Here is a 144,179-nt window from a genome sequence, read left to right as displayed (position 1 = left end):
ATGCAGAGAAACAAAGGATTACAGTCAGTAATTGTAGAACTACAAAGTGCTTCTATATGGTAAGTGGAGCTGATAAAATGGACAGTGAGTGTAGAAACAAGGAGGTGGTTTTAATGTTATGGTTGATCGGTGTAAATGCACTGTTTCTTTCAACCACAATGCTTAAATTATCCAAAACATACTAAAAGCTTTTTTCTTCTGGGTCTCAGGAGGATATGCCAGTAGGTGTGATTGTGTGAATGGGTGAGCCTGTCATGCTCTATAGTGATTTAGCGCCTTGTCCAGGGGTATGCTTATGCTTATGCTTTATGCTTGTAAATGCATAAACACATCATGTACACACATGATTTTATTCTGATGAGTGTCAAAACTCTACATTCATAAACATAAATGTTCCACTGTGGCAGAGACTGTATGTGTTATTTTTAATGTCAGACTGATAAAACACACGAGTTAAGTGATGTTCTGGTGATAATGATGTGAAAGTTACATGTCAGACATGAAACCCCATTCACTCTAATTTATGCTTGAGGAAAATGATGAGAAATGTTTATGCTTGTTTGCACTAGGGACGGGCAGTTTAACTGTTCAGCTTGGCAAATAGCAATTTCCTTAAATAAACAGCTATTTAATGTTTAAACGATCTGTTATGGGTGCTTTTTATGCCTGTCCATTACCACTGAGATCCGGGTTTAAACAGCCAGGGTGGGGGAGTTTTTTTTTTTTTTTTAATGCATTTTCTTCCCATTTTCCTCCCGATTTAGCGTTGTCAATTTTGTCCTTCGCTGCTGAGAGGTACCAAATTGCAACCGAGGAGAGCACGTCGCTGTACACCCCTCTTTCGACACCTGCACAGCCCTCCTCTTCTCACCCCTGCATTCTGCACAGGCGTCTCTTCCGCCAATCAGGGTCCTTACACAGCGTATGAAGACCCTCCCACTGCTGCTGCAGTGGGCTGTGCTGTGAATGAACAGAGTGCTTTGATTCTGTTGAACGCTGAAGGATATTAAACAATACATTACTTTACTTAGGGGTAATGCTAATAGAAGCACAGTGGTGCAGCAAGTAATTTTAATCTCTGTGAGGGGTTTGGCATCTTGTTTGTACACACGTACCACACATGTATGTAAACTGGTTACTCTTATATCCTGGAGGACATGAGTCTGAGATCTCTAACTCAAGCACCGTTTATGCAATCCATTTGAGTACTACTGTTCTGTATAGAGTACATCCTGGGCTTTTCAGTGATGTCACATTTCATCAGTTTTTTGCTGAAATTATGTTTCTGGTTAAAAAAAAAAAAATCAAATGGTGTCTTAACTTCAATTTAGGAAGATTTCAGAAGTGTACAGTGGTCAGTGGTCACAGGACGCTGCCCACGGGCCGCTGTTGGCTAGATATTTTTGGTTGGTGGACTATTCTCAGTCCGGCAGTGACAGTGAGGTGTTTAAAAACTCCAGTAGTGCTGCTGTGTCTTATCCACTCATACCAGCACAACACACACTAACACACCACCACCATGTCAGTGTCACTGCAGTGCTGAGAATGATCCACCACCCAAATAATACCTGCTCTGTAGTCTGTGGTCCTGTGGGGGTCCTGACCATTGAAGAACAGCATGAAAGAGGCTAACAAAGCATGCAGAGAAACAAAGGATTACAGTCAGTAATTGTAGAACTACAAAGTGCTTCTATATGGTAAGTGGAGCTGATAAAATGGACAGTGAGTGTAGAAACAAGGAGGTGGTTTTAATGTTATGGTTGATCGGTGTAAATGCACTGTTTCTTTCAACCACAATGCTTAAATTATCCAAAACATACTAAAAGCTTTTTTCTTCTGGGTCTCAGGAGGATATGCCAGTAGGTGTGATTGTGTGAATGGGTGAGCCTGTCATGCTCTATAGTGATTTAGCGCCTTGTCCAGGGGTATGCTTATGCTTATGCTTTATGCTTGTAAATGCATAAACACATCATGTACACACATGATTTTATTCTGATGAGTGTCAAAACTCTACATTCATAAACATAAATGTTCCACTGTGGCAGAGACTGTATGTGTTATTTTTAATGTCAGACTGATAAAACACACGAGTTAAGTGATGTTCTGGTGATAATGATGTGAAAGTTACATGTCAGACATGAAACCCCATTTACTCTAATTTATGCTTGAGGAAAATGATGAGAAATGTTTATGCTTGTTTGCACTAGGGACGGGCAGTTTAACTGTTCAGCTTGGCAAATAGCAATTTCCTTAAATAAACAGCTATTTAATGTTTAAACGATCTGTTATGGGTGCTTTTTATGCCTGTCCATTACCACTGAGATCTGGGTTTAAACAGCCAGGGTGGGGGAGTTTTTTTTTTTTTTTTAATGCATTTTCTTCCCATTTTCCTCCCGATTTAGCGTTGTCAATTTTGTCCTTCGCTGCTGAGAGGTACCAAATTGCAACCGAGGAGAGCACGTCGCTGTACACCCCTCTTTCGACACCTGCACAGCCCTCCTCTTCTCACCCCTGCATTCTGCACAGGCGTCTCTTCCGCCAATCAGGGTCCTTACACAGCGTATGAAGACCCTCCCACCCACACATAGTCCGGCCCCCACCCTGCAGATACGGTGGCCAATTAGTATCTGCTGCAGGCACTGCCAATTATGCCCGCTAGATGGCGTCCAGCCAACCGGTGGCAACACCGAGTTTCGAACCGAGGAGTTCAGAAACTCGGTGCTGGTGTGCTAGTGGAATATCATGCTACGCCACCTGGGCGCCCAGGGTGGGGGAGGATTAGTAGCCAAAGCCCTGCGATTGATTGGTGCCGTGTCAAGAGTATTCCTGCTTTGAGTCCAGTGTTTCCCGGTGAAACTGCACCTGCCGTGACCCTGACCAGGATAAAGAAGTGGGACTTTGGTCATTGAATCATTGTACTGCTGTATCCTGGTCTGGGTCACGGTGGGTCCGAATCACTGGGCGAAAGGCAGGAAACACCTCTAACAGGTCGCCTGTCCATCACAGGACAATACATTTACATTTTCAGCATTTAGCAGTCGCTTTTATCCAAAGCGACTTACAATTATGACTGAACATGATTTTGAGCAATTGAGGGTTAAGGGCCTTGCTCAGGGACCCAACAGTGGCAACTTGGTGGTGGCGGGGCTTGAACCGGCAACTATCTGATTACTAGTCCAGTACCTTAACCATTGAGCTACCACTGCCCACGTGTATACCAATACACACAATCACACATATTCACACACACACACACACACACACACACACAGCCCTAGGGAGACTTTTAGTATCTCCAGTTAACCTGACTGCATGTCTGTATACTGTGGGAGGAAACCGGAGCATCTGGAGGAAACCCACACAGGGAGAACATGCAAACTCCACACAGAAGGGACCCAGACCACTCCACCTGGGATTCAAACCCAGGACCTTCATGCTGTGAGGTGGCAGTGCTACCCACCAAACCTTTTATTATTATTATTAATGGTAGTAGTAGTATTAGTAGTAGTAAAGGTGATCACTGTAATCAATTTTAGGGCTGCGGTAGGGATGACTAGTAATCATAAGGTTGCCAGTTCAAGCCCCAACACCGCCAAGTTGCCTCTGTTGGGCCTCTGAGCAAGACCCTTAACCCTCAATTGCTCAAACCATGTTCAGTCATAATTGTAAGTCACTTTGGATAAATGTCAATGTAATAGTAGTAGTAGTAAATGTCATTAAGTTGATTCTGACTCCTGGCAACCACACTGACCGTGTCTCTCCAGAACATCCTGTCCTCTATTTGGGTCTTCAGGCTTCAGTGGGTACATAATGCACTAATACACTGTTACATTGCACCTTCTGTAGAGCAACTGTGCAGTGAATAGAAACTACAGTATTTGCAATTTGCAACATCACTGATTTTTGAAATAGACCCTTTTTTGTAGTATTGACTTATTTGATTGTTATTTTTTAAATTACTTTTTGGCTACACAAGGTTTTTTTTTTCTTCCTCATGCCTGTGATCCACCAGTTTATAATTCCCTCTTACAAGACCATTGTCACTTGCACCCCCCCTGGTCACTTGCACTACTGGTCGAGAAGAGGTTTAGACTCACATCTATTCCCTATGGATGGGAATGCTATGGATTGGCTATGCCCTATGTGTCCCCCTATACTCCAATAACAGACAGCATGAATTGCTGTTACAGCAGCGAAGAGTGCAAACCCTGTTCAACCAGCCCTCCCTCAGACACAGCAAACTGTCTGTTAAACTCAAACTTGTAAGAGCCAACTCTCCTGGATTTTGGGACAGCGCATTAGACTTCTGGGCCATCCAAGCATGTATAGTCCATTTTTCGTAGACAATTGTAGATCAACTAGCTCTACATCCACCGTGCATCAGTTTAAAGAATTATATCCATGCCTGCAGTATACTTTACAGCAATGTGATTCTTTCATTTATGTATTTATTCATTTTCAAACCTAGGGACAGTTTAGATTTGCCAGATCACATTCTGTATGGGACGAAAGCATGGGAAGAACATGTATAACTTTTCATAGACATGACGGAAGGAAAGATTAAACTCAGGACCTTATGATGCTGTGCAGCACTTCACCAGCTGTGCCACCATGCTGCCCCAGACTGACTATGAATTAATACAAATATCAGGAGTTTGTATATCTTATGATTTATTACAATGGTTAGCATGCCAAACCGGTGCTTTTACATGGCACAAGCACCAGCATTAGACAGTTGCGGAAACATTTGCTGCAACTCCTTTAATTGGACCCATTAACTTTTTTATAGTGTTGTTTTATGAATGCACTAGAAATTCGTGGACAAATTTTATGGAGTCTCCTGTCTGGGGTCAACAGCACATCAGCAGAGGATACAACTTAATATAGCCTGTAATGAAGCCTGACAGGAAATAAATATTAATTAAGTGAGATCAAACCAGGCTTGAGCACTTGTCTTCATTAATGTTTAAGTGACAATGTAATTTTCTGTGTACTGTGACTCGCCGGGTGATGAAGCGTCTCTGTTGCCGCGTGTTGTTCCCTGAGTGCCGTCTGAAGTGTTTGTGTACAGCGAGTGGGATGGTGTGTTGCGCCGAGTGCTAAATGCACAGCCGAGCTAATATCAGCTTTCATGGTGCTTGTAAATTATAGATTTGGATATGAAGTTATAATAGCCACTTGAGTGATATCTGTTTCATGGAAAAGGATCGTCTCAGCATTTTTCTTTCATGGCGGTCCCTGGTGGTTTTCTGATTACCATCCGTCATGTTGATGCGCCATTGTTTATTGATCAAGAGCTCATAAACTGTGAAAGGATATAGCAATGATGGAGCCTCTAAAAGCATTCTTAAATAGATTAGTGTTGGCAAGTGAAAAACCACAAGAGCCCCTTAGAAATGAACGTGTGAAAGCCCACTCACAAACCAGCGAGATTAAAATGAGGCGAAGCGGCCCATGGGCCATCGTTTTTAATCCATGTTCCCCTCTATCATCCCATATTGTTTTTAAATTGAACCCTTTTATTGTAATATTGCAATCATGGTCGGCGCTGCTCCGCATAACTGAGTTGTCAATGACAAAAATTTCCCTCAGTGGAGAGTGAAGAAACCCAGGTAGGGCCGGATGTCCTCCTGTGTAATTTTTTGAAGTGTAATGCTGTTGCCCTGAGCCAGAGCTATTTGTCTTTGTGCCGTGCCCTGGTGTCTTGTGGTACATCACAGGAAAGATGAATGCAGCTAATAGACTGTGACACTGCCATTAACTACAGCTGTAATGAAAGTGTAATGGAATCAAGCAGCCATTTCTCAGCACAACACTGCCAGACATACAGTGTATCACAAAAGTGAGTACACCCCTCACATTTCTGCAGATATTTAAGTATATCTTTTCATGGGACAACACTGACAAATTGACACTTTGACACAATGAAAAGTAGTCTGTGTGCAGCTTATGTAACAGTGTAAATTTATTCTTCCCTCAAAATAACTCAATATACAGCCATTAATGTCTAAACCACCGGCAACAAAAGTGAGTACACCCCTAAGAGACTACACCCCTAAATGTCCAAATTGAGCACCGCTTGTCATTTTCCCTCCAAAATGTCATGTGACTCGTTAGTGTTACTAGGTCTCAGGTGTGCATAGGGAGCAGGTGTGTTCAATTTAGTAGTACAGCTCTCACACTCTCTCATACTGGTCACTTAAAGTTCCAACATGGCACCTCATGGCAAAGAACTCTCTGAGGATCTTAAAAGACGAATTGTTGCGCTACATGAAGATGGCCAAGGCTACAAGAAGATTGCCAACACCCTGAAACTGAGCTGCAGCACAGTGGCCAAGATCATCCAGCGTTTTAAAAGAGCAGGGTCCACTCAGAACAGACCTTGCGTTGGTCGTCCAAAGAAGCTGAGTGCACGTGCTCAGCGTCACATCCAACTGCTGTCTTTGAAAGATAGGCGCAGGAGTGCTGTCAGCATTGCTGCAGAGATTGAAAAGGTGGGGGGTCAGCCTGTCAGTGCTCAGACCATACGCCGCACACTACATCAAATTGGTCTGCATGGCTGTCACCCCAGAAGGAAGCCTCTTCTGAAGTCTCTACACAAGAAAGCCCGCAAACAGTTTGCTGAAGACATGTCAACAAAGGACATGGATTACTGGAACCATGTCCTATGGTCTGATGAGACCAAGATTAATTTGTTTGGTTCAGATGGTCTCAAGCATGTGTGGCGGCAATCAGGTGAGGAGTACAAAGATAAGTGTGTCATGCCTACAGTCAAGCATGGTGGTGGGAATGCCATGGTCTGGGGCTGCATGAGTGCAGCAGGTGTTGGGGAGTTACATTTCATTGAGGGACACATGAACTCCAATATGTACTGTGAAATACTGAAGCAGAGCATGATCCCCTCCCTCCGGAAACTGGGTCGCAGGGCAGTGTTCCAGCATGATAATGACCCCAAACACACCTCTAAGACGACCACTGCTTTATTGAAGAGGCTGAGGGTAAAGGTGATGGACTGGCCAAGCATGTCTCCAGACCTAAACCCAATAGAACATCTTTGGGGCATCCTCAAGCGGAAGGTGGAGGAGCGCAAAGTCTCGAATATCCGCCAGCTCCGTGATGTCGTCATGGAGGAGTGGAAAAGCATTCCAGTGGCAACCTGTGAAGCTCTGGTAAACTCCATGCCCAGGAGAGTTAAGGCAGTTCTGGGAAATAATGGTGGCCACACAAAATATTGACACTTCAGGAACTTTCACTAAGGGGTGTACTCACTTTTGTTGCCGGTGGTTTAGACATTAATGGCTGTATATTGAGTTATTTTGAGGGAAGAATAAATTTACACTGTTATATAAGCTGCACACAGACTACTTTTCATTGTGTCAAAGTGTCATTTTGTCAGTGTTGTCCCATGAAAAGATATACTTAAATATCTGAAGAAATGTGAGGGGTGTACTCACTTTTGTGATACACTGTAGGTGAAATGTTTAAAGATGAACCAGGAAGCCTAGAGATTTCCAAGCTGCCTGCCCTTGAACTCCTATCAGCCTTATATGAAACGTCAAAAAAGCTGCTAATACAAAGGACCCGGCTGCCCCATTTTATACATAAAACATTTCTATCGATTTCATTAAACTTCTATTGTAAAGAATGAAACCTGCGATGATGCATGTATTATTCATGCATTTTTTTTATCTTATGCCCTTACCCTGTATACAAATAAGTACAGATAGACAGTATTAAAACTCTTTACCTACAAAGTGATATGAAGCACTCAACTATGAAGCATCAACAATGTCTGCTAGAAACTAATTTTTTAGGAAGGATTTTTTTAGTGTCGAGTTGTGCTTGTGTCCTTGTATGTAATTTTTTACATTCTTTTTTATCTTTACAGGTAGGTCACAGCAGGTAGGGAGCCTTTCGTGGAAATACTAGGCACAAGGTAATTATACATGCTGGCCATTCTGCCGGTCATTAATTCACTGTCTGTTACACCACCGCTTAATCCTGATCACGGTCGAAAGGGCTCTGATTCTTTGATGAAAGGCAGGAAACAACCCAGTCATGTGTCTGACCATTGTGTTCCATCACTTTTCTTAATAATAACACTTTGTGATTGTTTTGAAACTGAGGACACTAACTTTTGCAGTTTCTCAAATGGAATTGTTGCCTGTTCTTGCTTAATACGAGACTTTAGATGCTCAAAACTCCATGGCCTATCATTCTCCATGGCCATCATTGTCACATTCTCTTCTTTATGATGTCCATACATTTTCAATAGAAGAGAGATCTGGACAGCAGGCAGGCCAGCCAAGCACACACACTATGCATATGACATTGCACTATGAAGTCACACTGTTGTAGTGCTTGGCAATGTCTTACTAAAATAAGCATGGACTTCCAGATGTCTCCTAGATGGCAGCATATGTCAGCCCAGCCACCACCAAGTAGCCACTGTTGGGTCCCTGAGCAAGGCCCTTAACCCTCAATTGCTCATTGTGTTCAGCTCATCGTTAAAGTCGCTTTGGATAAAAGCGTCTGCTAAATGCTGAAAATGTAAATATAGAAGCACTTTGTAGTTCTACAATTACTGACTGTAGTCCATCGGTTTCTCTACATACCTGTTAGCCTGCTTTCACCCTGTTGTTCAATGGTCAGGACCCCCACAGAGCAGGTATTATTTAGGTGGTGGATGATTCTCAGCACTGCAGTGACACCGACATGGTGGTGGTGTGTTAGTGTGTGTTGTGCTGGTATGAGTGGATCAGACACAGCAGCGCTGCTGGAGTTTTTAAATACCATGTCCACCCACTGTCCACTCTGTTAGACACTCCTACCTAGCTGGTCTACTTTGTAGGTGTAAAGTCAGAGACGATCGCTCATCTATTGCTGCTGTTTGAGTTGGTCGTCTTCTAGACCTTCATCAGTGGTCACAGGAAGCTTCCTACAGGGCGCTATTGTCTGGATATATTTTTGATTGGTGGACTATTCTCAGTCCAGCAGTGACAGTGAGGTGTTTAAAAACTCCATCAGTGCTGCTGTGTCTGATCCACTCATAGCAGCACAACACACACTAACACACCACCACCATGTCGGTGTCACTGCAGTGCTGAGATCATCCACCACCCAAATAATACCTACTCTGTATTAGTCCTGGGAGAGTGCTGATCATTGAAGAACAGCATAAAAGGGGCTAACAAAGCATGCAGAGAAACAGATGGACTACAGTCAGTAATTGTAGAACTACAAAGTGCTTCTATATGGTAAGTGGAGCTGATAAAATGGACGGTAAGTATAATAAGTAAGTGGTGTATATTTATTACAGTACCATAATGAGTCTCAAGCACTGCTGCCTAAGGGCTCGAAGATCTCCAGATTACACAAATCTTTTCTTAATGTTATGTACGGTAGAGGGTGAAAAGCTAAACTTTTTGCAGTCCTGTGTTGAGAAATATTTTTAACTGATTCTCTCAAGTGGTGAGTCACTACCCATGTTTACTTGCAAAAACTGAGCCTTAGTTGAGCCCATACATGATGCCCTCACTTGTTACCAATTCTCCTGCTTATTGTAGAGTTTTTAAAAAAAAATTAAACTTAAATATTCTTTACAATTTTGACTTTTATTTCGCCCCTGTCCCAAGTTTTTTTGAGTGTGTTTCAGCCATCTAATTCAAAATGTGTTTATACTGTATTTAAAAAATGTTTAAAAATGCTTGACATTTCCTGTTGACCTTAATGATGGAAAAATTGTATTTAATGTAATTTTATTAAAAAAAGAGGTCAGATTAAAAGATTTGTCATTGTGGTCAAAAGCACAGATTCAAAACTGAAATGCTTGCACACTAGAGCAATAATCTAAAGAAGTGCTTTGAGCAGATTAATTCAGAGTAATTCCTTATAATATTTTTGAAAAGTGGACTAGTGAATGTGTGGTGTACACTAAGAGAACAGTACAGAACTTACTACTCGATCCTTACAGTAAAGACATCCAGCAAAACAGTTATAAACCATTCTGCTGGCATGTTATTGGTGCTCTGACAATAATACAAATGTTTTTCTCCCAGATCAACTAATTAGAACAATTCTAATCTAATAGGAATCGTTTCCTTCAGAATCACGATGCCTAATTTCTGAAGATGAACGTGTACTAATAGCTTTCTGTTACCCAAGTGTAATTTCACTGTTAAGCTGTACTGCTGCTATTTATTCATCTTTACACTGTTAATGTTTTAAACTGGCTGATTGTCATCTATTTTATTTTCAAATGAATTGTGTTTGCTTGTAGATAAACAAGCGCCGGAGCCTGCTGAGAACGCCAGAAACACTTCATAATGCTTTCTAATGAATTTCCATCCTGGTGATAAACTTCTCTGATATCAGGGGAAATAAAAAGAAAACATGATTATAACCAAATGAGCCACAAACATGTCTTAGTTTTAATATCAGCAAATATAGGTAAAGTTAAATAGAAGATAAATTGAACCTTTTGTCGGCAGAAAGCAAATAAATTTACTTACCTTAGGTTAAGAGATAGAAATATAAAAAGCAATACATAAAGAAAAGAAGAGGACAATAAATAACTAAGCTCATTTCATATACCATGTGTTTAGTCTCTAAATATACACCGACCAGGCATAACATTATGAGGTGAAGTGAATAACACTGATTATCTCTTCATCACGGCACCTGTTAGTGGGTGGGGTATATTAGGCAGCAAGTGAACATTTTATCCTCAAAATAGATGTTAGAAGCAGGAAAAATGGGTGAGCGCGAGGATTTGAGCCAGTTTGACAAGGGCCAAATTGTGATGGCTAGACGACAGGGTCAGAGCATTTCCAAAACTGCAGCTCTTATGGGGTGTTCCCGCAGTGTCTGCAGTGGTCAGTATTTATCAAAAGTGGTCCAAGGAAGGAACAGTAGTAAACCGGCGACAGGGTCATGGGCGACCCTAAACCCTCAGTTGCTTAGACTGTATACTGTAACTGTAATGTAAGTCGCTTTGGATAAAGATGTCTACTAAATTCCAGAATGTAAATGTCATTCAAACAATACAGCCACAGTACAAATCAACTTAAGTATTAAGGATTGTTTATAAAGGTTTCACAGCTCTAAGCAGGATCTTCTGTACCGGTTGGTCATGGGAGTAGCTGTACTACCTAAACCCACTAGTTAGGAAAGACGTCTACATACACACTTGGCTGTGGTGTATGTTTGAGCAGCACATACTTCTGGGAAAATAAACATTTTAGTTTGAGAAAGTGCAGTCTATAAATGCTAGAAGATTTTATTTATTTATTTCTTGCTGTTTTCAGGTCATAAAATGAAAAAAACCTAAAAAAAAAAAAACCCTGCTATTTATATCTGATGTGTTACAGCTTTTCAAACACAGTGTACGCTTGCTTGTCGATAACAGCCCTGTATGCCAAAAAGGGATGGATTAGAGTGTCTTTCTTCTTCTTCAAAGGTATTCTAACAATTTTCAAGACCAGCAACTTTCTGGTCTATAAAAATTTATTTGTTTGCCAGGGGAGCAGACCGATTTGGACTCCCTCGACCGTGAAATCTTTGAGCCAAATAGAAGTATCAATCAGAAACATGAAGAGGCAGACAGAGAGTGAAAGTGAGATCTGACTGTAATTTAGACACGGTGTCTGGTGTAATGAATCTCAAGAGTATATATGACGAGATGAGAGACGTGTCCTAGATCCAAGGTCTGATTTTAAAAACAAATTTTTAAAAACAGAACACAGAAAAAATCTAGCACTGCCAAAGAAATCCAACTGTATATCTAGTGTAATTTATTGTTTGGATTTTGCTTTGTGCTCAGGGGAACATACATCTGTCTTCCTCAAACTGTTGCTACAAATGATGCCCTTGAAAGCATACATGTGTAAACAGACACCGACTAGGCATAACATTATGACCACCGTCCTAATATTGTGTTAGTCCCCCTTTTGCTGCCAAAACAGCCCTGCAACGGTGATGCTCTGTGTATTCTGACACCCTTCTATCAGAACCAGCATTAACTTCTTCAGCAAATTGAGCTACAGTAGCTCGTCTGTTGAATCGGACCACACGAGCCAGCCTTCGCTCCCCACGTGCATCAATGAGCCTTGGCAGGCATGACCCTGTTGCCGGTTTACCACTGTTCCTTCCTTGGACCACTTTTGATAGATACTGACCACTGCGAACCAGGAACACCCCACAAGAGCTGCAGTTTTGGAGATGCTCTGACCCAGTCGTCTAGCCATCACAATTTGGCCCTTGTCAGACTTGCTCAAATCCTCATGCTCACCCATTTTTCCTGCTTCTAACATCAACATGAGGATAAAATGTTCACTTGCTGCCTGATATGTCTCACCCACTAACAGGTGCTGTGATGAAGAGATAATCAGGGTTATTCACTTCACCTTCACGTCATAATGTTATGCCTGGTCGGTGTAATTGCTTTTATGTACCTGTTAGCAATTGGTGTGGATGAAACACCTGAATTTAAGAATAATAATAATTAAGAGGGGTGTCCACATATCCAGATCCAGACCCCAAATATACAACTGCATGGTGACGGATTTTAAATCTCTCTGAAATGCAATAGGAAGAAATATTAAAGAAACCAGCTCAAAGGTGACATCTAGATTAATGTAGATGTAGATAAAATAAAGCTGATAGTAAGTGTATCATTGTTATGAATATAAAACTTAAGATGCTCTTAGATACTGAGATCACAGCTCACAGTTCTCAGATAAGATAAGTGATGCTGAAGTCAGTCAAATCTGATCACTTTTAATCTGCTTCCTTTTGGGAATCATCAAGAAAACTGAAGATTTATACCAGTTCCAGATCAGTCTATTAATCTAGTACACGCTGTAAACTTTCCAATAAACATGTCAAGACTATTACTATTACTGTAATATTAGCTAGAGCAGCTAGCAGGACTAATTTAAATACAGTGTATCACAAAAGTGAGTACACCCCTCACATTTCTGCAGATATTTAAGTATATCTTTTCATGGGACAACACTGACAAAATGACACTTTGACACAATGAAAAGTAGTCTGTGTGCAGCTTATATAACAGTGTAAATTTATTCTTCCCTCAAAATAACTCAATATACAGCCATTAATGTCTAAACCACAGGCAACAAAAGTGAGTACACCCCTAAGAGACTACACCCCTAAATGTCCAAATTGAGTACTGCTTGTCATTTTCCCTCCAAAATGTCATGTGATTTGTTAGTGTTACTAGGTCTCAGGTGTGCATAGGGAGCAGGTGTGTTCAATTTATTAGTACAGCTCTCACACTCTCTCATACTGGTCACTGAAAGTTCCAACATGGCACCTCATGGCAAAGAACTCTCTGAGGATCTTAAAAGACGAATTGTTGCGCTACATGAAGATGGCCAAGGCTACAAGAAGATTGCCAACACCCTGAAACTGAGCTGCAGCACAGTGGCCAAGATCATCCAGCGTTTTAAAAGAGCAGGGTCCACTCAGAACAGACCTCGCGTTGGTCGTCCAAAGAAGCTGAGTGCACGTGCTCAGCGTCACATCCAACTGCTGTCTTTGAAAGATAGGCGCAGGAGTGCTGTCAGCATTGCTGCAGAGATTGAAAAGGTGGGGGGTCAGCCTGTCAGTGCTCAGACCATACGCCGCACACTACATCAAATTGGTCTGCATGGCTGTCACCCCAGAAGGAAGCCTCTTCTGAAGTCTCTACACAAGAAAGCCCGCAAACAATTTGCTGAAGACATGTCAACAAAGGACATGGATTACTGGAACCATGTCCTATGGTCTGATGAGACCAAGATTAATTTGTTTGGTTCAGATGGTCTCAAGCATGTGTGGTGGCAATCAGGTGAGGAGTACAAAGATAAGTGTGTCATGCCTACAGTCAAGCATGGTGGTGGGAATGCCATGGTCTGGGGCTGCATGGGTGCAGCAGGTGTTGGGGAGTTACATTTCATTGAGGGACACATGAACTCCAATATGTACTGTGAAATACTGAAGCAGAGCACGATCCCCTCCCTCCGGAAACTAGGTCGCAGGGCAGTGTTCCAGCATGATAATGACCCCAAACACACCTTTAAGACGACTACTGCTTTATTGAAGAGGCTGAGGGTAAAGGTGATGGACTGGCCAAGCATGTCTCCAGACCTAAACCCAATAGAACATCTTTGGGGCATCCTCAAGCGGAAGGTGGAGGAGCGCAAAGTCTCGAATATCCGCCAGCTCAGTGATGTCGTCATGGAGGAGTGGAAAAGCATTCCAGTGGCGACCTGTGAAGCTCTGGTAAACTCCATGCACAGGAGAGTTAAGGCAGTTCTGGGGAATAATGGTGGCCACACAAAATATTGACACTTCAGGAACTTTCACTAAGGGGTGTACTCACTTTTGTTGCCGGTGGTTTAGACATTAATGGCTGTATATTGAGTTATTTTGAGGGAAGAATAAATTTACACTGTTATATAAGCTGCACACAGACTACTTTTCATTGTGTCAAAGTGTCATTTTGTCAGTGTTGTCCCATGAAAAGATATACTTAAATATCTGCAGAAATGTGAGGGGTGTACTCACTTTTGTGATACACTGTAGCTGTTTAAATTATCAAGTTAAAGGTTTTATTTTTAGGCACAGGGTAATAAAAGTTTTTAAAGCTTTGGAAAGTACCTGCAGTTCTGCAATAGTTATAATGCCCTCATGATCTGGTTTATTACAGACAAACACATTCTTCCTAAACTAATAAAACACAAAAAATTTATACTTTTTGTTTTTATATTAAATGTACTGAATCAGGAGTGTAACTACGGGTGAGGGGTTGTTGGGGGGGCAGGTGCAATTAGGGCCCACGGCAGTGGGGGGTTGGTGGGGCCTCCACGACATGAACTCAACCCCCCACCGCACTGCCTTCCCATTGGCTGCAATCGCCAGGTTGTTATTATTATATTACAATATTGTAGCGGTGATATGTGAGTGACATTCAGTTGCAGTAGTCTGCAGTTAGTTAGTTTTGTACTTGAGACTTGCTGTATGGCCCCAGCATTGAACCCAATAGGTAGTTCGGGTGCTGGAGCTAGGCAGTCTAAAGTGTTGTAACGCTTATTGATGTCCTGACTAAACAGTTAAAGTGACTCTACCTTGTCGTGTGCCTTTATTCCCACACCTCCACCAAAAGACCCGTAGCATCCACGCGGGATGAGCAGCACTCGCTTTTTTTGAATGGGTTTTGTTTCACAATCCTCTCCAGGGTGCGGTTATCCCTATTGCTTGTACACTTTTTTTCTACCACATCTTTTCCTTCCCTTCGCCTCTCTATTAATGTGCTTGGACACAGAGCTCTGTGAACAGCCAGCCTCTTTAGCAATGACCTTTTGTGTCTTGCCCTCCTTGTGCAAGGTGTCAATGGTCGTCTTTTGGACAACTGTCAAGTCAGCAGTCTTCCCCATGATTGTGTAGCCTACAGAACTAGACTGAGAGACCATTTAAAGGCCTTTGCAGGTGTTTTGAGTTAATTAGCTGATTAGCGTGTGGCACCAGGTGTCTTCAATATTGTACCTTGTCACAATATTCTAATTTTCTGAGATACTGAATTTGGGGTTTTCATTAGTTGTCAATTATAATCATCAACATTAAAAGAAATAAACATTTGAAATATATCAGTCTGTGTGTAATGAATGAATATAATATACAAGTTTCACTTTTTGAATGGAATTACTGAAATAAATCAACTTTTTCATGATATTCTAATTTTATGACCAGCACCTGTATATATATGAAATTTGTTGAGGGGGCCCAAACATTTTTTTCCCTAGTTAATTCGACTTTATTCTCACAATCATTTCGACTTTATTCTCCAAATTATTTTGACTTTATTCTCCAAATAATTTCGACTTTATTCTCAAAAAATGCGACTTTATTTTCATAATCATTTCGACTTTATTCTCCAAATAATTTCTACTTTAATCTCATAATCATTTCGACTTTATTCTCATAATCATTTCGACTTTATTCTCATAATCATTTCGACTTTATTCTCCAAATAATTTCGACTTTATTCTCATAATATTTTGGCATTTTGATTTTATTCTTTTTTTTTTTTACAGTGACCCTAATACGTCATCATAGGAATCTGAAATGTATCTTAAAAGTAGATTTTGAAATAATCAGCAAATAGACAAACTACAAAGTCCATTTGCTGCTCTCTCGGAGATCACACCCAGAACACAATGTGACATTTTGAATGTAATAAAAAACTACTGAATCAAAACAACAGAAGATGTGCAACATTTCTTGAGCCTGCTCTTGCTCTCTGTTCATTCTAATGCTGAAGCATGGTGAAAACTTCGTTCAGTTTGGGCATGGCTCGCTGCCCTGTGGCTCAGCTAGCATATAATCATTGGGGTTTTTTTTTTTATAATTGTTTCAAGAAATTTGACAGAAAAATGTCAGAGTAGCGATCTGCTTCTCAAAGCCTAATAAAAGTTAAATGATGCTCTGTATTTAGTTGGTAAACCCTGATTTGATGTGATGGTGCAAATGTAGTTGATGTAATTTATGGCAAAAAGATCAATCCAGCAATTACTTATAATAAATAGTATGTGTGCCCATTAAACAAAAAAACTGTAGAGACAGCAGAGTAAATAAGGGATTAAAACCAAAGACACAGTCAATAATCACCACCTTCTCTTGTCAACTTCTCAGTAACCTTTATGTAAGGGCGGCACGGTGGCTCAGTGGGTAGGACTGTCGCCTCACACTGAACTGGAGATACAAAATTATCCATGTCTGTGTTTGACATTAAAACTTGTGAACTGATGAATCTTATGTAAGCAGTAACTACCGTTTCTGTTGTGAATGTAACCAAAGTTTGTAAAACACAACATTAAAATCATAATAAACAAACAAAAAAAAACTTTGTCAGTTGGCTGGTTTGTTGGCTAGTCTGATATTTATAACATATTTTAATATTTATGGAAATCATAATTGATTTAATAAGAACTAACAGAATTTGTGTTAAAATGTAATCTCCTTTAATCCTGTCTTCTTTGCCTCCCTAATCCACCTCCTTGCCCTTAGCCTTTGACCAGTGAGATGGGTGAACATCTGTACTAGCAGACATTAATTAGCACATTTATAAAACAAAGTCTTGATTCTCCAGGTTATTTCTGCACTCATAGATAAAGCCCATTTGGTATCAGCTCAAGATCTGTAAAACATTTTGCCCACCGTGTATATAACAGAGCACAGGCAACACAGCACATTTTCATTTTTAATAATTATTCATACTACACAAGGCTTTGTGATGAACAGACCATCGAATGATGTTTTTCATAATTGGGTCAAAGGATGTGCTTAAAAATAACATATACAGTGTATCACAAAAGTGAGTACACCCCTCACATTTCTGCAAATATTTCATTATATCTTTTCATGGGACAACACTATAGAAATAAAACTTGGATATAACTTAGTCAGTGTACAACTTGTATAGCAGTGTAGATTTACTGTCTTCTGAAAATAACTCAACACACAGCCATTAATGTCTAAATGGCTGGCAACATAAGTGAGTACACCCCACAGTGAACATGTCCAAATTGTGCCCAAAGTGTCAATATTTTGTGTGACCACCATTATTATCCAGCACTGCCTTAACCCTCCTGGGCATGGAATTCACCAGAGCTGCACAGGTTGCTACTGGAATCCTCTTCCACTCCTCCATGATGACATCACGGAGCTGGTGGATGTTAGACACCTTGAACTCCTCCACCTTCCACTTGAGGATGCGCCACAGGTGCTCAATTGGGTTTAGTCCATCACCTTTACCTTCAGCTTCCTCAGCAAGGCAGTTGTCATCTTGGAGGTTGTGTTTGGGGTCGTTATCCTGTTGGAAAACTGCCATGAGGCCCAGTTTTCGAAGGGAGGGGATCATGCTCTGTTTCAGAATGTCGCAGTACATGTTGGAATTCATGTTTCCCTCAATGAACTGCAGCTCCCCAGTGCCAGCAACACTCATGCAGCCCAAGACCATGATGCTACCACCACCATGCTTGACTGTAGGCAAGATACAGTTGTCTTGGTACTTCTCACCAGGGCGCCGCCACACATGCTGGACACCATCTGAACCAAACAAGTTTATCTTGGTCTCGTCAGACCACAGGGCATTCCAGTAATCCATGTTCTTGGACTGCTTGTCTTCAGCAAACTGTTTGCGGGCTTTCTTGTGCGTCAGCTTCCTTCTGGGATGACGACCATGCAGACCGAGTTGATGCAGTGTGCGGTGTATGGTCTGAGCACTGACAGGCTGACCTCCCAACCTCTGCAGCAATGCTGGCAGCACTCATGTGTCTATTTTTTAAAGCCAACCTCTGGATATGACGCCGAACACGTGGACTCGACTTCTTTGGTCGACCCTGGCGAAGCTGGTTCCGAGTGGAACCTGTCCTGGAAAACCGCTGTATGACCTTGGCCACCATGCTGTAGCTCAGTTTCAGGGTGTTAGCAATCTTCTTATAGCCCAGGCCATCTTTGTGGAGAGCAACAATTCTATTTCTCACATCCTCAGAGAGTTCTTTGCCATGAGGTGCCATGTTGAATATCCAGTGGCCAGTATGAGAGAACTGTACCCAAAACACCAAATTTAACAGCCCTGCTCCCCATTTACACCTGGGACCTTGACACATGACACCAGGGAGGGACAACGACACATTTGGGCACAATTTGGACATGTTCACTGTGGGGTGTACTCACTTATGTTGCCAGCTATTTAGACATTAATGGCTGTGTGTTGAGTTATTTTCAGAAGACAGTAAATCTACACTGCTATACAAGTTGTACACTGACTACTCTAAGTTATATCCAAGTTTCATGTCTATAATGTTGTCCCATGAAAAGATATAATGAAATATTTGTGATACTTTTGTGATACACTGTACATATCTACATTTTCTGGTTTAAGTTTACAGAGTGTGAATCATGAAGTCCTTGCTTTTAAATAATCTCTTAAGGTCTCCAATGACACATTTGCCCATCTTTCATTATGCAGTAAAACTGGGGTTTTCTTTGTTGTTCTGATGAGGACTAATTATGGGGTTTCTCCCACCACCAGGCAGCTCCAAAAGTTTGGAGCTTTCAGACAGTACAATACAATACATTAATGTTGTCTTTAAGGAATGTTCAAGGTCTTGTAAATCATAGACCCATTGCCTATTTGGGACAGTGAAATCATCTCCTTTCTCAGGTTTTGTGACCATGGTGACCAGGGCCGGAGTGGGCCCCTTTTTCAGCCCGGGAGTTTCATGCCCAAACCCGGCCCACTTTTTCCACGGAGGAAAAATTTGAATAAATGAAACAGCAGCTAGCTCTTACAATGACTTTTTATTGGGTATAAGTTCAGGTGTATGTTGGTAAGTTAACAAAAAACACTTCACTTAAACATGTTTAATTCAAATTTAAATCAGATAAAGATTTAAAAGGTAAAAAATGTGATAAAGATGAAAAAGTATTTACATTTGTACATGAGCAATAAGTTGAAATAAAAATTAAAATTGCATTTGTCTTTTTAACAGAGAGGTGCTCTATTGTTAGGTTTACACTAAACTCTTAAGTAGCTTCACTATTTAGTAGGCTACCTACAGCATCAAAAGCCTCCTAAGCAGTGCACTTTATTAATAACGGTGTCATTGTCTATAGACATGAGACATGGCTTATCTGCTGCTCTGAGGCTAAAAAAAAACATTTAATTAAGGGTTAGCCTGTTTTGCTGAATAACATAACATGCTTGAAGTTTTTATTTTTTTTAATTTTTTTTTTTTATAAACAATTTAGCCTTTATTATGATGGTGTAAAACTGATAGTGATTTAGGCTATTCGTCTTCATTTGTTAAAATAAAATAGGCTATCGTGCTGACATCTTTATGAATGTCTGAACAATTTAACATATATCATGTATATTCTCTACGTTATATTTTACATTACAAATAACTATCTTAGTTTAAATAACTACAGTACAGTAGCGTCGGAACAAAAACATTCCATTAATGAGTTAGGCTATTTAATATATCACACTTCAAATTATGTTTATTAATTTTAGCTTGAAACTGGATATTTGTGATTAATGGTGTGTATTGGGTTCTACAAAATAAACAACGCTAAGTTGACTTGGCTATGTTGCGCAATACCGGCCGCATGGGGTCTGTCACCTGGAAAACATGTCTGTTAATTTGGCACATTTGGCAGCATCTTCTTCCAATGCCTTTCTTTTTTTTTTTTTTTTTACCTGGTCTTTTCGGCTCCACCTGGCCTCTTCCTGCCCTCCATCACCACCGACTTGCGCTATTCTGTTGCTATATTTACTGTAACACCGGCCCTCCAGAAAAGACGCCTCATGGGCCAAACCAACTTAAACATGTGGGAGGGGGGGATTCCCTCAGATGGTAGAACCCATCTAATGTACTGCGGTGTAGGGGCTGCGCTGTCAGACGAATGGAGAATGAATGCAAGAATAAGATTAGATAAGTGACAGATAAGTGTCAAAATTATTTTTCCCAACCGGCCCAAACTCGAGATTGACATGAGCCGGCCCATCGGGAATCCTCCCGAATCTCCCGATTAGCCACTCCGGGCTTGATGGTGACCAACCTCACCTTGAACACTTCTCTGAGTGAAATAAATTGTAATGAGCAATTATTAGTCCTGTCACATGATTAAAATTTTTAAACGAGATTAATCGTGATTAAAGAACCAAATTGATCGCGATTAATCGACTGCAAAAATAACTAAGCAAGATTTGAAGTTATGCACATTTTTATTGCAAGAAATGTTTACCAATAAAAAATTTTTAATAAAATGATGATAAATTTATTAAATCTAAATTATTTTTAGAAAGCCAGCCAATGCCTATATAGAGTTGTTAACAGCTACCCATCTTTCAGCCAGTTATTTAAAATGACAAGTCTGTTCACATTATCTGGCAAAAGTGAGAATCTTTTCCTGTTCGTAACCCTGCCACTGAAAACTCACACCACATCGTTAACTATGTTAAAGCGTCTACAGTCCATTGTGATCCATTTAACACCAGTGTTTGTAATGTTCCCACGACGTGTACAGTTCATGCGATTTCCATCCAAATTCCTCTGAAATAAAGTTAGACTGAGTCTGAGCTCATTTTGCCTGTAACGCGTATCCGTGCGCACAGACGCCTGATGAGACAAAGGCGTGCTTTGACCAAAGATAATAATGAAGAGTCAATTAATAACTGTAATTTTGTCTAGTGATGATTTCTCACGCTTTTTAAAAACAAAAATGATTATTTAAAACACCCAACATTTCACAATATGTAGCAGCAGCAGCAGCTAGAGAGATTTGTAACTCACAACCCCAAACTGGAAAAAGACCGGTGTTATTGCTATACAGTATAAACACAATGTTGCTACGTTAAAGCAGCGCAAATTACCACAGTGACGTTTGTTTAAAATGGCACAAACAAAGCCCAATAAAAATTATTTGATTAAAAATTTTATTCTCGATTAATTTTTAAAGACAGCCCTAGCTATTATTAATTATCATTATTGTCAGTGGTTTTATCATGTTGTAAACCAAATTCGGCTTATACAATATTACAACTTAAGCTCAAACAGCAATATTTTGTAGGGGTTGAATTACTGTGACATTAACAATATATGCTGCTACTTTACAATCATTCATTTTCTTTGTTCCTTTGTTGTATCATCTACAAAAATCTAGCTCTGCAGAGATTGGACAGAGTATTAATACTTGTGGCAAATATGGTTTTGGTAAAATAGAATTATTATTTCTTCATAAGGTATTTTTCCTTTTTTATTATTTTTACAGTTGGAGATTAAATTAATTAATCAATAGATGAATTTTATGTAACCTTTTTCCCTAGTAACCAGAGATGCCAATATTTGTGGAGGTGACTCTTAGCTGGGGGAACTAACTAACATTAGTGGATCATTTTACCTGATTTTGGAGCTAAGTGTATTTCTGTTATTAAAGTCACATTTCCTAAGAAAAATCTGCATCCCTGTCATTGCTTTGTCATGCCATGTAAACTATGTATGTATGTATGTTTTTTTTTTTATTATTAATATCAAAACTGAAAGCAGTGATGTCAGACGAGTACTAGTTACAAGTCTAGCTTACTATATCAGTCAGGAAAATATATCTAAAAATAGATGTGAATCTGGTTCAGTTTTTGTTTGTATCAAATATGCAAAGTAGACCAGTATTAGTACTGGCCTGCAGTGTAGGGACACTGGGTGTTGAGTGTTAAATAAATCCACTGTTGCTACTTTTGGGTTTGATCTGCCTTGGAGTCCACTACTTTGTGACCTGTTGGAATAATCCTTTATAAATGCTTATGTGTGTTTGTTGATTTATATACTGTAGGTATCAGTAAGAATAAAATAAGGTAAGCGTTTTATTTGTCATATTTGACAGATTACTTCTGGAAGTTCTTGCAATGTGATTATATGGTGGTAAACAGTAATTACACTCACCATAACCAACACATACTGATACACAGGAACAATAGCACCATTCTTTTATGTACTACAGAAGAGCAAGGCACATCCTACACACCTGCAAGAATGGAAATTTGCAAATATTTAAACAAGGTAGAACAATACCGTGACTAAAAAGCTACTAACAAAAAGGGGATGATCACAAATGAATAAGTAGCCAAACAAAGTAACAACTGAAAGACACAGAAACATCTGCAAAATGGATAGAACAGGAATTGCGCATGAATGAGAGCTGGATGTCACAATATGACAAGCTGCTCCAGCCGTCTGGGCCAAATAAGCCATCTGAAATAGAACAGACAGGTGACAATAAGAACCTGCCTACTCGGCTATGCATGAGCTAAATCCCTATCCTACCAACTGGCGACTCTCATGCAAGTGGTTTTACATGTGGGTCTGCTCCAGAAAAGGGACGTCACACCACCACTGGGGCAGTCCGCTCTTTCAGTGTGGCCCCATCGCGAGGCCCAAAATGCTGCAAGATCAGGGACAGTACCCAGAAACCAAAAGAATGACCGGACCGAGCAATCCGGCATCACGGCTTTAGAGAAAAGCAAATATGCAAACAAAGGAGCTGGTGAGAATGAAAGAGAGAAGCCGTGATATACAAGTTAACTTGAGGCACATGTGATTGTCAATCAAGAGAGACTGACAGATCAAACGCAACTGCGTCTCCGTGCCCCATCTGCCAACCAAATAGGCCACTCATAGGGACACGACTCCTAACGTGGAGCAGCTCTTGAACAGCAGCCACCACGTTACATTTTGAAAGTCTCATAGAAGCTCTGAACCATCTGCTGCAGCCATATGGCTTTACCACATCAAATGAGACACTAACTTTGAAACAGAAATACCTAGCTCTCCAAAGTAATAATAATAATAATACATTTTATTTATATAGCGCTTTTCAAGATACTCAAAGACGCTTTACATAAGACAAATAATCAAAACAAATACGTACATACACCATACAAATCAAATCATAGTACAAAATCAAAATAGTACATCAACATCAAGAATAATTAAGATAAAAACAAAGAGAGCAGCATAAGACAGTTCATTAAAAATTAGCTAAATTATGAGAGAGAACAACAAATATAGAACAATTTCTTAAAATTAGACAGAAACAGGACAGATTTACATGCAATCAGGAAACTGAAAACTTTACAAGTTTTAGGATCTAGGACTTCACATTTCTGTCGTGATCTAAGTATAAAAACTATTAAAAAGAATAGCAAAAATAAAAGCATTTATTTCGTGTTGTTACAAGTTAAATGCCATATTGAATAGATGAGTTTTGAGAAGTGACTTGAATTTGGACAGGTCAGGACAATCTCGTAGGTGTTTGGGGAGAGCATTCCATAAAGATGGAGCAGCTATGGAAAAGGCCCTGTCACCCCAGGTCCGGTGCTTGGTCCTAGAGGGTATGGACAGTAGGTTAGCCTCAGAAGAGCGAAGGCTACGGGAGGGAATGTGCTGATGGAGCAGGTCGGTGAGGTAGGATGGGGCCTGATTATGGAGAGCTTTGTGAGTGAATAGAAGAATTTTGAATTGAATGCGTTGAGCAACGGGAAGCCAATGAAGTTTTTGTAGAACAGGTGTAATATGATCACGGGAGCGAGTATGAGTAAGGAGGCGAGCAGCTGAATTCTGGATATACTGAAGTTTTTTTAGGATTTTGTTAGATGTACCATAAAGGATGCTATTGCAATAATCAATTCTGGATGTAATAAAAGCATGAATCAAGGTTTCGGCGGCAGAAAAGGAGAGTGATGGACGTAGACGTGCTATGTTTTTTAGATGAAAGAAAGCAGTTTTGGTGATGTGATTTACATGGCGGTCAAAAGAGAGGTTGCTATCAAAAATTACACCAAGATTTCGGATGTTAGAAGACGGAGACAAAGTGTCATTATCAATGGTAATTTGAAAATTTTTTGTGGTTTTTGCCAGGGTTGTAGGACCTACGATGATCATATCTGATTTTTCACAGTTTAATTTGAGGAAATTAGCTTTCATCCACAATTTCATTTCAGTGATGCAATTTGTCAGAGTGGAGTGAAGTTCAGTATTAATGGATTTGGAGGAGATGTAAAGCTGAATATCATCAGCATAGCAGTGGAAATGTAAACCATGCCGACGTATGATGTCACCAAGGGGGAGCATATAAAGAATAAACAAAAGGGGACCTAACACTGAGCCTTGGGGAACGCCTTGGGACAGTGGAGCAATGGCAGAACTACAATTGTTGATATTAACAAACTGTTGTCTGTTTACGAGATATGACCTTAACCACAAAAGGGCAGTACCAGTGATGTTGACAGAGGATTCAAGGCGGGACAGAAGAATGGAGTGATTAATGGTGTCAAAAGCTGCAGTAAGATCAAGGAGGACGAGAATATTAATTTGTCCAGAGTCTGAGGAAAGAAGAAGGTCATTTGTGACTTTGAGGAGGGCTGACTCAGTGCTGTGCTGGGGGCGGAAACCAGACTGAAATGATTCAAATAGATTATTGGAATTTAGGTGATCTTTGAGCTGTGAGGCAACAACACGTTCCAGTATTTTCGACAGAAATGGAAGATTGGAAATGGGCCGAAAGTTACTCATAATGTTAGAGTCAAGTCCAGGTTTTTTAAGTATGGGAGTAACAGCAGCCAATTTGAGTGATTGAGGGACTGAGCCAGAACTAAGAGAGGAATTGATTATCTCTGTGATAAGTGATGAGATAACTGGAAAACAACCCTTAACAAGTTTTGATGGAGCAGGATCCAAAACACAAGTGGAGCTTCGCATCCCTGTTAAGATCTCAGATAGGTCCAAATGAGACACAGGTGAGAACTGAGACAGAGGCTGGGTAATAAATTGAGGTGAGATAGGCAGAGAAACAGAGATGACAGGGGAAACTGTCAGAAAATTGTGGATATTCTCAACTTTTGTTTGAAAAAATGAGAGGTAAGAGTTACACTTGTCAACTGTAAAGGAATTGGTAGTATTGTCAACTGGTTTGAGAAGTTTATTTATTGTGGAAAAGAGAGTCTTAGGATTTGTTGATCCAGCATGTATGAGTTCGGAATAGTAAGTGGATCGGGCTGCCGTAAGAGCGTCTTTGTAATGTTGAAGATAATCAGAATAAATCTGATAATGTACTGTTAGACCGGTTTTCTTATAAAGTCTTTCAAGCTGGCGTTTACGGGATTTCATTTGGTGAAGCTCAATTGTGTACCATGGTGCAGAATGACTAAATGAAACAAATTTGGTTCTCAAAGGAGCCAGCTCATCAAGACATGAGGCGAGTATGTCATTATAGTAATCGACAAGGTCAGATGAATTACTAGACAGTACAGGACAGACAGACATCTTTTTAACAAGAGAATCTGAGAAAGCAGAGGGAGAGATATATTGAAGATTCCTGAAGGATATTTTACGTTTAGCTCTAGTGATGGGCCTAGTGACCTCAATGTCCATGATGATTGTCAAATGATCAGAGACAGTAAGGTCATGTCTGGACGGCTGATGAACTAGGACACCAGTAGAGCAGACAAGGTCAAGAGTATGACCTTTTTTATGAGTTGGAAAATGTATATGTTGTGTGAAATTAAAACACTGTAACAATTCCAAAAATTCCCTGGCAAATTTACAGTTGTTGTCATCAATATGGATGTTAAAATCACCCATAAGCAGTACAGAGGATGAGAGGGCACTAAGCTGGGTTAAAAAATCTGAAAAGTCAGAGAGAAAGGAAGCGTTTGGCTTTGGCGGACGATAAACTACAGCAGTGACCAGAGGAGTAGGCCCTGACAACTTGAAAGCCAGGTGTTCAAAAGAAAGAGCAGCAGGAAAAGACAAAGTGGTTATTTTAATATCATCCCTATAGACTGCAGCAACACCACCACCTCGCCCTTCCATACGAGGTTCATCAATATACGAGTATCCCATTGGCGTGGTCTGATTTAACGTAAAATAATCCAAGGGTTTATGCCAAGTTTCAGTGAGACAGAAAAAGTCTAGTTCACTGTCAGATATAAATTCACTGAGTACAGTACTTTTTGTGTTGAGTGAACGAACATTAAGCAATGCCATTTTCAAGTGGTATTGTTGTGTAGTTGGCTGTGAGGAACGAGGAAGAGAACGGAGATTTGCTAAGTCCACTCCGCGTTTCCCATCCCACTCCGTGGACAGCGTTGTCATGGAGACTACACCGCTACTGGTGTGCAAGGCAGCAGCGCTCTGATGACGTGTTTGCGGAGCGACAGTGCGCACGGCTGACCAGAAGGATGGAATAGCGTTACCGTTTCGAAGATAAACAAGCTTTCTCCGGGAGCCCCTGTGAATATAACGAGGCCGGCGAAGGAGTCCAAGCTGTTTGATGACTGAAATACACGATGGAGTAGTGCAGTTGTTGAACTTCCTCAGCTGGTCAACGGAATAGTTCAACATCGTGCCGATCCCAGGAAAACTCATCCACCGTTCACCACCGGCCGCAGACGCGATGTACAGTAGAAAGAACAAAAAGTATCAAAAGCACAAATAAAAGTATCAAAAGTAACATAAAAGAAATAGATCCACAAGGTGTGTAAAAAGATGAAAACGAAAAACGATAAAAATACAATAAAATACGGTAACGGTAGCGGCAGCCAAATGCGCCAGCGTCCACCATCACCATGGCAACTCTCAAGTATAGCATCTTCAGCATATATTATTTCCCCTGAGGACCCCTATAATTACAGCAACAATAAACAGTGCTTTTTGAATGAAAGTGTAACAGTTGCTTTACAAAGACTGAAGTGAATGCTTATTTTATTCCAGTGCTGTGAGCATTCTCAGTAAAATTCTCCTTTCTGACAAAAGTACTTTATGTAGTCTTATTGTATAGTCTGTTTTTCAGATTAATATTTAAAAGCTGATGTGGCACCCTCTGAAACTGTTAAATTTTTTTGGATTTCATGCTTAAATCCCGGTCTTTTAATTATTTCATTTCTTTTTTTTTTTTTAATATATTTTTGTTCATGCATTTTCTCCCCTTTTTCTCCCTTTTTAGCGTGTCCAACTGCCCGATTGCGTCATGCTTCCTCTTCACCAGTGCCGATTCCTGCTCTGATTGAGGAGAACAAAGCTAACCCTATGCCCTCTCCGACACGTGGGCAGCATGCCGTATGCATCTTGTCACCCACACTTTGACGAGTGCAGTGCAGCTCAGCACTGTGTACGGAGAGACACACCCTGATCCGCACTCTTTTCTCATCTCTGTGCAGGCACCATCAATCAGCCAGCAGAGGTCGTAATTGCATTAGTTATGAGAGAGAGAGACCCTATCCAGCTTAATCCCACCTATATCTGAACAACAGGCCAACCGTTGTTCATGTGGCCACTCAGCCTAGCCGGCAGGCAGAGCTAAAATTCGATACGATGTATTCGAGATCCCAGCTCTGGTTCCAGCGTGTGTTATTACCACTGCACCACCTGAGCGGCCATTTCATTTCTTTTTATTTATTAATGTTGGAGGGATATAAAGAAACTGGAGGAATGTGGTTAATTTCTACATGAGTTCTAATCTTTGCAGGGGTCAGATGAGATTGTGGCAATCCTGACATTTCACTTTACAGCAAGTGGTCGTTTTAATGAGGTAAAGCTTTAGGCAGACGGGTTAGTGGAAATGTGCCGGAAGTACTGAAATACAGTATTCAGTAAAATAGGAGCATATTGGATGCTCAGGTGGCACAGCGGTAAAACACGCTGCCACACCAGAGCTGATGGTTTGAACTTGTGAATTTGACTCTCAGTTCTTCTATGAGCAGGCCGGGTGCCTATACAGACAATGATCGGTTCTTCCGTTGGGTTGGATGCCGGATGGGATTCCTCATAACTTAAACTCACTAAGCATTCCTAAAAGTTAACCCGGAAATTATCTTTCTTAATTAACAGTGACTCTCCTCCGAACTCTGTTAAATGTAGGTGACTAAAACATAAAGCTCATTTTTGACTGCAGTCAGTGCAAATGAGTTATAGATTCATTTCTTCTTTCTACAGGGAATCACGGCAAACTAACTGAAAGACTGAACTATACAGAAAGTAACAGAAATCACCGGCTCCTGCAAACGGTACAGTTTCTCTCCCCGCATCCTCCCAGCATGGTGAGTAATACAGATATTATTTCAGCCTCAGTTCCATTTTCTCCTCAATTCAATTATGATGTCCTGAACCCAGCCTGGCTGGGTGAGAGAGAAGAGAAAATATATGATGTGAAAGCTTTATTGATGTCTACAATTACTGGCCAGGCTTAGCTGTAGGCTCTAGGTGAGAGGGGTATGGAGGTTAGGGGCCTTATCTGAGCCTCAGAGCGACCCGGGACCAACAGGGAGCACCATCATAACTTCCACTGTCTGCTGCCTCTGATGGATGAGAATAGAGAGATATCTCCAGAGTATTGCTCCATGGTTTCTTCTGCCCACTGTTATACTGTGTAGTGCTGCAGAAATGGCTGTGGTGTCTTATTCTAGTCCATTAGGCTCAGTCAGATGTAGGGGACAGACTAGACTAGACTGAATATTAATGTACACTAAAAAGTGAATACCCCATACCATCATTTTGCATTAATTTGTGTACAGTATTATTTCCTTTGGGTACATTTAACTGATCTTTATTAAAAATTAGGTTGTTATATTAAATAATTGACACACAAGGCAAATACAAAAGTAATTGGACAGTGACAAAATATTGAATTATTTAACTTCATCCTGAATCAGTCAAAAGTGTTTTAGAATGTTTCGAAATGGGTTTAAAAGATATATATATATATATATATATATATATATATATATATATATATATATATATATATACAGTGTATCACAAAAGTGAGTACACCCCTCACATTTCTGCAAATATTTTATTATATCTTTTCATGGGACAACACTATAGAAATAAAACTTGGATATAAGTTAGAGTAGTCAGTGTACAACTTGTATAGCAGTGTAGATTTACTGTCTTCTGAAAATAACTCAACACACAGCCATTAATGTCTAAATGGCTGGCAACATTAGTGAGTACACCCCACAGTGAACATGTCCAAATTGTGCCCAAAGTGTCAATATTTTGTGTGACCACCATTATTATCCAGCACTGCCTTAACCCTCCTGGGCATGGAATTCACCAGAGCTGCACAGGTTGCTACTGGAATCCTCTTCCACTCCTCCATGATGACATCACGGAGCTGGTGGATGTTAGACACCTTGAACTCCTCCACCTTCCACTTGAGGATGCGCCACAGGTGCTCAATTGGGTTTAGTCCATCACCTTTACCTTCAGCTTCCTCAGCAAGGCAGTTGTCATCTTGGAGGTTGTGTTTGGGGTCGTTATCCTGTTGGAAAACTGCCATGAGGCCCAGTTTTCGAAGGGAGGGGATCATGCTCTGTTTCAGAATGTCACAGTACATGTTGGAATTCATGTTTCCCTCAATGAACTGCAGCTCCCCAGTGCCAGCAACACTCATGCAGCCCAAGACCATGATGCTACCACCACCATGCTTGACTGTAGGCAAGATACAGTTGTCTTGGTACTTCTCACCAGGGCGCCGCCACACATGCTGGACACCATCTGAGTCAAACAAGTTTATCTTGGTCTCGTCAGACCACAGGGCATTCCAGTAATCCATGTTCTTGGACTGCTTGTCTTCAGCAAACTGTTTGCGGGCTTTCTTGTGCGTCAGCTTCCTTCTGGGATGACGACCGTGCAGACCGAGTTGATGCAGTGTGCGGCGTATGGTCTGAGCACTGACAGGCTGACCTCCCACGTCTTCAACCTCTGCAGCAATGCTGGCAGCACTCATGTGTCTATTTTTTAAAGCCAACCTCTGGATATGACGCCGAACACGTGGACTCAACTTCTTTGGTCGACCCTGGCGAAGCCTGTTCCGAGTGGAACCTGTCCTGGAAAACCGCTGTATGACCTTGGCCACCATGCTGTAGCTCAGTTTCAGGGTGTTAGCAATCTTCTTATAGCCCAGGCCATCTTTGTGGACAGCAACAATTCTATTTCTCACATCCTCAGAGAGTTCTTTGCCATGAGGTGCCATGTTGAATATCCAGTGGCCAGTATGAGAGAATTGTACCCAAAACACCAAATTTAACAGCCCTGCTCCCCATTTACACCTGGGACCTTGACACATGACACCAGGGAGGGACAACGACACATTTGGGCACAATTTGGACATGTTCACTGTGGGGTGTACTCACTTATGTTGCCAGCTATTTAGACATTAATGGCTGTGTGTTGAGTTATTTTCAGAAGACAGTAAATCTACACTGCTATACAAGCTGTACACTGACTACTCTAAGTTATATCCAAGTTTCATGTCTATAGTGTTGTCCCATGAAAAGATATAATGAAATATTTGCAGAAATGTGAGGGGTGTACTCACTTTTGTGATACACTGTATATATATATATGCAATTATTTATTCAAATTACTGATATTTGTGTTATAGTGCCTAAAAAACCCAGAATTACCAAAAACACTAGATGCATGGACAGCACTGTAGACAGAACCAGTCTATTGAAGGTCATTACTAATTTAACTATACACTGATCAGCCATAACATTAAAACCACCTTCTTGTTTCCACATTCACTTTCCATTTTATCAGCTCTGCTTACCATATAGAAGCACTTTGTAGTTCTACTATTACTGACTGTAGTCCATCTGTTTCTCTGCATGCTTTTTAGCCCCCTTTCATGCTGTTCTTCAATGAGCAGGTATTATTTGGGTGGTGGATCATTCTCAGCACTGCAGTGACACTGACGTGGTGGTGGTGTGTTAGTGTGTGTTGTGCTGGTATGAGTAGATCAGACACAGCAGTGCTGCTGGAGTTTTTAAATCAGACACTCCTACCTAGTTGGTCCACCTTGTAGATGTAAAGTCAGAGACGATCGCTCATCTATTGCTGCTGTTTGAGTTGGTGATCTTCTAGACCTTCATCAGTGGTCACAGGATGCGCCCACGGGGCGCTGTTGGCTGGTTATTTTTGGTTGATGGACTATTCTCAGTCCAGCAGTGACAGTGAGGTGTTTAAAAACTCTTTATCCACTCATACCAGCACAACACACACTAACACACCACCACCACGTCAGTGTCACTGCAGTGCTGAGATTGATCTGATGAGCTGATAAAATGGATAGTGAGGGTAGAAACAAGGAGGTGGTGTTAATGTTATGGCTGATCAGTGTAAATCAAAAACACTGTTAGAATGTTAGAAAATTTGAGAACATTTGTGTAAAAAGAAAACTAAATCAACAAAATATTAAACTTAGCAAAGACAAAATAAACAGATATGAAGGTATTTAATCACCTGATGCACCAGTCTAAAACGGGAAACATATGCCTGATTTATCTATTTACATATAGGACATTATTTATTAATGTCTCTGATTTCTCAAACACTTGTCCAAACTAATCCAGTCAGACTGTGAATGTATTAGTTGAAAGGTAAGGAAGGGGTGTTTCCCCGCTGACAAGCTTAGTTTAAAAGGGTGTCTGCACAATAGTTAGACAGTAGTCAGAAAACATGCCAGGACATGATCATTCGAAATATATGTATATATTTTTTATATTAGGTTTGTTGGCAGCAGAAAAATCCCTGTTTAAAATGATTTCTCTATTTAAGCTAATAGGTGAGCAAGCAAACAAATGTACCATGTTTTTACTGTTGCTGTGAGAGAATATTAAATTAGATAATAAAATGAAAATAGGTCATTATGGTTTGCTACCAAATATAAATTGACTGTGAATGAAGCACATACTTCATCACCAAACAATCTGTGTTATTTTGTGTGTTTATTTAGCTTTCAGATATAAAACGTTGGATGTCTGAGAACTTTCTTAAATTAAACAAGGACAAATCAGACATTATCATCTTTGGAAATCCTGAGCAGGCTAGAGCCATAGCTGATGAAATGGGGCCATTGTTTTCCAACATACATAGCCATGTTAAAAATCTTGGTGTTCTCTTTGACTCTGCTCTCACGTTTGAGAAATTAATAAACAGTGTTGTAAGAGAGAGTTTTTACCAACTGAGATGTATAGCCAAACTCAAAAGCATTCTGTCTCATAAAGATTTGGAAACAGTAGTTCATGCATTCGTCACTTCTCGCATTGATTACTGCAACTCACTGTACCTGGGACACAGGTCTACAGCTGGTTCAAAATGCAGCTGCAAGGCTTCTAACTGGTACCAAGAAATGGGAGAGTATTACTCCAGTACTCGCATCACTGCACTGGCTACCAGTAAAATACAGAATTGAGTTTTATTATTTGTTTTTAAAGCCTTGCATGGCCTGGTGCCATGCTATATCTCTGATTTACTCCGCCACTATTTCACCTCACGATCCCTCCGATCTTCAAACCAGTTGCTTTTAACAGTTCCACACTCGTGGATGAGGTCCAAAGGTGACCGGGCCTTTTCTGTAGCTGCCCCGAGACTCTGGAACAGTCTCCCAACTTACATAAAGGAATCCCCTACAACCCCCGCTTTCGGACCGGTTTCATGTAAAATAAAAATAGATATTTCATGTTATTTGGCATGCCATTTAGATTTTGTTATTTTTAACAAATAACTTATTAGTGATTATGATGGCTACAATCTAAACTGTTTTGTTCTATTAATAATGTTAATAGAGCAGTGGTCTGAGAAGCATTTACAATTTTGGCATTTAGCAGCTGCTTTTATCCAAACCTGGCAGTGGTGGGGTTTGAACCAGCAACCTTACGAGTACTAATCCAGTATCATAACCACTAGGCTACAACTGCTCTTGTAGAAACTAAATGTCCAGGTGGTCAGATGTAGTTCAAAAACTACCAAAAAAAAAAAAACAGACTTGTTAGTTTTAGTTGCTGAAACATAAGTGACACACTCCACAATCCAGTATTACACCACCATGGACCCCCGTTTTTGCCCATGGTGGTATCTTTAAAACTCAGCTCTTTACTAACAAGGAATAAGGGCAACATACCACCAGTAAATGATGGAGTAAATAAAATAATGGAAATAATAAAGACAGTAACAAATAATACAAATCCTAAACAACGTCAATTCTTTTGGTTAGTTCAGTTCTCGGCTCTGTGTTCCCACAATGCTTCTCTCTCTGTAATCCTCTCAGGAATGGAAACTGTGCTGCTGTCTGGTGACCTTCAAACCAGCCAGCATAAGAAAGATGATCTTTTATTAGTATTCCTGATCCTATCATTAGCCATCCAATCAGCTTTTATTGTTCATATCAAACCAAATTAATTTGCATTTAAATCTATTTTGTGTCCCTTTTCTGAAACAAGAACCCACGATTTTATTTCCCTAACTGATGCATTTTAGCAACACATGATGCAAAGCTACCTCTGACAGGTTTATAGGACTGGAAATGTTGATAGAATCGGTCATTAGAAAGCAAATTATAGATAAAAAACAATGACATTCAAGCCTAGTAATGAAACTGAGTAATTAGATAAACTCTTTAAATACATAATATTGTCAAGCTCAGAGATATACTGAAGGGTCATGGAGTCATCATCTCAATCCAGTTTGTTGCACAGTCCTTAAAGGTAGATTAATTATATTTAAGAGTGTACTTACCTATTGTTTGGCAATACCTTTGTTTTAATAATAGCACATAATTCCAAAGCTTTGCACAAGACGTTTCAGATCTTTATGGATGTTTTTAGAGCAGTTCTAGAGACTATGGAAATGATCTTCTCATCCTTTAATGGCCAAATAATCTTAAAGTATGTTTCAACATGCCAATACAAAGAACTATTTCATAAAAGATTAAGACTGAACCTCCTCCCTATTAATCTTTAATTATATGTGAAATTTGTTTCATTACTCTGGAGAACATTGGAGTGATGGTGCTTTAGACCAGTCTGGCCTACGCTGGTTATTGCATTTTGTGTGCATCTTAGTTAAAAGAAATATTTTTGCAGGCACGTTGATATTGAGTAAGTCTGTTATGCTAGCCCACCACTGCTAAGATCAGGGTTAAAATGAATTAACAAGCTCTGGCGGTGTGTTGGATTGTTGACCTGGCTACTCCTGCCCTGCAGCTAGCGTTTCTCGGTGGAACCGGACCCACTGTGACCCCAAACAGGATAAAGCAGTTACTAAAAATGAAGTAAAATGATGAAATCTGTTTGCATTTTGGTTTCACTGTGCTGTAAGGAAATAGTTTGAGAAGGAAATAGTTCATATTATTTGATGCTTTTGTTGAGCAACCAGGACGACGTGCTTTGATTGCTGATCTAATTCTGTCGAAGAAAGAGGACCTCTGTAAGCTCAGAGCTTAGTCTGAAAGGCTTATTACCCTTGTGTAATTAAGATTGGCTGCTGCTTTTGTGAAGCTGAACTGAGTGCCACTCAGATCCAGACCTCAGCTCAATCCTCATCATCAATTACTGTAAGGTTTGGTATGTTCTCTCCAAATAGCCCAGTAGATGGATTGTCTGCTCTTAAACTGTGCGAGTGGGTAATTGATTGAGTGTATGTGTCTGATACACTGTGATAAAAAGTGTAGGCTTACGGCTCATATTGACTCTGATCAGCATGAAGCAGTTGTTGAATATTAATGAATAAATAAATAGTTATAAAAAAATAGTGTGTGTAAAATAGGGAACTTCTTGGAATTACGTATCTCAAAGGTGGTACACACGAAGTTACAATGTAAATAAAAATCAAAGTTAGATTTGATTGAACAATCTTTTTCAACTTAACGTACGAACAAATTTCGAATTATGAACCAAAATTCGTCATGAACAAGTTGACTCCAACCGTCTCTCTCTCTCTCTCTCTCTCTCTCTCTCTCTCTCTCTCTCTCTCTCTCGATATACTGTATATATGTATATACAGTGAGCGAACATTCAGACAGCGGACAGTGTTTTTCCGGTGCTTTCTTTATATTTTGTAAAATTCAATATTAAAATGTCCCCAAAGAAGGTGCAGAGAAAGCGCAGTGTTGAAAAATTAAAAAAGCTATTACATTTGTTGTTGTACAGTATAATTACTCCTGCCAGTAGCTGTCACTGTGTATCAGACAGAGGGGACAGTGAGTGAAAGAAAAGAAGAAATTCGGCTCAGTAAAGTATTATTTCTTTCATGCAATTACACCAACAAAATACAACATTATTGAAATAAAGAAGGAAATAATGGAGAAATATGAGAGTTATTGTTGTTTCTGGTAGATACATTTTATAAAAAAAGAAGGAAATGTATTATGGTGTATGGTACAGCACACGTACTGTACTGAAATGTGATGTGTGTTTATGTACAGTACTACTGTGTATTGTTGTTTATTATTGTTTATTACAGTATTATATATTCTATAATTTAAGATTTAATGGAAAATATACTTGTATTTATAACAAAAAAGACCATTTAAAATATAAGAAAGGTTAGGTAAGGGGGGGGGGGTTTGGGGGGTCTGGCACGGATTAATTCTATTTACATTATTTCTTATGGAAAAATAGGTTTAACTAATGAACATTTTGACTTAAGAACAGCCCTTCAGAACCAATTAAATTCGTAAGTCAAGGGTCCACTGTACAATGTGGTCTGGACCAGACTGTGCCAATAAGGTGCCCTGGACAAAAATATCAATGCTGCCCCTAATTAATTCCAAAAAAGCCAAACTCAAGTGTTGCTTTTTACAATGAATTTTGACTCAAAAAGCCATTACAGATTCCAGGCCCACTGGCATAAAAACCAAACCTGTAAACCTAACCAAACCAAAACGCTTACCATAAAAATGCCTCTAAACTGCTTATCTTAGAGGCATTGTTATGGCTATGGTTTAGTTTTGGTTAGGTTTACAGGTTTGTTTTTATACCATCTGGTTAGTAATTTTCAAAACAGTGTGCATTCATGTCTAAGGAGCTACTGCAATATTGGTCTGTGATTTTCTCTCACTCATGGGTGTGGAGCATAATAAAGGATCCTGTTGAGACATGGTCGGACAAGGCAGTGGAGCTCAGAGAGAGAAAGGGTGCGGCTTTATTCAAGACTTTTAAGAGCTCGTTTTTTGCACAACACTGATGACAAGTAAGCAGAAAAATAGACAAAGACTGTTGTGATTGTTTTCCTGCCCTTTAAGGTGAGGCTGTAATTAAGTTCCCCCGGTAGATTTAGGTTTCAGGTTGCCCATGCAGACAGTGTGACCTTTAGGGTATAGACTTATTGCATCCTACAAGCTATGTGAATCATACAAATTGACATAAAAAGATGTGGTTTCACATACAGGCTTACAAGTGAAGTTATTTTAAATATTGACTACTGGAAATGTGATTGGTGTAAAATATACACCGATCAGGCATAACATTATGACCACCTTTCTAATATTGTGTTGGTCCCCTTTTGGCAGCCCCATATGCAACAAACTGTGATGTACTGTGTATTCTGACACCTTTCTATCAGAACCAGCATTAACTTCTTCAGCAATTTGAGCTACAGTAGCTCGTTTGTTGGATGGGACAACACGGGTCAGCCTTCGCTCCCCACGTGCATCAATGAGACTTGGCCACCCATGACCCTGTCGCTGGTTTACCACTTTTCCTTCCTTGGACCACTTTGGATAGATACTGACCACTGCAGACCGGGAACACCCCACAAGAGCTGCAGTTTTGGAGATGCTCTGACCCAGTCATCCAGCCATCACAATTTGGCCCTTGTCAAACTCACTCAAATCCTCGTGCTTGTCCATTTTTCCTTCTTCTAACATCGACTTTGAGGATAAAATGTTCACTTGCTGCCTAATATACCCCACTCACTAACAGGTGCTGTGATGAAAAGATAATCAATGTTATTCACCTTACCTGTCTGGTCGTAATGTTATGCCTAGTCAGTGTAGGGTGCTATTATGAGGAATGCTGAGCTTCACATTGTCCAGAAGGTTAGAATTCAGGTTGGCAGTTTCTGTTCTCCAGTGATGTGCTATAGTTCTTTAACTTTTTGTTATATATTTTTGCTCTATGCTTTCACACAGTGAATTGCACCCAGCACGACCCCGAATAAGATAAAGTGGTGACAAAATAGACAAGGAATGAGAGAATGAAGATTGTTTAATTAGGAGCTTGACGTCCAAAGATTATTACAGCAATGTATGTCATTGCTTTATATACAGTATTTATATATAGACTTAATGTGTGGGTAGTGGATGTACCCTGTCTCATTAAACAAACTACACAAGTTTCAAGAAGAAGCTGTTTATGTGAACCACACTCAGATGCTCAGATATGAAACAAAATATCTTAAAATAAATATAAAAAAAGCTAAAAATACAAAAGGCTACAAAAGTGTTTAAAAAGACCTTGATGTCCTAAAACCCCCCCAAAAAAACTCTTAACAAATCTCAATTTTGTGAACAATCTTCTCCCTTTTACACAAGAGATAAACGAAAAGCTGATAAATTTGGCGAAAGTTCATTATATATGTAATTTAAAAAACATTATGTTGTGAAGAAAACACATTAACACTAAAATCAGCTTGCAATCACTGAGAGAGCAATAAATCCAAACGCCTAATGAAAGTTAGATGATGCAACAAGACAATCATTCAAACAAGTAAATCAACAATGAAATAGTTTTTAGAAACATGTTTTGATATGAGCATTCTTGTGCTTTCCTAAAGTTAGGCTAGTCTGATCAGCAGCTACACCAAACAATATCGCTGCCAAAAGAAAGCCTACCAGTTATTATATACAAGGTTTACTTATTTTTTCCAGTCTGGACTGCACTCAAAAAACTAAACTCATGCTGTTGTTGCTTTTACTCGGGTTTCTTTCATTGAAGTAACTTAACAAATTTGTGTTGGTGAGTGAAACTTGAGTCAGTTGTGTTGTTTCTATTAAATACAGTTGGGTTGTCAGATTGACTTAATATGTGCATGTTTGGTCAATGCAACACTGTGAAGTAAACTCAACAGGCTTCGTTACTCTCTACATCCGGGGCATTCGTGGCTGTCTGTGAGCTCTCTTCAGCAAGGCAATTTTCTTTTGGAGGGAAGCTGTGCAAGTGCGGTGAGTATTTGTCATATTTATGTATAATTCTGAGCTGTAGTAGCTGTTTTATTAACAGCGTTTTGTATGATATGGGTCATTTTGATAAGCGAAACCTCCCTGTGTAAACAGATACCAGACTAGTTAGCCTATTAGCAAAGTTAGCATTAGCGGTTTTCAAACGCTCAGTTTGCACTTGGAATTCGCATTTAAAGTATTTTAAACCATTTCGGTCACATCCCAGTGCATGTTGTAACCTCATGTAATGTATATTTAATTTTTATATCCAGTTACTTATATTTTTCGTGCATTGTGTGAATCGCCAACAAAGCTAGCGCTACTAGCTAGCAGCATTAAACAGGTCAGTCTTTTCTCAATTTTGAGAAACGTTAATGTTGTTAACGGCAACGTTGTGCATTTTATTGATAATGCAGTTGAATTAAGTGTCTTCAAAAGCATCCAAGATGCAAATGGTTTATGTGGTTTAATGAACTGTGTTAGCCGTTTAAGCCGAGTCCACTTTGGCAGTTTTATTGTAATCTGAAGTTATACAAAAGTCGCTTATTTTGAGGCAACGCAACAGTTCTGAGTGAATTGGACGATTTCCCGCAGGACAGACACTACGCATGCTCAGAAGCTCTTCTAATGAATGTGGGATGGCGAGGGATGAGAGCTTGGTAAAAAGCAGTGAGATTGAGAATCGAGCTACATCCGAATACTTATCTTAGTAAGTATGTCTTTTTTTTTGTGCTTGTTTTGTATGTTTTCTAGTTTCAGCTCTTTTCTAACCACAAGTTTTGTGAAGGTGTTTTGTGGCTCTTTAGTTATGGTAAGTATAATGCCATCTTGCAAATTATTGATTAGAAGTATTTAGCATAACTTATAGACCATTGAAGTTGTCATTCTGTAATTTATGACTATTTTCTCTATGAGGATTTTTAAATGGGGTTTTAGTAAATCACCTCTATCCCTCCCTGTTTAGGACAAAAATGTTCCAAACCTGTGCTTTCATAGTAAAATCCCATCTTACTTACTAAATTTTTTTTGCATTTTTTGAAGATATAATTTATAAATTTTACAGTTAAGTTTCTCAAATGTAACTTTTTGTAATAGTTTCATATCCATGGTTGACAACAGATTTTTTTGTTTTGTGGTGTGCATCTTTTAGCTAAAGGTATATTTGTTCTGTTTTTGAGGATGTTGAGGAAAACCAGGAGATGGAGCAGACAATCCTAGGAATATTTGCCATAAAGCAGGAAGGTGCAGAACCCACAGATGAGGTGGAGGATGTTAGAATTATCATTGAAGGTGTGGAGGTGCTTCGTGACCTTGGTAACATTGCAAATGCAGTCGCCATTTTATTTGGCCTCATGTACTCCCTGGACTTGAGCTACCCAACAAAAAGTACACATTTGAGGTTCTACAAAAAGTTGTGATGGAACTGGATGGCAGACATCTCTCAAGAAAGGCTCAAAAACAAACTGTTTGAAGGGACAGTGTAAACATCACATTGCAAGTTGCAATGAAGGCTTGGAGCTAAAAAAAAAAAAAAATGTTGGATCCATATGTTGAACTGTTATGTGTTGTAGGGAGTGGCATGGTCTTAGTTTCTAATGATTGATGTCTGAATGTTTTAACAGACTTTAGAATGTTCATAAAAGAGAGCGAGGATAAGCGTAGCAATTAAAAACTACTTGAGAGTTTGCATTTTTATGTCTGTTGGAGAAAGGGAAAAAAAACTTTAAAGTAGAGATTACCAGAGAATGGCCTGAAAATTTTTTTGAGGATGTTGAGGAAAACCAGGAGATGGAGCAGACAATCCTAGGAATATTTGCCATAAAGCAGGAAGGTGCAGAACCCACAGATGAGCTGAAAGATGTTAGAATTATCATTAAAGGTGTGGAGGTGACCTTGGTAACATTGCAAATGCAGTCACCATTTTATTTGGCCTCATGTACTCCCTGGACTTGAGCTACCCAACAAACCTCAAGTACACTTGATGATCTCCGAATGTTGTGATGGAACTGAATGGCAGACATCTCAAGTGCAAATGCAGTCGCCATTTTATTTGGCCTGAGAGGGCAATAAGGTATTTCTTGAAAATGTAGCAGGAATACAAGGGTAAGAAAAACCTTATGGTTGACATACGGCGATATAGAGTGAGCCTGGAGTGAAAGTCACGAGCACCAAATTAACATTCAAATTTTACATTGCTGTTTGTGATCTGTTTAGCATGACATGTTGGTTTAAACATGTGCTGTTTTGATGAAGTTCTGGCTGTTCATCAATCATCAGTAATGTAAAATTTAATTTGGTGCTCATGACTTTCACTCCAGGCTCACTCTATATCGCCGTATGTCAACCATAAGGTTTCTCTTACCCTTGTATTCCTGCTACATTTTCAAGAAATACCTTATTGCCCTCTTATTCATGCCATTCTCTGGTAATCTCCACTTCAGTTTTTTTCCCCTTTCCAACAGACATAAAAATGCAACCTCTCAAGTAGTTTTTAATTGTTACTCTTATCCTCTCTCCCTCTCTCTCTCTCTCTCTCTCTCTCTCTCTCTCTCTCTCTCTCTCTCTCGTGAACATTCTAAAGTCCGTTAAAACATTCAATCTTTTGAAATTTTTCAGGGTTTCTTTTTTTTTTACACCACTGAAGGTGAGGAAAGAAAAAAAGAGGAATTTGTTTACTTTATTATTATTATTTATTTTATTTTGAAGTACACTATATTGCCAAAAGTATTCGCTTGCCTGCCTTCACACGCATATGAACTTGAGTTCATCCTGAAAAACTTACCATATAGAAGCACTTTGTAGTTTTGCAATTACTGACTGTAGTCCATCTGTTTCTCTACATACTTTGTTATCCCCCTTTCACCCTGTTCTTCAATGGTCAGGACCCCCACAGGACCACCACAGAGCAGGTATTATTTAGGTGGTGGATCATTCTCAGCACTGCAGTGACACTGACATGGTGGTGGTGTGTTAGTGTGTGTTGTGCTGGTATTAGTGGATCAGACACAGCAGTGCTGCTGGAGTTTTTTAAACACCTCACTGTCACTGCTGGACTGAGAATCATCCACCAACCAAAAATATCCAGCCAACAGCGTCCTGTGACCACTGATGAAGGTCTAGAAGATGAGTGACTCAAACAGCAGCAATAGATGAGCGATCGTCTCTGACTTTACATCTACAAGGTGGACCGACTAGGTAGGAGTGTCTAATAGAGTGGACAGTGAGTGGACACGGTATTTAAAAACTCCAGCAGTGCTGCTGTGTCTTATCCACTCATACCAGCATAACACACCACCACCATGTCAGTGTCACTGCAGTGCTGAGAATCATCCACCACCTAAATAATACCTGCTCTGTGGTGGTCCTGTCCCCCCACATCCTGACCATTGAAGAAACATATGGGCTACATTCAGTAATTGTAAAGTACAAAATGCTTCTATATGGTAAGTTTTTCAGGATTAACTCAAGTTCAAATGGGTGTGAAGGCAGGCAAGTGAATACTTTTGGCAATATAGTGTATTTTCTATGTGGCAAATTACATTGGTTTATCATTCATATGAATATTGTTTTTTGTTTACTCTAATTTAAAATTGTTCCAATAAAGTGGTTTTTTTGTTTTTTGTTTTTTTTACAAACTAAAACTGTTTGATTTTACAGTTTCCTGAAATTAAAAGTTTTTCAAAAGTTGGAAAGCTTAAGTTTTTGGTTTGTGCAAGTGATATGTGTGTGCCATTAAAAGTCAAACAAGTTTAAGGTTTGTTTAAAACATTTGTGACAGTTCTGCTAATGGTTGTTAGACTGAAAGGCTGACCATTTTGTATATTTCTTTCATTGTTGCCAAATCCCCCAGAATTAGTAAGTCCACTTAAAATTACTACCATTGTTGGAATGAAAACCATTTAAGTAAAACAAAGTTTAGTAGTTTCCCCACTTGTTTAAACCAGTTAATTAACCAGTTGGAAATACAAAGTACAGTTAGTGTTACTAAATTCAGTTGAGTATCGGAGGTCCAACAGTTATGTTACGTTTACATAAGTGAGTTAAGTTAGTACAATGAAATATATTTCTGTTGTCATTAATCAACACAATCAAGTAAAGCAAAAGAAAAATAATTTTGTTGAGTTTATGTTTGTCAGTTTAGTTAGCTAGACACAGACCTATTAATTAAAACTGAGCTAACCATATTAGAGTTATGTTGGTTTTACTTAATACAGTCACATCGGTTTTACTTAATATAGTTATGTTGGTTTTACTTAATAAAGTAATGTTGGTTTTACAAAAGTTAGGTATTTGAAGCTTATTAATATGATTTAATTATATCTAACACAACTCAGTTAGGTGGAAATTGTTGACATAACTGGATTAAGTAAATCCAACGAATTATTTTTTTGAGTGTGTGACTGGTTAATCATTCTTTTTTTATGAAGAAATGTAACTATCAAAGGCAAGCAAGCAAGAAGGTCCTGGTTTTGATTCCCAGGTGGAGCGGTCTGGGTCCTTTCTGTATGGAGTTTGCATGTTCTCTCCATGTCTGTGTGGGTTTCCTCCGGACGCTCCGGTTTCATCCCACAGTACAAATACATGCAGTCAGGTCAGTTGAGCTATTAAAATTGCCCTTAAATAGGCACCCAGGTGGCGCAGCGGGATATTCCGCTTGCACACCAGCATAGAGTTTCTGAACTCCTCGGTTCGAAACTCGGTGTTGCCTCCGGTCAGCTGGGCGCCATCTAGCGGGCATAATTGGCAGTGCCTGCAGCATATACTAATTGGCCACCGTATCTGCCGTGGGGGCCGGACTATATGTGGGTGGGTGATTGGCGGAAGAGACGCCTGTGCAGAAAGCAGGGGCGAGAAGAGAAGGGCTGTGCACGTGTCGGAAGAGGCGTGTACAGCGACGCGCTCTCCTCGGATGCAATCTGGTATCTCTGGTAGCAGCAGAAGACAAAATTGAGTGCGCTAAATCTGTAGGTAAATGGGGAGAAACATGCATTAAAATAAGCCCTTAAATGTAAATGTTTGGGTGAGTGTGTGTGTTTGTGTTGTGATGGACTGGTGGTGGTAAAATAGACAATGAATTGTCTGTCTGTTTAGGCAGAAAGTATTTAACTGTTACTCTAACCTGCAGATCATATTACATTTTATTAGTATTTAATGCAGAATCAAATCAACTTTTGTGACTGCATCATCTGTAATTGTATTATTTATTTTTAGTAATCCTGGGGTCAAAATTAAATGTAATTTATACAAATGAATTTGTTGTGTAACTGACCTTAGACATAAAAATAATCAAGATCTCAAATTTCATAGTTATAAATGACATTTTCTCAATGTGACGGAGGAAAAACATTAATCCTGGTGATTTATGGTAGCTTTCATCACATAAATTGGTGTTTTCTGTTAAGGCCTCTTTTCTTTAAGACCCAGTATTGTTCCTAATTGAAGACTTTGTGTCATTGAGAGCTTGTGGAAATGGACTGACATGACTCAGGTTTTCTTAGCATTTCTCATGACACCTGATAAGGGAGGCCAATGAGACTGAACTAAGGCCTGTGTTCAATAAAGCTCTTGTGCTGGGGAAAAAAACGTAATAGCTCTTTGTGTAGCTCCAGGGAAAGCACCTAATGGGAGACAGAAAGGTCAACAAAGCTTAAATAGAATGAAAAACCAAACCACATTGTCATCTTAAGACCATCAAAGTCAGCCAACCGATTGTAGACTACAAGAATAAACAATCAGATCTTTTGAAACAGTTTCAGTACATGTTCTGACTTGAAGGAAACAGTGTGTTTTTGTGAGTCTGATAACAGATACTGACCCACATTCTCACATTACTGAACCTTCATTGTTAAACCACTGCTTTAAATGTTAAACTTTCACAATTTCTCACTTGCTCAACAGATACTGGAAGTTTCCAAGTGTTAACATTATGCTTGTTATATTTTGTAATGAAGCGTACTTTGGGTCAAAAGGGCTTCCATTACTTGCGAGCAACATTAGTTGTAGTTCTAGTGAAACAATGAGGAAGCACACTCTGGCTGACTAATTACATTTTTGGTACAAATTTGTAGCGACCGTATGAGGAAAGTCTCTTATTGTTTTAGTACGGCACAAAGCAAGCTTTGTTCAAACATTGGTTTGTGCACAGAGCACAAACTTTTAGCACATCAAAAACTTTTGGATTGATTTGGAACCACCCAAACTGAGATTAGTGATGGCACTGTGACTTTTATGGTTGAATGAAAGCAAACTCCCTGACACGTTGTAAAATTTAGTTAAAGGTTGTACAAGAAGAAGTGAACACTGTTATAGCATCAAAGGGAAAACCAGCTCTATATTGTCCACAAGTTGAATCAGTTCATCTGGACACAAGTTTGTTGTAGAGAACAACAAACTTCTCTACCACAAACTTGTGTCCGGATGAACTGATTCAACTTTGTGGATTTGTGTACCTGGATTATTGAGCATGCATCAAGACAGCTCTATAATGATGCTCATTTATTTGGATGTTAAATGAAACTCATCAACTCATTAACTGTCTGTTTTACCACCGTTTAATCCTATTCAGGGGCACAGTGGGTCTGATTTAATGGGAGAACGGTAGGGAACAGTTCAATACAGGGCACACACACACACACACACACACACACACACACACACACACACACACATAGGAGAATATTAGTAGCTCCAATTAACCTGACTGAATGTGTTTGGACTGTGAGAAAGGACCTGCACTGCTCCACCTGGGTATGTAACCCAAGACTTTCTCCCTGTTGGTTGACAATGCTACCCACCGAGCCTGCACCAGTAAATGAAACTCAGTGCAAAAAAAAAATCCATCTATTCCGGATGGCAATTCTGAGTTGTGTTACAATTAGAAAATAAAAACACTGGGTACCAAAGTCCAGCTGTTTTAATGGAACTGTTAATATTAGTGTTTGTTGACTGTATTTTTCCCCCTGTCATTTTTATACTGAGTTGATGAACAGAGCTTTGTGCTGAGTCAGTGTGCCGCGTCAGCTTTCTCCAGCATCAGTTATGGCCCACACCAAACAACTGCCTCAACTGCCACAAGCTCAAGTATACGCTGCCACACAAATCCAGCCTTGCAGCTGCACAGTCAAAAAGCTCCAGTAATAAAGGCTTTACCTCGCAGCAACCTGTCACAGCCCAGTGTCTTATAACTTACAACCAACCGCAAATAGATAACCTGCTAAGTCAGCGCTTGCATGATTGCAGTGTAGTAGGATGATAAGTGAGGAACCTGCCAGCCAAGTCAACAGCGAGAACTGAATTTGACAAGGCTATAGAATATTTCAGGTGAAATTGCTTTATTTTGGGGAGGATTGGCGACATGCTTTCACTCTGTTATTTACAACTAGTGGCAATTTAAAGTAATGCATGGTTTTGAGAGGTGGGAGAAAATCTGAGAAATCCTACATACACGTCAAAGCCATTTTCTCAACATTCATGTCACTATGTGGCACCGATTTTACCAACTGTACCACTGAGCTCCCTGATGTGCAAATATTGCCAACATGCTACAACAGCCTCCACTATTCTTGGATGGATTTCCACTAGATTTTTAGATAATACAAATGGGATTCAATTTTATTTAGTCACAAAAGCTTTAGTGAGGTTGATAGATGGTTAATAAGGCCTGGCTGACAGTTAATGTTTTATTATTCCAAGGTTTTGGAGGGAGTTGAAGTAAGGGGTCTGTGTAGCAAGTTCACACCAATCTTAGCAAATCACGAAAGCCATTTGCAGACCTCATCAAGCTGCTCCACTTCCATAATTCCCATAATACGAGGGTTCTTCAAAAGGTTTCTGCACCTTTTTAACTCTATTTATTAAGAATTTTAAAAACAAATGACATCACTTTTCTACATAATCACCTTCTGATGCATTTTTCCCAATGTCGTACCAACTTTTTATTGCCATAAGCAAAAATGTTTTTGGTTGAGCGTGTAGCCACTGATGCACCACTGCTTTCACATCATCATCACATGAAAATCTTTTTCCCCTTCTTCTACTTCTTTGAGTGTTCAAAGAGGTTAAAATCAGATGGCCCTAAATCTGGACTATAAGCATCTCTCAGTCTCTCAGACACAACCGATTAGTACTCCTCCCACCCTCACCGTTTCCAACCAAAATATAAAAGTGTGGAAACTTTTTGAAGATTGTTTAAGTTTGTTATGAATCTCACTTTGTGAACAGGAACCTAGTCATGCTAAAATGGGTAACAGTCTTTCCCAAACTGTTTCTACAAACCACACAATTCTCTAGATTGTCAGTACATGATTTAGCATTCACTTTTTTTCTTCACTGGAACTAAGTAGCCCAGTCTAATAGAAAAAGACCAAAACAATTATTCTTTCCCCACCAAGGTTAAGTGTGTTATGATATACAACTGTGTGTTTTCCTGGCGTTAGTAAAACCCAGATTCATCCACCAGACTGCCAGATGGTCTAACATGAGTTTGGTGTGCTTTACTCCACTCTATTCAGTAATTGGTGTAACTTCTCAGCAATTTGAACACAATACGTATTCGTCGGTTCGAAACTCAGCTCTGCTGTCCGGCAGGCTGGGTGCCTACATGAACGATTGGCTGTTGTTCATACAGGGTGGGAGCCGAATGGGACCTCATACCTGATGCAATTACGACCTTTCCGCACACAAAGCTGATCCTCAGATGAACTCGCCTCGTGCAGGTGAAAATATGCAGTCAGCTACTGCACACGTGTCGGAGGGGGCATGTGTCTGTCTCGCTCTCCTCAATCAGTAGAGAGGAAGAATAATGCAATTGGGTAATTGGATACGCTAAAAAGTCAGGAGAAAAGGGGAGGGAAAAAAAACAGTATGGCTCTCAACAAAATCTTCTAAAAGCAATCTGAAAATTGTTGAGCTAAGGTTGAGCTGTTGTTTTAGTAAATATTTTCATACACATTGAATTAATATTTACAGTTGATTAGGGTAGCTTTACAAGGGCAAAAACATTAAATATTTGACTTTAGGTGGGATGTTATCCCATGACACAATGTGATGATGTAAGTACTCCTTACACATCACCAAGACTAGACTAAGTTATCTAATGTAATTTGTGTAAATAAATAAATAGGTACTTACCTGTTGTTGGGAGGTGATCCAGGTGTCGGCGGAGGTCGGTGCTGGTCCGGGACTTTGATGTGTAGAAGATACCTGAAAAGAACAGAATAATGAATAAAGCTAGCTGAATTATTGATTTAAGTTCTGCATATGCATTATGTATTACGAATGAATGTGTACACTAAATGATATGGCCATATGAATGTGATTTGTTGTGTGTTTAAATGCTCGCTGTAATTTCTCCTGCTTTAGGATTGGCCGCCAGTTCCTGGAGGGGAGGGGCCTTTTTGTTAAAGCAGGAGGAAGTGGGGAGTGAAGGGGGGAAGATGGCGGAAAGTCTTATGTAGCTTTACAGCTACCGCCTCTTAGTGAGACTGCTATGGTCTAAGTCTTTACTGATTGGTAACTGCCTTTAGTTGACGGAGGTCAGTGGGGTTACTTATGTGAACCAGCTGTGGTTTTTATCCATCAACGCATTTGTAAATATTTCTTGTGTGTGCAAATAAAACAATAGCCATGGGAACTTGGACTTTTGAGCTTCTGTCGGTCTTGCAAGCCTCCAACACTTGGCTCAACCTACCTCACCTCTTTACACACTACCATCTTAAATATTATCGATCACTGAGGAACAAACATTTACTGCCAGTGTTTTGCTACAGAGTTGCACCCGTTTGCAGTGTGGTGTGAATAAATGAGACAGTTCCACCCCCTCATAGGTTTAGACATCCAGCACAATTGCCTCAATCGACATAAAAATTCAAACTGGTTTAGCTCAGGATTAAAAGACAATATCTCCTATTTGACTGCATTCACCCCGACCACCTCTTTCCTAATATATTAGTCACTTAACAAATGTACTTGAAAATGAAACACACCCGCTGGTTTGCATTTGTTAAGGAGGAGAACAAAAGCCTTACTGCAGCATATTAAATGCAATGCACACGAAGGCAGCGACTTTCCTCCCATGCCTGATTACTGAATTATTATTGTGCTGAAATAGCAGGTGGTGACAGATAAAAAGGAACCCACAGACTGTAATCACCGGCCGAAAGAAATCCACACAGCCCAGTCAATTACACACTTATAGAAATAATTGGCCTTTATGGCTAATCATTACTATCGTACTGAGATTAACTGTCACTGAGGCCAAAAGTGGCAAGTGTAGTTAAAGACCATACACAAGATACTTTAATTAGTGATTATAAAATCTCCTGTTTACTCTGGTAAAAAGTCCTCACATGGGGCTTTAACTATGCAGCTCTGTGTAGTTTTATATTATTTATATTAACCATAGTATTATTATTATATTCCTCATGCAAAGAAACATTAAGCCCTGTGATCATCTTTAATATGTATTTATTAGTTTATTAGGATTTTAGGATCATGTTTTACACTTTCCATTAATGACAGGACATGTAGTTACAGGTTTTGTACCTCCGATTCATCTAACTTAATGTCTTTGTACTGTCAGAGGAGACCCACACAAACATGGGGAGAGCATGCAAGGTCTGCACAGAAAGCACCCAGGCCTATTCACCTGGGAATCGAATCCAGGACCTTCTTGCTGTAAGGCTACAGTGCTAACCATCAAGCCACCAATCCATCAGGTCCACTAATTAAAAAATGTACCTTTCGCTAATTAAATGTTTATGTTAGCATGATAAGCAGCCACTTGTTGCAACAGATTATTCTTAGAATTACTGTAACTATAAAACTCTCCCACACAGAACTTACATTCTCCCATTAACTCTGTGTAGTTTTATTACAGACAAAATTATGGATATTATATACTGATCAGGCATAACATTAAAACCATCTCTTTGTTTCTACACTCACTGTCCATTTTATCAGCTCCACTTACCATATAGAAGCACTTTGTAGTTCTACAATTACTGACTGTAGTCCATCTGTTTCTCTACATACTTTTTTAGCCTGCTTTCACTCTGTTCTTCAATGGTCAGGACCCCCACAGGACCACCACAGAGCAGGTATTATTTGGGTGGTGGATCATTCTTAGCACTGCAGTGACACTGACATGGTGGTGGTGTGTTAGTGTGTGTTATGCTGGTATGAGTGGATCAGACACAGCAGTGCTGCTGGAGTTTTTAAATACCGTGTCCACTCACTGTCCACTCCATTAGACACTTCTACCTAGTTGGTCCACCTTGTAGATGTGAAGTCAGAGACGATCGCTCATCTATTGCTGCTGTTTGAGTTGGTCATCTTCTAGACCTTCATCAGTGGTCACAGGACGCTGCCCACTGGGTGCTGTTGGCTTAATATTTTTGGTTGGTGGACTATTCTCAGTTCAGCAGTGACAGTGAGGTGTTTAAAAACTACATCAGCATTGCTGTCTGATCCACTCATACCAGCACAACACACACTAACACACCAGCAGCATGTCAGTGTCACTGCAGTCCTGAGAATGATCCACCACCCAAATAATACCTGCTCTGTGGTGGTCCTGGAAGAGTCCTGACCATTAAAGAACAGGGTGAAAGGAGCTAATAAAGCATGCAGAGAAACAGATGGACTACAGTCAGTAATTGTAGAACTACAAAGTGCTTCTATATGGTAAGTGGAGCTGATAAAATGGACAGTAAGTGTAGAAACAAGTTTTTAATGTTATGGCTGATCGGTGTATTCACTAAGCATTAAAAGTGCTACTGTTTACCTTGGCAAAATAATGAACCACAACTTGTGCCAAAACATGATTCACTCTAAGCTTTACCGGCTGCATTTTTCCTACCTTCTTGGCTGTCATTGGTATTTTTTAAAAAGCAGGGCTATATATACACGACTCTTAAGTAAAATAACAAAGTGTGGCATAAGTGACTATTATTTAGGCAGGTTAGTATGGTCGTTACTATAATCAGTGCTGACCAGTCATCTCTGGAGACATGCATTAAAACCCACACACCGAAATAAACACAAGCCTAACAAAATGATCTGAACTAGAGCCTTTCCAGAGTCCCAGTGCCTGCTCATTAAAGCTACCCGCCAGGGGCTAATTATAGTGTTATATGGGGCCTCTGTGGCACACTCGGCATAATCTTATCAAGACACAAACACGGCCCTCAAACTCCCATCCCCTCGCTTTCTGACACAAAAATATAAATATACCGGGCTGTGTAGGACAGTAGCTGCCAAGACCTGGGTAAAAATAACAAGACAAAAGTGAAAGATTCAGGGAGAAGTGTGAAAGGGAGACAGAAGGAGGAAAAAACAAATGCCACTGCTGTGGATTATTCTTTTCAGCTATGTGTGTCCATGAGTACTTAGATGTTTTGCTCATACAGTATATGCTTACCTAAGACGTTACCATAAATCTTTACTTGTTTTTTTACTGGGCTGATTCGTAAGTACACTGTACTCACCTGTACATTATTAATGCAGAACAGTGGTTACTGTACTGTAGAAACTGCTGCATATGACAGTTTTCATATAAGATACATGTTATATACGCTTATATATGATTTTTTTCCTACTTAATAACATTGTAGAGCTGGGTAAATCGATGAGTACAACTCGGTCAGGTATACACTGCACTTTTAAAACACAATAATAATTAACATTTATTTATAGTGTATTCAGTGACTCTTTATTGTGTAACATGTACAGTGGTACCTTAAAACTCAACGCCAGTTGGTTCAAAAGGTTTAAAAGGCGTTGCATTTTATGGGGGTTTTTTTTTCCATAAGGATGTACAGGAAACCTGTTAATGCGTTCCAAGGTCCAATGGAACTGCATATATTTTAGGCTAATGTAAAAAAATGGGGTTGGCCGCTCAGGTGGCGCAGCGGTAAAAACACACGCTGGAACCAGAGCTTGGATCTCGAATACATCGTATCGAATCTCAGCTCTGCCTGCCGGCTAGGCTGAGCGGCCACATGAACAATGATTGGCCTGTTGTTCAGATATGAGTGGGATTAAGCCGCATAGGGACTATCTCATAACTAATGCAATTACGACCTCTGCTGGCTGATTGATGGCGCCTGCACAGAGATGAGAAAAGAGTGCTGTCAGGGTGTGTCTGTCCATACACAGTGCTGAGCTGCACTGCAATCGTCAAAATGTAGTGATAAGATACATACGGCTGCTGTCCACGTGTCGGAGGGGGCGTGGGTTAGCTTCGTTTTCCTCAATCAGAGCGGGGATCGGCATTGGTGGAGAGACAGCATGACGCAATCAAGCAATTGGATGCGCAAAAAGGGAGAAAAAGGGGAGAAAATGCATTGTTTTTGACACTTATAAACTGAAAATAACACAGATATCATTTAAAAAACACTGAAATACATTTGAAAAACAGTTAAAAATCAATAAACAATACAATAAAACCTGCATTTTATTGTTTCCTTATGCTTCTTAATCGTAGAGATGCTTGATCTTGGAATACCAATTTCAACTTTAGGGGACATTGAGTTACAAGGTACCACTGTAATTCATTTTACATGAGTGTATTAGCCATTTTTGCACATGAATCTGTTCTTTATTACCCAAAATGATGAAGTTAAATCATGATTTTGGGTTTTTCAAAAATGTATTACATATTGGGATTTCTTATTTACAGTGTGGTCAGGTTCATCCCGTTTGCTTTAATTATCCTTGAGATGTGTCCAGAACTCAGTTAGAGTCCACCTGTTGCAATCTGAATTGACTGTACATAGTTGGGAAAGGCACATACCTGAGTCTGTAACATTTCATTGTCAGGACAAAAACCAAGTCACAAAGTCCAAGCAACTCTGTGGATCAAATTTTGTCATGGCACAGATCAGGACAAGGGTTAAAAAATTATATAAAACACTTTGAGTGTTTCCAGGACCACAGTAGCCTCAACAACATAGGTTGCAGACAAGTCATAATTCATGTTGTTATATTCTCATTTATTTATTATTAATTGATAATACACTAATTGATAAGCACACTACAATAATGAAACCAGCAGTTTCGGAGCAGATCTAGCACATAGCTAACAAGCTAGCAACTAGCAGGTAGAGTAGTGGGTTGAATATTTTTTTAATGCAATTTTTCCCTTTTTCTCCCCATTTTTACCCAATTGCATTATGCTTCCTCTCTACTGGTGCTAACCCCCGCCCCTGATTGAGGAGAGCGAACTGACACACACCCCCTCCGACACATGAGCAGTACCCGACTGCATCTTTTCACCTGCACAAGGCAAGTTCTCATGCCAGTCAACCTTGTGTACGGAGAGCCACACCCTGATCAGCACCATTCATCTACTCTGTGCAGACACCATCAATCAGCCAGCAGAGGTCGTAATTGCATCAGTTCCCTATCCGGCCCCCTACCTGGATGAACAACAGCCAAACGTTGTTCATGTAAGCAATCCGGCTGGGCTGGGGTTCAATGCAATGTATTCGAAATGCAAGCTCTGGTGTGCTAGCGTATTTTACCGCTGCTCCACCTGAGAGGCCAGGAGTTGAAAATGTAATACTGGATTGTCTCAGAATTGTCAAGTTTATTAACTTAAAGTAGAATCCCAGGCTCATGAAGGTATAATAGGAACCAGAACAAGCAGTTAGCATTTGTACCTTTTTATTTTACTGTGGGTTGTTAAAGATGTAAGAGCTATAAACTCGTAATCACTCAGTTTATAAGCATTTTACTTTATAAAACACAATCTAAACCAGTGATCTGATTCACAAATAAAATGAAAATGCTGATTGTTGCTGAATGGTATTATGTGATTAATAAAATATAAACTTAAACTTAAGTTCACAGTTTATGTCTCACCCAAAACAAATGTTCACTGGGAAAAGAACACTTTAATGGGACTATAATTGGAAGCTGTAAACCTCTTTAACGTTGTATTAGTCTAAGAGGATAAAAGTAGCAATTGTGCAATTGTAAAAAAAAAATAATGGTAGGATGCAGTAACCTAAATTCTAGGTTAAATTCACAGACTACACCCTTAAGACGCCATCAGCATTCAAGATAAGTGCAGCATATATCTCTGACTCAGTAAAAGGCACATCAACCAATACTTTCACTCTTTTTATCTGTATCTGTATCTATGTTTTTATCTCAGTATAATCTCCTATCTTTGTCCACAGAACTGTACCTACTGGTCCTGTGTGACCTCAGTGTCCTCAATGCTTTAATATGAAGAGAAATCTGAGCTGACTTTGTCATCTGCAGGGTCCTATGGCTGATGCCACTGTGCTGGACTGCCGGACAGGCATTCAGTTATTCATCTTATGTGTATTGTCTCTGTAGAGTGGTCTAATGCAAAAAGGCCCTGTAGGAACACTTCTGCTTAGGGTAGGAACATTTTATAGAAGGTGGTAGTTATGGGTTTAGTAAAGATGTAAGCTAAATCCAAGGTTTCTCAGGCAGAAAGAATAAATTGAACATGTTCTTACACTGGTCAGGAAACAGAGGACCATTTTTGGTGAAACCCAACCCTATTTTGATCAATGTTGGTTTATAAGGTGACCTCAGATGCTCTCTCTACCTTAAAGAATCATTCAAGAATGAAATGTGTAGGCCACAAACAAGCACGCTATTATGCTGGGGGTCTGTTTTTTTTTCTGTTTTTTTCTCTGATAACAAAGCCCCCCAGGACACCTGAGTTAAACACCAGGGTATTGTCTACACACTCTGGTCTTCAATATTTAGAGAAAAAGGCCCTGTAGTAACATGGCTATGAATGTACTTTTGATATCAGATAGAGCTGTCATGTTTTGTTTTTTGCTATGAATTTACATCTGCTGCTTTGCCAAATTAGGCCACAGAAGCTATCAAAAAGTTGACTTAGAGACTTAAATGATGACAGTAGAATCAGTATCAGGTATTCACCAATACTTAGATCTCTGAGAGAGACATTGTATGGAGTACTGGAATGCTGGAATAGTGCATCCTTTAATTAGCCCTTATACAATGTTTAACAAATACAATAATTGCAGTCTGTTATTTTTTAATGTAATTTTCTAAGATTAGAGAACCCAAAGTAAGAAGTCTTAGCGCTCATAATACCTCATGTTTTAATGGGGCATGGCAAAAGCTTGATTTTGTGGTCATCAAACAATCTTTGTGTGGATTTGTGATTATATTTTAGATTATTGTACAGTAGACCCTTGAGTTACGAATGGTTTACCATACAAACATTTTGAGTTACGAACAATCTTTTTCAACTTAACGTACGAACAAATTTCAGATTATGAACCGAAATTCGCGACGTTACGAACAAGTAACTCTCTCTCTCTCTCTCTCTCTCTCTCTCTCTCTCTCTCTCTCTCTCTCTCTCTCTCTCTCTATCTATCTATCTATCTATCTATCTATCTATCTATCTATCTATATATATATATATATATATATATATATATATATATATATGTATATATACTTGTACTATGCACAATGACAATAAAGTTGAATCTAATCATCTAATCTATTCTATAATTTAAGATTAAGGGAAAATATACTTGTATTTATAACAAAAAAGACCTTTTAAGACATTAGAAAGGTTAGGTAAGGAGGGGTTTGGGAGGTCTGGCATGGATTAATTCTATTTACATGATTTCTTATGGAAAAAATAGGTATAACTAACGAACATTTTGACTTAAGAACAGCCCTTCAGAACCAATTAAATTTGTAAGTCAAGGGTCTACTGTATATGCTTGTGCAACCCCAAATCAGAAAAAGTTGGGACCGTCTGAGGATGGCATTCAGCTTAAGCTTGCGCCCTTGACCTTTACGCACTGAAATTCCTCCTGATTCCTTGAATCGTTTAATGATATTCTGCACTGTAGAGGGAGAAAGATGTAAATCCCTTCCAATCTTTCTTTGAGGTACATTGTTTTTAAACATTTCAATCATTTTCTCACACATTTGTTGACAAACTGGAGATCCTCTGGCCATCTTTGCTCATCAAAGACTCAGCCTTTCCTGGATGCTGTTTTTGTACCTGTTAACATCACCTGTTTAAAATCGCATCATTATTTAGTTTTTTTCACCTCATTACTAGCCCTAAATTGCCCCTGTCCCAACAGGCCTGAAATGCAGGAATGGATGTTTATTAATGAATGAAATGAAGTTGAGCAGATAAAACATAAAATATCTCAGGTTCATCCTGTCTGCAATCAAATAAAAGTCAAAGTAAATGTAAGGAACACTGAATTTTTATTTTCTTTATGTCTCAACTGTTTTCTGATTTGGAGTTGTAGACTCATGTACAATATTTAAGTTTCTGACAAAGGCAGAAATACAGATTTTCATTTAAAAGCTTTCCCTACCTCACGATGATATGTATCCTAACAAGGTTCCACTGGCCTTTGGAGAAAGAAACAGCCCCAAAACATCACAGGTCCATCCCCAAACTTGAGATATTACGTTTTTTTTTTTTTTTTTAAAGAACAAGGATGTATATAATACCAAAGCTGATCATATAATGGACATAAACATAAGGTATGCATTTGTGAAATGGCATAAGCTACACATGTGCTTTACATACATGCTCCAAACATTTACACATATGTCATTCATAATGATTAAATAGTTTAAATATTTGGAATTACCCCCTTTCAATAATTTTTTTATAAATCTTGGGAATTGTGTAATCTGTTTCCCAGTGGTTGTTGCTCAGCAGACTACTGTGCAGTGTTTTTACAACAGCTGGCTTTAATTTATCAAGTTGCCTCAACATTTTATTGTTTCTTTGGTGTCTCTCTTATTCTTGGCATGTTGTAACTCATCCACTGTAGCTCTGAAGTCAGTATAATTGCATCGCTACTGGCTCAATGTGTCTGAGTAAATCTTTACACATGCATCTGTATTTATTTATTTATTTATTCATTATCAGTAGCCAATTCGTCCTGGCCACCTGGAAACACTGGGTGCAAAGAAGGAATACACCTTGACATACACTCACCCATACACACACACTTACATGTAGTTTTGCCAGTCAACATTTTACTGGCAAATGGGGAAAATACTGCAAACCCAAGCGAAATCCATGTTGAAATAGGAAGAACATGCAAACCTCAGAACTCATGTTGCTGTGTGAGGCCTATCCTGGCAGTTTCTCCACCCTGCAACTCTGTGTCAGTTATGCGTAGACATAAAAAAAGACAGATTGAAACAACTGCAATCATTTCCATTTAATTGTAAGTTTTCATTTTGAGTGGCAAAATTCTTTACAGATGTTTTATTAGATGTTACAGTATAGGCAGTGGTTAAGAAAATAAGTGGAATGGCCAAAAATCACATACACGCACACATACAGCAATTTTTAGTAACTCTAATTAGCCTGACTGCATGTCTTTGGACTTGTAGGAGGAAACCGGCACACCCAGAGGAAACCCATGCAGACACAGGGGGAACATGCAAACTCCACACAGGAAGGACCCACCCCGCTTCACCAGGAAATTGAACCCTGGACCTTCCTGCAGTAGGGCAACAGTGCTACCCACTGAGCCATCTATTCGCCCCAAGTTTTTTTTAATTTTATAACATTTACCAGTTTTGCAGTCCCTGCAATTCAGGCAGCACTATAAGTCTTCTTTGGAACTTTGTTGGTTGCCTCAAGTTGCTCTGAAATACCACATATTAAGGTGCTAATTATCAGAGCTGTTTTATTGCTATTAATTTGCACCTAACCTAATGAAACACACCTGTGTTGTTATTGTTGTTGTTATTAGGGCATTTCAAGGCCAAGTTTATTTTTCACTGTGCTGATTTTGTTATTGTGTGACCTCAGTGTCCTCAGTGTTTTAATATGAAGAGAAATCTGAGGTGCATTTGTCATTTGTGGCTGATGCCACTGTGCTGGACTGCAGGACAGGCATTCAGTTATTCATCTTATGTTTATTGTCTCTGTAGACTTGTCTAAGTGGTCTAAGTCATAGAGAACCCTGTAGGAACACTTCTGCTTGGGCTTTATAGAAGGTGGTAGTTATGGGTTTAGTAAAGATGGGAGCTGCATCCAAGGTTTCTCAGGCAGAAAGAATAAATTGAACATGTTCTGACACTGGTCAGGAAACAGAGGACCATTTTTGGTGAAACCCAACCCTGTTTTGATCAGTGTTGGTTTATAAGGTTATTGTGTATGTGTGTGTATATGTGTGTGTAGGGGGGGGGGGGGGGCAGCGGGGGCCAGTGCCCCTGTGACAACCAGCTGGGCCCACCTACGGCCCCCCTAGGAATACAGTATATGTCACTCAAATTGAATATGAAAAAGAAAAGGACTGAATAAATGACATTTAAGCAGAGCAAATGCCTTAAATGGTGATTCTTTGTTGATCTGTTTACATCAAACTCAAGAAAATGTAGACTGAAAACTGCATAAATAAAATGTTGGATTCTACTGATAATTGACTGTTTCCTCTTAATGCCAACAATGCACATTTGGGCAGAAAGTAATTGGCCCCTCTAATATGGCCTAGAACCGCCACTGTCTCTCAGCCTAAAAAAGCTTAAGTCAGGCTTGTCCAGCTGGTCTCCCAGTGTGACAATCCAGTACCAGCTGGGCCAGCACCCGAAACCCCCTCAACAACCATCAAACCAGATTATTCTGACCAGTTAAAACTAGCTTGTTCGGCCTGTCTTTTCTTTCTTTATGTTTTTTAAGACAGGATAGTCTTGATTGATTTTTTGTTGGACATGGAAGAAAGCCCCTTTTCTTCAGTAGACAGTGGTGTGAGCAGTGTGTGGGGTGAGACGCCCTCCTGATGTATGATGTGGAGTTGCAGGCAGGCAGGAGGCTGGGCAGTGATTGCTGTTGTTAGTGCTGGTGAGGGACTGAGCTGCTGCAGCCAATCCGGTGTGTCTGCTGTGTGTGTGACGCTTGCAGCGGGTCAGAGCGAGGAGCGCCGCTTTAACACACACACACACACACACACACACACACACACACACGCTGTACACACATATACACACCCAATACAAGCCAGCTCTGCCATACACTTCTGTTCCAGCGGTGCAGTGACGGCTGTCCTGTCAAAGGACCAAAATAATCTTTCCTGCCTGTCAGCGCGGTTCCTCTGCGGCGTATTAAATGTGACATGCGAAACTTTGGCGCTACGCTCGGGAGAGGCGCAGATCTTTATTATTATCTACCTGGGTTTGTTTTTGACTCGCGTCACACACCGCCTGGCATCGTTTGGGATAAAAAGAGAGCAAACATGGCACATCGCCCATTCCTGCTTTGACGGAGAACTGCTGATGGTTTATTCGTAATATTTTACTGGAACTGGTAAGTCGCACTTTAAATACAGACAGGATGCGCCAGTGTGGAGAATCTGATAACATGTCAATAAGTAAAAAAAATAGTCTGAACCCTGTCAACCGAAATTGTTTGATCTAGGGGCTGGATTACACCTTAATCGACCGTGTTATTGATTCGGATCTCTTGTGCCCCTGTCCTAAACTGGCGCATGAGAGCCACTCTGTGCGCCTCGTCCTGCTGAAACTGGCCGCTCGTCTCGCCTGCACCGTGTGCGATGTAGTGCGCCTGCTAACTTTCCTCCTCCTCGTTCCCAACAAATCGTGGGGCTTTACCGACCAGGAGGGCCTGAAGATGATCCTGTTCCGCAAGTTTCGGGTCCTAATCCTGACTGTGTTTTTGATCGCTTGTTCCATGCACATCATGATCGACTTGTTGCCCCGGCTGGAGGGGCGAGCCGCCGCCGGATGCTCCTGCTCGCACACGCCCAGCGAGGAGCCGCGGAACTGGGGGCAGCACCGCAGCCGAGGCGCCGCTCCCGAGCCTCTCCAGCCTCACAAGCACACACTGCGGATCCTTCAGGACTTCAGCAATGAGCCCGGCTCCAACGTGTCCTCTCACTCTCTGGAGAAGATCGGTGCTGCTGGGGAAAGAACAGGGACTCTGAGAAGGACCGCTGATCACAGATCCAGACTGGGTCCGGACAGGAGACAGGAGGTGCAGGTGGCGGGAGTCAGTAAGAGCGAAGCCGCCAGACGCTCCAGACTCAGCGCGCTGTTCGAGCATCCGCTCTATAAGAGACCTTTACCTGTCCTTACTGAACATGATACCCTGTTTAATGTCAACACCGACATCAGGTTCGATCCCAAAGCCGCCGACAACCAGGACTGGTCAGTTTATTTATCTTTTCTTTCTCTTTTACATGTCCTATCTATTTAGCTTTATTATATTCAACTTTAGTGTCATAAGTAATATTTTAATTACATTAAATTAGAAGTTGAGAACATTTATATACAAAATTTATATTTATATATAGTTATATATTATAGTTATAGTTAAAAGAAAGTTATTTTTCTAGGTATTATATAGAATAGAATAGAATAGAATCTTTATTGTCACTATACACAAGTACATAGTACATTGAACATATAGTTCAAATACAATATAATTCAATACAATAGGCCTATACATACTGTATATAACTGTGAACACTGTATTACAAAAGTATTGTAGGCCTATTGAATGTATCTATTTTATCTACAAGTTTAAGTTAACTAATTAACACCATGTACCACTTTTTCAGTATGAAGTTGGCACAGTTTTCTGTCTTTGGCATATACAGGCCAGGCTCCAGCCTTTTGGCAAAGCTATGCAAGAATTGTCTTCTCTCTAACACACTGATAAACATTAACTTTCACAATCTTAAACAAGATTTGTAAATTGTTTTACATCTCAAACCTCATTAACAATACATTAATAACACACACAAACAATTATATCAACATAAGAGCAACACGGTGCCAAAGCTGGAGGAGTGCGTGTGGAACTGTACATCAGCATGGGTACTGGACACCAGTATTTGATTATTGTCTCCGCACTGTCTGTAAGCAGTTTCACATGTGCTTCCAGTATGTCCATGTGGGTTTCCTCTCAGTACAGCATTTTCCTCCCACCTCTTAAAAATGCAGAAGGTAGACTGGCCTACCCTAAATTTCTCTTGGTGATATCAGACCCAACTTGACCCTGACCAGTATGAAGCATTTAGTAATAATGAATGAATGGTGATAAATAATAAATCAGCCAAATAAATCAAACCCAAATGCACAACGGGCCAGAATGGCATCGATCCAGATTTCGTATGATGAGAAATTCGGGACTTACTGCTAATATCAGAATTAATAAACTAGTATCACATGACACATTATTATTTATTATTATTATTATTGGTAGTAGTAGTAGTAGTATTGTAGTATCACAGCACCAATGTTCTGGGTTCAAAAGTCACATGTGAGAACTTTGGCATGTTGTCTCTTTCTTTGCATTGTCTTTTAGACACTCCAGTTTCCTCCCACCGTTCAAAATCAATTCATCTGGAAGGTGAATTGGCTGCTCTAAAAATCCCCTAGTTTTAAATAAGTGGGTGATTTAGTTATTTCTTCTTTATCAACTAAGTGCAGAAGCCAGTGGGCACAAGACTGGAATACAAAATAGATAGCATGCCAGTTCATTACAGGACATCATACACTTACACAAACCCACCCATTTAAACTCACTCAAGTCTAGGGGCAGTTTACACACGCTAAGTCATTTACTGACTTGTTTTTAGGGGAAAACGTTATTCAGAAAAATGAAAATGTTATTCTTTAACATATGGTAACTGTAAGGTGTTTTAATAAAATGAAAGACTGTAAATAAAAAAGCAGACATTTTAATGTCATATTTGCGTAATATGTTTTCCTGACGTCCCAAAAATTCTGTGCCAGCCAACCCGTTGTGGCAACCAACCTTACTCCCACTTGCTGACCACACGTGCATTTTTTGGTCTTAGTGGGAGAGTTACGTAGTTAATTACCAGGGCAGTTAGGACGAGCTTATTCCTAAATAACATTTTTGCAGTCAGAAAAAAATATCTAAAATATATCTGAGGAGACAAGGGTGGACGTGTGCTATTGCTGATACTATGATTTAGTGTTTATCATTTAAAGGACTATAATTTTACGGACAATTTGGATATGATGAATGTAATCACACTAGAAGAAAATTATTGTTTTTTAGGGCACTTGTGGGTGGCACAATGATACTGTAGGTTTTTTTCCCTTCAATCTATGGTGTGTTTGGTATGGTCTTCTCATATCCATGTATATATATCAGTAGGTGAATTGGTGCAATAGAATCATCCATAGTTTTAAGTAAGAGAGTGAATAGGTGAGTGTAAGTAATGCCCTTTGTTGGATTGGTGCCTGGTTGGTGCAGGCTGTATTCCTGACTGTACCCACCACAACTTGGATCTAATGGAAAACTAAAATGAAATAAAATATACTTTGTTGAGGACATCAGTATACTTGGGAGTTTGAACGCCCATGTATAAAATACTGCATACGTAGAAAACAGTAAGATAACAGTGACAGCTGTAAGTAAACTACCTGATCTAAAAGAAAATCACATTTAAGTATGTATTAGTAATAACAGTGCTGTACATTAGCCAGTAATTATTGTAATTATTGTAACAATTGTAGTTATTACTGGTGCAACTGTGAGCCCTCAAATGGACAATACACAATATGTAATGTTCATTAATCAGGTTTTCTAACCAAGTGCTAACAAAACAAGTGCTCTCTCACTTAGAATATATAAACTAGTTAGAAATTATCTAACTAGATATGAACACCATAAAAAAACTAAATGCTAAAATATTTTGAAACACTGGTGAAAAGTTGAACAACTGTCTGGATTGTGTTATAAAAGCATACTGTCATTAAAATCAGTGCATTATTGATATACATTTGTCACATTGTGAACCTAAGTTGACAGCTGCGCGTCCTCTGTACTCAGTCAGCACATCAGCAGCTGCTTCTATCCAACATACTGTGTGTGTGTGTGTCCACAGGCACGGGCAGCAAAAGGATGGAGAGTACACTCCTGCGGGTGAGCAGTCCTTAGACTCCTACCCAAACTGGCTCCGTTTCCACATTGGCATCAACTGCTATGAGCTCTACTCTCGCCACAACCCCGTCATTGATGCAATGCTTAAGGACTTGCTTACACAGAGAATCACCAGTGTTGGTAAGTCCCAGCAGCTGCCCAATACAGGGGTGGGATTTCATGCCTGCTTTAAAAATACACAGCAGCTCTGTTAGAGCTGTTATTTTCTTTAAACTTACAGTATGTAATAGGATTTTGTGGAAAGATTTTGTTTTGTACGAATTCATTCATGCTTTGTTTGTAAGGCAGTCTGTGAAAGATGACTGTGTGAAACCTTTCATTTAATTCTCAGAATTAAATCACACTGTTATTACAACCTTCATTCAGGAAAATGGTTAGAATTTAAATGCAGGACGATGAGTTACAATTTACAAGAAACCTAAATAAGTCAATAACAATAATAATTATGGTAATAAACAGTTCTTGTTGAAATATGTATTTATGTATCTGCAATACAGAAATGCCAAATGGTACAAAAAAATTGTATATATATATATATATATATATATATATATAAAAATAAAAATATATATACACCAATGAGGCATAACATTATGACCACCTCCTTGTTTCTACACTTACTGTCCATTTTATCAGCTCCACTTACTATATAGAAGCACTTTGTAGTTCTACAATTACTGACTGTAGTCCATCTGTTTGTCTACATACCTTTTTAGCCTTCTTTCACCCTGTTCTTCAATGGTCAGGACTCTCCCAGGACCACTACAGAGCTGGTATTATTTGGGTGGTGGGTCATTCTCAGCACTGCAGTGACACTGACATGGTGGTGGTGTGTTAGTGTGTGTTGTGCTGGTATGAGTGGATCAGACACAGCAGCGCTGATGGAGTTTTTAACACCTCACTGTCACTGCTGGACTGAGAATAGTCCACCAACCAAAAAATATCCAGCCAACAGTGCCCCATGGGCAGTGTCCTGTGTCCACTGATGAAGGTCTAAAAGATGACCAACTCAAACAGCAGCAATAGATGCGCAATCGTCTCTGACTTTACATCTACAAGGTGGACCAACTAGGTAGGAGTGTCTAATAGAGTGGACAGTGAGTGGACACGGTATTTAAAAACTCCAGCAGCGCTGCTGTGTCTGATCCACTTGTACCAGCACAACACACACTAACACACCACCACCATGTCAGTGTCACTGCAGTGCTGAGAATGATCCACCACCTAAATAATACCTGCTCTGTGGTGGTCCTGTGGGGGTCCTGACTATTGAAGAACAGGGTGAAAGCAGGCTAAAAAAAGTATATAGAGAAACAGATGGACTGCAGTCAGTAATTGTAGAACTACAAAGTGCTCCTATATGGTAAGTGGAGCTGATAAAATGGACAGTGAGTGTAGAAACAAGGAGGTGGTTTAAATGTTATGGCTGATCACATATATAGATATACATAGTACTATAGGGACACAATTCTACTTTTGTGCTTATTACATACAGTATTAACAATTTGATATTAACATTATTTAAATAAATGAATATTATTATTAACATGAATACTAATAACACTGTCATTTCTATGTTTTCCTGTGGTTATACTGCATGACATAAAACTAAACCACCCAATCATGAGCACAAAAATATATATGTGAATGGTCAGTTGGTCACAATGACGTGATTTTTTTTCCTTAAAGCATACCATAATAAAATAAGTAAGATAAGTGAAATTATTTAAAGCTTCTCCATTTACATGCTACGTAATTATGTTTTGTAATATTATAATTAAATTAAATAATTAAAATACAGTACAGGGTTGGTTGGCTGCACCACCAGACATTTGCATTAACCGGAGCTTTGGAGAGTGTGTCAACCATTAAGCAAATTTTAAACCACAGTCTGATATGGCTGAGTGCAAAAAAGTGTTCAGTGTTCCACACTTCCATCTCCTATAGTTTCAGTCCATCATCCGGACACTAATGGTACACTAAACCTTGCTTAGTATTACATTTTAAACACACCATTTGTAGTAAATAATCCATTCAAGAAACCATTTAAGACGCAGCCTAGACGATTCTATGAGACAGTATGGGTTGCCTACAGGTAGAGCAGTATTCAGTTTTAAATTGTTTATGCTTGATTTTGTCCAAATACAGATTTTCCTCTATTATAATTTAGTAAATACATAATATACACAGTATTTGTTCTCGTTAAGTCTTTGATCTTGTCTAAGATGTTTCCATTATGGTTCAGTATGAGCCACATTTATTAGTGGGTAAGCTCTAAACTCTAGAGTTCTCTATTAAATAGCCCCAATCTGGAGTTCATTTGCCAAATCAAAATCTGCTCTTAGTTATCATGTACAGAATGAGGAAGACAGTGATCTCCTCCAGGAGTGTTTAGCTATAATGTTGCACAAGCAGTCTGGAATAAGACAGTGATGTGTCTTTGAGGAAGGATGTTCTCACAACTGCCCAGACTGGTGGCTGTTATGCAACAGGGGAGACTTAGTCAGTGGATGGAAACTGTATATATGTAGTAAAAATAAATGTCTGTGGTTAATGCGTAGACTGTGCTGGTGCAGGTCAGTTCTGTCCATTGACGTCTCCTAACCAAAGTATCGGCAGTTCTCTTTAAAAGGAACCGTGTGTCCAAAATACACTAGCATTTCACATTTCAGACTGATGTAATCACATCACACATGTTCCATGAAAACAGATGAAATGCTTAGTTTGACTAACATCTACAGACCACAGACTCACCACCAGCTCCAAATATTCCCCAATAGTGGATATAGTGGGGCAGTTGTAGCCTAGCAGTTAAGGTTCTGGACCAGTTATCAAAAGGTCACTGGGTCAAACCCAACCACTGCCAGGCTATCACTGTTGGGTCCGTAAACAAGGCCCTTAACACTCAATTGCCTAGACGATATACTGTCACAGTACTGTAAGTCGCTTTGGATAAAGGCGCCTGCTAAATGCCAAAAATGTACAAATACTACAGCAGATCTGTAGAACTGTAGCTTAAAATCTCCTCATTTTTATCCATAGAGTTTTATTAACATTATATTTTTGTATTACAATAGTATGGTAAAATATTTATTTATGAATTATAATAGGTAATAGTAATAGAAATCTATCTTATATCACACAAACTATCTGATTGTTGGACTATGCAACTTAAAACACTGTCAAATAAATAAACAATGAATTAAATTAAATTAAATTGCATCTCGACTTGCCACGCCCTTAATGGGGAGAAGGTAAAAAGGATAACACAGGTTGACACAAACTGTAGTTCTCTCTGAACTACATGTCCAAACATACCCTATGCCACGTTATCATTACACGTTACACATGGAATTGATGCTATAAAGGCGTCCTGGAGACTTCTGTGGCTCCATTGCTAGTGTTCTTCAGTTGCAGGAACTTAGAACACATACTTACACCGATCAGGCATAACATTAAAACCACCTCCTTTTTTCTACATTCACTGTCCATTTTATCAGCACCACTTAGCATATAGAAGCACTTTGTAGTTCTACAATTACTGACTGTAGTCCATCTGTTTCTCTACATGCTTTGTTAGCTCCCTTTCATGCTGTTCTTCAATGGTCAGGACTCTCCCAGGACCACCACAGAGCAGGTATTATTTGGGTGGTGGATCATTCTCAGCACTGCAGTGACACTGACATGGTGGTGGTGTGTTAGTGTGTGTTGTGCTGGTATGAGTGGATCAGACACAGCAGCGCTGATGGAGTTTTTAAACACCTCATTGTCAATGCTGGACTGGGAATAGTCCACCACCTAAATAATACCTGCTCTGTGGTGGCCCTGTGGGGGTCCTGACCATTGAAGAACAGAGTAAAAGCAGGTTAAAAAAGTGTGTAGAGAAATAGATGGACTACAGTCAGTAATTGTAGAACTACAAAGTGCTTCTATATGGTAAGTGGAGCTGATTAAATGGACAGTGAGTGCAGAAACAAGGAGGTGGTTTTAATGTTATGGCTGATCAGTGTATTACATACATTTTTTACATACTTACATACCATTTTATCGTAGATTTTCAGAAATTCATCCACTTTTATTGGTTTTTAAAACTGTACATGATTTTCAAGGTCTTTAGACAAATCTCCATCAATGTGTGTCCTTATGCTTTATTTACTGTGGTGTAATTCAAGGTTGGGGAGGCACGGTGTCTCCGTGGGTAGCACTGTCGCCTCATAGCAAGAAGGCCCTGGGTTTGATCCCCAGGTGGGGTGGTCCGGGTCTCTACTTTGTGGAGTTTGCACGTTCTCCCCGTGTCTGTGTGGGTTTCCTCCGGGAGCTACGGTTTTCTCCCACAGTCCAAAGACGTGCAAGTGAGGTGAATTGGAGATACAAAATTGTCCATGACTGTGTTTGACATTAAACTTGTGAACTGATGAATCTTGTGTAACGAGTAAGGTCCTGTCCTGTCCTGAATGTAAACAAAGTGTGTAAAACATGATGTTAAAATCCTGATAAATAAATAATTCAAGGTTGAGGATTTTTTGAATAATATGGGATGTTTGGTGTCTTAATTAGCAACTTGTCTGCATTCTGTGCATATTCACATCACGTTGTTTCACTTACATGATGAAATTTGTGGTGTTTCTTTAATAGCATTCATGCTTGTTTTCACTACAGCTATGAAATCTGGAGGCACGCAGCTGAAGCTCATCATGACATTCCAGAATTATGGGCAGGCTCTCTTCAAACCTATGAAGTAAGTACCCTGTGAATGCTAGTTCCAGTCAGTGTGCTAGTGCATGCTAGTGATTTTTTCATGCCAGTGTGTTAATCTCTGTCAGAATTCCTGGAGTTATTCGTTTGCGGTTTTAACCGTTCCCTGCGTGCAGACTCCATGGAGGCTTAGTTGACCTCAGATTCACTGAGCTAAAGGCTTGTTTGTGTGTACAGCTGATGTTGGTTGGTCACAGTGTTTAAGACACTGTGTTTTTGGAAATTCTGTTGGCAGATATCTTGAGGAATCTCTGTCTAGCACATAAAAGTGTAAGATTATTAAAAATGTGTGGAGTGAGACAAGGTGAGCAAAGGTGAGAAAGAGAACAAAGAAAAAAAGAAAAGAGGAGTGTGAATGTGAATGTGATAAAACCGGTGAGGTGTTCATGTTTAGCCCTTTAGGTTAAGATACACAATATGGACAAAAGTATTGGGACACCTTTTCTTTTTTCGTTTTTCTTTTGCGTCCAGTTACCCGATTGCGTCATGCTTCCTCTCCACCAATGCCGATCCCCACTCCGATTGAGGAGAACGAAGCTAACCCACGCCCCCTCCGACACACGGGCAGCATGCCGTATGCATCTTGTTACCTACACTTTGACGAGTGCAATGCGGATCAGCACTGTGTACGGAAAGACACACCCTGACAGCACTTTTTTCTCGTCTCTGTGCAGGCATCTTCAATCAGCCAGCAGAGTTCGTAATTGCATTTGTTATGAGATAGTCCCTATACAGCTTTTTAATATTCCTCCCCTATCTGAACAACAGGCCAATCGTTGTTCATGTGGCCGCTTAGCCCAGCCAGCAGGCGATACGATGTATTCGAGATCCCAGCTCTGGTTCCAGCGTGTGTTTTTATCACTGCGCCACCTGAGCGGCCCTTGGGACACCTTTTCTGATTGTTTTAATTATGTGTTTCAGCTGCGGCAAGGTGTGCTAAGGTGTAATAAATCAGTTATATAAAGGAAATTATGTGCATCCAACTTTGATGCAACAGTTTAGGGAAGGCCCTTTCCTAATCCAGCATGACTTCTCCTGTGTGCAAAGCAAGCTCTATAAAGACATGAAGACAAGTTTTGACTGAACAGGCACAAATTCTCAAAGCAATATTTCAAAGTCTTGTGAGGAGCCTTCTCAAAAGAGAAGCTGTTGTCACATAGAGGTCCCTCTGTTTTAATAATTTTATACTATTCATTTTGAAAAGGATGTCCAGCAAGTTCATGATCAGGTGTCCAAATACTTTTGTTTTCAGTTTTTTCTGAGCAGGCTGGACCCTTCAGCCCTGAGTCAGTAAGGGTTTGAAGTCATCCAATAATGTCTGTGAGTGTAGAGAGAGGAGAGAGAGAGAGAGAGAGAGAGAGCGAAATATGTCTGTTCAGCATCTGGTCAGGCTGGTAAGACCTCTGAGATTCATTCTCGAAAGCTGGTGGTGGGCGTGTATGAGACTGCTGCTCCACCTGAACACATGACGATTTTAATACATGTTTTGTTCCTCGGCTAGAAGGAATCTATATAGAAAATATAGACGTTTAAAAGTGACTTTTACAAATGTCAGAGGCTAAAATCATAATCAGTAAATGACTTATGTTTTAGAGGTCTGGACAGAACTGTACAATGTATTTAATTTTGTCATGCCCACCTGGCCCTGAAGAAATGCATTCCAGATCAGTGTCAGATCTACATTTAAATGTATTCCCCTTTTAACAAGTTCTGTTATGCCTTAATGATGCTTACATTTACTGTAGGGTTAATTAGGCAGTGGTAGCCTAGTGGGTAGAACTTTGGACTATCAACTGAAAGGTTGAGAGTTCAAATCTCAGCTCTGTCATGCAGCCACTGTTGGGCCATTGAGCAAGGCCCTTAACCCTCTCTGATCCAGGGACACCATACCGTGGCTGACCCTGTGCTCTGACCACAGCTTCCAAACAAGCTGGGAATATGCGAAGAAAGAATTTCGTTGAACTGTACATCTGTATATGTATATATGACAAATAAAGGTGTTCTATTCTATTCTAACATGTAAGCCAGGTATTACAGAGAACCTTCTACAGTTAGTAGCAGTGATAAAAATAATGATGTAGTTTGTGTACGTTTAAAAAATTACTTTTCAAAATGAAAGCATTTTAGGAGAAAAGACATAAAACGACATTTAAATATACCATTTAGTGATTATTGTTAACTATTTTTCTTATTAGATTAATTTAGGGGTCCTCCTGCACTGGAAAGTATTTTTAGCACTGCCGGAACATATTTTATTATAAGCATTTAATATTGGGGCTGGATTTGAGCGAGTAATGAGGGATTTATAGTTTATCATTACACAGGGTTACAGAAGATGCTTTATTTTCTGTCATAAATTTAGATTAAAATGGAAGGGCTGCTGTGTGTGGATTTGACACCCCCCTCTATGCTCGTAATAATGGCCTCCCTATCATTTTTGGAAGCTATAAATGGCAGCAACTAAATCAGCTCCTGTCTGCACCAGTGTTACCGTGCTACTGTATTTGAGTGCAGGTGACTCGCCTGGTCGAACCATGTTTTACAGTTTTACAGTCATTCTTTTAGTGTACTTTATATACATCCACAGTATTTTGTAAATCATGTAGACCTGGATAAGTGGGCGTCTCTGAAAAAGAAATACAGACATTGTGTACATACAGTGCAGATGTTTGATTGCAGTTGTTACGGACAATCATCTCTAAGGGATTAAGTCAGATTTTTTACTTTACCACTCCAAAAGCTTAATTTTGTGTCTTTTGAGGAAGTCATTGGTGGACCTGTTTGTGTTTTGAATCATTGTGCTGCTGCATAACCACTGTGTTGAGCTTTAGTTCATGAACTGATAGGCAGAAATTCTTCTTTTCTGACAGATCACAGAATTAATTAATTAATTCATTTATTCATTCATTCATTTGAGGGGTTGAGGCAAGTCTGGTGTATCAGGATCGCTAGGTGCAGTAACACCCTGGACATGATGCTAATCCATCGCAGGACCTAGACATCGCAGGGCCTAGACAGTAATTAATTGGCTGTTAGTTGTATATTTACATTTAATTAATAGAGTACTAGATATCAACTGCTATTAAATAAAATATAATACATATATCATGATAAAAATATATTTTTTAATTTGATAATGTAATCCCACTTATTTTAGACCCCTGACAGATTGAAGTTTTTTTTGCAGTTGCATAAACTGGTCCTTTAGTTTTGTTATTATGGTCAATTTTTACTTGTTTACCTATAAAATAATAATAATGATCCAAATCAAGACACCATATCTGGCTAGTGATGAACTAAAGACTAAATGTGCAAACTCATACAGCATGCTATAAATTGTGTCAGACCCTTAAGTTGAAAGGTTATACTGTAAATATAACTGTAATATAAACTGCTAAAAATATGATGAGGCCCAATGCATAAATACAACCTGGACGAAATTTTAAACAAGGCAAGGTGCCACCCAGTACTGAAACAATATTGTAAATGTGTTTTATTTGAATATTAATACATTAAAAACACACACATTTAAATAAAAAAGGTGTTTGAATACCCATATCCTAAAAACTTGGGACTTTGTGTAAAATGCTGTGAAAACGTGAATTGTGATTTGTTACTTTTCTTGAATACTTTATATAAATGACAAACGTACAAAATAATATATATGTTTTGCTGACCAACTTTATTGTATTTTGTAAATATAAACAAAATTTGAATTTGATATGAGCAAAGTTGGGGCAGAAGCATGTTGACCACTTTCATATTAATTAATGTTTTTAATTGTTTAGGAACTGGTTTCTATGTGCACACATAAAGGTTTTTTCCACACATATCTAAAATCTGATCAGGTTTACTTAAAACAAAAATAAAATCAGGTTACAACCTGTAATAAATACCATTTATAGATGTGCTAATACACTTTTGGTTGGTCAGCTACATATGGCATGCAGCAATGTGAAGTGTACAAATAAGTCTCCCACAGGAGATTCATCAGCAGCGTGGTTGGTTTCTGCTTAAGGAATATTTGGGACAGAGAACAATGGGCCTTTGGTAAATAGCTACATAGATACATGTTATAAGAGAGCTGGGATTAGCATGCAGTCTGTTCCTGCTATAATTAGCACATAGAACAAACAAGACGCTCTTGCTTCCTGTGACTTCAGTCACTTATCTTATTTTTATAATTAGTCATTTCAAACTAAAAAAGCATCCAAAATACGGCGGTTTTCACTTACTTCAGGTAAAAGTTCATATCATTTATTTATTTTGTGTTTTATTCAGGGGTTAGAGAAAACCCTTAGCTGTAAATACAGCTGATAAAAAGTCGTTTTTAAAGGATGACCAGAGTCATGGTTAGGCAGGGCTTTGTCTTTTCTGCCACTTTGCTATTTAAATCAAACTTCTTTAAATAGGAAACTAGGAATGACCTGATTTGTTTTTTGTTTATATATCAGCTCTAAGTTTTAATTAATCATATACTGACATCCTTACAGTAACAAAGCGAAGTTAAAATCTCAAACAACACTAACAAGATCCTCTGTTTCCTAAATTGTGATATATAGAGTGATATATACCAATGAGCCAAAACATTAAAATCACCCACCTAATAATTGCTTTCAGTACAGCTCTGATCCACTGAGACATCTCATCCACTGAGACTCCACAAGCCCCTGTTACCATCTTTCATTTTTCCCTCGTATTTCTTCGTTTTTCCTGACACAATACTCCATCCAACTAAACCTTTCAAGCAGGAATAGATACTGTGTGGCTAAAGCGTTTTTTACTCACCCTTTTGGTGTTTTATTTTTAACTTCTCTTTTGCAGTTTCCCTTTTGGAGATTCATAAAGTAATCAATCAATCAATTAATCAATCAATTAAGACATTTGAAGGAGTCCTGTGGTATCTTGTACCAGAACATATTTTCTGTTTGTTGAGAGGTTAATCATCCTGTGCATTCTGTGCACCCTGATGCTCTCTCTTCTGCGGGTAAACAATGCACATGTGTCAGGCTGTTCACCTGATCAGTCAAACTTCTTCCATTCCTCTAAGGTCAGGATATAATGTCTGCTTGCTCATTGTAGGTGCTTTTGATGGCAGGAAAGAGCTAGCATAAGCACTTTGACTGGCCTGGGACAGTGCAGCCCCATACATAGAATGGTTTGCGCTGTGTGTTGTAACAAACGTTTAGGCTTTAAGAGGTGGGTGGCTTGGGTGGAATTCTTTAGAGTAGCTGAAAAAGAAGATAGAAGTTTAAATAATGGCAGTGATAAAATTTTATTTTACTCGGTGGTTGGTGGGTAGCACTGTAGCACTGTCGCCTCACAGCAAAAAGGTCCTGGATTTGATCCCCAGGCTGGGGTTCTCCCCGTGTCCTCCCACTGTCCAAAAACATGCAGTCAGGTTAATTGGAGACACTGAATAGCCTTATAGGTAAATGGGTGTGTGTAGGTGTGTGTATCTGTGTCTGGCCTGCCGCCAGGGTGTTACTGTGTGCCTTGCGCCCCCTGCGACCCTGATTGGATAAGCGGTTAAGAAAGTGAGTGAGTGAGTGAGTGAGTGAGTGAGTGAAATGTCTAGACTAATTGTGTGTAGATATGGTAAGAATACAGTTAGCTTTGCTAAGTTTTCTTCCTGTCAGTTGAGTAAGGAATAAGTTAAATAATCTACTTTTATGATATGATTAAAAGTGGCAGGGAAAAAACTGATTGTAAAGCAAGCAGATAGCATTCTGTATTTTGTATTTGCAATAACATATAAAAACTATCACACTTAATTCTTACATTTTTTTTTATTTGTGTTCAATATCCAAAATAGCTGCTAAATAGATAGTGGTATATAGTACCCAGATAAAGTCAGAAATACAGTATAGGAAATACGTAACCCAGGGCTTTAACACTTTTGGCACCAGTATGACTAGTTTCAACATATGTGGTTTAGTAATCAGGTTACAAAAATGATTCATGTCTGTCTGTCTATTCTTGCCATACAGTCACAGTTTTCCTACATCATCCTAGCCTCAAGCAATTGCATAATAAACTCAAATCCTCTAAAAGCCCTTAAGCTAGAGTAATATTTTATAACACAATTGAGATTTCCTCTGAAAAACAATCTCTTTATGATCAGATTCTCAGAATGTAAATGAGAGCAGTGATACATAAATAAAATAGACATAGATGGTTGGTCTAGTAGAATAGAAGAGGTATAATTGTGGTCAACTCTCCTACTTAACAGCTAAAGTAGACTGTTCACTCAGTGCAGAAGCAATGCGTCATAATGTGTTTCAAAATGTTATAATAACAGAGCAGGCTGAGACAATGGAAACAGCATAAATACAAAATATATATTTACTTTTTAAAGGACACTAAAGCCCAATAATACTAGCATTCCCCTGTGCTTAAAGTGTTACATGACAAGCATAAAATACACAAATACACAATCAGACCCAGATGCCCTCATATTTTAAATTAGTAAAGTAACTCATTTTGTCCTAGGCCAAGAGAACATGATGTCCATTATTTACTAAAACAATTTAAAAAGGTGGACCCGTCTGACCACAGAACATTTTGTGTGGCACAATGGTAAGAGCCATGTTGCTGGTAACAACACAGTGAGTTCTGCGCTCAGAAATACAGGAGGTGCATGGCAGCGGAGGCATCATAAAAACTGCTGCCCCCGGAGAATTGATTCGCATATGCATGATATGCTTTTTTCTTATGTATTTCATTAGGTGCTGTCCATTTCAGTCAATACTGTATATTTTTTACAATAGTTCATGTAAAAATAAAAATGCAGGCAGCCAACCGCCATCGCTGTATCACACTCCGAACACCCGCCACCCCCCAGCCCACCCGCCCGATGCTAATCGCAGCAGCTTATCACGGTCTCGTTTCTCTGGTGCAGGATTGTTGTTGTACAGTAAAATGTTAATTGTATCATATTAGTCTATGCACATCAGATAATTAGTTATTAACTTGTCTGTACACTACAATAATCGACCTCCTGAAATGTAGTTCTGGCTTTTTGTTTTGGTGTGCCATCCCAAAATTTTCAGTGCCCCCATCTGGCCACCCCTATGAAAATTTTTTGGGGTCACCACTGGTGCATGGAGGTACGTAAACCTACCATTGGGGCTGAATTAATTATGTGGACGGATTATCTACTGTGAGTGGCTGGAAAAGGAGCTCAAAGAAGTCAGTAGCATTTGTGGATATTGTTGAAACAGAGATGTAGTGGCGAACTGTGTTTATGGACTAGGGTTTTTTTGAAGTACTCCTATGCCAATGTGGTTATATTCATTACAGATTCATGTCATTTATTCATGCAGTGCTGCCTGAGGAATCAAATGACATGATCATTCAGTATTATGATCATGGCCAGCTGTAGCCTAGTGGTTAAGGTACTGGACCAGTGATCAGAGGGTTGCTGGTTCAAGCCCCACCACTGCCAGGTTGCTGTTGTTGGGCCCTTGAGCAAGGCCCTTAACCCTCAATTGCTCAGACTATATACTGTAACTGTAATGTAAGTCGCTTTGGATAAAGGCGTCTGCTGAAAATGTAAATGTATTAGTTTTTGGTCTTGCTATTTGTGCACACAGATTTTTCCAGATTCTATAAATCATTTAATAATATTATGGACTATAGGTGATGAATTGTGCAATGAGATTGTTGCTCCTAAATGACTAAATGAGTCTTTTAGTAATGCATGTTTTATACTCAGTTATAACAAATGTACCTGTTTACATGTGGAAAGTTCCAAAACAGGTGATTTTTTAAATTCTACAGACTTCCCAGTTGTACTTCACCCCTGTCCAAATGATATGTGTTGCAAACATCCAATTAGGATTTTAGCAATTTAAGAAGTTGCACATGCGATATGTAACATGTTGACAGTTGTGAAAACTATCAGGCAGTGAAAATCTGTCTGCTATGTGTCTGCACTGGGCGAGGCATCGATATTAATCTTTTGCGTAGCTGACTGTTGCAGCTCTGCCAGCTCTAAGAAGAGCCAGATTGCTTTATCAGCACTGACATGATTCATACATAATTAGCACCTCTACAGTCACACAACAACAAATTTAGGACAAACATGCTACCATTTATTACGGTGTTTTGATGAGGTGATTTCAGTGTGGTTTGCTCTAATGACAGATGAAAAACTGTAATAAAAGACTTTCACATGAATGTGTAATGCTCATGTGATTGCAGACTTAACAAATGGCCGGCCTATTTAGTCTTGCTTATCTGAAGACGTGGCAACAAATAGAACAAATAGGTTTCAGTGTTTAAAAACATGGTGTCTGGACAAGTCGAGTCTGGCCTGATCTTTGGCTTTGCTTTAGTTAAGCAGACCACTGGCACTATTGTAGTAGCTGCCTTCCAAGCAATTCGTTTACTTTGAGCTCTGATTGTATGTGGCGTGCTGCATTAAGCCAGAAGTATATAAATACCTTCCAGCCAGCAAGCAAACTCGTTGACTTCATACTGTACAACCGTTTTTAAACACAGCCGGTTTGAAAACAATGTAGACAAAGTATAACAAGAATACAGATATAGAGCCCAGTCATCAGGTGTGTCTGACAAGTGCTGTGTCTGTGTTTTATTATCAAAGGTTTGTTTATTGTGTGAATAGCAGCTTTAGGAGAAAAGGAAATAAACTAAATACCAAGCAGATCTCTTTATTAATATCCTTTATAATAAATCAGGCTAGAGATGCTTGATAAACTACAACGATCTACAAAATCCTATAGTAAATTTGTGCACCCAGTCAGGACAGCAACCATAAACACAAGGTACGATCTTAAGGCCAAACCTTAGGTGTCCTTTAAATGTCACATAAAGTATAACACAGTGTTGAGCCCTGCCAGTATTACCATGTACTTTTGCACTTTGGCTCACCCTGTTATTTCATTTTCATGGATTTTTAAATATATTAGAAATAAATTAGTTTTCTATTTTGTAGATGATTTTCACATGTTGTTAAAATATTTATTTAAACACTGATCAGCCATAACATTAAAACCACCTCCTTGTTTCTACACTCACTGTCCATTTTATCAGCTCTACTGACTATATAGAAGCACTTTGTAGTTCTACAATTACTGACTGTTGTCCATCTGTTTCTCTGCATGCTTTTTTAACCTGCTTTCACCCTGTTCTTCAATGGTCAGGACCCCCACAGGACCACCACACAGTAGGTATTATTTAGGTGGTGGATCATTCTCAGCACTGCAGTGACACTGGCATGGTGGTGGTGTGTTAGTGTGTGTTGTGCTGGTATGAGTGGATAAGACACAGCAGCGCTGATGGAGTTTTTAAACACCTCACAGTCACTGCTGGACTAAGAATAGTCCACCAACCAAAAATATATCCAGCCAATATCCAGCGCCCCATGGGCAGCGTCCTATGTCCACTGATAAAGGTCTAGAAGATGACCAACTCAAACAGCAGTAATAGATGAGCGATTGTCTCTGACTTTATCTACAAGGTGGACCAACTAGGTAGGAGTGTCTAATAGAGTGGACAGTGAGTGGACACGGTAAACTCCAGCAGCGCTGCTGTGTCTGATCCACTGATACCAGCACAACACACACTAACACACCACCACCATATCACTGTCACTGCAGTGCTGAGAATGATCCACCACCTAAATAATACCTGCTCTGTGGTGGTCATGTGGTGGTCCTGACCATTGAAGAACAGGGTGAGAGCAGGCTAAAAAGGTATGTAGAGAAATCGATGGACTACTGTCAGTAATTGTAGGACTACAAAGTGCTTCTATATGGTCAGTGGAGCTGATAAAATGGACAGTGAGTGTAGAAACAAGGAGGTGGTTTTAATGTTATGGCTGATCGGTGTATATCATATATTTATTTATATATATACTGTATATCATCATTACAAGCTGTCGCACAGACCCTATTAACACTGCAGCAGGGACTGTACTATATGTTTCTTTTTTTATTCTGCATTTACTGAATTAGCAATTTTTTTTATTCAAAACAGTCCCAAGTATTTACATGTACATGTTTTATTTACACAAATCTTTTGTTGATTGCCACAACATGATACGCTCATTAACATTCAAATGCATCAGATGTGCAAATTCTTGTTCTAGAGGAGTTGGGACAGAATGCAATAAAAAATAGAATTTGTGATTTGTATAAATCAAGTACAAATAAATGACTTGACCAAATTATTTTATTTTGTAAATATAAACTAATTTAGAATTTGATCTGCAACACACCAAAAGTTGGGACAGAGGTGTGACGACCAATGTGTTACAGCACCTTTCCTATTTTCTTAGGAATTAAGGGTATTAATTGTTGCAAATTTGCAAGTGGATTTTTTACCTATTCTTGTTACACTTTAGCTGCTCAACAGTCTGTGGTTTCTGGCATTACCCCACACGGACTAAGATTTCTCTAAATTTCCTGTATGGCAGATAGTGAAAGAACTAAATAATTTATAATATTGCTTTCAGAAATGTTTTTTAATTGACTGACAGTTTTCCACTGAAGGTTTGTCATGATACCTTCACCTGTTACCAGTTTACCTGATAATTAAGGACATTTTCAAAACAGTTGCCCCATCCCAAGTTTTTTGAGTGTGTTCTGTGTAATTTTCAGTTAAATTAAGGTTCAAGAGGAACAATTGACTGATTGTTTGATTGTTGATTTTATGGAAACAGGTTTGTATGTTTAGCCCTGTGTCTAATAATAGTAAGTGCTTACATATTTGGCTGTGTAATGCCAGAGCATAAATCATTCATAATGTCTGTATCATGTAAGGAAAGGCCGTGTTACTCATTAATCAGTGTGTCAACAAAACTAGGAGATGCATGATTTAACGGTTAAAAATCTGACAAATGGCTTTTGGATTGTCATTTGTCCTATATCAAAATACAGATGAAGTGATGTTATTGGTTAAATTTCCTCCTGTTATAGGAAATTTTATATAGACAAACGTTGCTGCTCCCTTGTATTAGTCAAACTGTGTTACAACTAACATTCTACTTAAGTTCAGCTTTGAATGAGATTACTTTTATCTGTTAGTTTCTTAGATGAGTACTTTTACATGAGTAACAGAACGGGTGTGTTGGTGATGGACTACAGCTACACTATGGGACAAAAGTATTTGGACACCCCTTGTAATTATTAAATAAAGACTCTTTCCTGTTCCAACATGTCCCTGTGCACAAAGCAAGCTCTATGAAGACATTAAGAAAAGTTGGTTTAAAGAGACTCCAGTGTCCTGCACAGAGCCCTGACCTCAGACCCATCAAACAGCTTTGCAATGAACTGGAACATTAATTGAAGCTTTCTTGACCATCATGTATGCCAAGCCATATAAATGCTTTTTTGACTAAAAAGGCACAAACATGTTTAAAAGTTTTGTGAGAGGACTGACCAGAAGTGTGGCTGTTGTAATAGTTGAAAGGATCACATAGAGGTCACTCAATTTTACTACCTTATGTTTTTAAAATGGGACGTCCAACAAGCTTGTGGTTAGGTGTCCAAATACTTTTTGCCATCTTGTGTATTCAGTCGGCACGGTGGCTCGGTGGGTAACACTGTCGCCTCACAGCAAGAAGGTCCTGGGTTCAATCCCCAGGCGGGGCCGTCCGGGTCCTTTCTGTGCGGAGTTTGCTTGTTATCCCCGTGTCTGCGTGGGTTTCCTCCAGGAGCTCCGGTTTCTTCCCACAGTCCAAAAACATGCAGTTAATTGGAGACACTGAATTGCCCTGTGTGTGTATGTGTATATGTGTCTGCCCTGCGATGGACTGGCGCCCCGTCCAGGGTGTTACTGTGTGCCTTGCGCCCATTGGAAAGCTGGAATAGGCTCCAGCACCCCCTGCGACCCTAATTGGATAAGCGGTTAAGAAAGTGAGTGTATATTCAGTGGCCAATGTTTACATTAATGATCCACATTTGTTTATGGCATGTAATACAGTAAATATTCAGATCACATGTCTAATGATTTAAATGGAAACAGATGACCTGTTGTTACACAAAGACTAAACAGCCATTAATGAAATTGTAATTTAACGTAGCGTAGGTGTAAACGTTTTTCATTTCACCATAGAGCAAACTCTCTAATTGGATCTGCATGTTCAAGGCTATGTAGACCATTACATGAACTGTAACAGATAATTGGGGACCATCAGAAAGTGTTACACCACAGCGCTGTCAGATTGCACCAGTGTAAGTAAGCTTGTGGGTCTAAACATGTTTTTTTTTAGAGACATCTTGAAACAAGCATTTATTCGTTCTGTCTGGAACTGTAAGCTAAATCTGTAGATCTGAGCAGGAGGTGACTTGCTTATTTTTTGTTACAGTATCTTGTTTGTTCTAGTAAAAAATGCAGTTAAAACAAGTCATAAATCTGCCCTGGAAACAAAGCCCCACTGGTAATCCATCGTAACTTTGCTTCACCTTTGCTTTTTCTCTTGTACTTTTTCTCCCTTTCTTCCCTGTGTGAGTCTCGTAAGCTTACAGCAGAGATTTGTTGTGCTCGGAGCTGCAGCTGCTACAGAAGAAGCACAGATGTGCGAGTCTTTAAATGCAGCTAAAATAAAAAAAACAATGGTTTAAACTAATTTGATGTCTAATTCTAAATAAAGAATGTGTTTAGGCTCAAATTAATGATCACAATGCACAATTTAAAATCTGTAAGACATCAGAGTGGCACATATTTGAGCCAATCACATCTGACTGGCGAATCAAATGATTGGCGGTAGAAAATGAGGCACAGTGATGAGCAGAAATATTTGTGTGATTCATTGTTTACTCAGTAAATAAGGTTTTGTATAAAAAAGAGCATGACCGTGTGTGTGAGTTTATAATTAGTGCACTGTTTTATTTCAGACAACACAATGTAATTAATACTACAATGTACTAATTTGACACTTTATTCTTTGTGAGATTATGGAGCTGGCACGATAGTGCACTCAATTAAATGTAGTTTTTATTAACAATGTACAAATACATTGAAGGACAAGATTTATATGCAAGAGTTTTGTTTTCCTTTAACCGAAACGGTGTGAATTTATCCCATGTGAATTACTAGTTATTGTTTGGTAGGGAGCGAGTTTGGTTAAGAACTAGGTGTCTGAGTTCTCTGTGACAAGAACAAAAATACTAATCTTTATGCCCAATATAGTGAAGAAGCGTTTAAGCTTTTCGACTGTGAATCAGACACAACTTAACAAGCTGGAAAGTATTTTAAAATAAACAGTACAGCTGGATGTGGTTTGGAAGAGAGCATAAATAATATAGATGGTGTCATTGAAGCACTTCTTCCATTATTGGATGACAAAAAACGCTGGACATTTTTAACCTGCTACAGTGTTTTTAATCAGGATGGATGGATGGATGGATGGATGGATGGATGGATGGATGGATGGATGGATAGATAGATAGATAGATAGATAGATAGATAGATAGATAGATAGATAGATAGATAGATAAGATTGGATGGATGGATGGATGGATGGATTGGATGGATGGACGGACGGACGGACGGACGGACGGACAGACAGACAGATAACTTTGTTAATCCCATAGGGAAAGTCAGTTATCACAGCAGCTCAAGATACATTAAAGCAAAAACTGTAAAAGTACTCAGTACTTATTAAGTATTCAGAACAAAGTATTAAAGTACACAAGTAATGTTGTATAACACTATGTAATTAAATAAATAGAATAATAAATGTAGTATTAATATAATATAATATAATATAAGATGTTAAAAGGGTCATAAATTTCTTATTATGTTATTTTACATCAACTATATAAAACATTCATTTTACAAATGTTATTTAATGGTTTGAATAGAACAATGAATTATGTAATAAACACCTAATCTGAAGACACTGTAAGGCACTTTCACTATAGGCTGACTGCTGTTCTGTCTGCCTTTAATGCCCCCATACTGATGACTAAACCACATCTTACATGTTTGAAAGGATAGAGACAAGTACTCGAAATTATTATGTGACCTCTTTGTGGACTTAAAAACAGATTATTATGTGTAAACCTTTGCAAAAATAACCTAGAATTAGCTAGAATGTACTTTAAAGTTAGTCTTTATAGAGTGTCAGAGGTAAGAGACTAAAACTAAAGAATAAAATGACTAAAGTAAAGCAAGCCTGCAGGAAACCATCGATCTGTTTACTTAAAACTGTGGAGATGAGAAAAAATGAGAAAACATTCTCCTGTTTGTTTTACAGCATATGCAAATATGAGCTTTGGAATTTAATTTGTGATTTAAGCAGTGGCTGCAGTTAGAAGCTATTCTCAAATCATGCAAAATAATGTGCATGTATTATTTTGAGGCACAACAATAGTGCTGTCAGATAGCAGAGCACAGAGGAGGCACTTTGTTAAGCTTAACATTCACAAAATGCCAGTGTTCACTGCAAGGTGCACCTTTAACATGGCTTAAATCCAAGAATATCTCAGTGAAGCAGGTCTCAGACTTTACTTTTTTAATCCACTCTAAAAAATAACCCTGTCAAGATACATTACGTAAGTATTCACTGCTGTATCCAGTACCCAGTTCTTTGACCAGGTTTGTGAAATCATGACAAATAAACATGTAGAAATTCGTTAGTATTAATTTTAAAGGCCAAAAATACTACAATGGCCCATAGACAACTTTACATCTGAAAAACCATCAAAAACTGTGTTGATAAATATGAATAAAATGTTTAACTTGGAATTACTTCTGTGTCTCTTGCTGCCAAGCAAACAACTAATAAACATGTTAAGGATAGAGGTTTGATTTCAATATTTCAATTTTAATTTGTATCCTCATATATCTAGTCACTTATTTAACAGAATCATAACCTGCAAAATACAGATACGGCAATAATGGAAATAAGCCAGAACATCCATTTGTTTGCGTCCCAAACCACATACAACCATTAAACTAGTGTGCAAGCAATGGTGTCATGTGTGTTTTGGATTAAAAGTCAAGAGCAATGTCTGCATTTGGCAGTGCATGGCAGCTGTCTTAAAAAGTGATGAAAGACCCTAAAATTAAAGAGATTTCATCAACTATATATCATGTTAAGTTCATTTAGTGCAATATTAGCAAAGTGAGTAAAAGAAGACATTGCAGCTTTAGTGTAATGCAAATAGAGCACACTTACAAGTGCACCTCCCAATGGCTAGGCTGTTTTGGCCATCCTTGCTTGGACTTTAGCCAATCGCATCCATGTGGACCCCAACTGGCCTATAGTACTGCTGAGATTCAAACCCTAGATCCCCATATCTCAGCAGTAGGGGAAACGATTTCCCTTAGTGAGTGAGCATAAATTCCCACAGACACACTTCAACATTGTGTGAATATATTTTCTAGAAGAGTGATGGCTATAACAGCCACAGAGAGGGGGAACATCTGTATTAATCCTTTAATGGTCTGCTCAACCATTTGGTTGAGCTAACTTTGAGTCTAAATACTAAGCTGTATTTAAATAATCTTGTTTGGGTTATTGTATCTACTCCTTGGTTGACGTGTGTTAAACTCAAAAATATTGGTAGATGTTTTTAAGAAAACAGCCTTTCTAATCTATATGTCAACTTGAAGCTAGCAGCTAAAAAAATCATTCATGGTGGTTGCTTTTTTTTTGTCATCATCTCAACTGTTTGGTAGGGGCTCATTATAATGATACTGTGTGCACTAGTGAAAAAATATTAATTGTTTGTTGTTGGTATAAACCCAAGAAACTAAGAAATGCAAAAAAAAAGTGAGACCATTAAAGGGTTTATGATGATGGTGTTGGAATGTTATATGCAGTACATTATGGTCACCAGTCCCTATTACCAAAATGCAGCAATATATCTAGATTACTCAAGTTTTTTTAAATAGTGGACATGATTGTATAAAAGATATGGAGGTTTAATAATATTGTCACACTTGAAGGAAAGTATGCAATTAGTACGCCTTCTGGGTAGTAAACAGTTTTACTGCTGTAGTGTAACATTTATTGTTTTTTTTTTCATTTATTTTTTTTATTTGCAGGCTTGGTGAAATATCGTACAAATATGCTAAAATTAACATTATTGTGGTATTTGTGAGAACAGTGATAAGCTAGTGCTATAATAGTGCAAGCTGAAGTGACTAATGATTAGGCTAATCGCTAATCTAAAAACTAAAACAATCACTACTCTACATACTATTCTAATTGTTATGCTATATGCTAATTGTTAAGAGAGGAAACATGAACTAAACAATACTATCAGGTCACTAGAATCTATTAGAAATCACAATCGAAGAATAAAAAACACTGATCATGAAAAAGCGCAGTGCTGATATTGTAGCGGGCTCGATGAGCTGAGGAATGAGCTTTAGGTGACAGTACTGTGATCCTGTAGGGACTGCTGGGAAATGGAGTTTGAGGTATATGCTAACCATAGCAAGTATGTTGCTTACTTGAGGCTACGTTATTTTGAATATTTTAGTCATGAATGCTGCTGGTAAACTGCAAACCTGTTTTAGTTAACTGCCAATGTAGGAAATGCAGACTAAAGAGAAGTAGCTGTGCAGTTTAGTTTGAAGTGGACCTGTAATTAAGAGGTCACTAGGTAAAGTCCCACCTCTGCCAGGTTGTCACTGTTCGGCCCTTGAGCAAGTCTCTTAACCCCCAATTGCTCCTCAAAAGCGTCTGCTAAAAAGGTTTGTTTGTTTATTAGGATTTTAACGTCGTGTTTTACACTTTGGTTACATTCATGACAGGAACGGTAGTTACTCATTACACAAGCTTCATCAGATCACAAGATTATATCGAACGCAGTCATGGACAATTTTGTATGTCCAATTCACCTCTTGCATGTCTTTGGACTGTGGGAGGAAACCGGAGCTCCCGGAGTAAACCCACGTAGACACGAGGAGAACATGCAAATCCCACACAGAAAGGACCTGGACCGCTCCACCTGGGGATCAAACCCAGGACCTTCTCGCTGTGAGGCGACAGTGCTACCCACTTAGCCATCGTGCCACCCCTGCTGAAAATGCAAGTGTCTTGTTTGTATATTCACATTCTGATGATAAATGATAAATAATGAAGGTTTTCTGACATCTTTTATATTGAAAAGCCCACAATGAAGATTCACAGTGTCTCATATTTCCATGTTTTGAATTTTTGTTGGCTGCCAAAAGCTGTACTGTTTTCTATAAAGACAGAATTCCTGTTTGCTAGAAAACAGCCCATGTGGTGTAAAGTGACTTAAGTAAATCTTAAGATGAAGGATTAATAGCTCCACATACGCTGTGCAACCAACCTGAGGATTGAAATAGGTTTGTTGATTGTGCCTTTATTTCATAAGCTTATGCTATTCCAGTCTGTATTTCCAACATGGTGTTTCTCTCTATACCCAAGCCTTTCAGCCATCCTCTTGTAAAAAAGAAATAAGCACAAGCAATCCTTTCGTTTCAGGGTCTTTATGTCTCTGTGCTGTTTTTCAGTGGCAGACTCGCAGCTTAGAACTTAGCTGTTCGTACTCGTGTTTTTGTGTTTGTACTTGGGAGTATTATGAAAGCAGCATATACACATGGTTGGAAAATATGAACGTTTCAAATGTAGCTGGTGCCAGGGAAGTAGTTTTATCTGCTTGCAAACTTTCTTTTTCACCCATAAAGTTTTATGAACACTTCTCATAAATGTTTAATGATCTCAGTTCTCCCCCTTTAAAACAAAAACATATTTTTATTATTTCTGACATGTTCTGCTGCTGAACTCTTTATTATCAGTTTAACAAAGACTCATTGACATTCACTGTGAAATGAATCTTAGAAGTGAATTCCCCTAGCATTCCAGATTAGAGTTTGGTTCAGTCTGACAGGGGAAATATAACACCGCATAGCAGAGTTAGCACTGAAACCTTAATAGAATTGCCAATTGTTCTGGCTGGCATCACTGCAGAGTCATAGGATGGGTGTGAGCTGATCATCCCTGATCCTGACCTTAACCAGTTTAGAGTAATCCATCAGACTTTGTGATATTAGCAAACCTATTGCAGCCCACTGTGATAACCAGCATGCTCTTAAAGATGATACTAATAAAACTATGTTTTTATTAGGGAATTTGTCTTTGGTCTGACATGTCATATAAAGCACTGCAGGTCACTGCAGGACAGAGTAAGTGCTAAACCTGTTTTCTGGCTTGTATTATTCCAAGAGGTTGTAAGGATGGAACTAAGCTGATAAACCCTGATCTTGATTATTATACAAATCCCATAATTTGGGAAAAAATTCAATAAATTCTGCAATCTCGTATGTGTTAATTTTCTTATACTTTTATTCAACTGACAAATGTACTTTTGCTCTTTATGTTTTGGCTTACCAACATGTGGTATGTATTAAATATTAAAAACATCAGTGAATATTTAAGTTACATATTTAAGTTGAAATATTTTACAATAAGGTGAATTGGTAACAGGTGAGGGATGATTAGGTGTAATATGAGCCTCCACCAAAGGCTCAGTCTAGGCAGGCAAAGATATGTGGTGGCTCATCAATTTGTGCCAAACTCTGTTTGTGCCAAACTCAGTTCAAAATGAGCATTTCTTAATACAAGAAAAACATTCTATTACCATCCACCGTACATAATATTGTAAAAAGATTCAGAAAATCCGAAGACATTTTAGTCTGTGTAGGGCAGGGCCAGAAACCACTGTTGAACGTGCGTGACCTTCAATCACTTAGACGGCACTGTATGAAATACGGCATGCTGCTGTGATAAATATAGTTACAAGGGCTTGAAAGGAGGGCAGTGGTAGCTCACTCATTAAGGTATTGGACTAGTAATCAGAAAGTTGCTGGTTCAAGTTCCACTACCAACAGTTTGCCGATGCTGGACCCTTAACCCTGAATTGCTTGGATTGTACATGGTCACAACTATAAGTCGCTTTTGATAAAAGCATCTGCTAAATGCCAATGTCAGTGGAAGTACTTTGGAAATTCATTGTCACATAACATAGTCCATCGCTGCCTCAAGAAATGCAACCTGAAGCCGCTCAGGTGGCGCAGCGATAAAGTACGCTAGCTCACCAGAGTTGGGGTTTCGAATACATCGTATCGAATCTCAGCTCTGCCTTTCTGACTAGGCTGGGCGGCAGTATGAACAACGATTGGCTGTTGTTCAGGGTTAGGGGTAAGAAAGTCGGATCATAGGTCCTCATAACGGTGCGACTGCGGCCCCTGCTGGCTGACTGATGGCACCTGCACAGGGCTGAGGAATAATGCTGTTGGGGGCGCATGTCATGCAACCTGAAACTTAAATTTGCATTTACGGCATTTAGCAGACGCTTTTATCCAAAGCGACTTACTTTGGGTACTGTGACAGTATATTGTCTAAGCAATTGAGGGTTAAGTGGCAACCTCGCAGTGGTGGAGCTTAAACCAGCGACTTTTTGGTTAATAGTCCAGTACTTTAAGCACTAGGCTACAACTTGAAAACAAACAAAGAAAGCAAAACATCAATTCGCTGCAGAATCTACCCTATCTTAGATAAGGATAAGGCCATGTTTCAGCTTGTTATCAGGAAAAAAAATTGACATTGAGTTCTCCAGGCCAAATAAGGAAAGGACCATCCAGACTGTTATCACTGAAGTTTTAAAAGCCATCTTTCTTGTTATGGGGCACATCAGTATAATACACAGTACTACATAATACACTATGTTTGAAACTGACATCCAGTGTGTGATGCTCTGTTTTGTATGTATCTCAGATACGTTTGCATGATAAACAAATTGCCTGTTTTTAAATCATTAAAAATTCTGGGATCAATAAACACCTTCACTGCAATTAAAGTATGATGAAAGTGAGCCAGCGTTTTGGCCACAAGTTAAATCTTGCCAACAGGCTCCCACCAACAGTCTCACCAGACCCAATTGGTATAATTACTCTCAAGTGTTCCTACAGTAAATCTGAATCCAGACATGAAAGAATTTAGAGAACATCTTTAATTACTCACACAGAGTAGACCGAGTACGTACAGCACCACTGGGAACAACTTAATATAGAAGTCTTATGAAGAATGCTGGATTTTATAAAACTGGTTCAAACTTGCAAGTAAAATCGTTCCTGGGCGTCTTCAAACTTGATTTAATAGAAACAATTCCTACAATTATTGCTTAGATAGTGTAGTTCAAACCAGGATACACAAACCTGTAAAAAGTCAGTTTGTTGTTGAAGTAAACCAAAGTACCTGTAAGGAAATTGCATAAACACTAGCAGAACATGCCAAACCCCTCACAGAAAGTCATCATAGGTATGTAAAATCATAGGTATAGATAGGTATAGAACACTGTGTCACTTACACCGATCAGCCATAACATTAAAACCACCTCCTGGTTTCTGCACACACTGTCCATTTTATCAGCTCCACTTACCATACAGAAGCACTTTGTAGTTCTACAATTACTGACTGTAGTCTATCTATTTCTCTACATACCTTTTTAGCCTGCTTTCACCCTGTTCTTCAATGGTCAGGACCACCACAGAGCAGGTATTATTTAGGTGGTGAATCATTCTCAGCACTGCAGTGACACTGACATGGTGGTGGTGTGTTAGTGTGTGTTGTGCTGGTATGAGTGGATCAGACATAGCAGCGCTGCTGGAGTTTTTAAATGCCGTGCCCACTCACTGTCCACTCTATTGGACACTCCTACCTAGTTGGTCCACCTTGTAGATGTAAAGTCAGAGACGATCGCTCATCTATTGCTGCTGTTTAAGTTGGTCATCTTCTAGACCTTCATCAGTGGTCACAGGACTCTGTTGGCTGGATATCTCAGTCCAGCAGTGACAATGAGGTGTTTAAAAACTCCACCAGCATTGCTGTGTCTTATCCACTCATACCAGCACAACACACACTAACACACCACCACCATGTCAGTTTCACTGCAGTGCTGAGAATGATCCACCACCTAAATAATACCTGCTCTGTAGTGGTCCTGGGAGAGTTCTGACCATTGAAGAACAGCATGAAAGGGGGCTAACAAAGCATGCAGAGAAACAGATGGACTACAGTCAGTAATTGTAGAACTACAAAGTGCTTCTATATGGTAAGTGGAGCTGATAAAATGGACAGTGAGTGTAGAAACAAGGAGGTGGTTTTAATGTTTTTGTTGATCAGTGTATATTCATCAATCTTCTGTGTCATTTATATTCTTTTCATGATAATAAATATTGGAGTTAATATTTCACTTGCTATGGCAGAGGCAGTTGTAGCCTTTTGGTTAAGGTACTGAACTGGTCAGCAGAACGTTGCTGGTTAAAACACCATCATGAATCATTCTGTCATGAATGTAACCAAAGTGTAAAACAATGTTAAAATCCTATTAAAAAATAAACATAAACATAATGTTATTACGGTTTACACTACGTATTGTGATTTGAACTTCTACACAACTCACGAGGTAGAAGAAGATATACTTTATTTGTCATATATACATATACAGGTGTACAGTACAATGAAATTCTTTCTTTGCATATCCCAGCTTGTTTGGAAGCTGGGGTCAGAGTGCAGGGTCAGCCATCGTATGGCGCAGACAGGGTTAGGGCCTTGCTCAAGGACCCAACAGTGGCTGCATAGCAGAGCCTGGATATGAACCGCCAATCTTCCGGTTGATAGCCCCAAGCCCTACCCACTAGGCTACCACTGTCTCTCACCTGACAGTGGTCCCTCACCACTGTCCCTCACCTGTAGATGTTTAAAAGTTCACAGATAGAAGTTAATCTGAACTTCACCCAGGTCAGTTGGCTAAATATGGTACATTGACTGGATGTGCAGAGGCGTCTGAAATTCCAAGACCGCCTTGACATATAGTCAAGTGTATGTGAAGTTTCGACTTCAGCTGTGGACACAATGTGCAGTACAAGCCTGACTGTAGATTTTCTGATTATCATGACAAGGCAGCGATTGTTCACACTTGCTGGCTTGTTGGTAAATATGTCACTGTAGACTAAAATTCAATAATGTATTAATTTTATGTGGGTCTGGAATAAGAAAACAGGGTTAAAAATGTCCTACACGGCTGTTATCAGGACTCTTGTGTGACTCACTGATTCAGCTGATGAATTAATCATCCTGACTTATCTGTACTTCACATAATCAAGATGTCCTATGACCGTAATTTGTGAATGTAATCATTTTGCAGTGGCCTGATTCACACACTTTAGTAGCCATTCGGAAAGATTACATACTGATAGAAAAATAAAGGTCATTGTACCATAAATAAAGCTGACCACCTCCAGGTCTGATCTTTGTGTCATCAGGAATTTCCATAGTTGCGCAACAGGTTAGCAGACATTTATGTACTGCTTTGGTAATCTGATCTCTGCTCTCTACCGTGTCCAGAATGTTCCTCCAACTTGTCTGAGTTGGGACAGAAGAGACTCTGTGCTGTTGTTGTTCTGTGCTTGCGGCTATTGTCTGGCATCTGACCGACCCTTTATCTGTAGGAAATCCATACCACAGAGAGAAAAAAACTGAGGGTATTAGTTTACAAGGGCAGCAGTGAATTGAAGGTCTTTAAGAGGAATATTAATTCACCACAGGAGAGGTAGAGAGTGAACGTTCTACAGTGGGAATTTGTTTAGCTGAACATACCAGACTCATTACAGAATTCACAGCAGACCTGAACTGCTGAATCACATCATGAGCTAAGAAAAAGCAGGCTTTTATCAGGCAGTGATTCTGTCTTACCTACAAATACCCAATAATACTTTGAAGTAATAGATGGAGATTGCATTTTCATTTAATGGTAAATTTTTTTATTTTTATTATTTGATACTGATATCAAAGCTCTGACTCTTAAATAGTACTGAGAGAGGCCTAACTTACCTTATACACATTAACCAAGCCGACTCACTGCAGTTCATGTATGCAAAAAAGTGACACAGACCAGCATAAAATATACCAGCAGATCGTATTCAATATTAGTTCTGCAAATTTAGATTTTTAGGTACTCTGATTATAAGTAAACCCCAGGTCCTCTTGAGCCAGTCATAAATTAGATTTTTATTATTTTGTTTTTACACATAGCTGAGCTATTGGTGTTGATGAACCCAACAGTCAGCTGTAGAAGAAGAGAACCAGTTGGACAGACAATAGTCTCTATAGAACTCTATAACTTGTGGTAGAATAGGGGATCGCTGCTAAGTAAAATTATATGACAGCTCACTTTGAGTTTGTTAAATGGCACAAACAGGACAAAACTCTTTGGGCAGGATTGCAACTACCATGTCTGGCTTGAAACATCTACTGCATATCACCTGGCCATACGGTATATGATGTTTCTCAGCAGCACGGACAGGGAGAGGGATGGATAAATGCAGCCAAATACAGGAACATCCTTAAAAAGCCCCCTCTAAAAAACACAAACTGGTGGCCTGGTGTAGCAGCAGGATATCCAACTAGCACACCAGCGCTGAGTTTCTGAACTCCTCGGGTCAAAACTCGGCGTTGCCACCGGTCGGTGCCATCTAGCAGCCATAACTGGCAGTGCCTGCAGCAGACATGGTTCTGCTAGGGGGCGGGATGACCGGACTATGTGGGTGGGGTCTTCAAACGCTGTGTAAGGACCCTGATTAGCAGATAAAAAGGCACCTGTGCAGGGTGCATGGGTAAAGAAGGGTTTCATTGAGGGCTGTGCGCGGGTCAGAGGAGGCGTGAGCAGCAATATACCCACCTCGACTGCAGTCAGGGATCTCCCAGCAGCGGAAGACAAATTGACTACACTTAATTGGGAGAAAAAGGGAGAAAATGCATAAATAAAATAGAAAAAAAAAAAAACTCACACAAACTCAAGCTTGGGCAACAAATATCCCTCTAACAAACTTTGAATGACTTTGAGTGGCCCAGACAACACCCAGACTTAAACCCATCAAACCTTTATGAAGATGGCAGTGTATACAGTTTGCTTTCCGTTCAGTCTGACAGAGCTTGAGAGGATCTGACACAAGTTATATCATAATCTGCTCAAATCCAGGTGTTCAAAGCTTGTAGAGACGTATCCAAGACTTTCAGCTGTAATTGCTGCAAAGACGCTTCTAGAAAATATTTGATAAAGTGTCTGAACACTTTTGTGAATAAGATATTTCAGTTTTTGATTCCTTATTCTTAATCTTTTTTGGAAAGTCATTAATGGGTAAAAGAGCAATTGAATCCATTCAAAATCAAATCCACAATGCAATCTAAAGTCTAAAAACCCAGGGGGTTTGACTACTCTTTGAATTTACTGTATGTCAGTACTGATATTACTGTAAGCTGGAGGGCAATGATCCTTGTTCACTTGCCTCACTAAAGCACAAGCAAGAAGATTCAATTACAAGCCTTGCACAGCAGGCTAGATGCAACCCTTGTTTCCAGAGTACCCGTGTCTAAAACAGCACTTGCCTTTGGCAGATGTTTTTTCCATCTTCTTGGCCTAACAGATTCCCAGAGGGGAGCAGTAAACACTGAGCCAAGTAGCTTCCAGAGTTGAGATGCATACCAGCATCAGGAGGAAATGCCTTTCACTCACAGGAGCTTGCAAGCCAAATGATTTTTGCATGTCTGCACCTGTGAATGTGTTATGTGGTTCATGTTTAGTAGATCTTCTAGTCAATATTAAAAAGTGACACTGGCAGAAGATATGACAGTTCACTAGTTTAAATATGAACGGGATACAATTCCTTTATTCATTTATTCATCCATCCGTCCATTCAGTGTCTGTTTTACCACTACTTTATCCTATTTAGGGGCATGTTGGGTTCAATTCACCGGGTGAAATGTAGAAAACACTCCGGACAAGTCGCCAGTCAATCGCAGGGCAATGAAAAAATATCATACCAATATGACAGTTTTTAAAGACAAATTGAGGTCTGTCATTAAAAGTGCCAATTGTATAGTTGGATGAAACATAACTATTGAGATGCCAAGCCTGCCATACTCATATTCTGTCCCCAACACTGTTTTCTAGTACTGCTGTCTCTGATGAAGTCATTACAGGTTCCTACCTATTGTTACCAAAGTTCTCATATCAAAGACATTTTCCATTGTTTTAATCCATGTGTAATTCAGCAAGCTAAACTTGACAATGTTTAACTTGTCATCCAGATGTTAGTTTTTCACACAATCATTCATCAATATTAATGGTTTTATACTGGTCAGGGTCATAATGATTTAAAAAGCACTGGAAACCGTGAGCGCAGGATGGAAATACACCCTGAACCAAAAGGGTGACCAACATGTGTACTGAATGAAGTTCTGTTTACTAGTAAGCGTGGCTATCCCTTTAGGGTTCTAGATTTCTCTAATGCTTAAAATCCATTGGGATATTCCACAAGGAAACCATCTCTGAGATTCTGGACACCCCAGTTCGAATCTTGGCTCTGCTACTGGTCGGCTGGGCGCCATCTAGCGGGCACAATTGGCAGTTTGCTGAGTGGGAAAAGGCCGGAATAAGTGAGTGGGCTCTTCAAACACTGTGCAAGGGCCCTGGTTAACAGACCGAGGCGCCTGTGCAGAAGTGTATGAGCCTCATGTGCGAATCCACCAAAGCACGGGCGAATAAGAAGGGGTTGAAAGACTGCACATGCATCAGAAGGGGCGTGGAGCAGGCCAATATACTCTGAAAGACTAATTGGCTATGCTAAATTGGGAGAAAAAGGGAGGAAATGCATAAATAAATAGAATCCCCCCCCTTTTTCTCTCACTTTAGCGCATTTAATTTCGCATCCACTAATGCTGGTCCTCACTCCTGATTGGAGAGGACGAGGCTGCTCCACGCCCCCTCCGACACGTGCACAGCAATCGAACATCTTATCACCTAAACTTGACGAGTGCAGTGCAGTATAGCGCTGTGTATGGAGAGCCACACCCTCTACCGCACTCCTTTCCCATCTTTGTGCAGGCGCCACCAACCAGCCAGCAGAGGTCGTAATCGCACCAGTCTGAGAGAGAGGCCGCTCAGCCTCAGCTGGCAGGCAGAGCCGAGATTCGATACAATGTATTCAAGATCTCAGCTCTGCTGAACACCCTGTGTTTTTACCGCTGCGCCACCTGAGCGGCAAATTTTTTTTTTTTAATAGAATTAATGAAGTTGTTGAGGGTTTTTTTTTCAAGTTTTGTGTACATACACCACGTGTGCATAACCTTGCAAAGACCTCCTTTTTTCAGAGAACTTTTAGAACTGACTTTAAAGAGGTTGAAAGTGACCTCTGGTTGCCAGCTGTTCAGCTTAACTTCTTCCCTGCAGTCACCATCCTTATTTCCCCCATTTACTTACAGTCTTTTTCCCAGTAATCCCTCTTATAAGGTTAGTGCTGTTAGAGCTCCTTTCTGCCTTCTCTCTCTGTGCCCCCAGTGCACCGGGGTTTCAGATACTGCCCATTAACTTGGACCAAGCTGCTCTGTAATATGGAGGAATGGAGCGCCCTCGGCACATTGACCTTCATTCTGTGCCATCATTAACCCGTACTGCTGTAATAGCCTTTCTGTGTATCTGCCCGACACTGAGCTGCATTAACTGCATGGCCGCCGATGGCACTGAAATAGCACAAATAATGTACTGGGGTTATCTTATTAAAAGCCAAGGTAGAAAAGAGAGAAATGCGAGTGTGTGTGTAAAGCACAAAAACAGCTCTCTGTAAGCCAAGAGAGTTAATCCCTGCTTTTACAAAAGCTACAGCATGCCTTCCTTCTCAGGCATTCAGACACATTGATCCTAAAATATTTTCCAGCTGCTATACAGATGCTGATATACAGAGCTTTTGGATCCCTGCACTTTTTAAACAGGCTGTAAATGGAACATGAGACTTATAAGAATAGTTAACTAAATGTAAATCTACAAAATAGAATTTAGTAACTTACTCCCAAGGACATCTAACATTCACATTTAAAGCAGGGAACAGGCACCAGCTTACCCAGTGTGCTCCAAGTGTGGAACACTGGAACATAATCTAAGCTGCTGTACAATGTCGTATTAGAGGGACACTAACAATGCCGGTCTAAGTCATCAGCGCGAGAATTGTGCCCCACCAAGAGCTGTCACGCTATCTCGACCCCAAGTAAAAACATCAGAATAAGTTGGACCACATGTAACACTTCCATATCACATATCCACTCAAAATTCAGACATTGTCCTGCTGTCCAGGTTGACCAAACACATTGTCCTGCAAATTGCTTAGCAATCTTTTAGGAAAGAGAAGAGACTTTAACAGAAAAACCTGCCAAGTAAGATGGTCTAGTCAGCGGCTTTCAGACGGGCGACTAAAGGACTTTCCAAACAGGTCAAGTGCTGAGGTTTTTGCCCGCTTATCTCTGTCCAGAGCTTTAAGTGCATTGAGCATCCTCAAAGTGAAGAAGTGAAGAGCATCTGTAATTTCACTACAGCGACAAATATAGCCTTCAGTTGGCTGTGGTTTGAGAGATCATGGGGACAATAGCTAGCTATTGATCTGGAAACTGATATAATATAGTTGGGATCTGATAATCCTCAGCTGGGTCACCTGATGTTAAAAAAAGCCAAAGCGCTAGAGCATTGATGATGCTTCCAGAAGCATTAGCAAATGTACATACAGACACAAATATAGTGACATCCTAAAGTATCAACATAATAAAATTAAGAGCCCAGGCAGTAAAACACACTAGCACACCAGAGCTGACATCTCGATTGGCTTGTTGTTCAAGGGGGGTGCCGGAGGGGATTCTTCATAACTGATGCAATTACGACCTCTGCTGGCTGATTGATGGCGCCTGCCAGAGACGAAGGATGGGGGAGTCAGGGGGTGTCTCTCAGTACACAAAGCTGATCCACATATGAACCCGCCTCATGCAGGTAAAAAGATGCAGTCGGCTATTGCACGCATCAAAGGGGGAGTCAAAGTGGAGGTCAGTAGCAGTAGAGAGGAAGCATAATGCAATCGGGTAATTGGATACGACTAGATTGGGGTAAATTGGGGTAAAAATGCAAAATAATGAATAAATAAAATGAAAAACCTAAGTTCTACTGTAGGGGTTAACTGAACTGTGTGTAGTGTGGTTGCTGCACAGCTTAAAATTCGTGGGTTGTATCTGCCTAAGCTTAAATCTCCCCTCCATTCACTTTCTGTGAAGTTTGTTTGTTTATTAGGACTTTAACCTCATGTTTTACACTCTTTGGTTACATTCATGACAGGAACGGTAGTTACTCATTACACAAGATTCATCAGTTCACAAGGTTATATCAAACACAGTCATGGACAATTTTGTATCTCCAATTCACCTCACCTGCATGTCTTTGGACTGTGGGAGGAAACCCACACGGACACGGGGAGAACATGCAAACTCCACACAGAAAGGACCTGAACCGCCCACCTGGGGATCAAACCCAGGACCTTCTTGCTGTGAGGCGACAGTGCTACCCACTTAGCCCCTTTCTGTGAAGTGTTCAGCTTGTTCTTAGCTTTGTATAATCTGGGTTTCATTATTATTATTATTATTATTATTATTATTATTATTATTATTATTATTATTACTATTATTATTATTATTATTGTTATTACCAAATGTGAATTTAGGATCTTCATCAACAAGACGTTGCATTTTCTACAAAAATCCTGCCGACTTGATCTGATTAACATTCAGCAAAACTTCTGACACTGAAATTTTCAGAAGGCAGTGAAGGAATGCCAGGAATTCCTAGTAATGCTCTTTTTAGATCCTGCTCAGAGGAAGTTGAATAAAGTAATGGAGAATATAAATTATGTAAACCAGACTCTGGAGATGTTCAGTCAGAGCTTAACGCTGGACTTTGCATTTTGTCTCTTAAAAAGTGTTGTCAAAGCACTTCTTACCTGCTTCTACACAAAAGCCTTTGTTTTAACATTACAATAGATTCCTGCCTGTACTGAGGGTGTCTGCTGACGTTGCACCATGCCCCTTCTGCCCTTCTGCTGCAGCCCAGCGTTGATTTCTGTAGCGCTCTGCTTGTGATTGTCCCCTGCTGTTAGACAAATACTGCTTTGCTATCCGTGGGGAACTAAAGGCTGAGAAGAGACGAATAAGGAAGGTTACGTGCACTGGATGCAAAATCCAAAAATGGAAAATTCAGCCGTGCTAATTAGTGCTAATTGTTGTATAGGCAAAGCAATTAGCTTGTTTTCTCTCCAGCTGTGTAAATTGGAAACCTTTAAGGCATCGCTCCTGAATCAGACATATGATCTCTGAACTGGAAACTGCTTCTGTTTTTCTGAGATACAGAGAATGTCAAGCCAGCATTTTAGTAGCCATGCCATTAAATTGTACCTTCCTGCATAAGTAGGTGGTTTTTGGAGCGGTGAATAATAAAAGATACTTATAGTAGCTAGAAGTCTGGTTTATACGATTGTACTGACTGCACTGACCATCACAGCAACAAGTATGGGTCACTGACACAACGTGTTTTATGTGCCTGTGGCCTTATCTGTTGTTTTATTTGTCTCTCTTTCTTTTTTGTATGTCATTATGTGCCCTTTTACAACAAACTCACCTGACCATGCCTTGTAGACCTTGCTTGTGCACTGGAGCAGTCATGCAGAGAAAAGGGCCTTCCCCAAACTGTTCCCACAAAGTAGGAAGCATACAATTGTCCAAAATGCAATGGTACACTAAAGCATTAAGATTTTCCCTTACTGAACCTAAGGGGCCTAGGTCAGTACCTAAAAAACAACCCTATATCATTACTCCTCCTCCACCAAACTTTACACCTGACACAATGCAGTCAGACAGGCATTCACCAAACCCAGACTCATACATTTATCATTCCACAGAACATGTTTCCACTGCTCCATAGTCTAGTGTTGGTGTGCTTTATACAACTCCATCCAACACTTGGGATTGTGCTTGGTGATGTAAGACTTGCATGCAGATGCTCAGCCATGAAAACCTCTGCCATGAAGCTCCTGGTACACAGTTTTTGTGCTGATGTTAATGCCAGAGAAGGTTTAGAACTCAGCAGAGTGTGTGTGAGTTTTATACACTATGTGCCTCAGCAGTCTGAGACCCCTCAGTGTAACTTTATGTGGTCTGTCACTTTGTGGTTAAGTTACTGTTGTCGCACAGCAAGAAGGCTGTGGTTCGATTGCCAGGTGGGGCGGGGGGGGGGTCCTTTTTGTGTGAAGTTTGCATGTTCTCCCCGTGTCTTCATGGGTTTCCTCCCACAGTCCAAAGACGTGCAAGTGAGGTGAAGTGGAGATACAAAATTGTCCATGATTGTGTTTGACATTAAACTTGAACTTATGAACCTTGTGTAACCAGTAACTACCTGTCCTGTCATGAATATAACTAACTCGTGTAAAACATGACATAAAGATCCTAAAAAAATAATATAATAATAATAAAAAATTGTGGTTGAGTTGCTGTGGTTCCTAAACACTTACGCTTTTTAATAATACTACTGACAGTTGATGGTGGAATATCTAAAAGGTTGGTGCAGCGGTGGCATCCTATTACAGTAACACACTGGAATTTAGTAAGCTCCTTAGATCGTCTTACATACTCACATAGCACACTTATCCAGCTTCTTGTATCCAGTTTTCCACGTTCTTAAGGAGCTTTCCTCCAACATTTAATTCCATTACTACAGGTGTATAAGATCGAGCACCCAGTCGTGCAGTCTGCCTTTACAAATATTTGTGAAAGAAGTCAAATCAGGGAAGATAGAAAATCCGTCTTCTCTGACTTTGGATGACCATTTCAATGCCACAAAAAATCATGATGTCCTGACGACAGGATATACACTGATCAGCCATAACTTCAAAACCACCTCCTTGTTTCTACACTCACTGTCCATTTTATCAGCTCCACTTACCATATTGAAGCACTTTCTAGTTCTACAATTACTGACTAAAGTCCATCTATTTCTCTACATACTTTTTAGCCTGCTTTCACCCTGTTCTTCAATGGTCAGGACCCCCACAGGACCCCCACAGAGCAGGTATTATTTGGGTGGTGGATCATTCTCAGCACTGCAGTGACACTGACATGGTGGTGTGTGAGTGTGTTGTGCTGGTATGAGTGGAGACACAGATACAGCAGCGCTGCTGGAGTTTTTAAATACCGTGTCCACTCACTGTCCACTCTATTAGACACTCCTACCTAGTTAGTCCACCTTGTAGATGTAAAGTCAGAGACGATCGCTCATCTATTGCTGCTGTTTCATCTTCTAGACCTTCATCAGTGATCACAGGACGCTGCCCACGGGGCGCCGTTGGCTGGATATTTTTGGTTGGTGGACTATTCTCAGTCCAGCAGTGACAGAGAGGTGTTTTTAAAAATCCAGTAGCGCTGCTGTGTCTTATCCACTCATACCAGCACAACACACACTAACACACCACCACCATGTCAGTGTCACTGCAGTGCTGAGAATGATCCACCAACTAAATAATACCTGCTCTGTAGTGGTCCTGGGAGAGTTCTGACCATTGAAGAACAGCATGAAAGGCTAACAAAGCATGCAGAGAAACAGATGGACTACAGTCAGTAATTGTAGAGCTACCAAGTGCTTCTATATGGTAAGTGGAGCTGATAAACTGGACAATGTGTGTAGAAACAAGGAGGTGGTTTTAATGTTATGGCTGATCAGTGTATGATTTACTGTTACACCTTTTGGGAAACAGCCTTTTTTTAACCCTAATTGATATACCCATTTTTAAAAATACTGGTTAAACAGGGTATTACTTTACCACATGCTAAAAGCAGTGTAAATTTGGAAGTGAGAGGATTGCTGTGTGGCGGTCTAACATTGCTCAGCATGCTGACCTTCAGGTTGGCAGTGATGTGGATTAGAGCTGCTAAAGCACCACACAGGAGCAGGAGAGCTCTGCTGCAGAACAATATTTAATTGCATTCTCCATTTATTTTTCAATCAAAGAATTTTAATTAAATGAAAACCTTATTTTATATGGTGGCTCTAAAGGGAACAATAGGAGAACATTTTACATTTGCAAAAATGTCTAAGAGGTTCGAGAGGTTTGGTTTGTTGGATGGAATTGGTTTCTAAAGGGAACACTCCACCCCACTGAATTCACTGCTAATTTTATCTTCCAATTTATACCTTCTTTTGCTACTTATAACATTAGTTGGCCTATTTTAACTCTGTAATAGCAGTGTGGTTATGAAAAAAATCCATACAAGGTTATTGAATACACTAAACTCAAAGTCTCACTGGTTGATAGGTGTGAGGGAACAGATGTGCTAAGCTTTTTGCACCCGTATGTGTGTATATAACTGATGCATAAGTGTAAATGTGTGTTTATGGCAACAGTGTGCTTCTGTCACACATACATTTGCATTAAAAGTGAATTCTATGCAAAAATGTGTGAACTTACTGGAGGATCTGCTAACATATGAAGTTTTATTTAGGAAAGTGTGGAAAAATAGTGTCAGCCAGTTTGGGTTGTAGTTCAGTTCACATCAGCTAAAAACAAGGTACATGGTAGCCCGAGGCCTGATTCTGGCAGCAACTTCCAGATCTCAGATTTTCCAATTGAGTGGGGATTTACCATACCTCATACCTGATTTGGCACAATTTTACTCTGTATGGCCTCTGTGAAGCAACCCTTCTTATTTTATTCAGGTTTAAGCCTGGCACCTCACAATGGCTAGGCTGTTTGGCTATCCCCCCACAGACATAGCCAATCACATCTGTGTAGACGCAGAACCAGACTAAAACGAAACTCATATTCAAACCCTGGATCTCAGTGGTAGTGGACTTCTGTGATTTACCATGACAGTGGGACAGTGGTAGCCTAGTGGGTAGAGCACACACACCCAGCCATTCAAGTGATGTAAAAGAAAGCGTGATTCATCAGACCAGGCCACCTTCTTCCACTGGTCCGTGGTCCAGTTCCGATGCTCACATGCCCATTGTTGGCACTTTCGGCGGTGGACAGGGGTCAGCATGGGCACGCTGACTGGTCTGCGGCTATGCAGCCCCATACACAACAAATGAGCCTTGGCTGCCCATGACCCTATCGCCGGTTTACCACTCTTCTTTCCTTGGACCACTTTTGATAGATACTGACCACTGCAGACTGGGAACACCTGCAGATGCTCTGATCCAGTCGTCTAGCCATCACAATTTGTCCATTATCAAACTCGCTCAAATCCTCACGCTTGCCCATTTTTCCTGCTTCTAACATCAACTTTGAGGATAAAATGTTCACTTGCTGCCTAATATATCCCCCCCACTAACAGTACCATGATGAAGAGATAATCAGTGTTATTCACTTCACCTGTCAGTGGTCATAATGTTATGCCTAGTCGATTTATATGTATATATGACAAATAAAGGCATTCTATTCTAATTGAGTTTAATCCATATATTAAATCATCCACCAGTGGCCATGCAATGTGGTTTTTATCTATACTTTTTATCGAATCATATTTTTTGTTTTTTAAATCTCCCAGATTTATAACAAATAATGTAGCAATAGAATATTGTACGAATTAAGTCAACATTATTAAACATTTATTTATTTTTTCTCCACTATATTTGGGCAGGCTTTGAATGTGATTTGGACTGCTTTTGTCATATGTAACACTGACTCAGGGAGTCGAACAGGATGCAGGTAATGGATGTCGTTTATTACCTGGTGAAGGCACAAACGAGGAGAACCCAATACTCATAGTCGTGAGATGGAAACAAGGTCGGCTGACTGTAGCAGCTGTAGCAGCAAGACAAAGCAGTGATCATGGTCTAAACAATTGCAATGGTCACACATAGGATATAAGTGAAAATGCTTGTTATAGCTTCTGGGGGTTTAAGTAAAGGTCTAAACAAGGCAGGGGAAACAAAACACAGGTGTAATCAATGAAAGCTGTCAAACAAAACAGAACATACATGGCAAAGCGGGTGAAAAAACAAAACAGGGCTAAGATCAGTGCGAGTGCTAACAGAATCTATATACAGACTTGGTCAAAATTGCTAAAAGGAAATGAACAGCATTTTAGATGTATTATTCCTCAGTACACTATTTCTATATCCTGACAAAATCATCTTCATTGAAAGTTTGTATGTAATTCATGCAGTTTGTTTCGTTGTTAATGAATTTGCATTCGCTTTTGAACTCCCTTTTCTAGTCGCCTTTAAAACTCACAGCTCAAGCAAAGTACATTTAGTTAACAGTCCCATGAGCAGCTTACATTTTAAGTTATAATCAGCTAATTCCATTAATTGGAACATTCATTTCAATTTTCTGTTGCCCCTTCTCACATACGTACACCTCGCTCCCTGGGTAATTGTGTATTCAGTCAATCCAGTTGGTAGAGTGCTGGAAAAAACAATCCAGCACCCTATTATACCCTATAACCAGACAATAGGCATCAGCATTTCCTGTCAGAAGAGAGGGTAGGTGGGTAGAACAGGCCGTCTGTGAGATCGCAGATGCATTATCAGACAGAGAAGGCTGTCAGACCAGGATGCTAAATCTGCCAGAAACTATGTGCAGATGATGGATTCCTCGGTATGGTCCGTTGATCTGGCTGGGATATTTACAGGATGCTATTATCGGAGTGATGGACCGTGGAGCATTTATGCAGCAGGATGTTTAGGCCTGCTTGTCTTTCAGCCTGCTGGCTTTCTTTTCAAGGCGGGAGGGATGCATTTTCAGTACAGTGTTGCAGCTGGCTGTCAACCTTCTGTCATCTTGAGAGGACTGTTTAATGTTCACACCTTCTGTGGTACTGAGGAGAAATCGAACTCTCGCCCAACTGATGCTCTACGCAAAATTCATAAATCTACAAATTCAGTGTGCACACACTGGGGGATGACTGACTAATACGTTAAAAAGATAGTTTGTATAAAGCTTTTGGTAAAAATTATTTTCCTGCTGATATTTGAATTGTAAAATCTGCTGTGTTGGTACTAATGTCACACATTAGCACCTGAGAACCAAAACTGTTCTGACTCAGCAGTGACAGTGAGGTGTTTAAAAACTCCATCAGCATTGCTGTGTCTGATCCACTCATACCAGTACAACACACACTAACACACCACCACCATGTCAGTGTCACTGCAGTGTTGAGAATGATCCACCACCCAAATAATACCTGCTCTGTAGTGGTTCTGTGGGGGTCCTGACCATCGAAGTACAGCATGAAAGGGGGCTAACAAAGCATGCAGAGAAACTGATGGACTACAGTCAGTAGTTGTAGAACTACAAAGTGCTTCTATATGGTAAGTGGAGCTGATAAAATGGACAGTGAGTGTAGAAACAAGGAGGTGGTTTTAATGTTATGGCTGATCAGTGTATATAGTAGCTTTAAAAAAATATTCAGTTCTCTTGACTTTTTGCGCACTTTATAGTTTTGTGGATTTGATTTTAAATGGATGCAATTTCAGAGTTCTTAGAAAATTCAGTAAAGATCAAAAACTATTTTTTTTTTAAATAAAGTATTCAGACCCTTTGCTGTAGTACTCCAGTGATCAAGTGCATCTTGTCTGCTTCAACTGTCTCTGAGATGTATCTAGAACTTAGTAGTCTACCTGTTTCCAATGTTAAATTCATTGAAGTTGGCCATTTGGCTAAATTGGGCATACAGGCAAGCAGAGCCTTGGTCAGAGAAATAAGAAAGATCTTTAGTCAACCTGAAAGAGCTACAAAAGTCCTGTACAGAGATGAGAGAACCTGTTGGATGGACAACCATTTCTGTAGCACTGGAAGATGGAAGCATGTCAGTTAAATTGGAGTTCACTTAATGGCATGTAAAGAACTCTGGTCTGATAAGACGAAAATGTACTTGGCAGAACAAGCACTGTTATTGCGGCAAAAAACATGCACTGCACATCACCTGTCTAATAACTTCCCTACAGTGAAACATGATGGTGGCAGCATGCTATGCTGTAACAGGGAGACTGAGGACTTGCGTATGCCGCCAAATTCAGGAACATCCTTAACGAACACACACAACAAAGATTAAACAGTAGATTCAGGCTTTGTCTCTGAATGTCCTTGATTAGCCCAAATGAATTAAGGGTCTGAATACTTTAGTGAATAATTTTTGTCTATAATATCCATTTAAAATCAATTTAACAGGTCACTATTTATTAATCTGCACTGTGAATAGATTCATACATTTATTTATACAGTTTCTACCATCCAGGACTTTATTATCTGATACATCAGGCTGTTACACATTTTTCTACAGTCCACCCTTACATTTCGATGACCACAGCAGCCCATTTCTAACGTTTACTGACTGAAAACAAACAACTGCTCTTCTGTATCTACACACTTGCATGTTGACAGTGAGTGGGAGGTGGGATTGGGATTGAGCAACGTTTAACATACACAACTACTACCCAAACATTAATATTACTCTTTAAATGTACCACCTTAAAGCAGCCGATCTCCCTGAAACACACATGCACACAGAGTCTTTCATTCAGTGGTAAAAATATACATGAGACTCAGACATACACAAACACAGACACCCCAGCCAAAACTGTAAAAAAAAAAAAAAAAAACACCCAGAATCTTTGGACTATCCTGAGAGAGAGAGAGAGAAAAACATGCTCCTTCACCCGTGGAATTTTTACAACGTAGCCGAGTATTCATCCTCATGGGCTCCCATGAAGCAGCTCAAGGCCATCTTTGGCCTTTCCCAGTAAACAGCTCTGCCAGCGCTGTCAGACACAGCATTAAATGGCACTCATCTGGGCTGAACCGAGCCGAGCAGATGTGTGGATGACTGAACTGGCCTCGATTTTCGCTCAGGGCCATTGCAACCTTCACAAGTGAAACAGAGCTAAGCACTTTCATGTAAAATGAGAGAAAATTATAGCAGTGTTTTGTCTTTTAGGCTGTTTTGGACACCCCCATCCCATTTTATTGCTAAATCTAACATACTTTTTTATCCTGCACCCACAGAAAGAAAATAACTATTTTTTATTTTATAAAAAACAAGTACTGTTAGTGTTGCACCATTCCTCAGGCCCTGGCTCAATCCTTGTTTTTTCTGTATGGGGTATAGTGTGTTTTTTTCCCTTTAAATAGGACTTTCTTTCTAGTTCTCTAGTAAAGTGTTCTAGTAAAGTGTTTACATGTTTTAGCCCATGGCAGACATTTTACTCTGTTTATCCCCCTGAAAAGTGCTTTAGAGATGCTTTATGTAGCACAATTTGTATTCGATATCTGTATCTGTGTCACTTTTGATCTGCCAAATTGTTGTTTGAATGCAAATCAAACCAGTTTTGTGTTGCTTTCAGTACCGTGTACTGCCCCCTCACAAACCTTTAGTTTATCTACAGTTATAAGCTGAGAAAAACTATTTAACTTCTTACACATTACACAGGTCTAATACCCACCCTACAGTGAAACACAGTGGTGGCAGCATCATGCTTTGATGCAACAGGAAGACTTGTATGTATGATGGAATTAGGGAAATCCTCATCAAGAGTGCACACACAAACTCAGACTGGGATGAAATTTCTCCTTTCAACACAACAACGATATTCTGATGCCATAATTTCCACTGTAACAGAGCTACTGAGTATGAAATGCCTTCATTTTTTAGAATTATTTTTTTTACCGCTTTATCCTGGTCATGATCACGGAGAGTTCAGTTCCACAGGGAAACACTGGATGCAAGGCAGGAACATCATGGAGAGGGCACCAGTTATGCAGTCATGTCTGTGTAGACGCCGGGCCGGCTGATAGCTGAGTTAGCATAATAGACCGCTGTGCCTCCCGTCCTCTAGGCTGCAAACCTCCGAGCATGTGCTTTAATGGAAAGAATAAGACTTACCTTTTGTACAAAATAACTGATAAGGCCAATTTTACGATTTTAAATTTGTATAAAAATGCGAGTTTATGATTTGTTAGCACTGTCGCCTCACAGGAAGAAGGTCCTGGGTTTGATCCCCAGGCAGGGCGGTCCAGGTCCTTTCTGTACAGAGTTTGCATGTTCTCCCCGTGTCTGCGTGGGTTTCCTCCGGGAGCTCCGGTTTCCTCCCACAGTCGAAAAACGTGCAGTCAGGTTAATTGGAGACTCTGAGTTGCCCTATAGGTGAATGGGTGTGTGTATGTGTGTCTGCCCTGCGATGGACTGGCACCCCGTCCAGGGTGTTACTGTGTGCCTTGCGCCCATTGAAAAGCTGGGATAGGCTCCAGCACCCACCCTCCCACCCCCACAACCCTGATTGGATAAGCGGTTAAGAAAGTGAGTGAGTCTATGATTTGTAATGAATTATTTTGCACTTCATTTAGGCAAATAAGCATTTTCACTATTAATATATATATTCTAAAATTTTACTTTGTTGGTAAGGGTATTCAATTCTTTTTTGTCCATGTTGTTCACTGCTGACTGAAGCTTGAGTACTGCTGGTAAAATGTTGGTAAAATTACCTACATTACATAACACCCGTTAATCAGCAACCCACCGACCAAAGTGGCTTTACTCTCCCCCAGGTGCCACTCCATCCCTTCGTATTAACATCCACCCTCTCTGTAAGAACCTACACCATGACATTAGCTCTAAAGTTCATCTCAGTGTGTGTGTGCTCCAGCAGAGTTTCAACAGAGCTTCATTTACTAATCACGCCAAAGTCACAGAGTTGTCACTGCTGTGTGGTTCTGCAGCGATTTTATAAGCGCTCAGTCCTTCCTCTGCATCACATGAGGGGCACATTACCCAGAGTGATGAAGTAAGCTTAAAGACTCTGTACAGCTGCCATACATGTGTATTGTTCCATTTCTCCAAGAAATTACCACTGACACATGTTTAATGGTATTTATCCAGTAAAGGGCTGGTGCGGGATTTAGGCAGGATGCACGCTTGCACCTGTTGCTCAGATCATTAATCTGTTCTGCTGAGTTTCTTGCGGTATCAGATTTTCTCGTTCTCTTCTTTTGGGCTTCATTCTCCGCATTTTGCTATCTGCTCTTTTTTTTTGCTTGCAAAGCAAACAGGCTATTTTTGCTGCCTTTGCCCTCAAAGCCCTTATGGATGAGTGTGTGTGTACATCTGTGCTCGCTTTATAAATGACTTTGTGCCAATAACTTGTCTGCTTGGCAGGACTAAACAGTATGTTTACTCTCAAGCCAAGGGTAATGCAAAGAGTTTGTCAGCATATTTTGCTCATGTTCCATATCTGATCAGACTGTTATTTAAAAAGTGCATACACATTTTACATGCTCATATTTACCTTCTGTGAAGAATGTGTGGGGTACCAGTTCAGAGTCTTTTTAAAATATTATCCATAATATCCCAAACTGGCCCTTAAACAGGATGTGTACATCGATCAGCCATAACATTAAAACCACCTCCTTGTTTCTACACTCACTGTCCATTTTATTGGCTTCACTTACCATATACAAGCACTTTGTAGTTCTACAATTACTGACTGTAGTTCATCTGTTTCTCTGCATGCTTTGTTAGCCCCCTTTTATGCTGTTCTTCAATGGTCAGGACTCTCCCAGGACCACTACAGAGTAGGTATTATTTGGGTGGTGGGTCATTCTCTGCACTGCTGTGACACTGACATGGTGGCGGTGTGTTAGTGTGTGTTGTGCTGGTATGAGTGGATTAGACACAGAAGAAGTTTTTAAACACCTCACTGTCAAGGACGGATTAAGGATAGTCTGGGCCCCTGGGCAAAGAGTTGGCCAGGGCCCCCCCTCCAAAAACATAAATAAATTAATACATTAAACAACCTGTCAATAACTAACCCTAACACAAGAATCTATTTTATATAAGTTTCTTTCTACTCTTCTTTCTTGCAAAGTCATCCACTAATTCATCAAAATTAAGCTGTCTGACCAAATCTGATTCAATGGCCAGAAGTGACAGTGAGTTCAGGCGGTTTTGGCGCATCCTAATCCTGAGTTCATTCTTAATACGAGCCAGTTTGGAGAATGAACGCTCCCCTTCACAATTTGTGATAGGCACAGTCAAAAAAAGTCTAAGTGCTATGTAGACATTTGGAAAGGTTGACTGTAAATTCAAATTGATCATGGTTTTGAGCATTTTACTAGGACATTTTTCTTTTTCTGTTATGAATGATTTGTATTGTATCAATTCATCTGCCAGGCTCATGTTCAGATCTGAAGGATATGCTGCAGCGAGTGAGTTAGCCTTTAAAGTGAGCTCACTGTTGGACATATTGTCAGGCATGAAAAGAACATCAAATAGCTCAGTTAAGTGTGTGTATGCATTCAAACTGCTTGAAATTGCTTGTCTCAAACTTAAATAATTGCAAAATTAATTTGTGTCTCTGCGCTTAAGAGAAATTGAACATAATAATTTTGAAACAATACAAATTCAGAAACATTAAGTAAGGGCCTGAATCGCATATTTGCAACAAAACGTCTGTTATGAAATATGGTAGCTTGCCTGGCAATTTGTAGGTCCCTAGAAAGTCAAGGAGCCATGGTAAACGACTTCTATGGAAGTCAAGGGCCCCATAGCAGGGGCCCTCGTGATCAAGGGCCCTCTAATGGTATGCCCTGCTCTTCTCTAGGGCCCCCTGGTAGGGGCTCTCATAACCAGGGCCCTCTAAAAATATGCCCCCCTCTTTCCTAAGACCCCTAATAGCCAGAAGTCGAAGTCAGAGCAGTGCCACAACGCCTCATCCATTTTCATAAGGGGCCCAAAAGCATGGCTAGGGCCCCCAAAAGCATGGCTATGGGGCCCCAAAAGCGTAGCTAGGGCCCCCAAGAGGCCCTGGGGTCAAAGTCCCTAATAGTCAGAGGATCCTTAAAATGGAGGGCCCTCGGTAATAAAAATATATTGTATCATAAATGTTGATAGGCATCGCAAAATGTTTTAGGCCAGGGCCCCCCCGGGGCCTCCTGACCTCAAGGGCCCCTGGGCGCTGGCCCCACTGGCCCGGTCAGTAATCCAGCCATGCTCACTGTCACTGCTGGACTGAGAATAGTCCATCAACCAAAAATATATCCAGACAAAAGCGCTTTGTGGGCAGCGTCCTGTGACCACTGATGAAGGTCTAGAAGATGACCAACTCAAACAGCAGCAACAGATGAGCGATTGTCTCTGACTTTACATCTACAAGGTGAACCAACTAGATAGGAGTGTCTAATAGAGTGGACAGTAAGTGCACATGGTATTTAAAAACTCCAGCAGCGATGCTATTTCTGATCTACTCATACCAGCACAACACACCACCACCATGTCAGTGTCACTGCAGTGCTGAGAATGATCCACCACCCAAATAATACCTGCTCTGTGGTGGTCCTGTGGGGGTCCTGTATATGTATAGATGACAAATAAATTCCATAATGAAATTAGGGTAGGAAACCATAATTGGGTGCTTACTTTCCTATCTTTCATGTTTCTCTGGTTCTTATTCTTTTATTGTTTTGCTAACTTCAGGCAGATAACAAATAAAAAACCAACATAACGTCATCAAAACAGGTTCAATGGCATCTGCATAGATTCCTCAAGTTTGACTGTCTTGTTATTAAATCAACTGATCGGTAGTTCATATGACATCAGGTGTCTGAGCTTTACCAGAGCTTTGGGTAGGCCTTGGATAGTTGGCTCATTCTAATAGCACTCATGTTAAACAACATACACTGCAAGACCAAACATACTGTATATAGACGCCCCTTTTAACTAGTAGATTTGGCTATTTCTGGAACATCCTTCGCTAACAGGTACAAAGAATGTAGCACATAAGCACTGACAGCAGGATGGGTAATACTGAAGAGCTCAAACCTTTAACATGGTACTCACAGGATGGCGCAATCAGTTGCAATTGTTGTTGTTGTGAAATAGAAATATCTAGAAGCAAATTAAATCTTGCTCAAGAACATTAAAACATACATGGGCCTGAATATCCATAATAGACTGGTATAAAATCCTCCATCATTACACAGTGGAGAAAAGAATGTGCATTTCCTGCAGCGATAAATCCCATTTTACTACCTGGCAGGCTGATAGAAGAAATGGTTTCGGCTCATGCCAGGAGAACAATATGGTTCTCCATAGTGCTAACTAAAAAAAATGGTCAAAATGGAATGATGGTCTGAGGCTGTTTGATGGTGTGGGTGGCCTTCTTAGTTTGAATAAAGGGAAGTTTGCAGATGATAGCATGTGTGACCATTTTAGAGAAGCTTTTCTTTTTGGAAATTCTGGACGAGTGGAAATCAGACCTTATCACTCATCAGTAGTTTTCAGCTTCAGTCTCTTATGGGTGAATGGAAGCAAGTCTGATGGAAAACCCAGACAAAAGCCTTCACACACCAGTTCATTGCAGCTTTCAGACACAGCCAGTCATGTCTGTGTAGACGCCGGGCCGGCTGATAGCTGGGCTAGCATAATAGACCGCTGTGCCTCCCGTCCTCTAGGCTGCAAACCTCTTCTAAAGCTTTTAATTTTACTTTGTTGGTAAGGATATTGCTTTTTTGTCCATGTTGTTCACTGCTGACTGAAGCTTGATAAATCGTGTTTTACTACCTGGCAGGCTGACGGAAGAAGTGGTTTTGGCTCATGCCAGGAGAACAATACGGTTCTCCATAGTGCTAACTTTTTTAAAAATGGTGATGTTTGTTTGTGTATTAGGATTTTAACGTCATGTTTTACACTTTTGGTTACATTCATGACAGGAACGGTAGTTACTCGTTACACAAGGTTTATCAGTTCACAAGGTTATATCGAACACAGTCATGGACAATTTAGTGTCTCCAATTCACCTCACTTGCATGTCTTTGGACTGTGGGAGGAAACCGGAGCACCCGGAGGAAACCCACGCGGACACGGGGAGAACATGCAAACTCTGCACAGAAAGGACCCGGTCTGCCCCACCTGGGGATCGAACCCAGGACCTTCTTGCTGTGAGGTGACAGTGCTACCCACTAAGCCACCGTGCCGCCAAAAAAATGGTCAAGATGGAATGATGGTCTGAGGCTGTTTGGTGGTGTGGGTGACCTTCTTAGTTTGAATAAAGAGAAGTTTGCAGATGACAGCATGTATGAAGAATTTTCTTCTGGAAATTCTGGACGAGTTGAAATCAGACCTTATCATTCATCAGTAGTTTTTATCTTCAGTCTCTTATGTGTGAATGGAAGCAAGTCTGATTGAAAGATCAGACAACAGCCTTCACAGAGTAGTGGAGACTTATTATAGCAAAGTGGACTTCACTATGAATGTCCATGGTTTTAAAAGACAGGTGTCCACAAACCCTTGATCATATAATGTATGATACAGAATTATTAAAATATTGCATATTTTAGTTGCATTATGAGTAACAATGCAAAAAATATCATATTGTAAGAATGTTTTGCTTCTAAAACACCACAGTCAATTATTCGTTACAGTAAGTCACAGTATAGTTAGAAAAACACAGACACCTGACGACACCCACAATACCTGATGTATGAGTTGTTCTTAAAACAGCATGTTACTGATATCATAGCACCCGGCCCTTTCTTATTATAGACTTCTACATGTTCAGGATATCAGGAATAAAAAAAGCTGGTTATTTATATATGTAGAGTTACGTTTAGTGGATTCTGAAACTGTTTAGATGTCATGAGCTTGTAGAGACAAATCCATTAATTGGTATCATACATAGAATAGAATGACATACATCGTATGGCGCCCCTGGAGCAGAGAGGGTTAAGAGCCTTGCTTAAGGGCCCAACGGTGACTGCATGGCAGAGCTGGGATTCGAACTATCAACCTTTCAGTTCATAGCCCAAAGCTATACCCACAAGGCTACTACCACTGTCCTATATCTACCACTGCCCCATATCTACCACTGCCCCATATCTACCACTGTCCCATATCCAGTACATATCTAGTACATATCCATCAATTGCTGTAATTAATTAATTGAAAACCTCTGAAAGCATGTTTTCACTCCATTGTGGATGATTAAGTGGATGACTTGGGTAAAAATGTCAAAAATAGCAGAGGTGTGGGAAGCCAGACCCTGGCAGCCCATCCTCAATTTGTCACAGCCCTGGCAGGACCTCTTAAACCAGAGGTGGGCAAACTACCTCTTTTGGGCCACATACAGCCTTTTATCTATTCAATCCGGCACATCGGGTATTTACAAAATTGTCTAAAAGACCGCATTCATTTAGCCTTTTTCCTGCAATACCCTGCGTTTCAGTTCATTCCACTAGATGGCGCACTCCAAACACTACCGACGTTTGCTAAAGCCAAGTCGATACGCTGGCAAAAAAAAGCTGATCAACACTGTTCCCACTGAACTTGAATAAGGTAGGTATGTAGGTAATCTTTACTTCTTAGGTATTAAGTTTCACATGTACACCGATTAGGCATAACATTATGACCACCTTCCTAATATTGTGTTGGTCCCCCTTTTGCTGCCAAAAGAGCCCTGACCTGTCGAGGCATGGAGTCTGACACCTTTCTGTCAGAACCAGCATTAACTTCTTCAGCAATTTGAGCTACAGTAGTTTGTCTGTTGGATCGGACCACATGGGCCAGCCTTTGCTCCCCACGTGCATCAATGAGCCTTGGCCGCCCATGACCCTGTCGCCGGTTTACCACTGTTCCTTCCTTGGGCCACTTTTGATAGATACTGACCACTGCAGACCGGGAACACCCCACAAGAGCTGCAGTTTTGGAGATGCTCTGACCCAGTCGTCTAGCCATCACAACTTGGCCCTTGTCAAACTCGCTCAGACCCTTAAGCTTGCTCATTTTTCCTGCTTCTAACATCAACTTTGAGGATAAAATGTTCACTTACTGCCTAATATATCCCACCCACTAACAGGTGCTGTGATAGAGATAATAATTTTTATTCACTTTAATGTCATAATGTTATGCCTGGTTGGTGTAATTTGTATTAGTTCATCCCCCCATCTGCTACTGGATCAGCCTGTGTGTCAAATTTTAAAACCCAGTGTGGCCCTTGAGCCAAAATGTTTGCCCACCCCTGCTCTAAAACATGAGTGAAAAAATGTATAAAAAATTAGATAAACAACTGAAGAGGATAAAGACAATCACATGACTTACACATGGGGAAAATTTCAGTAGCTCTAAATTTAGTAGTCTGACTGCATGTTTTTTTTTTTACTGTGGGAGGAAACCGGAGCCCCCGGAGGAAACCCACGCAGACACATAGAGAACATACAAACTCCACAGAGATAGGACCTCGGCTAACTGACCGGGTAATTGCACCCAGGCCTTTCTTGCTGTGAGTCAACAGCGATACCCAAAGCCCTACTGTCCCGCCTAATGTAAATATAATATTGCTATAATTATCTAACATAAAAATTATGGGATGACAAAAAAGAAAACACAATTTAGTGGTTTTCTGGATGGTTAATATTTCCTAAATAATATTACTTTTAAAGGATTACTGTAATGGGAGTTTCCTGTCTGTAAGGGGCACTAGGGAGCACTGACTCTGGTACTAATGAGCACTATGGAGCATTGGCTTTGCTCTGAGGAGCATTAGCCAAGGCTCTAAAGATCATTAGGGAGCCCTAGCCTTGATATTTATCTCTGCCTCTGATGAGTGCTAGGGAGCTCTGGCTCTGGGCCTGAGAAGCACTAGGGAGCTCTGGTTCTGCTGTGTGGAGCAGTAGGAAACACTGGCTGTGGTCCTGACTGAGGAGCAGTAGGAATCTCTGACTGTGGTCCTGACTGAGGAGCAGTAGGAATCTCTGACTGTGGTTCTGACTGAGGAGCAGTACGAATCTCTGACTGTAGTTCTGACTGAGGAGCAGTAGGAATCTCTGACTGTAGTTCTGACTGAGGAGCAGTAGGAATCTCTGGCTCTGGTTCTGACCGAGGAGCACCAGGAATCTCTGGCTGTGGTTCTGACTAAGGAGCAGTAGGAAACACTGGCTGTGGTTCTGACTAAGGAGCAGTAGGAAACACTGGCTGTGGTTCTGACTAAGGAGCAGTAGGAAACACTGGCTGTGGTGCAGTAGGAAACACTGGCTGTGGTTCTGACTAAGGAGCAGTAGGAAACACTGGCTGTGGTTCTGACCGAGGAGCACCAGGAATCTCTGGCTGTGGTTCTGACTGAGGAGCACCAGGAATCTCTGGCTGTGGTTCTGACTGAGGAGCACCAGGAATCTCTGGCTGTGGTTCTGACTGAGGAGCACCAGGAATCTCTGGCTGTGGTCCTGACTGAGGAGCAGTAGGAAACACTGACTGAAGAGCAGTGGGAATCTCTGGCTCTGGTTCTGACTGTGGAGCAGTAGAAAACACTGGCTCCGCTTTGTGGAGCATTAGGAATCTCTGGTTCTGGTTATGACTGAGGAGCAGTAGGAATCTCTGACTGTGGTTCTGATTGAGGAGCAGTAGGAATCTCTGGCTGTGGTTCTGACTGAGGAGCAGTAGGAAACACTGGCTGTGATGAACATTTGGAAGTACTAGCTGCATCACTGAGGAGCATAGAGAAACTAAGGAATGCAGATCTGGAGCCTGTCATTGGCAGCCTTCATGCTAGCATACTTTATGATTAGCGCATATGTCAGCTCCACAGCTGTGTCTGGAACAAACGGCCAGCAGAGAATAAAATAGAACTGCAGAAATTCACATGAACTATGGGCGAATGACAGCCAGATTTAATAAAGCCAGCGCCTTAAAGGAGCCCGAGCTCTCTGCTGACATTTGGATGCCTGCAATAGGTGAGAGATCGAAGTTTGAAATAAGCTCGGCTGGAAGCAGCCCAGTGGGCATGTATGAAAATGTCCTGATGTGGATAAAAATATGCTGGAGGGGTTTTTTTTTACACTTGTTTATTGAATCCCCACCATTATTGTGTTAAAACAACACAATTAACAAGACCAAAAATAAAATGGCACTAGATTTTCAGTAAGCAATGCTGTGTTTTTGAATGTGATAGTAAGTCTTGCATGGTGTGTTGTTGGAATATGCACTGTTGGGCAGCGATAGTATAGCGGGAGCAGGGCAAGAGTGGCAGCAACTAAAGTGCACTTTTGTTTAGTAGAGCTGAAGACTGAAATATGTTTTCTCTCAGAAGGTTCTGAAATGTAAGTCAGAAAGAGCTCAGCTTTCCTGGTTTGTCAGATCAGTAGGTTCAGGTTAGTCGACAAGCAGTGAACACACAGTATTAATGGGTAAATATGCATTCAGTGTGAGGTATTCTAAGTACAGGACACCAATCCATCACAGAATTTCAGCCAGCCACCTCCCTCAGCAGGTGCAATATGTAATAAAAAATCTGTACCATGGCTTAACATATTAAAACCACAAGCTATAAATAGGACTGAATGGAGGCCTCACAGCGAGAGGGTCCTGGTTTGATCTCACAGTCCAAAATTAGGTATATTAATGCTATTGAAATCTTCATAGATATGAATGGCGTGTGTGTCTGTGTTGACGTCTCTGTTTGCCCTGTGATGGACTAGCAACCTGTTTGGAGTGTTTCCTACATTTTGCCTGGTGAATTATACCCACCCTGACCCTGAATAGGATAAAGTGGTGGTAAAACATACAATGAATTAATGAAGCCATCAATAGTCATCGAAATGCAGGAACATGAGATTAAGCTTCACTGCTGTTTTATACTCTGTTTCCTTAAGCTAGAGGCTCTGTCCTAAACTGCATACTACTGTAATAAGTAGCTTTTCAAATGAGTTACACTACCAAGTGTTAATCTGATATACTAATGCGGGACTGTATCTGCATCTAAAGAGCTTATGCACAGACTGACATGTCTCTTCAGCTAAGCAGAGGTTCCACCATCAACCAGTAACTTTTTTGAGGTGCCTAACAGAGAATAGAAAGAGTACTATATAAAATACTTAATTTGGGGAGCTCAGGTGATACAGAGGTTAAACACACTCGTAAGTTAAAATCTCAGCTCTACTACCAGCAGGCTGGTCACCTACAAGGACAATGATTGGTGAGATTGCTGAAGGGGTTTCCTCATAACTGATGTAATTACGACCTCTGTTGGCTGTTTGATGGCACCTTCACAGAGACGAGAGATAATGTGTGATCAGGGTGTGACTCTCCGTGTGCTGTACGGATCGCTATATGAACCCATCTCATGCAGGTTAGAAGAAGCAGATGCAGTCGGCTACTGCAAACATGTCGGGGGGGCGTGTGATAATCAGGGCTCTCCTCGGTCAGGAGTGGTCAGGTCAGCAGCATTAGAGGAAGCTAAATGCGATCGGGAAATTGGATACGACTAGATAGGGTGGAAAATTGGGGGGAAATGCATTAAAAGGTACTTGTTTTGGAAAATTGTTGCTCTGTGGAGTGAAATACTGTGGTTTTTAATGTTATTTGTAGGGATGTAACGATGCACCAGAAGACAGTTAAAAATCTGTGCACATGTGCCACGATTCGAATCAGTTATTCATATAAGCTGAATCAATATTCACTTTAAACAGCAGAGGGCACTGGCACTATTCACCTTGCCTGGTTGACGGCACTTCACAAAGTTGCCAGGTGGGGGATTTTCCAGCCAAATGTATTTATGTGAGGATACTTTCTTTATTTGTATTAATCATTTATTTATATAATGTTGGATTTGCTTTCAAATTTCATTTGTTTTTTTTTACACAGTAAGTTTGTACCTACCATAGAAATAAAAGGGCATTCATTATTTAGATAAATAAAAGATAAGCACAAATACAGTACTTTATTGTATTTTTTAAGAGAAATAATAAAAGGAAACTTTGTCATAATTTGTCTTCAATTTCATTGTGTTTAAAAAAATCTGGATACCCAGTATTGTGAATCGTATTGCATCATGGGTAAAGTGTATCGTCACATCCCTAGTTATTTGTTTTTTTAAGTACTTTATGTAAGTTTTTTATGTTGTGTCCTGCACTGACCTACTGAATATGTTAAGTGCTACCTAGTTTAAATGCTACATTAAAATGTTTTATCAGCATTTTAAGTGTACAATAGCACTATCTAAATTTGGGCTTTACAGAGACAGATAAATTTTAAAGTGGATTGACAGTTTTAAGGCTCCAGAAATGTGTTGAGGCTAAATATCTTAAAATGCCTCTCTGCAGCCCACAATGAATCCTTTCAGTAAAGAACAGTGGGTTTCCTCCCTGTTTTAGGGTTTGTGGTGAGCTTTTGTACTCACATTCAGCTAACAGCCTATGAACTTTTTTTCAGGCAGACCCGGGAGCAGGAGACGCCTCCAGACTTTTTCTACTTCTCTGATTTTGAGAGACACAATGCCGAAATTGCTGCTTATCATCTTGACAGGTAAATGCTTTTCACCCGGTGCCCTGAATGTCATCCGCATGTGAATGAAATGTTATCTGTGTGCGCGCTTGTGGCTGTGATTTGTTTGCAGAAGGATGTTTGAGTGTGCACCGTGAGGTCTAACAGGTGTGTGTTTATGTGATGGTTTGTGTTTGTTGAGTGTGTGAGGGTACACTGTGATGCTGGCAGATTAAGCCCACTGATGCCCTCGGTCTAATGCCAATAAAACACCAAATCCACTGAGGCCATGGTGACTCAGTTTAAATCACCGCTAACTCCCGTTTGTAAACACCAGCTAGCTTAAGGCAAAGCTTGCTTTGTGGGCTGAAGGCTTTATACGTCAAATATTGCACAAATGCAGCTGTCAAGAAATGTGTGCAGTACTCGTAGTAGTCTCTTATTGTTAAATAGTAGCAGATAGATGTGAAAATGAATCGTTACTTGCTTATTATTAGTCATCTTTAAATACAAATTCAGACACCTTATTATGGTCTTATATACACAGATCAGCCATAACATTAAAATCATTTTATCAGCTCCACTTACCATATAGAAGCACTTTGTAGTTCTACAATTACTGACTGTAGTCCATCTGTTTCTCTGCATGCTTTGTTAGCCCCCTTTCATGCTGTTCTTCAGTGGTCAGAACTCTCCCAGGATCACTACAGAGCAGGTATTATTTAGGTGGTGGATCATTCTCAGCACTGCAGTGACACTGACATGGTGGTGGTGTGTTAGTGTGTGTTGTGCTGGTATGAGTGGATCAGACACAGCAATGCTGATGGAGTTTTTAAACACCTCACTGTAACTACTGGACTGAGAATAGTCCACCAACCAAAAACATCCAGCCGACAGCGCCTTGTGGGCAGCGTCCTGTGACCACTGATGAAGGTCTAGAAGATGACCAACTCAAACAGCAGCAATAGATGAGCGATCGTCTCTGACTTTACATCTACAAGGTGGACCAACTAGTTAGGAGTGTCTAATAGAGTGGACAGTGAGTGGACACGGTATTTAAAAACTCCAGCAGTGCTGCTGTGTCTAACCCACTCATACCAGCACAACACACACTAACACACCACCACCATGTCAGTGTAACTGCAGAGCTGAGAATGATCCACCACCTAAATAATACCTACTCTGTGGTGGTCCTGTGGGGGTCCTGACCATTAAAGAACAGCATGAAAGGAGGGTAACAAAGCATGCAGAGAAACAGATGGACTACAGTCAGTAATTGTAGAACTACAAAGTGCTTTTATATGATAAGTGGAGCTGATAAAATGGACAATGAGTGTAGAAACAAGAAGGTGGTTTAATGTTATGGCTGATCGGTGTATATGTAGTAAATCTGCCTGCTTGTTCGTTCTGGATGTGTCTTTAAAATAACTCCAGCATTTCGTAACCAAGTCTTTGTCTGTGGCAGCATTTTAAATTACAATTATTTACACATGCTTCACTTTACTCAGTAACTGCAGAAAGTCTTATTCTACAGTCATTTTAATGTATTTAAAATATGGGCTCAGCCACATTACTTCAACAGTTACACAGAAACAACAAATACTGTGAAACTGTATGAGACTTAATAAAAACCGTAATAAATAACAATAACATCTGAAACAACAGAATAAGGAAAATTTGCACAGAATTTGGAAAACTCACCCCATAATAATCACTGTGTGCCCCTGTCATGTTGTCCTTTTTCTCATGCTGCAGTGTCCTTTGGCCACATACAGACACATACTTGCATACACACACAAATGCAGACATTGCAAGACAATAAATAATATTGAATTCCACACCAGTAATCTTTACAACTGATTTACCAACTACTGAGCAAAGAACATTTATTTTCTGTCATTGTATAATAATTATAATAATATATTTTATTAATATATTATAATGTATTATATTATAATAAATATTACAATATTTGTAATATTTATAATTTGGTCTGGACACTGGCCAGTCAGTGTTTTATTAGCTGTTTTTTCTCTCTAAATATGATTTCTCTGCATTGGTAGTGTGCTTGGGATCATTATCATGCTAAAAAATAAAATCATTCCCAATCAGGTGCTTTCCAGAAGAAATTGCATGATAAATTTAAAACCTGTCAGTATTTTACAGCGTTTATTATACCATCAATTCAGACAATATCTCCCAACACCACTGGCAGAAATGCAGCCCCAAACCAGGACAGACCCTCCATCACCCTCCATCATGTTTCACTGAAGTTCCCAAGCACTCATTCTTCTATTTTTTTCCAAATCTTGGCACGATTGGACCCAAAAATGTCAAACCTGGATTCATAAGATTCTTTTCTACTGATCTTCATTCCAATCTTTGTTGGCTTTAGCATATCTTAGCCTTCTCACCCTGTTCCCCCTTAATAAAAGCAGTGTCTTGGCTGCTACCCTAAGCTTTTTCGACCTGTAGAAGGTTCAACTTGGCATCCAGATGAAGCTGCCAGATGCTGAGCCAGGTCCTTTTTTTTTACATATCCAAGCTTGTTTGGAAGTTGGGGTCAGAGCGCAGGGTCAGCCATTTTACAGCACCTCTGGACAGGGTTAGGGGCCTTGCTCAAGGGCCCAACAGTGGTTGCATGGCAGAGCTGGGATTCAATCTCTCAACCTTGCAATTAATAGCCCAAAGCTTTACCCACTAGGCTACCACGGTATAGAAAACCCTGACAGCCTTGACACCCTGACTGGCACTCTGTCTAAGGTATTCCAGCCTTGCACCCAATGTTTCTTTGTAAAACTAGACTCAACCCTGACCAGGATTAAAATGTTGATGAACTTTGTATTGTATTTTGTGTGTGCTACTCAAAACAGAAAGGAAGTTAGTTCATGAAAAACACTGCATGTATAAAAAAACAAATCTAAGTAAACATATTTTTCATTCCCTTTTAGTTCAGGAAATGCCAGAATTATGGCCCTCATACCTCAAATATGGTATTCACCCACATGGTGCGTTTGTGGTAGATTTGAGTGGGTTGATAAACAAGGCTGTTCTCCTGCAGTCTAGAAGTGCAGTTTGTTCTTGTAGATTTGAACCAGTTGTGACTGCAATGTCACAGTGAACTGTAATGACTGAACCAGCCCAACCCAGCCCAGCCCAGTTGGCTCAACCTTCCCCTGCTTCCTCCACACATCTGGCCCTCAGCTGTAACCTCTCACTGCCCACAGGCATGAGTGTGGGAAGAGAGAGGAAACCAACAGCACGAAAAAGCCGCCTGTCCTCTATATATAAGTTTGTCTGGGTTAGCCAAAAATGCTGGTTTGTAGTCTGGTGCCGAGTGAAACCATCAATCATGGACGGACCTCACGCCCCTCTTTGGCACCCCACAACTGTGCACACCAGATTATCATTAAATATCTGATTTTAGACAGATTAAACTACTTATTGTAGCATGCCTTGGGCATAGTAAAACCAGCAGATATAAGACTGGAGAAGGCAGAACCCTTCATTAAGCTTCTATTGTGGCTCATATTGAGCTGTAGACATTAAAAAAAGAATTTCCTCCACCTCCAGTCTCCTTCCGCTGCCCCTGTCACTATGACTGAACAATTAGTATCTTTAAGTTCTTTATGTCCCTCAGGCTGGTTCTGTTGGGTGTTTTTCAGGATTGATTTTTAGATGTTCGCCTCTGTATAAGGTGAACATGTGTGTTAAATAAACAGAGTACTGTATGTGTTTGAATGTTAAATGCCTGTTGCAGACGTTTTTGAATAGTCTGACAGTACCCTGGCAGCTCAGAAAGAGATCCTGAAGTCTATGGCACAAATCAGTGGATTAAATATTGTGGCTCTATGACAAGTATGTCAAGTGCTGGTGTCACAGAGCTCCAGCACCCCAGGTTTGATCCCTGTCTCAGATTACTGTGTGCGTTCGAGTGGTATTTGGGCACTTTGGTTTTTCTCATTAATCCCCAAACATATGGCGACAGGTGAAAAGCTCTGTGACATTTGATACTTAAGAAAGATGGTTTAAAATTATAATAACTAAAACTTAACGTCTGAAACATTAAATACATGTCTTATTTTTATAGGTCCTGCATCCTAACTAGATCATATGGCTCGAGTGCCCTCTACTGGTAGCAGCATCAGTATCCCTCTTATTAAAGCTATTTATTATGTCTCAGACACTCAGTCCACTGTGTATTGACTAACAATAAATTGATTCAGATCTTTGAAATACATGTATTTCAACATTTTACCATGTTAAAATATATTTAAACGTATAACATTTCAAAACACATAGATGTTAACATGATTTTACTCACTCCCTTTCTAAGCCAATAATCGTAATAAATGTAGTGGAAGAGGTGTGTGTGTGCTGAAGCCTATCCCAGCTCTCAGTGGGCACAAGGCACACAGAAACACCCTGGACAGGGCACTAGTCCATCACATACAAACACATTCACATCTTAACACACACACACACACACTCGAACACAGAAACAACATGCAAACTCCACACAGAAAGGACCCAGAACACTCCACCTGGGAATCAAACCCAGGACCTTCTTGCTGTGAGGCGACAGTGCTACCCACTGTGCCACCCTTTAATGTAATAATATATTTTTTTACAAATAAAAAGCTGTCCAGAAAGTTAGTTCTGTGTGAGAAATGTAATCAACTAATCCACCAAATCTATCATTAAACCAACTTCACTTAAATTTGGGCAGCACGGTGGCTCAGTGGGTAGCACTGTCACCTCACAGCAAGAAGGTCCTGGGTTTGATCCCCAGGCAGGGCAGTCCGGGTCTTTTCTGTGTGGAGTTGTTCTCACTGTGTCTGTGTGGGTTTCCTCCGGGAGCTCCGGTTTCCTCCCACAGTACAAAGACGCAAAGACGTGTGAGTTAGGTAAATTAGAGATACAAAATTGTCCATGACTGTGTTTGACATTAAATTTGTGAACTGATGAATCTTGTGTAACCAGTAACTACCTGTCGTGTCATGAATGTAACCAAAGTGTGTAAAACATGACGTTAAAATCTTAATAAGTAAATAAATCACTTAGATTTAACACACCCAGACTTGACAACTGCCAGTCCTGCTAAATGTTAAAATCACCCAAATAAAACCTTGACAGCACAGAAAGCACACAGTAAGTTATTGGTTGCAATGGCCAGTTTATCATTTGTTCTGGTCAGTGATGGTCAGTGGTGATCACTCATTTCTATGACTATGTATAAAATGGCCAAAATCTGCAATAGGATGTGAAGCTTCTGATCATTAGTTAAATGTGAATATTCTCTTATTTGTAACAGAATCCTGGATTTCCGTCGAGTCCCGCCGGTGGCTGGTAGGCTGGTGAATATGACCAAAGAGATTAAAGATGTGACCAGAGACAAAAAGTTATGGAAAACCTTTTTCATCTCACCAGGTACTGAATCATGTAAAAAAATTCCATTCACAATGGGACTTTTCTGTTCATATCTACATTAAAATTCGACCGTCCTATCACCTTCAATTCTAGATTCAGGTCATTTTAACTAATTTTAGATTTTTTTTAAGCTGTAAACTCACTATAATAGTGACTTGTATACCAGATTATGATACATCAACAAAAGGAGGAAATATTTGTCATTATCACATAAGCAAATGCATCTTTCATAATGAAACTGTACCTTATTTATCACATTTTTATTACAAAACTAAATGTTACATGTTAAACCACCACTCCATCAGTAATTACATCTATGTTTTAGTTCTTTAAAGTAAACACAAGGTGGTGCTGCTGGTTTTCTATTAGTGCACAATTAGAGAGGGGAGAACAAGTACAACTTGTCTTTGATACCCTAGCCTTTCCATTTAAATAATTATTTCATTGTTTCAAGAACACAGATCATATTATATAATATTATACTTTAAACTGTATAGCCAAAGTGCGTGTTATTAAGGTAAAAAGGATGATTCACCAAGCACTGAGGCTGGAGTTTGAATAGTAGTTCATATTTGTCAAGAGAATCACATGTTTTTCACTTCAAAATTGCTTGTATGTATCAGTAAATATTCTAAAAATAAGAATTCTTGTATATTTTTAATCAATTCTTTATATATCTCCATCATACCTAACAAGGTGCGGAGGTTAAATGTTTTTAATTGCAATCGTATGACAAGAAGTTGGACACCTCTTCTAATATAATTAGTGTAGTTATAGTAGAATAGAACACCTTTATTTGTCATATATACATATACAGATGTACAGTACAACAAAATTCTTTCTTCACATACCCCAGTTTGTTTAGAAGCGCAGGGTCAGCCATTGTACGCCACCCTGGATCAGAGAGGGTTAAGGGCCTTGCTCAAGGACCCAACAGTGGCTGCATGGCAGAGCTGGGATTCAAACTTTCAACCTTTCAGTTGACAGCCCAAAGCTCTAACCTCATCCAACTTTGTGACGTAATGAACACAAAGCAGCCTGCCAAGAGCCCTAAACTCAATCCAACTGCATAACCATGAGACGCTGGCTGTGAATCACTGCCTTAGAAATGCTCTCATGACGGATTGGGCACAAATTTCCACAGACACACTCTAAAATCTCGTGAAACGTCTTCCTAGAAGTGTGGAGAGTGTTATAAACATAAAGAGCAGTAACAACTCCATATTAACAGCCATGGTTTTTGAATAGGAAGTTCACCAATCTCGTGACCAGGTGTCCACTATGTCATGTGTTCTTAAAGACTGCTAGACGGTGAAGTGTTACATATCACTCCAAAGTGCTTCCTCTGCTTCAGAGTCCAATGTCAGTGTACTTTATTTTACTTCAGCCAGTGCTTACCACAGTGCTTTTGCATTCCCTAGACATTTTCACGTCAGAAAAAAGTCATTTACAGCTGACCCAGACAGCGCTAGCAGAGCAGAAATTTGACAAATTGACTTCTAAGAAAGTGTTATTTCATGTCAGCACAGAAGGACGCTGAACTGTGCAGGGCTGTATTTTTGTGATTTTTTTTCTGCATTTATTTGGAGTTTATTTTGAACTAGTAAACTCACAAACTACTTGGGCCATGTAATTTATTCTGAGATATTCTATTTCACATACAGCCCCCTCCACAATTATTGGCAACACAGTAAAGATGAGAAAAGGGTTTTTTAGAAATTTACCTTTTGGTATATTAGCATAATCTCACACTGAATTGGCAGCCCTGCATCCAATACTTTGTACAACCTCTCTTTAAAAAACAAAACTTAGTCTTCTCCTATAATGTCTAATATGTTTGGATAATACAGAGTAAGCATTTAAATCAATTCCTTATTACAGAATTTCCCCAGATTGTCCAGGGTCCTAGATCCTCTCTTGTGCACTTTTCTCTTTGGCTTGTTCACGGGTTTTTTTATATTTAGATCGGGAGACTAAAATTGCCATGGACAAAGTTTGATTTAGTATTTAGTGAACCATTTTTGTGCTGATCTGGACACATTTTGGAACATTGTCATGTTGGTAATCATGGTAATTTTTTTGGACAACAGCAGACAGATTTAGATTTAAAATGTCCTGGTATTTTATGCACTCCATGATGTCATTTACCTTAACAAGCTTCCCAGGGCCTTTGGAGAAAAAAGCCAAAAAGTGTTTGTTGCCAAACTGTTCCATTTTTGTTTCATCTGACCCTATGATTCCAGTCCTAAGGGTAGTTTTAAAGACTGGGTGACCACACTATGCTGACTTTTTCTGTATTTTTGCCACTCTTACCATCCTCTATACTGTGCATGTGCATTCCCCACCTATGAATTTGAACTCTGTATCACCAGATAAATACCCCCATTGAAACAGGGAGTCATGGATTACTGCATGAACATTTCTTGACACTCTGATCAACTTAAAATATATAAATAAAAAACCTTCCATTATATTTTGTTTCTAGGGATGCCAATAATTGTAGCACATGTTTTTTTGTTCTTTTAAATAACTATTTATTGACATTGGATTTTTCTTAAAAGATTTACTTTAATATAAGGTCGGAGCTTTTTTAGTGTGAGATTGAGCTAATAATTGTACTATAATTATGTTATGTTTTATTCTTTTTTCTTCCAACAGCTAATAATGTCTGTTTCTATGGCGAGTGTTCATACTACTGCTCCACTGAGCATGCTCTGTGTGGAAAGCCAGATCAGATTGAAGGATCTCTGGCAGCGTTTCTGCCTGATCTGGCCCTGGCTAAGCGCAAAACCTGGAGAAACCCCTGGAGACGCTCCTACCACAAGCGCAAGAAAGCTGAGTAAGAAATGAACTTCTCACACCCACACAAGACCTACCAACATTTAACATTTAACATTTATACTTAATAAAAAACAAGATCTGTTAATGCTTAAGACAATCTAAACCCTGGTCTAGAGCAGTAGTTCTTAAACTAAAAACTCGCCCCAGGTAATACCCAAAACGACACTGGAAAATACGCTGCATGCACCAAAATATAAAGTAGTCATTTAAAATATAAGTCAAATGTATTGTTGTTCAAAAAGTGTTGTTGCCTCACAGCAAGAAGGGCCTGGGTTTGATTTCCTGGATGGACAGCCAGGGTCTTTTCTGTGTAGAATTTGCATGTTCTCCCTGTGTCTGCATGTTTTTGGACTGTGGGAGGAAACCAGAGCACCCGGAGGAAACCCACAGTCAGGTCAACTGGATCTATTAGAATTGCCCTGTGTGTGTGTGTGTGTGTGTGTATGAGTGTTGACCTGTGATGTGATGACTTATCTCGGGTGTCTCCTGCCTCTCGCCCAGTGAATCAGACCCACTGTGACCCTGACCAGGATAAAGCAGCGGTGAAGCAGAAAATGAATGAATGAACTATGTGTGTTTAATGGCAGTGGTAGCTCAGTGGTTAAGGTCATGGACTAGTAATCAGAAGGTTGCAGGTTCAAGCTTTGCGACTGCCATGTTGCCAAGATTGGGCCCCTAAGCTTATACAATCATACACCAAAAGTGCTGAATCCCAATCCTGAAACTTATTTCTCCAATACCCACTTTCACCATAAAAAAACGACAGAAAATCAAACATGACAGAATGACTGAAGGAAACCTATACCAGAAAGAACCAGCTGAACAAGTAAACAAAGTAAAATGATGGCCTGCTATGTAAAATCTAATGTTAATTTTGACAAAGACCATCGTGATAGTGCTATCAAGTTTAGAAATGTAGATACAAATAAAACAAATACACAATTTGTGTTATTTTAGCTGGAGACACCAGGACTCATAAAAAGCAAGTTGCTAAACAGGCTCACCTCTTTTTCTATAAGGACATGTACTCACTGCACACACAGGCTCACTGTTAGGGCTGGGAGTGGCAGTATGTACACAGTGTAAAAACCACTGGTATACAGGGTAAATAATAGCAGGTTTTTATGAACAATAGTTCTTTTATGTTTAAGGCAGGAGGTAGAGAAAAGTGAGAGATCACGGTCTCTCCAGTAGAGGGAGCCACAGTCTAAAGTTGCCAGTGCCTAATCCTCTCAACCTTGTCAAGAAAGGCTATAAAATCCCCCCTGTATTCTTAACAAAGGAGTCACTGAAGCAAAATTACTGTTACCTAAACAAAAGAAATCTAGCAGTGCATTACACATCTGATCTGAGGTGATAGGAAATCACACACAAATTTTTTTTTACAGTTTCTGTCTTCACCTCTAACTAAACTGTCCACAATGGGTGGCAGATCTTTCAGTGCTTTAGCTCCTAAGCTCTGAAACTCTCTGATTCAATCCCTGTGAGATTGCTCTGACATCTCTTAAGCCTCTACTGAAGACATTTCTTTTCAAACAGTATTTCTGTTCTTCCTCCCCTGTCCCTAAGTGACCTTGAGACTGTGAATGGTGCTATATAAATATAAATATATGAAACGTATTATTATTATTATTATTATTATTACTTACGTATAAGTTTTGGTATATCTGTTAGGAAAAAAATGACCATGGGCGTCACATCAACCACAGAAGGTGAAACCTGTTGCTATCACAAGAACATCAAACTTTTAACAAACTAAATGTTTTAGATTTGCTTTTTTAATAATCTAATTTAGTAATCTGCAAGCTTTTATACACACAGACAGAACGGCACAGTGACACAGTGTGTAGCACTGTCGCCTCACAGCAAGAAGGTCCTGGGTTTGATCCCCAGGTGGTCCGGGTCCTGTGGAGTTTGCATGTTCTCCCCGTGTCTGTGTGGGTTTCCTCTGGGAGCTCCGGTTTCCTCCCACAGTCCAAGGACATGCAAGTGAGGTGAATTGGAGATTTTTTGGACAAAATTGTTCGTGACTGTGTTTGACTTTAAACTGATGAATCTTGTGTAACCTTTAACTACCTGCCCTGTCATGAATGTAATCAAAGTGTAAAACATGACGTTAAAATCCTAATAAATAAATACATATTCACACAGGCAGAATTCACATGCAATTTTGATTAGGATTTTAACGTCATGCTTTACACACTTTGGTTACATTCATGACAGAAACAGTAGTTACTGGTTACTCATGATTCATCAGTTCAACATCAATGTCAAACACAGTCAAACACACAGGAAGAACCCAGACAACTCCTTTTGGGAATTGTACCCAGGATCTTCTTGCTGTCAGGCAACAGTGCTACTCACTGAAACACAAGACTGCCTGCTAGCCCAAGAAGTGACAATTGATATTAGAATTGATATTGATATTAGTTAAACAAAAAATTCTTTTGTTTTAATATAAAAGGAAAGTTTAGGTGGCACAGCGGTAAAACACCCTAGCACACCAGAGATGACATTTCGAACTTGTTGGTTTGAAACTCAGCTCTGCCATGAAGGGTGTGGCTCTCCGTACACAAAGCTGATCCGCATATGAACTCGCCTTGTGCTGGTGAAAAGATGCAGTCAACTACTGCACACGTGTCGGAGGGGGTGTGTGTCAGTCTCACTCTCCTCAATCAGAAGTGGAGATCAGCATCAGTAGAGAGGAAGCGTAATGCAATCGGGTAATTGGATATGACTAGATTGGGAGGAAAATTGGTGAAAATGCAAAAAAAGGAAAGTTTATTTTATGTGAAGGAGTAACTTTTTACATTGGATTGGGCTGATAGACTGATGAGTTATATGTGTTCTCAGGTGGGAGGTCGATCCAGACTACTGTGAAGAGGTGAAGCAAACTCCCCCATACGACAGTGGCACTCGGCTGCTAGACATCATGGATATGACCATATTCGACTTCCTCATGGGTAGTAGAAACCTCCTGGATGTGTTTCCATTTCAAACAGCCCTACACATTCTGAATAAGACGTTCATGTACATTAGGTATAAATCAGAACTCTGGTTTAATTCAGCTCTTTACTTTGTTGCAGGAAACATGGATCGTCATCACTATGAGACATTCGAGAAGTTTGGAAATGAGACCTTTATTATTCACCTGGATAATGGACGAGGGTGAGACAAACAGATTCCTTTACAAGCAACATATTTACATTCAGTGTGTCTAAGAAAAAATTTTTAATTAAGGACACACATTATTTATTCATTCAAGCTTTTCCTCTTGTTTTCAGATTTGGTAAACATTCCCATGATGAAGTCTCAATTCTGGCACCACTCAGTCAGTGTTGCAGGTTAGTCATACATTTATTCTTTACATTTACATTCTTGGCATTTTGCAGACTCTTTTATCCAAAGCGACTTACAGTCCTATGACAGTATATTTTGTCTAAGCAATTGAAGGGTTAAGGGCCTTGCTCAAAGGCCCAACATTGGCAACCTGTCAGTGGTGGGGCTTGAACCAGCAACCTTTCAATTACTAGTCCAGTACCATAACCACTAGGCTGTCAAAAATAGTCATTTATTGTATATAATTTTTCTATACGGTGGTTTCGTCAACTTTAAATAATCTCGGCTCATACTGTATAAATATTTAATAAAAAAAATTAAATAGCATCTATTAGAATCCATTTAAAATATAGCTTAAATGCTGGTGTACTGTAGTATGACTTAATGCAGACCTATTCAACATGAGCCTGTGGGCGTAGTGCTGTCCTTTATAATATTAACAATGGCCATAACAATAGAATCAAACAATAATGTAAACACTGTAGATTCATCATATGAAATGTAATACTTAGTATTTAAACAACATGTAGAACTGGTTGGAACAGAATTATTTAAATGATTTTTTGTGCTGTGGTCAGATAAGCTGACTTTTTGGCTTGAAAGAACCATTCAGGGTGCTTGGGTGGCGCAGCGGTGAAACACGCTCACCCACCAGTGCTGACATTTGCCTATAGGGATGATAACTGGGGAGGGACGGCCCAAAGGATTCCTCATAACTGCTGCAATTACGACCTCTAGTGGCTGATAGTGGTACCTGCACAGAGACAGGGATAATCGAGATCTAATGGGATGCGTGACCATATAAACCTGTTATGTAAAAGTAAATTTACAGCATTTGATTCCGGTGTTTCCACAGAGTAAAAAAGTCCACTCACTTGCGGCTGCAGCTGCTGGCTAAAGAGGAGTACAAGCTAAGTGCACTCATGCAGGAGTCTCTGCAGAGGGACTCGCTCTCACCCATCCTCATCAAGCCCCACCTGGAGGCCATGGACCGACGCCTGCGCCTCGTGCTGCAGGTCCTGGCTGACTGCATTGAGAAGGAGGGCTACAGCAGCGTGGTGGAGGACGATATGGTCTCTGAAACCACGGACAGAGTCGTGAATCCACAGAGGTAGTGGGTCTACAGGAACTGTCCTCCCCGGGACTCAAACACCACCACAGCTCGAAATACAAAGAACTTCTGGGAAGAGAAGCTCCTGAGGTTGACTTTACTGAATTCAGTGAATTCCAAAGACGTCCTCAAGCGACAGGCCACGTGTGTAGTGTCGGACAGGTACTTGTGGACGACATGTATATTGCGGTATATTGTGGATGTGCGTGTCCTAATACAGTACAGCGGGGGGCTTTTATCTTTTATGGCAAAGAGGAACTGTGCATTTTTTAATACAAAGAGCTTTTAGTGGAGTGCAGGTTAGCTCCCACATGTGTATCTGCCCTAAGATTATTTATTAAGTTTTATATTTATTTTAAGTAAAGATTTTGACATGCTCAAGCTGGTACAGAGAGAGCAAACCTTATTCAAATTGCAGTATTTGTACATTTAGACATTCCTGATATGTGCTGTTGGATTAGAAAACTATAATCACTTTATTATGAATAAATCACGCCACAGTTTCCATCTGTAATCACTGGAACATGTTTAAGAGAATCAAATGTTAAACTGTTACTGATATTAGTTGTGGGACAACCAGCATTAACTGGGGGCATCAATTATTTTTTTAAAAATTGAAGTGTTTTTAAACTCAACAACCCAACAAATTCAGCCTTTAAAGTCCTGCCATAAATACAAGCTGCTTATGTTTTTACCAAATTGACATACATCCTATCCAAGCAAGTACAACCATTCCATGCTAATTGGTTCCAAACTGCCGTCCTGTTTCTGTATAGAGCTTGTGGCAGCCACAAAGACTGCTGTTATGTTCAGAATTTGAGAAAGTAAGGGCAAAAATCTTCTGATACAAAATCATTGTCCCCTTCCTTCATTTAACATACAGAATGCTGTAAAATAATCATACCATCACATAATAAGCATTAGAGGTGAATCCTTTAAAGGATCGTCGTTCATTGCACAGTAGACAAATTGGGTGCTAGCTTGTAGAAGTAAGTGTTAATTTTGGTAGTGTTACTAAGCTGTACATGATCTGAACCTTGGTGAAGGGGGTTTATTAGGGTAGGATAAGGGTAGGACTCAGCTTGGAACGACAACGTTTGTAGTTCCAGTTTCAAATTTCACATTACTGCACTTAGTCAAATTGGTCCATCAACATTGAGGTACATACTATTTCATATATATATATATATATACATATATACACTGTATATACGACCCAGGCATAACATTATGAGCACTGACAGGTGAAATGAATAACACTGATTATCTCTTCATCATTGCACCTGGTAGTGGGTGGGATATATTAGGCAGCAAGTGAACATTTTATCCTCAAAGTTGATGTAAGAAGCAGGAAAAATGGGCAATGGGATTTGAGCGAGTTTGACAAGGACCAAATTGTGATGGCTAGACGACTGGGTCAGAGCATCTCCAAAACTGCAGCTCTTGTGGGGTGTTCCTGGTGTGCAGTGGTCAGTATCTATCAAAAGTCGTCCAAGGAAATTCCCCAGATCTCAATCCAATCGAGCATCTGTGGATGTGCTGGACAAACAAGTCCAATCCATGGAGGCCCCTCCTCGCAACTTACAGGAGTTAAAGGATTTGCTGCTAACATCACGGTGCCAGATACCACAGCACACCTTTCAGGAGTCTAGTGGATTCAATGCCTTGACAGGTCAGGGCTGTTTTGGCAGCAAAAGGGGGACCAACACAATATTAGGAGTGGTCATAATGTTATGCCTAATGTATATATATATATGGTGGTTCGAGATGGAGCCAGGGGCCCTTATCAGCGGAGAACATGTTACCTGTGGTAGGAATTAATTTTATCTTTTGCGAGGCTGAAACTGTTCAGTTAAACACTGCAGTTCACAGATTAGACTTAAGATCAATATGAAGTTAGAATCCTCAGCTGTGTTTACAAACTGATGAACACAAGGATTTTTATCAGAACAAGCTGTCATATATGAGATCATTATGGAGAACATACCAGACTGTTTCGCTCAAGACATTGTTTAGCTTGTTTTATTGATTTTATGGCACTGGACATTAAAAGTGCACAGAATGCCGGAAATGATGGGTATTAAAGGAAAAGCCTTTGGGCATAGTTCCTGTTCGCTTTCACAAATCAGCTATCAAGAATTGTTGTTATGAGATCATGTCTTTCTCCCTAATGCCTAGTTCACACTACACGATTTTTGCCCTGATTTTCGCTCGCCGACTGGTCGGCGCTAGATTTGCCGGCTCGGGAGCAACTCAGCGTTCCAAACTCGGCTCTCAATCGCTATGTGTGAACTACGCAACAACTCGATCCGAGCGCTCGGCGACCTAAGCGCGATTTCTAGCTTGTCAGATATCTGGATCTGAGTTGCCCGACTGGCAATGAGTGCGGTGTAGAACAGCCAATGAGAACGCAAGATACGGTGTGAGGGCAAAAGCAGGGGAGGAGTTGTAAACAGGTGGGACAGGGGCATAATATAGTTTATATCAGAATACATCGACACACACACACACACAAGTTTTATACAGTATTTCTACAAAACATAACACCAACGCTGCATTGCAACAATCCATGCTGTTCTTATTTTTCCTTCTTGATTTTACGCTGCACATCAGCACACAAACTTTGATCGCTCGCTTATTGTTGACGTGCATTTTTGGACGTGGTATCATTAAACCCCTCATCACTTCTCGCATTTGTTTTCGTGACAAAACGTAGTTTGGGAGACCAGAGAAGCTCACCTGCAATTCCAGTTGGTGATAGATCGTGTAGTGTGAAACCCCCCATCGCCGATTAGTCGTGTAGTGTGAAAGCCACACCGACTTGAAAGACTCCCGATTACAATAGATCCAGTTGTGTAGTGTGAACTGTACAGCAACCTGACGACTTGGAAAGTCGTGTAGTGTGAACTTGGCATAACTCACTCATTCGATATTCACTCATTCAATCTTCCCCTGGTTTGATAATTTGATCTGACTGAGTTGGAATATTTGACTGGGCTTTTTAACAGGAGCTGGAACAATTTTGTCATGGTGTCTGAAAACCCAACATTTCCAGTTCATGACCTGCAGTCTCCAGAGCTACGTTTAGCCGTGCAGTCTAATTAAACTAGAGGAGAAGCTCTCAGTCACTGGGTAAACGTGTCTAATAAAAAAAAAGCTTCTTTATTTGACCAAAAAACCTTACATATATTTGTGTTTTTATTAAATTCTTAGTTGCAAAGATGGTTACAATTTTTTAAATTTTTTATGACTTGTGTCTTTTAAAATCACAGCTTTAACATTACGTATGAACTAGCATTACTAGGAGTTGATGCACATTCAAAGAAAGCAGAAGTTAAAAGTGCACTAGAGCGTTTTCAGTAACCGCTGGACGAGATTTGTACATATATTATACGAATCCATTGCCTTTGTAATCGTAGAAATACTTGAATCTATGGATTCAGATTAAATGGGTTACGTGACTAAAGGGCATCAAATTGCCAAATAAAGGTAACTTGGTACGTTCACTGTACATTTTATTACAGTTTTCAGTTAAAGGTTTTACTCACACATTAAATGCATACAGGCTTTTTCATTGTACCGTTTCAGTAGAGGTTTTCTTTTTCAAGTGCAATAAACAAAAAAAATGCTGCACGTCTCGTGTTATTTATTTATTTATGCATTTTCTCCCCTTTCTCCCTTTTAGCGCGTCCAATTGCCCAATTGTGTCATGCTTCCTCTCCACCAGTGCCGATCCCTGCTCTGATTGAGGAGAACGAAGCTAACCTACGCTCCCTCCGACACGTGGGCAGCATGCAGTATGCATCTTATCACCTACACTTTGACGAGTGCAGTGCAGCTCAGCACTGTATACGGAGAGACACATCCTGAGAGCACTCTTTTCTCGTCTCTGTGCAGACGCCATGAATCGGCCAGCAGAGGTCGTAATTGCATTAGTTATGAGAGAGAGAGACCCTATCCGGCTTAATCCCACCCCTATCTGAACAACAGGCCAATCGTTGTTAATGAGGCTGCTCAGCCCAGCCGGCAGGCAGAGCTGAGACTTGATATGATGTATTCGAGATCCCAGCTCTGGTTCCAGCGTGTGTTCTTACCGCTGTGCCACCTGAGCGGCCTTGTTATTTATTTATTATTAGAATTGTAACATCATGTTTTACTTTTTGGTTCCATTCATGACAGGACAGGTAGTTACAGCTTACACATTATTCATCAGTCCAAGTTCAATTTTAAACACCGTCATGGCCCATTGTGTTTGTACTGAGGGAGGAAATCGGAGCTCCTGGAGGAAACCCACACAGACACGGGGAGAACATACAAAAACTCCATATAGAATCAAACCAAAAATCTTTTCGCTATGAGGCGACAGTGCTACCCCCATGCTGCCCCAGCACATCATGTCTACCATGATTTTCTTTATTTGGCTGGAGTTTAGATTTACTAAAGCCTCACTGTTAATATAATAGTCTTAAATCAGATATGTTTCTTTTACTGATATTTGTACTTTATAACCATTCTCTCTTCCAGTGGTCTTTTTTTAGGGTTTTTTCCATTGTAACTACTAAACAGATGGGAAAAGCATGTAGTGCAGTTGTTTTTCTGATGGCCTGTGTTCTCCTGGGAGTCTCTAATTGAGATTGTCCTCTTAGTAAGATGTTTAATCAGTGGCAGGCTATTTTACAGCAGGAGATTTAAAGAGGTAATCTAAAGGTCAACTACTGGGGTAAAGTGGGAATTTCCCAACTTATAGATATAAAATAAACATAAATTAAGTCGTACCATGTCACTGTACCTGTGAAAAAAAGTGCTAAAATGTCTTTTGATCAGTGAAATATTATTATTCATAATTTTTTCATCTTTAATAATGGTTGTTACAGAAACAGTAAGCACAAGGCAGGACAGACCCAGACCATCGCAGGTCAACACACACTCAGTTGTATAATTTGGAAAGTGAGGGAAAAAAACAATATGTGGAAAAAACCCCAAAACGATATGGTACGAACCCCTTTCAATTTTAAAATAGTTATTAAATATACAGAGTTTTAAACAATGTTTTGTTAGTGGTAAGAATAACTTACTAAAATAAAATACTTATTATAATTATAATGTGTGGTTGAGCCACACTTTTTCTCAGTGGTAAATTTGATTATCATTTTTAAAAAAGATTTATTCAGTATAAAAAATTATAAAACAAGTTCACATAGAATTAATGATTAAATTAACTGCATATATTTTTGATGAGTGATGAACATTTATTTTTTTATAAATGTGTATAATATGGTTTATTAAAACATAATTAGATATTTTCATAACTTCCACGTGCCCTGAACTGCGGGGGAAAATCGTCTGACTTCCTTACACAACAGTCCTCACAAACACAGTGGAGGATGGAAACACGACAGAGAGGGACGTCTCAGGGGACAGACGGCTCTGGATCAGACAAGCTGCTTACATACTGCAAAGGAAAAAGCGACATGGGAACTTAACAGCAGTATTTACTACTGCACCCACCCACTGTACAGCAAGACTGGGTGCTGTTCCCTTCAGTTAGGATAGTTTCTTTTTATTGAATATACAGGTGCTGGTCATAAAATTAGAATATCATGAAAAAGTTGATTTATTTCAGTAATTCCATTCAAAAAGTGAAACTTGTATATTATATTCATTCATTACACACAGACTGATTGTTTCAAATGTTTATTTCTTTTAATGTTCATGATTATAACTGACAACTAATGAAAACCCCAAATTCAGTATCTCAGAAAATTAGAATATTACTTAAGACCAATACAAAAAAAGGATTTTTAGAAATGTTGGCCAACTGAAAAGTATGAACATGAAAAGTATGAGCATGTACAGCACTCAATACTTAGTTGGGGCTCCTTTTGCCTGGATTACTGCAGCAATGCGGCGTGGCATGGAGTCCATCAGTCTGTGGCACTGCTCAGGTGTTATGAGAGCCCAGGTTGCTCTGACAGTGGCCTTCAGCTCTTCTGAATTGTTGGGTCTGGCGTATCGCATCTTCCTCTTCACAATATCCCATAGATTTTCTATGGGGTTAAGGTCAGGCGAGTTTGCTGGCCAATTAAGAACAGGGATACCATGGTCCTTAAACCAGGTACTGGTAGCTTTGGCACTGTGTGCAGGTGCCAAGTCCTGTTGGAAAATGAAATCTGCATCTCCATAAAGTTGGTCAGCAGCAGAAAGCATGAAGTGCTCTAAAACTTCCTGGTAGACGGCTGCGTTGACCTTGGACCTCAGAAAACACAGTGGACCAACACCAGCAGATGACATGGCACTCCAAACCATCACTGACTGTGGAAACTTTACACTGGACCTCAAGCAACGTGGATTCTGTGCCTCTCCTCTCTTCCTCCAGACTCTGGGACCTTGATTTCCAAAGGTAATGCAAAATTTACTTTCATCAGAGAACATAACTTTGGACCACTCAGCAGCCTTTTTGTCTTTAGCCCAGGTGAGACGCTTCTGACGCTGTCTCTTGTTCAAGAGTGGCTTGACACAAGGAATGCGACAGCTGAAACCCATGTCTTGCATACGTCTGTGCGTGGTGGTTCTTGAAACACTGACTCCAGCTGCAGTCCACTCTTTGTGAATCTCCCCCACATTTTTGAATGGGTTTTGTTTCACAATCCTCTCCAGGGTGCGGTTATCCCTATTGCTTGTACACTTTTTTCTACCACATCTTTTCCTTCCCTTCGCCTCTCTATTAATGTGCTTGGACACAGAGCTCTGTGAACAGCCAGCCTCTTTAGCAATGACCTTTTGTGTCTTGCCCTCCTTGTGCAAGGTGTCAATGGTCGTCTTTTGGACAACTGTCAAATCAGCAGTCTTCCCCATGATTGTGTAGCCTACAGAACTAGACTGAGAGACCATTTAAAGACCTTTGCAGGTGTTTTGATTTAATTAGCTGAATAGCGTGTGGCACCAGGTGTCTTCAATATTGTACCTTGTCACAATATTCTAATTTTCTGAGATACTGAATTTGGGGTTTTCATTAGTTGTCAGTTATAATCATCAACATTAAAAGAAATAAACATTTGAAATATATCAGTCTGTGTGTAATGAATGAATATAATATACAAGTTTCACTTTTTGAATGGAATTACTGAAATAAATCCACTTTTTCATGATATTCTAATTTTATGACCAGCACCTGTATATACACACCAATCAACCATAACATTAAAACCACCTCCTTGTTTCTACACTCTCTGTCCATTTTATCAGCTCCACTTACCATATAGAAGCACTTTGTAGTTTTACAATTACTGACTGTAGTCCATCTGTTTCTCTGCATGCTTTATTAGCCCCAGCAGACACAGCAGCACTACTGGAGTTTTTAAACACATCACTGTCACTGCTGGACTGAGAATAGTCCACCAACCAAAAATATCCACCCAACAGCGCAGCATCCTGTGACCACTGATGAAGGTCTAGAAGATGACCAACTCAAACAGCAGCAATAGATGAGCGATCGTCTCTGACTTTACATTTACAAGGTGAACCAACTAGGTAGGAGTGTCTAATAGAGTGGACAGTGAGCGGACACAGTATTTGAAAACTCCAGCAGTGCTGGTGTGTCTGATCCACTCATACCAGCACAACACACACTAACACACCACCACCATGTCAGTGTCACTGCAGTGCTGAGAATGATCCTGCTCTGTGGTGGTCCTGGGAGAGTCCAGACCATTAAAGAACAGCATGAAAGGGGGCTAACAAAGCATGCAGAGAAACAGATGGACTACAGTCAGTAATTGTAGAACTACAAAGTATTTCTATATGGTAAGTGGAGCTGATAAAATAGACAGTGAGTGTAGAAACAAGGAGGTGGTTTTAATGTTATGGCTGATCATAACATGGTTGGCTATGTCTGAAAGGGGTGGCTAAGGCCATGTGATGGACTGGTATCCTGTCTGGGGTGTGTTACTGCATTGCGCCCAGTGTTTACTGGGAAGCTGGACCCACTGTGGCCATGACCAGATGAAAGCAGTGCTAAACCATGAAAATTAAATTTTCTTTATCCTGATCATAGTTATGGTGGGTCTGACAGCACCCAAAAACATGGGAACTGGATGCAATAAAGGATACAAACTGGACCAGGGTCAAACAGATCAGTTTGTTTACTCAGTCACATCTAGAAGAAATTTTATGTAGCCGGTCCACCTTCTGCATGTTTTGGGAAAAACCCCACAAGGAATTCTGATGAACAGTGAATTAAAGTGAGGTATGGGACCCTGGTGCTGTGAAATACACACTTTACCAGCTGCAGCACTGTGCAGCACTAGTAAAACCCTGGAATTACAACAAACAGGCAAATACATTTTGGAAGCAAATAAATACCCAGAAATCAAGGAAGACAAGCATCAAGGTTCTTTTCTGTATAGCACCCAAGTGGTGCTCTGTCTGTTCATACATCTGAGTCTGTCAATGTCTTTTAAAGATAATTAAAGACCTTCATAACATCTTTACTGAGCGCATATGCTGAGCAATAACGTGCACTAACCTTATATAGCATCTTATTTAAAAAAACTAGAGTGGGAAAATGTTTACTGTGGATGCTCTTCAGTAAGTCAGTAAGTCAGTACTCTTGTAGCTTGTGTTTCTGGTCCTGATCCAGATGAAGTGAAGCTGAGGACGGTTTGATTCTGTTGAGCATTTACACTAAAATCATCAAATCTGTCATGGAGCGGCTCATTGCACGTCTGTAAACTGTGATCCGAAACATGCATGAGATGTTGTGAACATGCATGTGTATGTTTCTCTTCACCTCCAAAAACATGCCAGTAGGTGTATTGGTATTTCTAAATTGCCTTTGTGTGTGTGTGTGTGTGTGTGTGTGTGTGTGTGTACCGTGCAGCAGTAGTCTCAGTAGCAGCAGCATCAGTAAAGGCTGGAGGCCACACACACAGTAAAGAGCTGCTGCACCGCAGGCTGTTTGCGGCCTCCAAGTAACCCAGAGCTTCTCATCTGGTACAGTCAGAGGCTGATTTTGAACACACACACACACACACACACACACACACAAAAACACACAGCTGTTGGTGTGTCACGGAAACACAATTATAGCTCATTACACTGCATTATAGATAACATCTACAGATCTACAAAACTACACTGGCTGCTGAAAGATGGATGTGTGTGTGTGTGTGTGTGTGTGTTGGGGGTTATTAAGATGTAAGTCTGGTTTGGTACACACTGCCGTCCGTGTTTAGCATTTTTGGGATGTATAAGGACGCATAATGAAAAAGTCCCAGTATGAAGTGGGACTGGACCACCCACAGTCCAGCCCTGGTGAGGAAGTGAGGGAGTGAGGGAGTGAAGAAACAAGAAAGGGAGGAAGGAGGGAGGGAGTGTGTTTGTCCTGGTCGGCTCATTAGAAGCCCATTAAAGCAGGAGGGGTAAAAGTGAGGAGGGGGTTTATGGGGGTAGCGGGTTGAGCGGGAGAGAGGGGGGTGAGTTCCAGCACAGCAGGCCAACACTTGATGTTTTCACTTCACCTAGTCCACTTGTGTTTACAGCCGCCTCTTAGTCTGAATTAGAACTGCAGGTGTTTCTCCTAAAAGCCCTCCACCGTCCTGGACCATGTTCGATAACTCTCAGTACCCCTACAACTGCTTTAATTATGATGGAGAGTACCCTTCATCTGCCACTGACGAGGACAAGAAAGTGTGCCGACCTGCTTACAGGTAAGTTTTTTTTTTATGAGAGTTGAGTAGTAATATTTGTATTATTATTCTGGCAAAACTAGTGAAAGTATTTTAAAAACAACAATACTACTACTACTGCTAATAATAATAATAATAATAATAATAATAATAATGATACATTAATGGTAAAACTAAGATATACAAGTAAATGCATGCATATTTTATTTATAATAAAGTTAATACAAATTTAATATAAAAATAACAATTAAAAGATTTCTGCAAACTTATTTATTGAAGTATTAAATGTATCTGCCTGGCACTCAAATACAACCCACATATAGTAATAGCAGTAGTGGTTTAAACAATTATTTGACTACATAGATTGACATAATAATAATAATAATAATAACAATAACAATAATTATAATAATGTTACTAATGTCAATCATATTAATAATAATAATAATAAAATATTAATAATAATGACAATGATAATAATAATAACAAAAACTATAATAATGTTACTAATGTTAATAATATTAATAATAATAATAATAAAAAATAATAATAATGACAACGATAATAATAATAAAATAATAATAATAATAATGACGATAATAAAAAAAAAAATAATAATAACAATGACAATAATAATAATAATAAAAATTATAGTAATGTTACTAATGTTAATAATAATAATAATATAATAATAATAATAATGACAATGATAAAAATATTAATAATAACAAAAATTATAATAATGTTACTAATGTTAATAATATTAATAATAATATAATAATAATGAGAATGATAATAATAATAACAAAAAAATTATAGTAATGTTAATAATGTTAATAATATTAATAGTAATATAATAATAATAATGGCAATGATAATGATAATAATAATAATAATAATAACAATAATGACAACTATAATAATAATAATAATAATAATAATATTTTTATAATAATGTTAATAATAATTAAAATAATAACAACTAAACTATGAAATCGTAAATACTTTTTAAAAATAAAAACCGTGTGCCTGATACATAGCTTAAATACATAAAAAATATATTATTGTTAATAGTAGTAGTCATTTGACTACTGCATAAATACAATACTATAATAATAACATACACATTTTTACAAATATAATTATTTAAACTATGTAGACTATGATTAAAATTCCTAAAACTATTAAAGCCCTTTGCTTAGATATTATTGTTACTACTGCTAAAGAAAAAAATTGAAGAAAACTGTTATTAATGTTGTTGATTTTAACAAAATACATGATTTGTATTACTTTATTCTAATCGAAAACTAATATTAAGACAAATGTTACAATAATAATTCTACCCATTATACTAAACTGCTTAAATAGCTTCAACTCATGGAAGCAATTCTTATTATTTACAGCATTCATGGTTGATTTTCATATAATTAAAGCCACTTGAGTTAATTATGTCATCTCAGTCTGTTATCACTATTTTTTCTGTCTGTGTTTCAGTTATATAGCACTAATCGCCATGGCTATTCAGCAGAGTCCAGAAAACAAAGTCACCTTATCTGGGATCTACGAGTTCATCATGAGAAGATTTCCTTATTACAGATCCAATCAGAGAGCCTGGCAGAACTCCATTCGGCATAATCTCTCCCTCAACAGCTGCTTTATAAAGGTGAGAAGATACGTCTAAACTACGCTGATAGATTGCACACAGAATTAAAAGACTACTGGCAGAGAGTAAGCACAAGCTCTCGCTGAAGCAGTGCTGAACTCTTGTTACACTCCTTGTTCCTGTGTAATAACATCAATCCTGTGTTTTATTGATTATTTTTAACCTCTGTGTCTAATTCCTGACTTACACACACAACAAGCCACACACACACACACACATATATATATATATACACATAATACTTCAAAACAAAAGCTTAAACTTGTTTTTTCTTTCCCAGGTACCTCGCGCCGAGGGCAATGAGAAGGGAAAGGGAAATTTTTGGACGTTTGCCACAGGCTGTGAGTCCATGCTGGACCTGTTTGAAAACGGTAACTTTCGTCGTCGCCGCCGCCGTCGGCGTAACTTGAGCCTGGGCTTCAGAGAGCCGGCCGAACCCTTCAGCACCATGGACCCACAGCAGAACACCACAGTCCGTCCACTTCACTCCGACTATCCAAAAGGTTTCAACCACAGAGCCAGAAGCGGCCAGCACAACCCTCCACTCAGCAAACCCGTACCAGAGATCAAATTCAGCATCGACTACATTTTGTCCACAGCAGACCCCTCGCCAGGGTTTCGCCCCCCACACAGCGGATCAGCGGGAGCTGTGATACAACATCTGGAGCCACAGCAGATCAACCTGCACTTCTGGACCCTGTAACATAAACTCTCACAAAAAGAATAAAATTAACACAAAAAAGACCAAAAACATCTAAACCACAAAAAGATGTGGTTCAAAACTGTTAAGACAGAAAAATGATTGTGGACATTTGTTGTTCTTAACTTTAACCTATAAATCATTCAGACACTAGTAGACACAGAATGATCCGGACTATCACATGTGCATTGGTTGGACCATAGTAGCAGAATGACTAACACTGATTATCTGTTCTTGTGTGAACATTCCAGTAAGTAAATTAGTTTCTTTTCCTTAATTTGAATTGTAGCTGAATGTTTTTTTTCTTGCTGTACTGATTTTCACTGAAGTAATGATGCCAACACCTGGGGCAGGGATAGCTTAGCGGTTAAGGTACTGGACTAGTAATCAGAAGGTTACTGGATGCCCATAACCCTCAATTGCTTGATTGTATTCAGTCATAATTGTAAGTTGCTTCATTTACATTTTCGGCATTTAGCAGACGCTTATCCAAAGCGACTTACAGTACTGTGACAATATATTGGGTTCAACAATGGCAACCTGGTAGTGGTGAGGCTTGAACCAACGACCTTTTGATTACTAGTCCAGTACCTAGGCTACAACTGCCCTGGTAAAAGGTAAAAGCGTGTGCTAAATGCCGTAAATGTAAATGTAACTGTTCCACTAAACTAAATTATTCATTCATCTTAACCAGTTCATTTTAGCCAACTCTGCCTCCTTGGTCAGGGCACCAAACCAGTGCTGGACATCACACACATATTTACTAACACACACCTCGACTTAACTCAACTAAGGCCAATTTACACTAGCCAAACTAGCTAAAGACATATTTGTAGGAGGTGGGAGGAAATCCAATTAACTTCCAATTAATCTGCTGCTCAACCACGTTGAACCCATTTGGGATGAACTAGACCACTGACTGCAAACCTTCTTGTCCAGCATCTGTAACAGACCTCACAAATGCTCTTTTGATTAAATTGGTACAAATTCCTACAGACATGCAGAAAACGTAATACATATTGGATCCTGTTTTAGCTTCAAAGTTTAGGCCTGAATTCCATATCAACGTTGATGGTTTTCGAACTGGGTCGTCCAACAAGGTCATGGTCAGGTATCCACATACTTTTGCCATCTAGCCTAAATTAAGGTCTAGCCATAATCACATTCCAATTTTGTTAAATCAAAGCTATAGGAAGAGTTCGATCTGTTAAGCTGTTAAGTCTGTGGATTAATGATCTGAAGGTTGTGAGTTTAAACCCCAGCTTTGGTAAGCAGGACCTGCTTGACTTTTGGGCAAAAACCTTAACCTTTAACTACTCAGCTAAAATGTGTCAGATTCTCTGTAAACCTGCAAAACCTCATCAACGTTTTCATTCGTTCATTTTTACTAACAGCTTCATTTGGTCAGGGTCACAGTGGATTTGAAGCCACCTGAAATAAACAGTGTTTATTAAGGGGACACACCCTGGACAGAGTGCATGTCAGAGGCAACACACATACAATAACACAAACATCTTTATTAATATAAATCCCCGCTCAAATGTATTCAGTCTTTTAATCTTAGGACAGTGTCTGCAATAGCTGCTTTGTAATTTTGGCTGCAAAATAGCTGCCTGGTTCAGGTTTGTGCAATCGTTCTGCTTACAGAAAGCACAGGGACTCTTACTTATAATTTAATGTTTTAATGTTCATATTAAAATACACTATAATTATACAAAACTATTTTGAGTGACATGTAGTGTGGGTGCCGCACAGCCCCAGCTGGCATCTGGGACCTGGCTGTGAAGAGTTTGGCATGTTCTTTCTGTGCCCATGAATACATAAATAAAAGAATATAAATCCTCCTGACCCTCCTGATAATGTTAATCATTTCCAAACAGCGTAATTCTATAGTCAGGGTAAAGGTGGGCCGGTGCCACTTGGACACACTGCATGCCAGGCAGAATAAATTTTCAGGACAGTTGCTGAGAGGCACCTAATACTCATTGATCTGTGCCAGTCATACGTATATAGTCAGAGCACGTTCCTCTGAACAAGAACAAACAAAGCTGCCTGTACAGTTTTGGCTTTTGTTTGTGTCAGACATTTATATATTAATTTCTTCATTGTGAGAAATTAAATACAGTAATTACTGCTTATAGTTACAATATAGCAAATATTAATTATTTACCAAATAATTAGTGTAAAATGTAATAAAATTGTAACTCTGTGGTCACTCTGTATGAAGTGAAATAAGATTCTGTGCAATACCAGCATATGCAATATGTATCTATAGCCGTACTTCTGAATGTATATTTACTGTATATATTCTGTATATTTACTTTTTCAAAAAGAAAAACATAATAATAAATAAAAAATTCATTAATTAAAAAAATGAAAAGCAAAAGAAGGAGTCAGATAAACAATGCACAAACAAACTGACCAATCCACAAATGGTTTAGGAGGCTGGAAAGCTTTTTCTTTTTTCAAACGCATTAGCAAATATCATTCTTAAAATAAAATGTAAATAATTTTATAATTAATCATTTTAATAATAATAAAATTAATAAATTTTTTTTATTAAATTTTTTACCTCAGGGTGTGGCAAGTGTGGTAAATTGATGTGTGGTACATTAAGTAAAAATCTCACTCACTCACTCACTCAGTCTTAACCGCTTATCCAGTCAGGGTCGGGGAAGAGGGGTGCTGGAGCCAATCCCAGCTTTTCAATGGGCACAAGGCACACAGAAACACAGTCCATCACAGTCCACCCAGTCCATCGCAGGGCAGACACAAATACATACACACACACAAACACATACACACACACCCATTCACCTATAGGGCAATTCAGTGTCTCCAATTAACCTGACTGCATGTTTTTGGACTGTGGGAGGAAACCGGAGCTCCTGGAGGAAACCCACACAGACACAGGGAGAACATGCAAACTCCGCACAGAAAGAACCCAGACCGCCCCACCTGGGGATCAAACCCAGGACCTTCTTGCTGTGAGGTGACAGTGCTACCCACTTAACATCCGTGC

General features: G+C 39.7%; 2 protein-coding genes across 2 annotated transcripts; both read left to right on the top strand.

Moving 5' to 3' along the window:
* The first annotated feature begins 59,072 nt into the window (after positions 1-59,072).
* fam20cb (FAM20C golgi associated secretory pathway kinase b) lies at positions 59,073-132,741 on the top strand. Its single transcript, XM_063003168.1, has 10 exons — positions 59,073-59,748; positions 62,466-62,641; positions 67,181-67,259; positions 116,337-116,429; positions 121,702-121,817; positions 124,476-124,656; positions 127,512-127,621; positions 127,745-127,826; positions 127,943-128,002; positions 128,854-132,741. The coding sequence occupies exons 1-10, from the start codon at positions 59,213-59,215 to the stop codon at positions 129,110-129,112; spliced, it is 1,692 nt and encodes a 563-aa protein (XP_062859238.1). The 5' UTR covers positions 59,073-59,212; the 3' UTR covers positions 129,113-132,741.
* A 5,970-nt stretch (positions 132,742-138,711) lies between these two features.
* On the top strand, positions 138,712-141,325 carry foxl3 (forkhead box L3). The gene is made up of 3 exons (XM_063003821.1): positions 138,712-138,815; positions 140,289-140,457; positions 140,738-141,325. Exons 1-3 carry the CDS (start codon positions 138,712-138,714, stop codon positions 141,158-141,160), a joined length of 696 nt encoding a protein of 231 aa, XP_062859891.1. The 3' UTR covers positions 141,161-141,325.
* The last annotated feature ends 2,854 nt before the right edge of the window (positions 141,326-144,179 follow it).

The sequence above is a fragment of the Trichomycterus rosablanca genome, chromosome 10 (assembly GCF_030014385.1).
Source record: "Trichomycterus rosablanca isolate fTriRos1 chromosome 10, fTriRos1.hap1, whole genome shotgun sequence".
NCBI classification, from domain to species: domain Eukaryota; kingdom Metazoa; phylum Chordata; class Actinopteri; order Siluriformes; family Trichomycteridae; genus Trichomycterus; species Trichomycterus rosablanca.
The sequence above is the reverse complement of the archived record's forward strand: the minus strand, read 5'-3'. Positions and strand labels throughout refer to the sequence as shown.

Coding starts and splice junctions, on each gene's coding strand:
- fam20cb (XM_063003168.1), top strand. CDS start 59,213: ATGATCCTGTTCCGCAAGTTTCGGGTCCTAATCCTGACTGTGTTTTTG. Junction 59,749..62,465: donor GCCGCCGACAACCAGGACTG/GTCAGTTTATTT, acceptor GTGTGTCCACAG/GCACGGGCAGCAAAAGGATG. Junction 62,642..67,180: donor ACAGAGAATCACCAGTGTTG/GTAAGTCCCAGC, acceptor TTTTCACTACAG/CTATGAAATCTGGAGGCACG.
- foxl3 (XM_063003821.1), top strand. CDS start 138,712: ATGTTCGATAACTCTCAGTACCCCTACAACTGCTTTAATTATGATGGA. Junction 138,816..140,288: donor GTGTGCCGACCTGCTTACAG/GTAAGTTTTTTT, acceptor TCTGTGTTTCAG/TTATATAGCACTAATCGCCA. Junction 140,458..140,737: donor TCAACAGCTGCTTTATAAAG/GTGAGAAGATAC, acceptor TTTCTTTCCCAG/GTACCTCGCGCCGAGGGCAA.